The sequence below is a fragment of the Artemia franciscana genome, chromosome 7 (genome assembly GCF_032884065.1).
Source record: "Artemia franciscana chromosome 7, ASM3288406v1, whole genome shotgun sequence".
Taxonomy (NCBI): Eukaryota; Metazoa; Arthropoda; class Branchiopoda; order Anostraca; family Artemiidae; genus Artemia; species Artemia franciscana.
This window is the reverse complement of record NC_088869.1, coordinates 27845177-27989355: the sequence shown is the minus strand read 5'-3', so window position 1 is coordinate 27989355 and position 144179 is coordinate 27845177. Positions and strand designations below refer to the sequence as shown.

At 35.3% G+C, this 144179-nt stretch overlaps 1 protein-coding gene and 1 long non-coding RNA gene across 3 annotated transcripts; one reads left to right on the top strand and one right to left on the bottom strand.

Annotated features, from left to right (window-relative positions):
* Positions 1-79565: 79565 nt before the first annotated feature.
* Positions 79566-101150, top strand: LOC136029099 (uncharacterized). The gene is made up of 3 exons (XR_010617974.1): positions 79566-79848; positions 84930-85043; positions 100799-101150. It is a non-coding gene; the product is annotated as an uncharacterized LOC136029099 (long non-coding RNA).
* LOC136029098 (E3 ubiquitin-protein ligase ZFP91-like) lies at positions 86698-124119 on the bottom strand. Of its 2 annotated transcripts, none has more exons than XM_065707160.1 (3): positions 123805-124119; positions 93325-93531; positions 86698-88389 (listed from the first exon to the last, which is right to left on the bottom strand). In XM_065707160.1, exons 1-3 carry the CDS (start codon positions 123839-123841, stop codon positions 86942-86944), a joined length of 1692 nt encoding a protein of 563 aa, XP_065563232.1. In that variant the 5' UTR covers positions 123842-124119; the 3' UTR covers positions 86698-86941. The 2 variants fall into 2 exon arrangements, with proteins under 2 accessions (XP_065563232.1, XP_065563231.1); XM_065707159.1 differs by lacking the exon at positions 123805-124119 and adding an exon at positions 100165-100323.
* Positions 124120-144179: the final 20060 nt, after the last annotated feature.

The window sequence follows — 144179 nt, the reverse complement described above, 5'->3', positions numbered from 1 at the left end:
AATTTGTGAGCTTGCTGATTAAAAATAGGAGTCTAATTTTGTAACATGCATATCTAAAATTAAGATAGTATACGTACCTTGTTTCCAAGAATACAGTTTGTTTTCCACCGAAACGAAAGTCACCACCACTGCTTCTACCCCAACTACCACTAGCACTTGATACCATGACTACTTCTTCCATCACTGCCCGACCCTTTCCGATGTAGTTGCTTCTGCAACGATTATTCTGACCCGGACTATTATTTAATGGTATTATACCATTCCTGAGACGACTACTCCTGCTACAACTACTCCTACCAAGTTTATACAATTAGTTAACATCAAATACTACTATTTAAGTCAAATTGCTAATTGCTTATTAGTCAATAAATTGCTTATTATTAGTCAATTGCTTATTAGTCAATATTAGTCAATTAATCAATAAAATTTATTAGTCAAATTGCTACTATCTATGTACACCAAAAAATATGCCAATTAACCTTCCCTCCTCAACAACTTTGCCCCCTCCTCAACAACTTACCCTTTACGCTAAAGATTATTCGTACTTATAAATTAGTTTCATATTGGTCTAATTAAATGACCCTTGTATTTCAGGAGTAGTTCTTAAAGAATTTGGACAAAGTTCGAACTTTAGCGTAAAGAACTAGGTATCGAGGAGGGACAATCCCCTTCATACACGTAATAAGTTCTGTTCGTTTTAAGTTTTTAATGTTGCTGCTTACTTTCAGTCGACAAAATTTGTTTTTTTAAATCTAATTTCTTATCGTTTTTAAATAATGCCAGGAAATCTAGCCCCACCTCCACAGAGAAATCCCCCTCCCTGCGAAATTATCCTCTAGAAAATTTAATCCCAGCAAAAATTTATCCCGGACAATTACCTCAACAACTTCACGCGTAAAATTGAGACGGAAAAGAGAAAGCAAGACATTTAAAAATAATTTTATATAGAAATTCTGGCAAATTCCCCCTGTGTATAATTTCCCTTGACAAGTTCACCCCCTGGAAGCCTCCTTATCCATGGAAAATTCCTCCGTGGAATAACTTCCAGCAAAAAATTTGCCTCCCCCACCCAAAAATGTATACATACTTCACGTTAACAAATACTATGTGTAGGCAAAAAAATTGGCAAATTTTATGACTTAAAGACCTTTCTCCTGGGGCTGTAGGGGGGTTATATCCAAAGGAATAGTTTTTAGTTTATTCAACTATGATGAATGGCTATCTCAAAACTTTGATCGGATGACTTTGGGAAAAAAGGGGCGGGGGAGGGGTCAGGTTGCCTCCAATTTATTTGGTCATTTAAAAAGGGCACTAGAGCTTTTAAATTCCATTCCAATGAGCTCCTCTTAGTATATTTTAGGACCACCGGGTCGTACGATTATCCCTGGAAAAAAAACCAAATAAACACATCCGTGATTTTTCTTGTGGCAAAAAATACAAAATTCCACAGTTGGTAGGTACGGGCTTGAAACCACCACAGTAGGGTTTTCAGATTCGCTGCATTTGATGGTGTGATTTTAATTCAGATTATAATACATTTAGGGGATGTTTCCCCTTTTTTTTAGAAAACAGGCAAAATTTCTCAGGCTCGTAGCCTTTAATCAGTGAGACTAAACTTAATGAAACTTATATATTTAAAATCAGAATAATAAATTGAATCTTTTGATATATATCATATATATATATATATATATATATATATATATATATATATATATATATATATATATATATATATATATATATATATATATATATATATATATATTTTATTATATATATATATATATCTATATATATAAACATAAGTTGTCTGTCTGTGGATCTGTGGATCAGGTGACGTCATGTTTCTGTGTCGGCTGACGTCATGAAATTAGTTGTCGTCATTTTTGTTATGACGATGCTTAGTATATTGTAAAACACATTAATTTGGTTAATAATATACCATTTAAAACACCAAAATGAACATCCTGGAGTAGTCACTCGGTGAGAGAGGGTGTCAGAACGGAGAATGAAGGTCCCAGGTTCAAATCCTGGTTAGGCTAAAAAAGGTAAAAAACTAAAAACTAAAAAAAAAAACTGAAAAAACTAAAAAAAGGCAAAAACTACAAAAAAAAAACTAAAAACTAATAAAAAAAAATAAAAAAACCGAAAAACTAAAAAAACTAAAGAAACTAAAAAAAGGAAAAAAACATAAAAAACTAAAAACTAAAAAAAAACTGAAAAATAGAAGAGAAAAAGAAAACTAGAAGAGAAAAATAAAAAATAAAAAAACAATAAAAAAGATAAAAACTAAAAAAAAAAGTAAAAAGAAAAAACGAAAAAAAAACTAAAAAAGCTAAAAAAAAGGTAAAAACCAATAAAAAACTAAAAAGAAAAAAGGTAAAAAACTAAAAAAAAATTTCATCTAAAAAACTAAAAAAAACTAAAAAAGGTAAAAACTAAAAGAACTAAAAAAGAAAAAAAAACTAAAAAAAGGAAAAAAACTGGAAAATAAAGGAGAAAAAGAAAACTAAAAAAATATAAATAAAAATAAAAAAAGTCAAAAAAAACTAAAAAGAAAAAAGAAAAAATTAAAAAACCTTAAAAAAGGTCAAAACCAATCAAAAAAAACTAAAAGGAAAAAAGGGAAAAAATTAAAAATTTATTTCATCATATACCAATTAAAAAACGAATGTATACCGGGATGACGACCGGGATACAGGGAATATAAATGAAACAACTACAACGGGGACGCCGGGGGCACAGGGGGATATAAATGACGGCCGGGACACCGGGACACAAGGAATATAAATGACGCCCGGGACGCTCAAAGAGAAATCACAGACTGGGACACCGGGACACAAATGACGACCGGGACACAGGGAATATAAATGACGACCGGGACACAGGGACATAACTACAAAGGGGACGCCGGGGTGCACAGGGGGATATATAAATGACGATGGCGACTCAGGGAATGGTCGATTAGCAATCACCATCAACAAAGCTCATGGGCAATCATTAGAATCATGAGGTATAGATCTGAATACGGATTGTTTTCCCATGGACCATTGTATGTTGCATGTTCAAGAGTCGGTAAACCTGACAATCTATTTATATGCACAGACAATGGGACAGCAAAGAATGTTGTATATTCGCAAGTTTTACGTAGTTAAAAACATATATATATATATATATATATATATATATATATATATATATATATATATATATATATATATATATATATATATATATATATATATATATATATATATATATATATATATATATATATATATATATATATATATATATATATATATATATATATATATATCTGTCTATATTCACAGGTGGGACATAGGGACACAACTACAATGGCGCGTAACTAATATGGCGCGTAACGACTTACGCGCGCGGGGGGGCTTGGGGGGGCGCGAAGCGCCCCCACCAACTAGGTGTTGGGGTGGCGCGAAGCGCCACCCCAACAGCTAGTATATATATATAATCCAGCTGTAACTGTTTGATTTAATCCAGCTCTTGGTTACTTGAACCCTGGATTTTGGTTCGAGGGAAAGTACTCAAAACATTTTGGGTAAGTAGTTCGAAATACACAGTACTTTTTAGGCTGTTTCTATCTGCTAAATGATCCAAATCAAGTTATATGTATACGATTTTCATGTTTCATTTTGGGGGTGAAACGACCCCCTCCCTTCAGCCCCTTCCTGTCTTGGTAGAGCCCCGAGCTCATTAGTAATTGAAAGCCAGTATTTTTTGTGATTATCTTCATTCTATACTTACCATGGCTGCATATTAACTTGGAGTTCTGATTATCCTTAGAAAATGTAGAATAAAGCTTTATTTTTTTATCTAAAGTAGGACATCAAGGGAATTTCATGTCTGATTAGAGAAAAATCCTACCTTGAATTGTGATATTTGAACTCTCCCGCCAATCTTTTGTAATAGGTTGATATATTCTTCCCGTCATTCACATCAGAATCAGATTTACAACTTTGCCCGAGCTTGAAATTGATATATTCATAGGCTCTTGACATTTTGATCTCATGCGGAAATACAAAAGACCACTTAAGAAAGACAAATGTAATAAAAGAACAGTGAATTGAGAATATATGCAAAAAAAGGTAACTGGAGAGGGTAGAGAATCTATTTTTGGCAAGTGAATACAAGGTTATCACAAAATTTCTGCATAAAAAGTTTTTGTTTGTTTGTTTAATCTGACCAACGTCTTTGGTTTTAATTATAGCAACAACTGTTACTAAATTATATAAGCATCAAGGATCCCGATCCCAGTATGCGGGTCAGACTTTCCTCAATCCTAGCATTTTCAGAGCGTCTCTTTCTACTTCCGTCCCATTTGAGACCAACTTGACTTTCATTTTACCCTGCTGAACTGCTGAAAAGTACGAAATCAAGTAACATATCACCCTTCAGTGAGATCGAGGCAACTCTCTCGGACATCTTATTGTATGATTTGCGGTCGATCAAACGAGTATCTAAAATAATTGTAAATTCTCGAATGAAGATAATCTGGATATAAGTTAAAGGGGCTGGTTTGATATTTTGAGATGGCTCTGGACCTCGGATCCATCATAATTTCTATGCTCCGATGTTATTTCTGGAAGGGAAATGTTTCCTGTGTTACTTTCTCGTGGGGTGGGGAGGGGAGTGAACTTTTCAAGATTTTGTCTAACCAGAACCTTAAATATGAGCAGCATTGCTGGGTGATTATGAGGATTAGGATTCCTCAAGAAAAGTACAACCTAGTTAACCACAAAGATTTGTATTGCATATTGAAATGGCTAGTTTCGCTGAGCTCTGTTTATTTTGGTGGGCTCTCTCTGCTTATTTTGGTTTAGCCCTCTGTTGCCATGTTTCTTTTTATTATGGGTTGCGCCCACATCGTCGCCGAATAATTGAAAGCCTGACTGTATAGTGAGTTAGAGGTAATAGGAATACGAATTTCGTCCTGGATGTCGACCCTTATTAACACAAGCGAATCACAAAAGGCTTAAAAGTCCAGAGTGATCGAGATAGAACCAGGCTTGAACAAAATTGGTTTAAATTGCAGATACCAGGTACTTTTTGCAATCTGGTTGTGAGCCAGCTTAAGCGCTTTTCATAGACTTAGGAAGAAATTATTGGTCCCTTATCTGCAATGGCAGGACTATTAGCTTTTTGTGAGGCCATAATATTTTAATAATCTGGAGAACCTATAATGAGGACAATAGGGCTACTGACTTCCATTGTCCCATTGGCAGTAAAAATTTGCTACCATCCGGTTTTTTCAAGTTGTTTGATCCTCAAATGAATGTTCAAGTTTTTTTGCGCATTCGTCGTATAATATGATGTTCTGTCATGGTTCATATATCCAATGAATATTATATCTATTTAAGATATTTTAATTTGTGTCATTGACGTTAAGTATTTTAAATTGTCAATATTGTGTGGAGGAGCATTAGATGATAGTATTTTTTGCTCGGTAAGATTTGCTTGAGTCTTCCTAACTTTGTTAATTTGGACAGTCTTAACCCTGACTTTAAGTAGGAGCGTCACATTCTTATTCCTCTGGAATCTAGGTTTTTTTTTATTATTGTGCTTTCAGCTTTCTAAACTATAGCTGGTTAATGAAATGTTGCCGTAAATATGTTTGGTTGTAGCTCTAATTTAATTTTTTTTTTGTATTTTCTTTTCTAATTCCTAGATTTACTGGACTCTGGTGCGTTTAGGGTAAAAATGGGTTCTCTTAAGTGTACATTCCTGGGAATAATTAAATAAAAAAAACTAGTTTTTTTAACTGAAAGTAAGGAGCGACATTAAAACTTAAAACGAACAGAAATTACTCCGTATATGAAATGGGTTGTCCCCTCCGCAGTCCCTCGCTCTTTACGCTAAAGTTTGACTCTTTGCCACAATTCTATTTTTTAAAAAAACAATTAAAAACTTTAGCGTAAAGAGCGTGGGACTGCGGAGGGGACAACCCATTTCATATACGGAGTAATTTCTGTTCGTTTTAAGTTTTAATGTCGCTCCTTACTTTCAGTTAAAAAAACTAGTTTTTTTTATTTAATTTCTGAACGTTTTTGAATTAATGCATGTTTGATTTTGGCTCTCCGCACATAAATTATTGAAATGAAATTAGTATATTAATTTTTTTTTGGCTAAATGGCTTTCTCTTAGTTTTGATCAGACGATTTTGAGAAATAAGGGGTGGGGAAGGAGGCCTAGCTGCCCTCCAATTTTTCGGTTGCTTAAAAAGGCTACTAGAACTTTTAATATTCAACGAACGTTTTTATTAGTAAAAAATATACGTAACTTAAGAATTAACTTACGTAACAAACTTTTATATTCTTATATTTTTATTATGTGTACGAGGGGGTTTGTACCCTCGTTAATACCTCGCTCTTTACACTAAATCGTAAGTTTTGTCCCAATTCTTTAAGAATGACCCCTGAATCAAAAAGGCCGTAGAATAAATAGTTGAAATCACTAAAAATATTTTAGCATCAAGAGCGAGGTATCTATCTCCTCCTAAATACCTCGCTCTTTATGCTAAAGTATTTTTAGAACCCCTCATATGCGTAATAATTTCTGTTCGTTTTAAATTTTAATGCTATTCCTTACTTTCATTTGAAAAAACGTTTTCATGTTTATTTTTTCATTGTTTTTTTTTTATAGTAATGCTAGAAAATCCTGCGCCCTTTTCATTGAATTTTTCTTCCCCCGTGACATATTCCTCAAAGGAAAGATCCTCCCACAAAGCCCTCTCCCATCAACCCCACCCCCCAAACCAAAAAATCCCCATGAAAACGTCTGTACACTTCCCAATAACCATTACTATATGTAAACACTGGTCAAAGTTTGTAACTTGCAGCCCCTCCCTCAGGGATTGTGGGGGAGTAAGTCATTCCCAAAGACATAGTTATTATGGTTTTCGACTATGTTGAACAAAATGGCTATCTTAAAATTTTAATCTGTTGACTTTTGGAAAAAAATGAGCATGGGAGGGGGCCTATTTGCCCTCCAATTTTTTGGTCACTTAAAAAGGGCACTAGAACTTTTCATTTCCGTTAGAATGAGCCCTCTCGCGACATCCTAGGACCACTTGGTCGATAAGATGACCCCTGGGAAAAAAAAAAAAACAAACAAATAAATAAACACGCACCCGTGATTTGTCTTCTGGCAAAAAATACAAAATTCCACATTTTTTAGATAGGAGCTTGAAATTTTTGCTATAGAGTTCTCTGATATACCGAATGCGATAGTGTGATTTTCGTTAAGATTCTGTGACTTTTAATGGATGTTTCCCCCTTTTTTCCAAAATAGGGCAAATTTTCTCAGGCTCGTAACTTTTGATGACAAAGACTAAATTAATTGAAACTTAATATTTAGAATCAGCGTAAAAATTCGAATCTTTTGATGTATCTTTTAGCATCAAAATTCCGTTTTTTAGAGTTTCGTTTACTATTGAGCCGGGTCGCCCCTTACTACAGTTCCTTACCACGAAGTGTTTGAAAAGAAAATAATTAGGTATTTCGGGGCTTCTGACATTATTACTCCTTTGCGGAAGTTAGGCTCAAAATTGAAAAAGGATTATATTTTTTCTCTGGGCCCCTTCCACCTCTTAGTTCGTTTATTTTCCCGTTAGTTTTCACCTGTTTTCGCTTTATAGTTGTGTTATCTCTTAGCAGTTCTTTCGTTAGTTGAGTTATGGTTGTGGTATACATGTTTTATCGCTCGTATAGTTGTGTTATTTTCAAATTATACTCCATAATAGAGAGGCTCCGAACACCCAGCATTGTATATTAAGCTCTTAATTTGACATTTTTTTCTAACGTGACCAGATTCGTCCTGCGCCCTTTTCATTGAATTTTTTCCCCCATGGCATATTTCTCCAAGGAAAGATCCTCCCACATAGCCCCCTCCCTCAACCCTACCCCCAAAACCAAAAAAATCCCCCTGAAAACGTCTGTACACTTTCCAATAACCATTATTATATGTAAACACTCGTTGAAGTTTGTAACTTGCAACCCCTCCCCCAGGGGCTGTGGGGGAGCAAGTCATCCCCAAAAACATAGTTATTATGATTTTCGACTATGCTAAACAAAATGGCTATCTCAAAATTTTGATCCGTTGACTTTGGGAAAAAAATGAGCGTGGGAGGGGGCCTAGATGCCCTCCAATTTTTTTGGTCACTTAAAAAGGGCACTAGAACTTTTCATTTCCGTTAGAATGAGCCCTCTTGCGACATTCTAGGACCACTTGGTCGATACGATGACCCCTGGAAAAAAAAAAAAAAAAAAAAAAAAACAAATAAACACGCACCCGTGATTTGTCTTCGGGCAAAAAATGCAAAATTCCACATTTTTGTAGATAGGAGCTTGAAACTTCTACAGTAGGGTTCTCTGATACGCTGAATCTGATGGTGTCATTTTCGTTAAGATCCTACGACTTTTAAGGGGTGTTTCCCCCTATTTTCCTAAATAAGGCAAATTTTCTCAGGCTTGTAACTTCTGACGGCTAAGACTAAACTTGATGAAACTTATATATTTAAAATCAGCATTAAAATGCAATTCTTTTGATGTAGCTATTGGTATCAAAATTCAATTTTTTAGAGTTTTGGTTACTATTGAGCCGGATCGCTCCTTACTACAGTTCGTTACCACGAACTGTTTGATAACTAGCGAGCGCTGTCACATTGACTACCGATAGTTTCTATGGAAACAAGGTAAAAAATTTGTTGGCAAATTTAGGTAAACGAAGAAAAATTATATCCATACGGGATGATTCATAACTACGTAAGGAGATTAGATGACTTCGGATGCATTAAACCATGAAATATCTGTCAAACGTTACTTTTTTTCTTCCTTTCATCACATCCTTTCTTTTTCTATTTCTGTTTCCTCCGAAAACACCACATGGCCCATGGAAAATTCTATATTTCTTCATGGGCATATTTAGTCCAGGGATTAAATGAAAAGATTTGTCAATAATTTGATTTTTTTTTTCTAATGCCAGTGGTACATAATTTTCTTTTCAGAAGGGCTTCAGCTTGTTTCGACGAAGGGATGTCCAAAAATTTGAGTAGAATATATAAAATAGTCAGCCTGTGATTGAAAATTAGGCTACATGTTAATTTTTATTTTGTCCTATTTTTGGGGGAGGGTCCTCGATCTCCCAAGGACTCTGCTTTTTTTCTGCATTATATATTGTAGAAACATACCTGGTTAAATATAAATGACGAATTAAATTCAAAATAAAGATAATTAAGCCCTTTTTGCCTATGTAAATAAAGAAGCACCTTATAAGAAATATGCTTGAATTTTCTACCTTGAATAGAAAGCTTGTTTTTTGAATGAATAAACAAAAATGACATCGCCTTCTTTTTTGCATCTTTATTGCAATAGGGCTTTGGAATGCATCAAGAGCCAATATGTTCGCCGATGACCTCTGCCCCCTACCTAGCAGACAGTGACGCATCGGTACCGGTCATCACTTTGGCTCTTTTTCATTGTAGTCGCTTATAGGCAAATTACATTTGTAGCAAGGCCTATTATTAAGAAGAATCAGTCACTTGAGCTAAGACAAGCGATTAGGTGGATGTAGACTTTGTTAAAGTTGCAGCACATTCAAAGGTGGTCTATAATTAATTCGGCGTCCAACAATCAACAAAAGTAATGAGAAAGATTAGATATGGTCAGTAACACCGAAGGAATCTATTAAAAAGTTATGAAAATTAGAGAAAAGAAAAGATGGAAATTATAGTGCAAAGGAAAGTGAAGTCGAGTAAACAATTGGAAATCATTTACCTTACTTGTGATATATGATGATGGGGATGGTGCTAGGACGTTATTAAGCTGGTGGTCTATGATGGATAATGATGGTAGACTAACCAAAAGAACTGAAATCTGTCATAATGGTTTACGTTCCTTAATAATGCTCGCCAGTGCTTGACTAATATATATATATATATATATATATATATATATATATATATGTATATATATATATATATATATATATATATATATATATATATATATATATATATATATATATATATATATATATATATATATATATATATATATATATATATATATATCTGCTATTCCCTTTTCGAAACAACGCATTGTCTTTTTTGCAAAGCCACAATGAGAAGCTATCTTATTTGCCGGATATATAAGCTAACTGTAAGTTTTGATCTATGGACAAGACCATGGGCAACTAAAAGATCAGTCGAGACGATATTGTTTATTGCTTGCACTAGCCCAACGAAAGAGCTTAGAGGAGCAGTTTTTCGGATTACCACCACCAATATGTTAGATGTTTTATGAGGATGGCCAACCGGAGACTGATGACTTGGAACAAATTGGGGGCTATTTAATATCTCTATCCACACGAAAATCACCCCAGGCAATAAAAAGAATAGAAAAGTAAAACAGCAATATACTACCAAGAAATACTCTAGGAGGGCTTAGATAGCTATTTTCAATTCTGTTATCACTGAAAGTCCCTGTGGAATAAATGGGTTTTTTCCTTCTGTCAGCATATTGTACTTGAAAGCAAACTACTGCATAAGGAGTATAACAAAATTTACGGTGCTTGGATAAAGTGAACTGTTGCAGTATCTTTCACCGACCGAAGTGTTGTAAGAGTAGCATTTGCGTTTGGTTTCTTCCTCAGAGATCAAACACCGTAGTCTTCAACCTCTAAAACTTGGAAAATCCTGTGTCCCAAGACCAACGGCGAATTGAGGACTTTGTTCAGTGGGGGCTACAAAAATACCCTTTAAAAACGCATGAAAAATGTCTTTATATGGAACTTAATTACATTTTTCTGAGTCGGAAGACATTTTTCTTGGGGGGGGGTCATACTATAGCCCCCTCACATCTTGGATATGGTCTTGCCCGTGAGTGCTTTTTCAAAAAAAAAAAAAATTAACGATGACACATCCCTTAAAAACGGTCTAAAAATACGTTGTTTCTGCTTAGAAAAAACTTAATTTTTCTGACTCTTTTATTACGCCACCACAGCCTTTGAAACGGGGAAGTTCAATCTATGGTTTTTAGATAACCCTAAATTGACTGGCAATCTAAGAACTTCTACTCGCTAATATTTTAGACCAAAATTAATGTACTGCATCAAAAAATTACAAAAAATACCACTTTACTGTGGCGCAATATCTTCTGCCACTTAAAAAAACACAAAAATTTTAAAGTTTTGAGCGAACGATCTTTTTCGGTAATTTAGGACCATTGGTTCGATACAATCAGCCTTGGAAAAAAAAAACAGATAAAATTATATCTATAATCATCCTTCTTTGAAAAAAAATAAACATTTCAGGTTTCTTTAGACAAAGCCTTAAGACCTATGTAATAAAGCCCTCTGATGGTGAATTGGACGTCATCAAGATGACTTCCCTTTGGGTGTTTCCCCCCTATTGTTAAAAAATTAGGCAATTTTTTTAGTCTCATAATTTTTGCAGCTTGAAGTCTAATTAGTGGGTTGAAAGTTGGAAACTAATTTTATATATTTAGAATGATCATAAAAAGCCGATTTTTTTCAAGGCTCTCTCTTTAGAGTTGGGATGACTGTCAGCTTCAGTCACTCTTTACACTTTGTTACCAGGAACTGCTTGAAATGAAGATATTGCTGCAAAATACCGCTTGAAACGCTTGAACTACTTGAAATGAAGATATATGGTGCAAAATATAAAAAAAAAACACGCTGAAATCCACAAAATGTCTAAAAACTAACCAAGCTAAGATTAGGCCACGATTAGCGAGCATAAATATATTATAAAAGGTAAGTAGCTATTGATTACCTCTTAAGTAACTATTGAGCTTGTATTTTATGAAAAGGTAAGCAACAATAAATACAGAAAAAAAGTATAATTCTGTTGAATTTGGAGCGCTAAAGAGATATCCCTAGTTTGTGTGGGTTTAGGCACTTTGGATTGTTTATCATAGCTCCTTTTTCTCCATTCTATGGACATTTTGTAATACATCTGCTGGACTTGGGAAAACCCACCTTCTTATGCAATAGAATGTTAATTGAGGATTAAAATTATAAGTCATGCTTATGACAGGATAGGATCCTACAATGCACAAAGGTTCGCATCAGAAGGGTAGAGATATAATGCTATTAAAATGACAAGGGTTTACAAAAAGCTACGATATTTTCTATTGCTGACTATTGGCTATTTAAAGTACCAACGACAGCAAAAATGAAACGTGATTCTTTAAATTGGCTGAGTGGCTATTTACACAACCGTATACCTCTTAAAAAAATAAGAAAATGTGGGGAAATCAATTTTTAATGAAAAAGACCTCCATATGCCATCATGCAGTTTGAGTGCGTTAGCGGGTGTCAAGTTTAAAAATAAGGAATGTTCGTGAAAAAAATTGGCAGAAAATGAGCAAAAAATTATTACAAAGCATTATTTTCAACCCCTCTTCGTTTAATTCTACACCTTTTAAGGAGTGACCTTAAGTGATTAGATGGCTATCCGAAATCAAAACGCGATAAGTAAATGATCATATCTTTGAGAATCTCAGGAGTCAAGACCCTTCAGTTATGTTGAGTAGAATCTCTTCTATTCAAGAATTTTCTTTGTAAGAATAATCTTTTATAAAGTAGGATTTACCACCATTGCGATTAATTTAAGATTAAACTGAATTTTTCAAAGTTGAACACAGTCATTTAGTTTCATTAAATATAATAATTATCACCATGTCTGATCGCAATACAAAGGATATCGAGATAAATGGGAAGCAAAAAGTACGAAGATGACGATCTAATTAATAAATAATGATAATGCATAAATAATGAACTATTTAATTGATTTATGAAGTTAAATTAACTAATTGAAACGTAATTAACAAATGAAGATGACAAGGATTTGATAGTTTTGTGTTCTGAATAATATACAAGTACCGAATCTTTTCATCTTGATATCGATTAGGTGTATCAAGCCTACTGCTTTACTAGAATTCGTCCACGAATTCTAGACTAAACTAAGGACGAAACTAGAATGCGTCCTATGTTTTAATGTATTCATAGTTTGGAGGCTGTAAGCAAGTAAGTGGGCCCTCAAATCATGATCAAATCACCACTTTGAGATCCTCACTGTGGGCCCTCAAATCATGCTGATTGAATGTCAGTTTCTTTACTTTAATTTAATAATAATAATAATATTTATTACCCACAAATATACAAAAGTATAAACAGTGGAGTACAGAGAAAAAATTAATAAATAAAGCAAAAACAAAAATACACGTAACTCAACAATGGCAAGCACAATAAATCTAATATAACAAAGAAAAACAGTATAATAAAATAGACTAACAGATCAGTAGAACAGACGAAGTAAAGCTGCATTGATAACTAGAAATATTTACAAACACAGTATAGACCGCCGCTCATCTTTCACATTCATCAAATTCATTATTTATTAATAACCCACAAATGGAGAAAAGAAAAAGCAAACGAAATTAACAAAACGACAAAAAAAAACTAAATACTTATCCTACATAATGCATAAATAACAAGAGAAAATATAACTAAACTAGAAAGATAACTTATAAGAAGAATAAGATTATGGCAGCATCGCCCCATACAGGGAATTATTCTTGCAGAGAGATCTTGCAGAGAGATTTTGGACGTCAACATCACAATACTAGCCTCAAATTTTTAATAAGCCAACTTTGAAATCCACTAATACCATGTTTCAGAGAATATAATAATAATAATTAATAATAATTTATTTATTACCCGTTTGTTTTAACAATTTAAATGGAGTAAAAACACCAAAGGAAAGAAAAACAAAATAACACAGACAATACAATATAATCAAAGGGTGGTAAGGACCCAAGCGTTGACAGGCATCATCACCGAATCTAGCATAAAGTTTTTTATAATTAAATGTAATATTAGTGGCATAAAACCTTCTAATAGTCTTCTGATTTCTATAAGAACGCCGCAGATACAATAAATATTTGCAATAACGAAAATACAGAACTTTTATATTTTTTAAATCTTGATCATTAAAAAACGGGAGTAATCGCAATATACAGAATAAAGGCTGGATAAAGACTTTCGTTAAAATCTGCCTCGGTTGCGATAAAGATGAACAAATACTAATACCAAGCCACCGAATCGAAGAAACGAGCTTAACTGCAAAAGAACCACAAGCAAGATTGTCAAGCAACTTTGATGTATAGCATTAAAAACTAAACATTCATATTTTTCATTATTAAGTTTGAAACCGATTTCCTCAAAAGACTTAGAAACAAGCTGGGTCGACTTAACTAGGCTAGATTTAGTGCGGCTAATCAAAAGCAAATCATCTGCATATGCAATTTACAAAAGATTTGTTAGGCCTAAGAAACACGATGGATTAATGCGTGGCAAACCAGAATAAAGACAAGAATTAAAAAGATACGGGAATAGGACTCATCCTTCCCTAAGACCAGAACGGATAGGACGGATATTATTAACGACCAGAACGGATATTACCAACGTAAGTGTCACCTGACTTGAGTCGAACATATGAACAAGCATACCAAAAACGAAGAGTTGATTAATAGACACATTAACACCAAGTTGGATTAAAGAATACAAAAGTTGGCTATGGCATACTGAATCAAATGCTTTTGTAACATCGAGTGCATAAAAAGGAACCTCAAAACCATTTTATGCGCTTCAAGTAATAGCGAAGCTAGAGCACGATGAGTATGTTAGCATTCTATATGCGGCTTGAAGTTAAACTGATTAGACATATAATCTACTGTAGTCAGGAGATCAGGGAGCAAAACATATTCAAACACTTTACTTAAAGTAAAAACAACCGTAATATGCCTATACGAAGCTTAATTAGTTCAATCCTTACCACGTTTCAAAATTGACGTAATGTTACCAAAAAAAAAACAAAAAAAAACAGGGACAAAACACGACAATAAACACATCTGGAAAAATAGCTGCAAATGATAAACTAATTCCTCCGAATCGGTATTAAGGTGAAAAGCACTGATGCCGCCGAAATCGTAAAATAAGATTTCGATTTAAGTCTCTCCACACTTCTTTTGACATGGTCAATATAAACGGGAGGTACATGGCCTTGAGTGATTTTCTTAGGCAACAGATTGGAACAGAGGGTGGCAAAACGAGAATGAACCACATATGTCACTGTATCGAAAATCTTACTATAATGTAAATAACGCCGAAGACCACACTGCCTTTCCATCACAAACACCAAAAACAAGAAGAACAATAGGGAATTTTTTAAGACAGTGGGAAACAAATTTCCAACCCACACGAAGTCAGGGCTTGTCTTATTGATACACTTTACAATAATAAAAAAATGACCTTACAAATATAGAAATGACCTTACAAATATAAAAAATGACCTTACAAAATATTTTAAAAACCAATAGATATTAACACAGAACCTGTCACAAATAGACCTGTAAGATCAGCAGCGAAAAAAGCTAGGCTGGCATTAAATACCTGTTTTTAAATCGTTTTCTTTCATTTCATTGAATTGCCTTGTTTCATAACAATTTATTTTTCAATCCTGGTTGAACTTCGCTGAGGTAAGGATGCTGGGACTGTTTTGAAAAACTGTTCATTTTAGTTTTATTGATTTTACCCTCTCGTAAGTTGTTTTTTCTTATTTGTATTGTTGAGGACGGCCCTTGGACACAGGCCGAAATATTCATTCTAATTTGTTTCCCACTGTCTTAAAAAATTCCCTATTGTTCTTCTTGTTTTTGGTGCTTACTATAATGATCGATCCCTGATACGTTCGGGATTTGATCGGCCATAGGCGATTTATCGAACTTCGCGACATTAATCACCTTTTTCACTGGTTAGGAGTCTTAGGAAATTTGGCACCATTATTCCTAACTCTTCAAAGAAAACGTCTAAAATCCAGCTTTGTTTTTTGTGTAATGTTGAAAATATTACTCGTTTGAGGGTGGCCGCAAGCTAACCATATTTTGAGCAACAATTTAGTCCGATTTTTCATAGTTTTGAGCTCTGGGTCATTCTTCAAAATTGAAATTCTTGTCTGGGCTCGAAAGCGGCATATGGGAATAGCTACTTCTTCAGACCTCTTTAAGCACGACACAATGCGGCTATAATAAATATTAAGCCGAATTCTGGCTTGTGGGGATCCAACACTCGTGCACAACAAATTAAAAGGGACTTTAATCGTTGATAGTAGGCTAACAAGCGTAGAAAAATAAACAAGCAAGTCAGCTTTGTTCCATTCTCTTTTAGAAATCCACTTCTTAAAATTAGGACGGAAGTTTTTCTTAGCCGTAGCATTAAGGGTAAGAATGATGGACAGGGGGAGATGGTCATAATCACGGTCATCCTGAACAACTTTGACTTCACCACAGATGAGACTAGAAGAAACGATACAATGGTCAATGACCGAAAGTGAGCCACTACCATGGATATACGAATGGGAGGCTTCATTCTTCAAAATTCTGTAACTGCTTGGTAGTGAATCTAAAAGGAGCACTCTCCACACTGATGAAGTGTTAATGTTACAGTTCATATCTCCAATTAATAACCAGTCCAGTCCATTATTCTCAATGCCATTCAGTCGGTATCAAATAGTTCGTGGTAACGAACTGTACTAAGGAACGACCCGGCTCAATAGTAACCAAAACTCTAAAAAACGGAATTTTGATACCAATAGCTTTATCAAAAGAATCGCATTTTAATGCTGATTTTAAATATATAAGTTTCATCAAGTTTAGTCTTACCCGTCAAAAGTTACGACCCTGAGACAATTTGCTTTATTTTAGAAAATAGGGGGAAACACCCCCTAAAAGTCATAGAATCCTGACGAAAATCGCACAATCGCATTCAGTGTATCAGAGCGTATCAGAGAAGTTTCTAGCACCGATCTACAAAAATGTGGAATTTTGTATTTTTGCCAGAAGACAAACCACGGATGCGTGTTTATTTGTTGTTTTTTTTTCTTTTCCCCGGGGTGATCGTATCGACCCAGTGGTCCTAGAATTTTGCGATAGGGCTCATTCTAACGGAAATGAAAAGTTATAGTGCCCTTTTTAAGTGACCAAAAATTGGAGGGCCCCTAGGCCCCCTCCCACGCTCATTTCTTTCCCAAAGTCGTCGGATCAAAATTCTGAGATAGCCATTTTATTCAGCATAGTCAAAAAACCTTATAACTATGTCTTTGGGGACGACTTACTCCCCCTCAGTCCCTGTGGGAGGGGCTGCAATTTCCAAACTTTGACCAGTGTTTGCATATAGTAAACGTTATTGGGAAGTTTACAGACGTTTTCAGGCGTATGTTTTGGTAGGGAGAAGTGGTTGAGAATAGGGGGTAATGTGGGGGGAAACTTTCCATGGAGGGGGCGCAGCATTTTCTAGCATTGAAAAGTTTTTTCAACGGAAAGTAAGGAGCGGCATTAAAACTTAGAACGAACATAAAATATTACGCAGATAAGGGGTTCATTTCCTCCTAATACCTCACCCTTTACGCTAAAGTATTTTTAGTAATTTTAACTATTTATTCTACGGCCTTTGTGATTTAGGAGTCATTCTTAAGGAATTAGGACAAAATTTAAGCTTTAGTGTAAAGAGCGAGGTATTGACGAGTGGGCGAACCCTCTCATATACGTAATAAAAACATACGAATATAGAAGTTTGTTACGTAAGCTAATTCGTAAGCAACGTATATCTTTTACTAATGAAAACGTTCGTTAAAAACTAAAAGTTCTAGTTTCCTTTTTAAGTACCCAAAAAATTGGAGGGCAACTGGGCCTCCTCGCCCCTCCTTTTTTCTCAAAATCGTTCGATCCAAACTATGGGAAAGCCATTTAGCCAAATAAATAAATATGCAAATTTAGTTTTTATTATTCATCTGCGGAGAGTTTTCTTAACTGAAAGTAAGGAGCGAAATTAAAACTTAAAACGAACAGAAATTACTTCGTATATGAAAGGGGCTGCTTCCTCATCAACGCCCCGCTCTTGACGCTAAAGTTTGACTCTTTGTCTTAACTCTACTTTTTAAAACAGTAAAAACTTTAGCGTAAAGAGCGGGGCGTTGATGAGGAAGCAGCCCCTTTTCACATTTCGTCATAAGATGAAAAATGCATATGAAATCCATTGTTAAAATTTGTACTTAATATACTTTGACTTTGAACTTCTGTATTAAAATATTAGCCTCACATCTGTAATCAATAAGCTTAGAGTCACTCAAATATATTTTTTTTTGGAAATCAAATACCTTTCATGAAATATGTACTTCCCTTGTTATGAAATATGACAGTTATATTTCAATAGTTTTTTTTTATTTAACGCTTAGCTTAATTCTTTAAAAACATTGACTAGACAATCCTCTCAGAATGACGATATTTCAAAAACAGAAATTATATGAGAGGGTGCTCCCTCCTCAGTACCTCCTTCTTTACGTAAGTTTGATTTTTGTCCTAATTCTTTAAGAAGGACTCCCGAAACACAAGGGCCGTTCAAATAAAATAATAAGCTTTTTTGAAAGTTCAGTAGCGTAAAGAGTGAGTTATTTCGGAGGGGGAAACACCCCCCCCCCTCATATAGGTAATAATTTGTGTTCATTTTAACTTTGATGTTGCTCCTTACTTCCAGTTGAAGAAATGTTCTTAATTTAATTTACGATCGTCTCTAAATAATGCCAGGAAATATGGCGCCCCCTCAATGGAAGTTCCTCTCACCTAAAATACCCCCGCCAGAAAATTCTCCCCAGACAATTTCATTAGCCGAAAATTCCCCCCAGAAAATTTTTTGTGAACGAATTCGGCTGAAATTTTTTTCTTAGCACACTTTCATTTGAAAAAGACTTTAATTTCTAATTATTTTTAAAATCATTCCAGAAATTCCCCTCCGTGGAAAATTCTTACCGCAAATACTCTTCCCCTGCCTCCTAGTAGAACAAGAGCTAATAGCTCATATGGCACTTGTGACGAGGCAAGAAGAGCTAAGAGCCAAGAGCTCATATGATATGAGCTCTAACAAAATTCTAAGAATCAATAGATTGATTTAAAAGGAAAATCAGAGGCTTAATGCCGGTCAGGATTTAAAATAAGAGCTCTGAGTCATGATGCCCTTCTAATTATCAAAATTCAGATCCGATCACCCACTCGGTGATCGGTGGTTCATTAAGATCCGATCAAGTTATAAATACATAATTTTTTCTAAGTTTTCCTCTCCCTTTAGCCCCCCCCCCAGATGGTCGAATCTGGGAAAACGACTTTATCAAGTCAATTTGTGCAGCTCCCTGACACGCCTACCAATTTCCATCGTCCTAGCACGTCCAGAAGCACCAAACTCACCAACTCACTGAACCCCTCCACCCAACTCCCCCAAAGAGAGCGAATCCAGTACGGTTACGTCAATCACGTATCAAGGACATTTGCTTATTCTATCCGCCAGGCTTCATCCCGATTCCTCCGCTCCAAGTGTTTACCAAGATCTCCCCCTCCAACTCCCCCCAATGTCAAAAGATCTGGTCGGATTTGAAATAAGAGCTCTGAGACATGAATTCCTTCTAAATATCGAATTTCATTAAGATCCCGTCACCTATTCGTAAGATAAAAATACCCCAATTTTCACGTTTTCCAAGAACTCCGGTTTCCCCCTCCAACTCCCCGCAATATCACAGGATCTGGTCGGAATTTAAAATAGAGCTTTAAGGCACAAGATCCTTCTAAATATCAAATTTCATTAAGATCTGGTCACTCTTTCGGAACACACCCTTTCAGACAGGTTTTTATTCTTCCCATCCAGTTTCATCCTGATCTCCCCGCTTTAAGTATTTTCTAAGATTTCCGGTCCCCCCAACTGCCCCCAATGACGCTGGATCCGGTTGAGATTTAAACTAAGAGATCTGAGTTACGAGGTCCTTCTAAATATGAAATTTCATGAAGATCCGATCACTCCTTCGTAAATTAAAAATACGTCATTTTTTCTAATTTTTCAGAATTATCCCCCCCCCCCCCAATAGAGCGGATCCGTTCCAATTATGTAAATCAGGTATCTAAGACTTCTGCTTATTTTTCCCACCAAGTTTCATCCCGATCTCTCCAATCTAAGCGTTTTCCCCGATTTTAGGTCCCCCCAACACAAACTCCCCCCAATGTCACCAGACCTGGTCGGGATTTAAAATAAGAGCTTTGAGACACGATATCCTTCTAAAATTTCATTGAGATCCGATCATCCGTTTGTAAGTTAAAAATACCTCATTTTTTCCAATTTTTCAGAATTGACCCCCCCCCTCCCAACTACCCCAAAGAGAGCGGATCCGTTTCGGTTATGTCAATCATGTATCTAGGACTTGTGCTTATTTTTCCCACCAAGTTTTATCCCGATCCCTCCACTCTAAGTGTTTTCCAAGATTTTAGGTTTCCCCCTCCCAACTCCCCCCCCCCCAATGTCACCAGATCCGGTCTGGATTTGAAATAACAGCTCTGAGACACGATATCCTTCCAAACATCAAATTTCATTAAGATCTGATCAACCGTTCGTAAGTTAAAATAATTCAATTTTTCTATTTTTCCGAATTAACGGGCCCCCCACTCCCCCCAGGTGGTCAAATCAGAAAAACGACTATTTCTAATTTAATCAGATCCGGTTCCTGATGCGCCTGCCAAATTTCATCGTCCTAGCTTACCTGGAAGTGCCTAAAGTAGCAAAACCAGGACCGACAGACAGACCGATAGACCGACAGAACTTGCGATTGCTATATGTCAATTGGTTAATACCAAGTCCCATAAAAATGCTCCGGCAGAAAATTTCCTCCGTAGAATTTATCCCGTGGAAAACCCTCCCACGTAGAAAATCGTCCCCTTGCGGAAAGATACTCTAGGCATTGGAAAACCCAATGAAAGTCGCCAAAGAGAAAGTAAGACAAATGAATAAGATTTCTCATAGGAATTCTGCCAAATTCCCGCAGTTTAAAATTTTCCCTAAAAAATTCCGCCTCTTTGAAACTTCCATCCCCACGAAAAATTCTTCCCGTGGAAAATCCCCAAGGAGATAATCCCCCCCCCCTCGAAAAATTTTGCATACTTCTCAATAACAACTACTACATGTAAACAATGGGAAAACTTCATGACTTACAGACCAGTGGCTTTGGAGGTTATATTATTCCCAAAGGCGTAGTTACTGGACATTTCAGTTATCCTCAACATAATGGCCGTTTCAAAATTTTGATCAGACAGCTTTGAGGAGAAAAGGGGGTGGGACGGGGCTAGTTGTCCTCCGATCTTTTTAGTCACTTAAAAAGGGCACTAAAACTTTCAATTTTCACTTGAATGAACCCTTTCCCGATATTCAAGAACTACTAGTTCGACGGGGATCACCCATAGGAAAAAACAATAGAAAAACCAACAAATAAACACGCATCCTTATATTTTTTCTGGCAAAAATATAAAATTCCATGTTTTTGTAGATGGGGGTTTAAAACTTTTACAATACGTTTCTCGGATACCCTGAATCTGATAGCGTGATTTTCAATAAATTCCTTGACTTTTAGAGGTTGTTTTCCTCCCTTTTTGAAAATCAGGAAAATATTTCTGGCTTCTACTGACTGAGTAAATATAAACTACTACTACTACTACTAACTACTCAACGTAGACCAGGTCACCTGAGGCCAACACAGCTACGCACGCTCCCCCTCCATCCCAATCTTTTCAAAATCTTCAACTTTAGACCCTCCCAGGAAGTTCCCATTTCCTTTAAATCTTTCTTTATGACATCCTCCCACCCCAGACGAGGACGATATGCTTTCCTCTTAGCCCTAGAAGGTTGTCCGAAAAAGACAATTTTCGGTAATCTGGCATCCTTCACCCAAAGAACGTCCCCTAGCCATATCAGCCTTTCTTTCATTATAACCGTTGAAAGAGGGATTGGGCCATATTTTTCGTACAGCCTACTGTTTGAAATACGGTCAGTCAGCCGGGTACCCAGATCAATCCGTAGGCGATTTCTCTGGAAAACATTAAGTAAATCTTCATCCGCTTTTCGGAGTGCCCATGCTTAAGAGCCATATTTGACCACTGTCATCACTTTACCTTCAAATATTCTAATCTTGGTTTGCAGACTTATCTTCCTATTCTTCCAAACTTTTTTTAATTGTGAAAAAACACCATGAGACTTGGCTATTCTACTTTGAACATCTTGACTGTTCCCACTGCCTTTACTAAATACAACAAAGGTAAGAAAAGCAGCCCACCTGATCAATCTTTTCGTTACACAGCGTCACATCTTCATCTTCAGTTATTCCTAGCCTTAGTGAAATAGTGTTCTTGACATTAATTTTCAGACCAATTCTACCACACTGAACTCGCAAAACCTCTAAAGTTCATTCATTTTGCTCACACTTTCATCTAATATGTTTATATCATCAGCGTAATCTAAGTCTAGTAGAGATCTCTGCCCATTTGATTCCGTGGTCTCCCATTGCCTTTCCTGTGCTTCTTAAGACAAAGTCCATCAAAATAATCCATATTAAGGGGGATAGAACACAACCTCACCTAACTCCTGATTTAATACAAAACCCGCTGCTAGCCTCATTTGCTACCTTAACCGCAGCAGTATTATTCTCGTACATAGCAGAGATCACTTTAATGTATTTGTTTAGTATACCATATAATGATAAATTATAATAAGGTTAAATTAATAAGGTTAATGTTAAGACCTTTGCTAAAGCTCTTCTATCAACAGAGTCGAAAGCTTGCTCATAATCTGTAAAACTGAGGACCAAAGGTGTTTGACAACTAAGGCACTTCTCAATTATTAACCGAAGAGTGAAAATTCTGTCGACACATCCTCTAACTTTTCTAAAACCGCAGTGTTTTTCTCTGAAAACTTTGTCTACAGCATCTCTCAGTCTAAAAGGTGTTATATTACTTAGTAATTTGCTACCTACAGAGACCAGATTAATGCCTCAATAATAACGACACTTACTCTTATCATCTTTCATATACAGTGGTTTAATTAAGGTTTTCCTAAAATCGTTAGGTACTTCCTCTTTTTCAAAAATCATATTCATAATCTTCAGTAGCTTTTTTCTATCCTCAGAGCCACCATATATAAGAAACTCATTTAACACACTCAGCATCTGGAGCCTTATCATTTTAAATCCTTTTAGTACTGTCGCTAATTCTTCATCGCAAAAGAAATCTTCCTTCACAACCAAGCTATCACAAACTTTTTTCTTTTTCCTCTATATCTTTTCCTGCAACTGTATTTCGGTTTAGCACATTCTCAAAATGTTCTGCCCATCTCTCTTTACCTCTTTTCTTGTCACTAGATGTGGCCGTGTTCCTATCAAACAGTTCGTGGTAACGAACTGTAGTAAGGAGCGACCCGGCTCAATAGTAAACGAAACTCTAGAAAATGGAATTTTGATGCTAAAATATACATCAAAAGGATCCGATTTTCATGCTGATTTTAAATATATAAGTTTCATCAAATTTAGTCTTTGTCATCAAAAGTTACGAGCCTGAAAATATTTGCCTTATTTTAGAAAATAGGAGAAAACACACCCTGAAAGTCACAGAATCTTAACGAAAATCACACCATCGCATTCGGCGTATCAGAAAACCCTATAGCAAAATTTTCAAGCTCCTATCTACAAAAATGTGGAATTTCGTATTTTTTGCCAGAAGACAAATCACGGGTGCGTGTTTATTTGTTTTTTGTTTTTTTTCCTAGGGGTCATCGTATCGATCAAGTGGTCCTAGAATGTCGCATTCTAACGGAAATGAAAAGTTCTAGTGCCCTTTTTAAGTGACGACAAAAATTGGAGGGCACCTACGCCCCCTCCCACGCTCATTTTTTCTCCAAAGTCAACAGATCAAAATTTTGAGATAGCCATTTTGTTCCAATTAGTCAAAAACCATAATAACTATGTATTTGGGAATGACCTACTCCCCCACAGTCCCTGGGGGAGGGGCTGCAAGTTACAAACTTCGACCAGTGTTTACATATAATAATGGTTATTGGCAAGTGTACAGTCGTTTTCAGGGGATTTTTTTTTTGTTTTGGGGGTGGGTTGAGGGGAGGGGGCTATGTGGGAGGATCTTTTCTTAGAGAAATATGTCATGAGGGAACAGAAATTCAATGAAAAGGGTGCAGAATTTTCTAAAATTACTATAAAAAATACAATGAAAAAATAAACATGGAAAAGTTTTTTCAATTGAAAGTAAAGAGTAGCATTGAAACTTAAAACGAACAGAGATTATTACGCATATGAGGGGTTCTAAAAATACTTTAGCATAAAGAGTGAGGTATTTAGGAGGAGATAAATACCTCGCTCTTTATGCTATAGTATTTTTAGTAATTTCAACTATTTATTCTACAGCCTTTCTGATTCAGGGGTCATTCTTAAAGAATTGGGACAAAACTTACGATTTAGTGTGAAGAACGAGGTATTAACGAGGGTACAAACCCCCTCATATACATAATAAAAATTAAAGGATATAAAAGTTTGTTACGTAAGTTAATTCTTAAGTTACGTATATTTTTTACTAATAAAAAAATGCGTTAAATATTAAAATTGATAGTTGCCTTTTTATGTAACCGAAAAAATTGCATGGCAACTAGGCCTGCTTCCCCATTCCTTATTTCTCAAAATCATCTGATCAAAACTAAGAGAAAGCCATTTAGCCAAAAAAGGAATTAATATGCAAATTTCATTTTAATAATTTATGCGTGGAGAGCCAAAATCAAACATGCATTAGTTCAAAAACGTTCAGAAATTACATAAAAAGCTAGTTTTTTGTTAACTGAAAGTAAGGAGCGACATTAAAACTTAAAACGAACAGAAATTGCTCCGTATATGAAATGGGTTGTCCCCTCCGCAATCCCTCGCTCTTTACGCTAAAGTTTGACTCTTTGCCACAATTCTGCTTTTTAAAACAATTAAAAGCTTTAGCGTAAAGAGCGAGGGATTGCGGAGGGGACAACCCATTTCATATACGGAGTAATTTCTGTTCGTTTTAAGTTTTAATGTCGCTCCTTACTTTCAGTTAAAAAAACTAGTTTTTGTTTATGTAATCTTTAACTGGGACAAATCCGGATTGACTATTCCCTCTCCATTCTTCAACATCCAGTTCAATATTTTACTGATACCGTCTAGCTGCATCTTCCAGATCCTCAGCAATTTAATCCATTGCCTCCACTTCACACCTCCTTTGTTCATATTTTAAAGCTTTCTCCCCTTTCTTTACATTTCTCATGTTTTTATATGATCTATAACTCAGATAATTCTTTTATAAACACCTTCTCTTCTCTATTTTACATAAAGCTTTTTCATTAATATTCCTAGCTGCATAATTAACCTTTCTTCCCTAAGATACCATCAGCAACTTCACAGATTGCTTTTCTAAAATTATTCCTTCAAGTTTAGTATTCAACTGTTCCTGGAAAGTTTCTATCAAATTCTCATCCTGGATTCTACCAACATCACAACTTCCCGGGAGGTAGTTACCCTTTCGAAATTTCATAAGTTAAACTTAGGCGCTACTAGACGCCGATCTTTACTTTTAACATCAATAACAGCACTCCTATATACCCTATTATCTTGTATTGATCCTGCCAGTCTTCGGTTTACTATAACATAATCAATAAGGTTTGCTGTCTTTCCATCATGTAAATACCATGTCAACTTATGGGTCATTTTATGACTAAACACCGTATTGGTTATAACTTGATTGTTATACCTACAAAATTTCAAAAGTCTGTAGCCTTTACTGTTTTCCTTTCCTACACCAAATTTACCTAGGCTAGGATGCTATCTATCCGTATTTCTAACGACCTGGGCGTTAAAATTTTCTTGTAAAAACACCATATTTCTACCTATATAGACCCTGTCTATTTGCTCCTGTAACTGTAAGTAAAGTTCATCTGAGTCACTAGCATCTCCGTCAATCGGTTAAACAGGGGCATATATTCAACTGGCACCCTGAACCTTTTAGTAATTTTTCTTATAACATATTATTATTATCATGAGCCCTACTCCCTGTCAAGTACCTCATCCTTCCTGCCTGAGCAAACAAATTCTATATCACCTAATTTCATGCTTCCTACCCCTAGGATATGAGTTTCTGAAACTCGTAATAGTCCAGTTCGAATCGTCGGAATTCGTCTGTCAAAACGTAGATCGATAGTCATTTTTTAACGTCGTAGCATTCTAATCTCCTATTTTCATGCTCCTAAATCGTTGAAATTATTTTGGCCTCAGTAAAAGCAATGATTCCGGATACCAGTGCAGGACGGGGATCAACATATCTTCTCAAGTTTACACCGAAGCACTTAAGCTTCCGGCTTTAAATTTTCTACTATACAAAATATGAGATATTATGTCCCATGTTTTCCTATTAGTGACACTTCTTCTCAGTCTACTTGTGACTCATTGTCTAGCAGTGATCAAAGAGATGGTTTCATAGCAAGCTTTATTTACAGTAGAGGTAATATGTAGGTAAATTAGAGGTTACTAGAGGTATATACTACTATTGTGGCCTTGGTAAACCAGCTGCAATGTGAATAGAGCAAAAAATTTAACAAGAGGAAGACCAAGAGAGTTTTAGGTATATATATATATATATATATATATATATATATATATATATATATATATATATATATATATATATATATATATATATATAGAGAGAGAGAGAGAGAGAGAGAGAGAGGGAGAGAAAGAGAGAGAATTAAGATAGGAAGATGGGGAAGAGAGGAAGAGTTAGAATAGTAAGAGAAGTTTTGCGGTGGAATCATTTGATCTTTTGGATATATTAAACAAAAAGCAATTTTTTAAAGGAATGATATTAAAATTCAAAACGAACAGAAATTATTCCGTATATGAAGGGTTGACCCCCTCCTTAATACCTTGCTCTTTACGCTAAAGCTTTTAGTACTTCTAAAAAAACCAGCCCATGTGCTTTACGTGCCGTTCTTAAGAAATTGGGACATTCAAATTTTAACGTAAAGAGCAAGATATTAAGGAGGAGGGAAAACGCCTTCATATACGGAATAATTTCTGTTCGTTTTGAGTCTTAATGTTGATCTTTACTTCCAGTTAAAAAACTTTGTTTCTTTTAATTACTTTCTGATCGTTTTCAAATAATACTGGTAAATCTGGCTCACCATTCATGAAAAATACCCCTCTAACGGGAAAATTTTCCGTGGAAATATCCACCTACGTGAAAGACACCCCTCCATAAAATTCCCACTAGACATTTCAATCTTCGCTCAAAATCCCCCTTCCCTGGTAAAGTTTCTTGCGGACAATTCAGTCTGAAAAATTCTCCTTACCATACTTTCATTTGAAAAAACACTATATTTTTCATTTTCTTTTATCAAATTTCATTTTAAAAAAGGACTATATTTGAATCAGTGATAAGGACTACATTATGGATGTGCTTACGATGAATTAGAAAGAGTTTTATCCCTTAATCTTTCGGGGATTATTTTATCAATCACAATATCTTGTTTAGGCAGATGGATCTTAGAAAATAAAAACAAGAGAAGAGGGATTATATTTGTAGTTAAAAAAATACCAGGTGGCTAATTTTGCCTGTGGTCTGGGGATACTCGGAAAAAGAACCTTTAGATGGATCACTGTGATGGGACCAAAGGCCAGCCAGTAAGTCTGCAGGAGGGTCAAAAACGTGATTATCAAAAGAAAAAAACTTGAGTATAATTTCCTATTCAATAGAATAGCAGATCAATCAAGTGTCAGATTAAGTCGATGCAGCTATCGCATGGAGAAATGACATTTTAGCTTTTCGATGAAAATTGTAAACAAAAAAAAGTATCAGTAGTGGAGATCCAAAGTCTAAAGCTAGAATTTAATTTAAGAAGACGCTCTAGAGACCAATGCAAGCGAAAAACATAAAGAAATAAGTCAAATTCCGTTAAGTAATGATTTACACCTTTAAGCAATTGTTACTGCAAGTAATTATTTACACCTTTTAAACAATGATTGAGGTGAAAGAAAATTGGAGTACTGAGTAATAGATAGCCCTAAGAAGTTAAGAAATAGAACTAACACTTAAATACTGAAATAATGAAACGGATGTAAAATTAGACCGACGAAAAATCAAATGTTTAGAAGCTAGGTACAAAATACATCATTACAAATTCGCAGAAGCAACTACATCAAACAGTTCATGGTAACGAACTGTAAGTAAGGATCGACTCGGCTCAATTCTAAAAAGCACCGAATTGGTAAAGCACCGAATCCGGTAACTAAAAAGTTGCCAAAATTCTAAAAAGCAGAACTTGGATATTAATATATGCATCAGAATCAGCTTATTCTGCTGATTCCAAATGTATAAGATTCATGAATTTTGTTACCCATCAAAAGTTACGGCCCTGAGAAAATTTACCTGATTTTCGAAAAAAAACTCCCTAAAGGTCAATAAATCTCAGTGAAAATCATACCACAAGATTCAGCGTATCAGAAAACCCTACTGTAAAAGTTTCAAGCTCCTGTGTACAAAGATGTGTAATTTTGCATTTTTTTGCCGCAAGAAAGTTTTTTTTTTCCAGGGGTATTCGTATCGAAACAAAATCCTATAGTCCTATCAGACGGGGGTGCATTCGAACGGAAATTAAAAGTTTTAGTGCCTTTTTTAAGTGACCAAAAATACCGGAGGGAAACTAGTTCCCTTCCCATGCCCTTTTTCCCCCAAAATTATCCGATCAAAAAAATTTTTATAGCCCTTCTCTTTGCCAGTTCAGTTTCAAAGCGTAGATATTCCGGAGGAATTATCCGAGGGTGATTTTCAGCGTGTTTGAACTTCCAGGAAAAATTTTCATGGGAAGGGGGATTTCCGGAATGATAGAGAAAACGATTAAAAATTAAAGTCTTTTTTCAAATGAAACCATGCAGAGGAGAATTTTTCCGGCTCAATCGTCCACAAGAATCTTTACCAGGGAGGGGGAATTTTCAGTGAGGATGGAACTATCCAGATGGAATTCAATGGAGGCGGGTGTATGTTACGTTGGTTGAAATTTTCACGGATAATTCTCCCGTCAGGGGGAGGGGTATTTTTCATGAATGGCGAGCCAGATTCACCAGTATTATTTGAAAACGATCAGAAATTAAATAAAAAAGTTTTTAACTGGAAGTAAAGATCAACATTTAAACTCAAAACGAACAGAAATTATTCCATGTATGAAGGGTTTTTTCTCCTCCTTAATATCTTACTCTCTACGCTAAAGTTTGCTTGTCCCAATTCTTTAAGAACGGCGCCTAAACACATGGGCCGTTTAATTAGAATAGGAAGCTTTTTTAGAAGTGTAGAAGCTTTAACGTAAAGAGCCAGGTATTGAGGAGGGGGCAAACACTTCATATACGGAATAATTTCTGTTCTAAATTTTAATGCCACTCCTAAAAAAATTATATTTAATGTGTATAAAAGACCAAATAATTCCATCACAAAACTTCTCCCACTATTCTAACTCTTCTTCTCTTCCCCATCTTCCTCTCTCAATTGTCTATTTCTCTCTCTCTCTCTCTCTCTCTCTCTCTCTCTCTCTCTCTCTCTCTCTCTCTCTCTCTCTCTCTCTCTCTCTCTCTCTCTCTATCTCTTTGAAACTCTCTTGGTCTTCCTCTAGTTAAAATTTTGCTCTATCCACATTGCAGCTGGTTTACCAAAGCCCCAATTGAAGTGTATAACTCTACTAACTTTTACTATACCTATATATTACCTTATATATTACCTACCGTTTTGTGGCACAAATCTGCCATTTTGTGCCACAAAACGTCGTTTTTTCCAAAGAGGGCCAGAATACCAGAAAATGGGGATTACAGGATAGCCGATAAATTGTTCGGTGTCTACAACCCTGATCAGGTAGTTTTGAACCCCCAATGTAGGCAAATCACAGCAAAGTGGTTTTTCCGTCAATTGGTGAGTGTCTAAGTTTAATTTAAAGCTGAACTTTCGGAAGGGTAACCACCTCCCGGAAAGTTATGATGTTGGTAGACTCCAGGATGAAAATTTGAGAGAAATCTTCCAGGAACGGTTGAATACTAAACTTGAGAGTTTAAAATTTGACAATATGGAAGATGGATGGAATAATTTAAAAAAAAAAACAATTTGTGAAGTTGTTGATGGTGTCTTAGGGAAGACTGCAACTAGGAATATTAGTGAAAGCTTTATGTTTAATAGAGAGTAGAAGGGATTTGTACAAGAATAATCTGAGTGATAGATCATATGGAAACAAAAGAAATGTAAAGAAAGTGGAGAAAGCATTAAAATATCAACTAAGGAGGTGTGAAGTAGAGGCCGTGGATAAAATTGCTGAGGATCCGGAAGATGCAGCTAGACGGCATAATAGTAAAATATTGTATGGGTATGTTAATAAATTGAGGGGGGGGGTAGTCAATCCGGACTAGTCCCAGTTAAAGATAGGAATGGGGCCACAATTAGTGATAAGGAAAGAGTTAAAGAAAGATGGGCGGAACATTTTGAGAATGTGCTAAACCGAGATACAGTTGCAGGAAAAGATATAGATGAAAATGCAAAAGTTTGTGATACTTTGGATGTGAAGGAAGATTTGTTTTGTGGGGAAGAATTAGCGACAGTACTAAAAGGATTAAAAATAATTAGGCTCCAGGTGCTGATAGCGTGATAAATGAGTTTCTTAAATATGGTGGCTTTGAGGTTAGAAATAAGCTACTGAAGATTATGAATATGGTATTTGAAAAAGGGAAAGTACCTAATGATTTTAGAAAAACCTTAATTAAACCACCGTATAAGAAAGGTGTCAAAAGTGAGTGTCGTAATTATTGAGGCATTAGTCTTGTCCCTGTAGGTAGCAAATTACTTAGTAATATGATACTTTTTAGACTGAGAGATGCTATAGACAAAGTTTTAAGGGAAGAACAGTGCGGTTTTAGAAAAGGTAGAGGATGTGTCGACCAAGTTTTCACTCTTGGGTTAATAATTGAGAAGTCCCTTCGTTGTCAAACATCTTTGGTCCTTAGTTTTATCGATTATGAGCAAGCTTTCGATTCTGTTGATAGAAGAGCGTTAGCAAAGTTCTTATCTTTATATGGTATACCAGACGAATACATTAAAGTGATTTGTGCTATGTACGAGAATATGGCTAAGTTAGGATATGAGGTTAGCAACTGGTTTTGTATTAAATCAGGAGTTAAGCAGGGTTGTGTTCTATCCCCCTTTATATGGATTATTTTGATGGACTTTGTCATAAGGGGCACAGGAAAGACAATTCCTGTGCAGAATTGCCTGAGTTGCCTGTGAAAGGCAATTCAGGTTTAGCAGAAGTGACTGACAGACTGATTTCAGAAAACCCGTCATAAAGGCTGTTCACAGCAGCCTGTAGTAACTGCAAGTTATCAGATAGCAGAAGAATGTCATCCGCGTACGAAAGGTGACTCGTGTTAACGGATGGCTCGATAAGAAAATGTGGTATTCTGCGGTGTTCGGTGTGGACAGGTATAGAAAAGTTTTGATACCGTTGCCACAGAGACGCACAAATGAGTGGGTTTTACTCCACTCCTTAAAAGTGCTAAAATAGCTTGGGAGTGTAGGATCGAATCAAACGCTTTAGAAACATCTACTGCAAAAACATATTAAGGTTTCTGTATTCTCTCATACCTCTCCAAAACAGACACGAAAACTGCATGTGCGTTCCCAACACCAAGACCAGTACGAAAACCAAACTGATGATCTTCATGATCATACCTTTTTGAGATTTTTAAAAGAAGAATCTTTTCAAAATCTTCCCCACCAGAGAGTTCAGATTAGGTATGTGCCTACCGAAAACACAACTAGGACACTCTTTCCATAAGAGGTCTTGCATATTAGTGCACATCCTACAGCCCCCCTTCACTGGAAGTATTATCATTATGATTATCACTATTATTGTTATTGTTGGAATATTATCATTATCAGTTTTCTAATCAATGTAGAATCTAAGTGGTGACAGCTCCCCTATTATTGCAGAAACAACGTATTATAGTGAAATATGGTGGTCTCTGAATATTGGAGCATTGTGATAGAAACTTGACAGCGTAAAAAGGGGGTTTCATGGGGACAGCAGCGTCTCCTCCTGTCTGTACACAAGGAGGATTGTAAAAGGGGAGCCTTCCTTCCCTAAAATTAATGTGAAAGACCTCTATTCTCTGAAAAAGTTGGAAATAGAGGCCATATAATGCATTTTTTTTTTTTTTTATTTGACTCTCCCCTCTCTTCCTAAAAAAAAAAAAAAAAAAAAAAAAACACTCTAAAACTGCTACGCACCCTTAAGAGAAGAAATATATTTGAAACCCTTACCTTGCCTAAGGTTTGAAGTCGTGTCCTTGAAAACTGAATAGATTGGCAAGTCAGCGTGTCATCGAAAGGGCTAAAATGAGCTAAATATGGCCAACCATATATTTTTCTTTTTTTATTGTTTGGTTATCCCTCCTCCATATCATGCTGTGGCATTTGGAGGGGATGTGTTTATGTTAAGTTTTTTGTCAATAATTGTTATTAAACAAATAAATAACCAGATACAGATATAGACTAGGTATAGCCAACTAGAGAAGCAAATTATGCATCAACATAGACAGCTAGAATAAAAAACAAAGTCGTGATTAAAATATTGCATCCATTAGTGCCACTTACTGGTTGATCAAGAATTTTGAGGGGGGTAACGGCTGGCGGAAACTAAAAAAAAAGGTAGCAGAATTATAGCTAGAATGCTGGCGCATTCAATAGAAAAGTATGAACAAAAACTTTAGTGTTAAGTATGCCACCGGATGACAATGTATCTTCAAAAGCTCTAAAGATAAACATATAGCTTTTGAGCATCAATTGGCTTTTCTCAGTATTTTTCTCAGTCTAAGTCAAAGTGGCCAAGAAAAAGTATAGCCTACTCGAATTAATCGGATGTGGTTTACTAAAAGTATGAGGGTTTTAACATTAGCTGCCAAATAAATATTATTCGTTTGTCTACGACTTTCCACTTGCCTACTGGAGCAAGGGGGATTCGAAGAATCATCAGCAGGCTACTACCCAGACATAAATTCAATATTCCTTAGTTTTTAAGAGTGGGACTAACACCCCTCTCCCTTTTATATTTTGGCGACGGCAATACCAATGGGGTATGTTTTATTCAATTCAACACTCGAGGGGTTTCGTCCTCTTTTTTAAATTTCTGAAAATTTGTTTGTAAAATTACAAATTATTTTTCAGATGATTTTTGATAAAAGTTACTTTCTCAGGATCATTTTTGATTTAAAAAATATTTTCACCAGATACTATCTTAAAACATGTTTTTAATTTTCTGTCACTATGGACTAAGGTTTGTCCTTTGCTGGGTTGCAGCTACCCATCGCAACCATGATAAGTTTTCACTTTTTGACGTTCAAAATTTGAATTAATACCAAAATATCAATTGATATTGAACTACTTACCATAATCCGACACAAGTTATCACGAAAAATTATTTGTTTGACATTTTGTTTTATTATTTATGACTTGGGATGTCTGATATCAACTGAAACTTTAGAAGTTTAAAGGTGACAAACTGTCTCGCTTGTGTCTCAAGTTGCACAGTGGGGAGGAGAAGACAGGTTAAGGTAAAACACAACACGTGGTCAGCTATGGGTCATGTAAAGGTTAGATTGCGTCTAGGATCCAGGGGTCTGCGAACCACAGGCTATATTTTCAAAAACAAAGATGATGAAGTTTTCAGCCCCCTAACAAAATTCCACAGTAAAGCTGTAAATGTAAAAGATCTAGATACGAAGCTCATAGTTCTGATCTTTTCCGTATGTATTGATTACAAACAACAAATCAAATAAAAGTAAATAGCCTACTACTACTAATTCTAACAACTCACTGCAGCACCAAGCCGCCTGAGGCCAACACAGCTACACCCACTCCTTCTCAATCCAATGTATTAAAAAACTCCCTCTTTAAGCCCTCCCAGGAATTTCCCATTTCTCTTAAATTTTTCCTTGCGACATCATTTGATTCCATTCGTGGGTGACCTGCTTTTTGTTTAGTCCTTGACGGTTGTTTGACAAGGAGGATCTTGGCCAATCTGTCATCCTTCATCTGTAGAACCTGCCCTAGCCCTGTCAACCTTTCTCTCATTATAGCCCTAAAAATGGGGATTGACTCACGTTTTTTTTTTTTTTTTTTTTTTTTTTACAGCTTACTGTTTGAGATTCGGTAAGTCTGTCGGGTAAACAAAATAATCCCTGGCTTTGGAAAGCAACTAGCAAATCCTCTTCCGTTTTTCGGAGTACCCACGGTTCAGAAAAATAAACCAGCGCCATCAGTGTAGCTTCCAATATTCTAATATTGGTGTGCAGGACTAATTTCCCATACTTCCAAACTTTTTTCAACGCCCTGGCCCTTGGCCAGGCTACTTTTAACATCTTCCATGGTAATAAGTACAGCTATTAGTAGTCGTTAGTGCATTGCAGTAAGTGAAGCTGTCCACTTAAAAATCAATAGGGGAACTAAGGCATTGGATGCACAAAACATGTCATAAATATGTTAGTGCTGCTATCCTCTTCAATCTCCTACTCTCAGGCCTAATATTTAACTTGTTCTTTAATGCAAACAATAGACATTTTCAAGCATATACCCATTATCAAAAAACTTCGAGAACGACTCTACACATTTAAGCATATACGCATAGTTACGTAGTGCACAAGTTAATCAACTTGCTACATTTGTTGCAGTCTAGCAAGATTTCAGTAAAGCACAGATTCAAATTTAGTGTCCTAGAGTAGAGAGGATATGTTGGGGCATGAGGTGGCCATCCTCACATTCAGGATAATTTTTGCTGGTTTTAGATTTTAAAGTTACCCTAAACTTTCATTAAGAAAAACGATCTCCATTCTTCATCAAACAGTTCGCGGCAACGAACTGAAATAAGGAGCGATCCGGCTCAATAGTAAACGAACTTTAAAAAATGGGATTTTGATACTAATTGATACATCAAAAGAATCGGATTTTTATGCTGATTTAAAATATATAAATTCCATCAAATTTAGTCTTACTTATCAATAGTAACAAGCCTGAGAAAATTTGCCTTATTTTGGAGGATAGGGAGAAACACTCCCTAAAAATAATAGAATCTTAACAAAAATCACACCATTGCATTCAGCGTATCAGTGATACGCTGAATACGCTTTCAAGCTCTTATCTACAAAAATGTGGAATTTCGTATTTTTTGCCAGAAGACCGATCACGGGTTCGTGTTTTTTTTCCCCAGGGGTGATCGTATCGACACAGGGGTCCTAGAATGTTGCGAGAGGGCTCATCTAACGTAAATTAAAAACTCTAGTGCTCTTTTTAAGTGACCGAAAATATAGGAGGGCACCTAGACCTCCTCCCACGCTAATTTTTTTCTCAAAGTCAACGGGTCAGAATTCTGAGATAGCCATTTTGTTCAGCAAAGTCGAAAAACCTAATAATTATGTTTTTGGCGACGACTTTCTCCCTCACAGTCCCCGGGGGGGGGACTGCAAGCCACAAACTTTGACCAGTGTTCAAACAGTTCGTGGTAACGAACTGTAGTAAGGAGCAACCCGGCTCAATAGTAACCAAAACTCTAAAAAATGGAATTTTGGTACCAATAGCTACATCAAAAGAATCGCATTTCAGTGCTGATTTTAATAAGTTTCATCAAGTTTAATCTTACCCATCAAAAGTTACGAGCCTGAGAAAATTTGCCTTATTTTAGAAAATAGGAGGAAACAACCCCTAAAAGTCACAAAATCTTAACGAAAATCACACCATCAGATTCAGCGTATCAGAGAACCCTATTGTAGAAGTTTCAAGCTCCTATCTACAAAAATGTGGAATTTTGTATTTTTCATCAACGCCCCGCTCTTTACGCTAAAGTTTGACCCTTTCTCTTAACTCTACTTTTTAAAACAGTAAAAAACTTTAGCGTAAAATTTAGCGTAAAGAGCTGGGCGTTGATGAGGAAGCAGCCCCTTTCATATACGAAGTAATTTCTGTTCGTTTTAAGTTTTAATGTCGCTCCTTACTTTCCGTTAAAAAAACGTTTTTTTTATTTAATTACATATAGTAATGGTTATTGGAACTGTACATACGGTTTTCAGGGGAATTTCTTTCTTTGATATAGAGGGGGTTGAAAGGAAGGGGTTACGTGGGAGGATCTTTCCATGGAGAAATTTGTCATGGGAGGAGAGAATTTCCATGAAAGGGGCGCAGGATTTTCTAATATTATTTAAAACAAAAAACAATGAAAGCATAAATATGAAAAAGTTTTTCAACTGAAAGTAAGGAGCCGCATTAAAACAAAACGAACGGAAATTATTACGCATATGAGGGGTTCATCTCCTCCTAAATAATTGCTCTTTACGCTAAAGTATTTTTAGTAATTTCAACTATTTCTTCTATGGCCTTTGTGATTCAGGGGTCGTTCTTAAGGAATTGGGACAAAATTTAAGCTTTAGTGTAAAGAACAAGGTATTAAAGAGGGGCAAAACCCCCCTCATATACGTAATAAAAACATACGAATATAGAAGTTCGTTACGAAATTTAATTCGGAAGATATATATTTTTTATTAATAAAAACGTTTGTAAGAAGTTAAAAGTTCTAGTTGCCTTTTTAAGTAACCGAAGGATTGAAGGGCAACTAAGCCTCCTCCCCCACTCCTTTTTTCTCAAATTCTCCCGATCAAAACTAAGCAAAATTTAGCCAAAAAAAAAATATGGAAATTTCGTTCTAAGTATTCATGTGCGGAGAGCCAAAATCAAAACATGCATTAATTCAAAAACGTTCAGAAATTAAATAAAAAAACAAGTTTTTAACTGAAAGTAAGGAGCAACATTAAAACTTAAAACGAACAGAATTTACTCTGTATATGAAAGGGGCTGTTCCCTCCTCAAAGCCCCGCTCTTTACGCTAAAGTTTTTCACTGTTTTAAAAAGTAGATTTGAGAGAAAGAGTCAAACTTTAGCGCAAAGAGCGAGGCTTTGAGGAGGGAACAGCCTCTTTCATATATGGAGTTTCTGTTCATTTTAAGTTTTAGTGTCGCTCCTTACTTTCAGTTAAAAAAACTTGTTTTTTTTATTCAATTTGTTTACAGAAATTAGATTACAGACTATGCAACAATGTAGTGAAGAGTAAATTTTATTGTAGTTTGTCCAATTCGGGCCAAAATTACGTTATGCATACCAAAAAGTATAAAGTAGCAGTTTATGATAAATGTACGATCTTTTTTTGCACCTCAAAATAAGAAAGTCCGACCTGAATGAGCTATTTCTACTTTCTTCAATTGCTGGTTTAGAGCAATCAACCCTGCAAGTGCACCCCCCTAAACGGCGTTTTCAGGGTGAAGGGAGGTTGTCAGATGCCAAAACAAGAATTTCAGGTCAAATTCCTGTTCAAGGGGGAGGAAGTTATTTGAACATATTTCTTTTCAAGGGAAGGTCTCCCCTGTGTAAACTTGTTCTCCTGTTTTTTTACACTCTACACTTAATGGCTCAATACATACACCCTTGGGAATAAAAGAAACAAGAAATAAACAAATAAACACACATAAATGACAACAGAAACAGTCTGTAGGGGTATTCTTGGGGCCTACTTCCTTTGAAATCAAGAGCCATGCTTCTTTCTTTGTGATGTTTTTTGATGTGAATAAAAATTACACTTATATGCCTTCCTGCATAAAAGGAGGGCACCTCCTACGAGAAATATGTGTCCAGTTAATCTTCCCTTTAATACTTTAGGTTTCACGACCTCAGAAATTGTTTTGGCTTTGCAGACCCTCCCCCCCAAAAAATAGGATGTAAGTTTAAAAGGATGTGATTTTCTTTTCTAAACCGTTGCTATTCAAAAGTTAAATTTTAGCGAAAAAATCGGGGGCTGATATAGTGCACACTCCCATCATACCCAGGATAACCCTCAATACAATACAAAAAGGGAAAGAAATTTTAAAAAGAGAAGTTTTTTTAACCAAGTAAGAATTACGTTAAAACATTAAATGAAGAGAAATTGTTGTATTTACGAGGGGTTTGCAACGCTCCTAATTCTCCCCTGGTTACCATAAATTTCATCTAATATTTCACTGAGCTTATACTTAGTAACTACAATGTGTTGAAACTTCAGGGTAAGCACCCTAAGCTCCTCCCTCCATATCAAACAGTTTGCGGTAACGAAATGTAAGTAAAAAGCGACATGGACCAATAGTAACCGAAACTTGGCCCAATAGTAATGCTTCAAAATATTTGGCCTTTTATGATGAATCCATATACACGAAATTGATTAAGTTTAATGTTACTCATCAAAAGCTTGAAGTCTGAGCAAACTTGCCTGATTTTGGGAAAAGGGGAAAGCAACCCCAGAAATTTAATCGATCTTAACGAAGATCATATCACCGGATTCAGTGTATAAGAGAACCCTGTTGAAGATGTTTCAAGCTCCTCTCTAGAAAGATGAGAGTATGTTAAACTAAGCCAGAAAACACTATTTGCATCCAATTTTCTCCAACGGGCATATGCCCTTTGGAGCCAGGAACGGCTTAGGATATTAACTTGAAATTGTCTGGGTATGTTGAATGAGAAATTGAACCAAATAAAAAGACACTATGTAAATCCAAGGTTGTCCAAAGAGTGTATCTGCAACATCTCAGGAAAGGTTAAGCAAAATAAGTTAAAACTTTCAGGGTTTGTCGAGAGATGTGGCTGGTCAATTACTGAAACCTTTACAGTAATGTTTCCAGATATGCTAAATCTGAAGGTGTGATTTTCATTTAGACTGCTCAAGGATACGGGGATTTTTCTCCCTTTTTATAAATCAGGCAGATTTTCTCAAGCTCGTAAGTCTTGGTAGGTAACGTTAAAGTTTATGAATCTTATATATTTGGATTCAAAATAAAAAGCCAATTCTTTTGATTCATCAACTGTTATCAAAATTACGTTATGTTTTCAAAGAAAAACGCAGAAGTTTTGTGATACCTTTAAAAAAAGCTGCTTATTGTTCTAATTAAGCGAACATAGTGTTCCAGAAGTCGTTCTCAACGAATTGGGACATAATTTAAACTTTAGCGTAAAGAGCGAGGTGTTGAGGAGGAGCAATCTCCCTCATATACGTAATAATTTCTGTTCGTTTTAAGTTTTAATGTTGCTCCCTACTTTCAGTTGAAAAAACTTGTTTTTTCTTCTTTAATTTCTGATCGTTTTTTAAATAATGCCAGGAAATCTGACTACACCTCCACGGAAAAACCCCTTCTCCTCGCGGATTTATCCTCAAGACAATTCAATCCTGGTGAAAATTTACTCCGGACAATTACCCTTAACATCTCCACTCGTAAAATTAAGTTGGCAAAGAGAAAGTAAGACATAAGAAGAATTTCGTATAGGAATTCTGGCAAATTCCCACAGTGTCAAATTTCCCCTGAGAAATTCACTCCTTCAAAGCTTCCCTCCCCATGGAAAACAGTCCTCGTGGAACATCTGACCAGCAGAAACTTCCCCCTTCCCCACCCGAAAAATGTATGCATATTTGCCAATAACAAATCTATACGTAAACAATGGGAAAATTTTGTAACTTAAAAACCTTTCTCCAGGTGCTGTGGGTGGTCGTGATATCCCCAAAGGCATAGTTATTCGGTATTTCAACTATGCTGGACAAAATGGCTATCTCATAGTTTTAACCGGATGATTTTGAGAAAAGAAGGGGCATGGGAGGGGGCCTAGTTGCCCTCCAATTTTTTTGGTTACTGAAAAAGAGCACTAGAACTTTTGATTTTGATTGAATTGAGCCCCTTTCTGGCATTCTAAAACCACTGTATTGATGCGGTCACCTTGAAAAAAAAAAGAAAAACAGCTAAACACGAATCTGTGATCTTTTTTCTGGCTAAAAAGTACAAAATTCCGTATAGGAGCTTTCAACCTCTACAGTAGTGTTTTCTGATTCGATGAATCTGATAGTTTGATTGTCATTAAGATTAAATGACTTTTAGGAGGTGTTTCCTTCTTTTTTCGTAAATCAGGCAAATTTTCCGAGGCTCGTAACCATTAATAGGTAAGAATAAACTTAATAAAATTTATATATTTGAAATCAACATGAAAATTTGATTCTTTTAATATATCTATTGGTATCAAATTCTATTTTTTAGAGTTTTGGTTACTATTGAGCCGGGTTGCTCCTTACTTGCAGTTCGATTCCACGAACTGTTTGATTAAAAGATTCATCCGGCTTCCAAACTCATTGTCTTGACTTAGGTTGTTTTGTCCTACTTGTATAGTGGATTTTGTTTTGTTTTTTCTTTCTTTTCTTGTGATTGGGTGTTGAATTCATTCTGGTGATTATCCCCCGGTATAAAAGCGATTTGCTCTAGATTGAGTTTTTTTATTTGATTAAATAAAAAAATAGCTTCTTTAACTGAAAGTAAGGAGCGAAATTAAAACTTAAAACGAACAGAAATTACTCCGTATATGAAAGGGGCTGTTCCCTCCTCAACGCCCCGCTCTTTACACTATCAAACTTTAACTCTTTCTCTCAGCTCTAATTTTTAAAACAATAAAACACTTTAGCGATGAAACTTATATCTTTAAAATCAGCATAGAAATATGATTCTTTTGATGTATTTATTAACACCAAAATTCCGTTTTTTAGAGTTTCGTTTACTATTAAGCCGGGTCGCTCCTTACTACAGTTCGTTACCATCCACTCTTTGATGGGTTGTTATTATTTATTAATAAATTTATTCGCTTATCCAGTTTAAGGTTAGTACGTTTGGATGATTCCTGATATCCAATTAACCCCTTTCGGTTTCACCAGACCTTAAACTAGATTTCAACAAATTCTTTACTCCATTCCATCTACACTCTTTCCGTATCAAAGACATGCGATACCTTATGAGAAAATTTTGAAGATTAGTTTAGTGAAGCTTCAGCGGAGCATGGAAAAAACTTCCTACTGTACTTTACGCTCTATCTCCTATCCGCTATTTCCTTACTGGAAAAAATTCCCGTTTCGGAAATACAAGAAATCTGAGCCTCAAACAACCAGCCGGACATAAAGGGGTGTGGGGAAAAATCGCTGTCAGACTATCAGGTTACAAACCGCCTCGCATGTGGTCATTAGTGCAATGTTTCTGGTTTAAAAAATAGCAGGCGCTTGTCTGGATGCAATAACGCTAGTGAAATAGCCGGCAACCCCATAAAGATAAAATACACACTGATGATCAGAAAAAAAAGAAAGAAAAAAAATCAGCTGGCGAAGCCAGCTCTTTTGCAAGAGCAGTTGTCCTTAAGAAATAGGGACTAAAATTGGAGCTTTACTTAAAAATGGGGGATGAGGAGTGGTAGTCTCCCTAACACGCAAAATGATATCTGTCCCTTTTTAGCTTTAATGTCACTCTTAACTTTCTCTTATGAAAACTTAATATTTATTTTTTCATATTTAATTACTGTTCGTGTTTAATGATATATTAAGGAATACCCTAAATATGAGGAAGGCTACCCCACCTCAAACCGACATTTACCATTAAATTTCACTTTTGTACGGCAATTCTTCGAACAAAATAACTCGTTTAATGTATTTACTTTTCGAACTAAAGTATAATTATGCAAACTAAACTAGGAAACCCTTTCAAACAGTTCGTAGTAACGAATTGTAGTAAGGAGCGACCCGGCTCAATAGTTACCAAAACTCTAAAAAATGGAATTTTGATACTAATAGCTACATCAAAAGAATTGGATTTTAATGCTGATTTTAAATATATAAGTTTCATCAAATTTAGTCTTACCCATCAAAACACCCCTTAAAAGTCATAGAATCTTAACAAAAATCACACCATCAGATTCAGCGTATCAGGGAACCCTTATGTAGAAGTTTCAAGCTCATACCTACAAAAATGTGGAATTTTGTATTTTTTGCCAGAAGGCAGATCACGGATGCGTGTTTATTTGTTTGTTTGTTTTTTGTTTTGTTTTTTTTTTCCCAGGGATGATCGTATCGACCCAGTTGTCCTAGAATGTTGCGAGAGGGCTCATTCTAACGGAAATAAAAAGTTCTAATGCCCGTTTTAAGTGACCAAAAAAATTGGAGGGCACCTAGGCCCCCTCCAGCGCTAATTATTTTCCCAAAGTCGACGGATCAAAATTCTGAGATAGCCATTTTATTCAACGTAGTCAAAAAACCTTATAGCTATTCTTTGGGGACGACTTACTCCCCCACAGTCCCCGTGGGAGGGGCTACAAGTTACAAACTTTGACCAGTGCTTATGTATAGTAATGGTTATTGGGAAGTGTACAGGCGTTCTCAGGAGGGTTTTTTGGTTGGGGGAGGGGGTTGAGAAGAGGGGGGTATGCTGGGGGAACTTTCCATTGAGGAATTTGTCATGGGGAGAGAAAATTTCCATGAAGGGAGCGCAGGATTTACTAGCATTATTTAATAAAAAAGCAATGAAAAAATAAATATGAAAAAGTTTTTACAGCTGGAAGTAAGGAGCAGCATTAAAACTTAAAACGGACAGAAATTATTACCCGTATGAGGGGCTCACCTCCTCCTAATACCTCGCTCTTTACGCTAAAGTATTTTTAGTAATTTCAACTATTTATTCTACAGCTTTTGTGATTCAGGGGTCATTCTTAATGAATTGGGACAAAATTTAAGCTTTTAGTGTAAAGAGTGAGGTACTGACGAGGGGGAGAACCCCCTCATATATGTAATAAAAACATGAGAATACAAAAGTTCTTTACGTAAGCTAATTTATAAGTTACGTATATATTTTACTAATAAAAAGATTCGTAAAAATTAAAAGTTCTAGTTGCCTTTTTAATTAACCAAAAAATCGGAGGGCAACTAGGCTTCCTCCCCTGCTCTTTTTTTCTCAAAATCATTCGATCAAAATTATGAGAAAGCCATTTAGCCAAAAAAAAAAAAAAAATAAATCTGCAAATTTCGTTTTAATTATTCCTCTGCGGAGAGCCAAAATCAAAACATGCATTGATTCAAAAATGTTCAGAAATTAAATTTAAAAAAAAAACAAGTTTTTTAACTGAAAGTAAGGAGCGACATTAAAACTTAAAACGAACAGAAATTACTTCGTATATGAAAGAGGCTGCTTCCTCATCAACGCCCCGCTCTTTACGCTAAAGTTTTTTACTGTTTTAAAAAGAAGAGTTGAGAGAAAGAGTCAAACCTTAGCGTAAAGAGCGGGGCGTTGATGAGGAAGCAGCCCCTCTCATATACGAAGTAATTTCTGTTCGTTTTAAGTTTTAATGTCGCTCCTTACTTTCAGTTTAAAAAAAACTTGTTCTTTTTATTTAGTCCTCGATATGATGGGAGCTTTCGCCCAATCACCCATCATCCTGCACGCTTCAAATATATATATATATATATATATATATATATATATATATATATATATATATATATATATATATATATATATATATATATATATATATATTCAATTCAATCTAATTTATTTCTGACCGGCAACAGAAAAAAGAGGGTTTGTAGACCTAGTGATAGAGTAAGATAAAAAAAAAGAGAAAAAAAGAAAAAAAAATAGAAAACAGACAAATCACCGAAAAGAGATATTGCAGTCAATAAAACAAACATAACTACATATTACACGAAGAGGGAAGACCACTGGTGGTTGAGTTTTCTAGCGGAGGATTTGAAATCTTCCACTTTTTATCAATAATGTTAGCAGGCAGAATCAATTTAAATTTTTGTACCAGTAAAGAATTACTGGTCCAAGGAAGAAGATACAGCAGATACTTGGCGAATTCAAAATAGATTTTGTTAATACTTTTTTTTATTTGATGTATAAAAAATTTCCAAATAATGGACATAGCAAGAAGATGGGGTACAGTTAGACTGTTGTAAAGTTTGGAAAGGTGAAACCGACTAAGATTTGTGATATATATATATATATATATATATATATATATATATATATATATATATATATATATATATATATATATATATATATATATATATATATCATGAAAAGAGAAATCACCAATGCAACAGCACAAACACAAAAAAAGAAAAAAAAAGAGAGAGAGAGAGAGAGACAGAAGGAGAAAAGGAAGACTGTTTTCCTAAATTAGTGATTGATATAGACCAGCACTTGAATGAGGCCTTAACCCTACTCATCCATACAATCACATAGGTCAAACAGCATAGCCATACACAATCAACCATAAAGAATTATCCATGGACAGGCAGTCATGTCGTCAATAAGTATAAGTCGTCATTTACCAAACAATAGAAAAAATAATAAAGACAAATAATTCGGAGGTAACAACCCAACACAAGGGATCATCAGGAGAATACACTGGCCTATATAGGGTTTCGCCACTTTAAATTCTCTACCCAGCACAGTGTTTTGGCTACCACAGAATATCCATGGCATCCCCGTGTCAGGTATCACCCCCAAAATACATGCCTATGAAAGAAAAAAAAACAGCAAATGTAAAACAACCAAGTAACACCAAAACAAGCTTATCCTGTTAATATATCCCTCTTTTTAGCAACAATAGGTAAACTAAATATAATAAATTTTACCAAATCACAAATATTAACACATTGCAAAAAACCTGAATGAACTAAACAATTATAGAATTCATCTTTACCGTGTGGCTAATTTTTAAAAAAATCCGCTCAATTAGAAACACAATTCAAAATAAATGGCGCTGCAACAACAATTCTCGAACCTCCGAAATTAGTTGAAAATTTCTTTAAGTATTTCTAGATAATTCTTTTGATATTTATTTAAAAGTTCTTTATAATGAAAACTAAATTTTTTAAATTGCCAAGTTAATTTATTTGCAGAAAAACCTCTTGATATCAATTTTTGGCATAAGATTTTACATCTATTTTTAAAATCATATATATATATATATATATATATATATATATATATATATATATATATATATATATATATATATATATATATATATATATATTCATTAATTATTTACATTCACATATCTTCATTCACTTCATAAGAAAAAGGAGAAATTCCATATTTGGAAGTTAAGTCCTTTAGATATCTCATGACTGTTACAAATTGCTACAAACTGTTTGATCCGAGGCTCTCTTAAATGTGAAAGAGAGCTACTACTCTCTCCTTCAATTCCCTTTTTTGTACTTTCAAGTATTCGTAAAACAAGATTTGAAAAAAATACAAAGATTTGCTTCGAGAATGATATTTATCCCTGCAGAGTCTAAATTAATAAACATCTAATATTGGTATGCGTGTAGCCGAATTGTTCATAGCTAAGGGTTCACATGGGAGGAGATACAAGAACAGACTTTACTATAAACTATTCATTTATTCTACAAACTCTATATACATGGTTTGAAACTAAACACAAGCGAAGTACTTAACATATGTACTGCACGAAAGAACTACTTTAAACACTTCAGAAATCCGCATATAAATGACTTTCAAGGTTCTGATTCCCATTTTCACAAGACAAAGCATTATAAATTCCATAAACTCGTGTCCTACATAGGGTTCTAGAATCGAATATATATTGCAAGATAAAATTGGCCCACGTTGCATTAAAATTAGGTGACATGTTTCCTGTTCCAAGACTTACACTCAAAAGTCTACACTGGTATTGTAAGCTTGTCTTGTCAGTCTGGAAGTGCAATGTGGAAGATTTTCATTTTGTGGTCTATCATATATAATCAACTATAATTTGAACGAACCTCTGAGAGCACTGAGAGCATACAATTTTACGGAGTTTTGCTTGGCGTTCAAACCTCAATAAGTAGGTGTTTCAGCTGATATAAGAAACTTGTGGATTATTTGTATATCTACACTGGAATTCCTTCCTCTTCAGGGGGCTTTGTTCTTCTTGGTGTTCTTAAAATCTTGGAAAGCACCAGTGAGTGTCAGTGGCATTATTTCTAGCAGGTAATGCACTATTGACTCATTTTCATCATCACTTATGTCACAGCAGGTGTTTAGTAGGATTAAGACACCTAAAGGTATTAATTTTTCTCCTCTCTAGCTAGGCTTTCGCTATTTAGATAAGATTGTCACTTTTGTCTCACAGAAACCGATGATTTGGAGGAAACCGATGATTTTGAGGGTTCTTTAGGGTTTGTGAGTAAGGCTTGCTTCTTTTCACAGTCTTTATTGGTTTGTAGAAGATCCAGAGCCTTTGCATTCTTTTGGTATGACCAAGAGCCTGTCCATTTATCGAGTTTAAAATGTTTAGTTTAGCAGTCGATCCTCAATGTCAGTATATTCAGACAGGATTAAAAGGTTTGCCGAGCTAGAGCTCCAATTCAGCTTTGATCTTTAGACTTCGAAGTTTTGATACCTCGAATTGGTTGGTCTGTGTCCTCTTTTTGCTTAGCCATTGGCCGAGTTTGTAGCTTTTAAGACAGTCTTTGGAACCGCTAGCTGAGCCTGTATCTGTAACTTTGTAGACCAATGTTTCTAAACATGAGCTTCTCCAGCGTCTACTAACGACAAAATGGTCAATTTGGGCTCTCGTGATTCGCCAATAGACTTGCACACCACAAAAAAAAAATTATGCTCAAATTGTGCGTTGACCACGCAAAGGTGATCATGTTTGGCAAATTTTAGCATAATTTCGCCATTTGAAGCGTCTGTCTTTTCTGGTATGGCGTCAATTATTCCTTGTATATTGACATCTGGTTAACCTACACTTGCATTGAAGTAGGCAACAACAAACATCCTATTGTATCTTGGTGTAAAGCTGAGGGTTGACTCAAAGTTAAAAGTGTTTTCAGGGTCACCAGGACTGTCTCTAATAAGCTTGTAGACTAACAGTATAGTAAAATAGCCAATCCGACCTTTTCTTCACAAAATCCTTTGCTTAATTCTCTGAGGAACTTTTTGTGTCTCCTTCCTCCCCATACTTATGGGTAAATACGACTGTAACTCCTAGCTTCATGTTCAGCAGTGACTGCATTGAACGATTTACTTCCTGTCCATTTTACCGATGTCCAAAGTCACGCTTGGGGAAAACAAGTAGTAAATGTCCACCAAACGTTTGATATGTCATTCACTGCAACGGTCGGATCATTGTACTCAATCAAATTAAGAATCTGATCACTAAAATTAACTTGCTGGACAATCTCTTCACACAGCCTTTAATTAAACATAAAGAAAGAACAGGAGGTATCAGTGCAAACCCTGCAAAAAAGGATTTTCCTTGCTGTCCAACATTTACGACTGTAAGTTTCCTGTAAGTTGACTGTAATTTCGACAATGACAGTTTCGATGGTGTACTTTTCGTTTTCATCCACAAAACATTTTTAAGGGGTTTTAGGCTGTTTTTGAACTTCCCATAAAATATTTTTCGAAATAACAATTTACCATTAAGACTAGTCGAAATGATTGTTTCCATTTCCAAAAGAATTAAAAATACCTTTTTTTTACCAGGCACTTTTTTTTGTAGAACATGTTCTTAAGTTTTTGGTTACTATGGGCCGTGGTGCTTTCTTTACTAGGCTCCAGCTGTCCGTGCAATCATAACAGTAAGTTATTAATTCAAGGAGAAAACAAGAAACCTGTTTTTCAACACAGCCCAAGAAAATGGGAAAGTCAATTGGCTGATTCATTTGACGGTTTCTCCGTGATGAAATGTCAAATCGAAACATAACTCAAGTATCCTAGTTGAGTTTTTCTGAGTCCTCACCTGATCAAGAGCCAAGGACAAGTTTCCTAGTGCAATCTCCCTTGTTTTTTATGAGTCTCTTTTCTCTACTAGGACTTCTCTACTGGACTCAGGATAACAATCGTTTCTCTAAACAGCAAAACAGACCTTGCACAGAAACATGCATAATCATAGGGTTTTGTTTGTAAGTCATAGTTTCTGTCCGAACATCCTCCTAGCAAAGAGAAGCTCTGAAAAATGCTGGAAAGTGGTAGCTGGGAGGTCAGTTTTTGGTGGGGGGCTGGCTTTATTATTCAAAAAATCCAGAATTCTAACATTCCGGAAGCTGGAGCCGCAGATTAACTATATGTCCGTGCCAGGTTCCCCCATAGTTATTTTTGCACGAGCTGGAACAGAATAGAACAAAAGTATCTTTTTAAAGCTTAATATTCATTTACAGATTAAAGCAAAAATTCTGGAATCTGCCGATGAAGACTGAACTTAAACTTGTGGATGTAAAACGTCAGTGTAATTTCGCTCTTTAAGTGGAAAAAAGTCCATGTCTTCCTGTAAACATCCATGGCAAACATTGGCAAACATCCAGCTTCAAGTAGTATTTTTTTTCTTACTAGACAGTTTTATTAAGTAGCTTTTTAAACTTTTGGTTACTACAGACCGTGGCCGGCTATTTACTGGGTTATAGCTACCGCTGCAACCAAAATCGGCTATATGCATATCTACACTTGGATTCTCCACCATGAAGTTTAAAGACTATCTTAGAACAGCTAAATCAAGAGTTTGCATGTTAGTGCTGGATCCAGAGACTTACCTTCTTAGGATTTTTTTTTTAGAAACGTAAGATATTTTTATTCGAATATTTTTTTGAATGAGGATATTTTTTTTAATAAAAATAGAAAGATAGTTGCCTTAAATCTTATGTCCAGTGAGATTAAGTGGTGATGAGCCTCCTGTGGCCTAATATAATAAAAAATATATAATAGAGTTTTGTTGAATTTTTACTTATATTTGTACTCCCGTAAGTAGTATGGCTCTAATTACTTACGAAATACATATTTTATTCCATCGCAATATCCTCAATGCGTCCAACAACGATGAATGACCTACATATTCCCGTCAGGACCCGATTAACATATATTCTACCTTTATTGAATAAGAGGAATGACCAGTTATTATAATGTTTAATGTTCGGTATTTCCAAGAAAATTAAATGCATAAATTTTTATTTTGGTTGAATGAAACTGGTCTTATGCCATGCACTTGAGTAAAGTAAATCAGACATATTATATATTACGAATCGAATTTGATGAACAAAAAAGCGACAAATCTGTTACCCTTTTTTTTCTTATGACACGCGCTTGGGTAAAATAATCCGGCGAACTTATGTTCCCCAATGAATCAATTGCTATAGTATTTTTTAGTGGGAACTTATGATAATCCATTTCCTATCTCCAGGGGACCCCAATATCCCTACCCCAGCTTCCCTCCCCGTTTCTTTGGGACTTATAATTTTTCACTTAGAATTTTTTGACTTGGAATTTCTTGTACTTAGGATTTTTTTGGACTTTTTGGATTTGTTGTGATTTTTAGACTCAAAATTTGGGCTCAGAATTTATTGGATTTGGAATTTCCAAAGAAGCTTATTCAAAATGTTTTGTACAAAGCTCGACGAGCATACTTTTTTTAATCAAATGTGTGGTTCAAAATATTGCATAATCCATTTTGCAGACATGATATACTAGATGTGGTATACTAGAGTCTGAAATAGGTGAACTAGATTATTAAAAAAGTCGAAGAGAGATGAATCGGGTTCTTTTTAGAATTAGCGACATATGAAGTGGAATTTTATCAAGATTCAGTCACAAGCAAACACTACCATCAGCTCACAATTGGTAATTAGGTTTTTCCAAAAAATTAAGAGAGATGAATCAGATTTTTTTAGAGTTAGAGACATATGAAGTGATAATTTATCAATATTCAGTCAGACAAAGATACCATTACCAGCTCAAAAGTGGTATACTTGAGTCTGAAATTGGTGAAATATGGTTTTACCAACGTCTGAGAAAGCTGAGTGAGATTCTTTTCAGAGCTAGAGACATAGGAACTGGGAATTTATCCGTTTATTATTTATAAATTCATTATTATATCAGTTTTATAGTTTACAAAGAGTATTTGTGATATTTATTGGATTTATGACTGTAGTTGGCTTATGATTTAGCTCATGCATCCATGTTAAATTGCTTTTGCCTTCATATGATGATACGAATAATGGCTGAAATAAATAAAAAGGCAAGAAGAGATTATGTTCTTTTTCCTTCTTTTTTTCCTTTTCTTTTTTGTTGTCGTTGTTGTTCTTATTTTTATTTTGTTTGTCATTGTTCTTATTTTCGAAATATTCATCTTTTTTCTCTTCTTTCTTACTTTTTTTCCTCTTTTTGTATTTAAATGGCTCACTGATATGGGATGCGGAATTATTTTTGAATTTGGAATATGGATGATTTGAATATTTTACAAATCCCTGCTGGTAGGTTGGAGGAACTGGAAAAATATCCTCTTGATATAAATAAATATTTTTGTAGATTTTCGTCACAAGATCAAGATTGTTCAGTTACTTATATTGTACTTAAAAAAAAGTCTATGTATTCATGATCTTTCACCTTTAAATAATCATATAAAGCAAATGTCATTTTGGAATTGTGGAGGACTAAATAGCAGCCTCAATTTTTCACATGATTTTTTAAAAGTATCTTCAAAAGATGTGTTAGGAATTTGTGAAACATTTCTTGATGAAAATAATAAATTTCAACATTATGGAAATTATTGATTTTTAAGTGTTAGTCGCAAACAGACTAGGAGGGGAGGAGTAGGTATTTTTATACGAGATGACTTTACATCTTCCTTACATAATTTTTTGGAATCGATTTTATGATTTGGAATGTTGAGATGCTATTTGAGAGTTGTGTAGTAGAAGTGAATGATGGAAGAAATACGGTTTTGGTAATTTTAGTATATCGGCCACCATTATCTGGTCTTCAAGAGTTTTTAAGACAATATGAGTCATTGTTAGATGCTCTCACCCAACAGCACCATCCATTTTATGTAATGGGAGATTTTAATGTTCAGTTAATGCGTTATAAAGCTTTGACATCTAATAAGGGATTGGAATTTTTTGAACATTTCATTTTTGCATAGTTTGCTACCTACTTGCTTACTACCGTCAAAAATTTATGGTAACCCTGTAACTCTTATTGATAACGTTTTCATATCTCAAAATTACTTTGATACCCATATTATTTTAAATGATACGTCTGATCATTATGTTGATTTATTATGTTGATTTCTCTGGATCAGGAATGGAGCGTGAAAAGAGACCAAATAAAAGTTATAAAAGGGTAATTAACCAGAAAAAAATAGAGGAGATGAAAATAAACATAAGAGATACAGATTGAAGTGATTTGTTAAATATTGAAGACCCGAATCAGTCAATTATTTGATTTTATAGTAAGTTTAACCAAATATTTGACCGAGTATGTCATTAGGTTTTAAGAAAAAATCAGGATTTACCTCATAACCCATGGGTTACTCAAAACATGTTAAATAGTATAAAAGAAAAAAATTGATTATATAAGGTGAAGATGCAGTATCCAAATGAAATTAATATTGAAAACTTTGAAAAATATAAAAATCAGTTGACTTTTGCTCTCAGAGAAGCAGAAGCCAAATATTATCAAAAGAAATTTCGTGAATGTGATTCATCGCGGAAAAAAAGGAAAATAATAAATGAAAGAATAAATAATGTTAAAACAAGAAATATTCCATCCCACATTACTACTAATGAAGGAGATAAATAATGGATGAGAGAGGAATGGCAGAAGCATTTGCTAACCTTTTTAGGAAAATTGGACGTGATGTGGTGGATTAAATTTCTGCTGGAACACATGATCATAGAAAATATATTCCAAATAAAGTAGATAAGACTATATTTATGTACCCTATCCAGCTCTCGTAATTTCAAAGAGCTATTACTAGTTTGAAAAACAGACTTTCGATAGAATGTGATGGTATTTAGTCTTCTCTGTTTAAAGAATCACCTGAAGTACTTTGTCAGCCGCTTTTATTTATTTTTAATTATTGCATGAAAAATGTTTTTTTTTCAAGTTTGTCTTAAAGTAGCTAAGGTTTTACCTTTTTTTTAAAAGGCGATAAAGATAATTCAAATAATTATAGGCCTATCACTATTTTATCCCCTGTTTCAAAAGTTTTAGAAAAAATAATAAAGAGTAGATTTACTTCATTTCTGGTAAAGAATAATTTTATTTCTCCCAATCAGTTTGGTTTCTTGCGTGGTTGGTTAACAAAGCAAGCAGTAGCTGCTTTACATAATTTCTTATCAGATGTTGTGGATGATAGTTATTTTGCGGCAACTATATTTTTTTACATTAAAAAAGCTTTTCGTACAATAGAACATGCAATTCTTTTTGATAAGTTTGAAAATATAAGAAATTGGTGAAATAGCTCGTGAGTTAGTGAGATCTTATTTATTAGAAAGAAGTTTTACTGTCAAAGATGGTGAGAAATCATCTCATATTTTTCTTTTAGTGAATATTGAATAGTGAAGGGGTTAAACAAGGGTCTGTATTGGGGCCGTTACTTTTTGATCTACGTAAATGACTTTCAAAATGAATGCCTTTGAACGATGAATTACCAATATTGTTTGCAGATTACACAGCAATTAGTTTGAAGGCGGGTAACGAGGAGGATCTACGAGCAGCCCTCGAAACTGTAGCTGTTAATGTAAATTCTATATTTCATGCTAATCAACTAATACCTAACATAGAGAGGTCGGAATTCCTGGTCTTTGTGAGAAGTTTTAGAGCACTGAAGCGTGTGTCATTTAAAACTATTAGTATTGGAATTTCCTCCATAAAAAGAGTGGATGTATTTAGATATTTAGGTATCTGCATTGACTCGACTCTGTCTTTTCCGCCACATTTTAATAAACTTGAGGCAACAGTTTCCAGGAATCTTGGTTGTTTGCATAGAGTAAAGTTCCTATTTCCTTGCCAAATAATGAGAAAATTATATTTTTCATTAGTTGAATGCTATTTTCAATATTGCCCGACCGTTTGGACGTTGACATTCCATTCACATTTACGAAGGCTTCAAATTGTCCAAAACAAGTCAGTTTGAATTCTGGACCTTTTTTTTAACACATACTAAGAATACAACAGAATTATCTGAAACCCAAACATCTTTTTTATTTCTTGATATTCTTCATTTTCAACAAATTTTTCACATTAATATAGGCATATGTTTCTTAGAAATCCAGCGTAGGGATATTTTTTTCAATAAATGAAACTCTTGGTTGAAAATAAACATAGCCATTTATCAAGAGCAAGGAATAAGTTTTTTCCTTTTATTAAAAATGAGAGATCACGACTAAGTTTAAGATATCAACTTCCTGAGATTGCCAATAAATATAAACTATTTGATTCAATAAGTGAGTCATCATCGCTCTATACACATAAAAAAAGAGATAGTTCTTTCTGCCTATAGTAGCGGGAACTGAATGTAAGGTGATTTATTTATAAATTAGTTTATAAGTCCCACCCGTGTCTCCATGAGTCGATTTTTTTTCGCTTCTTCCTTCTCTCTCCCTCTCTCTCTCTCTCTCTCTCTTTCTCTATTTACTCCGTTTGAGTTATTGAGGTGTAATTCCTTCTTTTTTTCTCTCTACTGTTAAAGGAGACAAAACGAGTTGCCTCCCTGTCTCCTTTATATAAGATTTTTGTATATCGTTTCTTGTTTAATAAAGTCAAGTTTAAGTCTAGTCTAAATCAAGATTCAGTTAAACACAGACACTTCTATCAGCTTACAAGTTCCACTTCAAATGTCTTTAACTCTAAAAATAATATGATTCATCTCTCTCAGACTTTGGTAAAAAAGAATAATTCATCTATTTCAGATTCTAGTACACCACTTGTGAGTTTGTAGTAGTGTCTGTGTCTGAGTGAATTTTGGTAATTTCCCACTTCATATGTCGTTACGTCTAAAAAGAATCTAATTCATTTCTCTCAGACTCTGGTAAAAACCTAGTTCATATATTTCAGACTCTATTATACCACTTATGAGCTGATAATAGTGCCTGTGTGAGACTGAATTTTGATAAAATATCACTTCATATGTCTCTAACGCTAAAAATAATCCAATCCATTTTCTCAGACTTTGGTAAAAAAAACTACAAATATACCACTGGTGAGCTGGTAGTAGTGTCTTTGTTTAGCTGAATCTTGGTAAATTCCCCCTACATATGCTTTTAACTCTAAAAAGAATCCGATTTATCTCTCTCAGTCCCTGGTAAAACCAAATTCACATATTTCAGACTCTAGTATGGGACTTGTGAGCTGATAGTAGTGTCTCTGTCTGACTGTATCCTTATAAATTCCCTGTTCAGATGTCTATAACTCTAAAAAAAATCTGATTCATCTCTCTCAGACTTTAGTAAAAACCTAATTCACATATTTCAGACTCCACTATACCACCTTTGAGCTGATAGTTGTATCTGTGTCAGACTGAATCTTGATAAACTCCCACTTCATATGTCTTTTTCTCTGAGTACCTAACATTTTGAACCTCACATTCAATTTAAAGAAACGTATCTTCATCGAGCTTTGTGCAAAACAGAGCACAAAACATTTTGAACCACGCGTTTGATTCAAAGAAACGTTTCATCGAGCTTTGTGCAAAACAGAGTACAAAACATTTTGAACCACACATTTTGTACAAAGAAATGCATCTTCATCGAGCTTTGTACAAAATACAGTACAAAACATTTTGAACCAGCTTCTTCGACGATTTTAAGTCCAACCAATTCTAAGTCCAAAAAAGTGGGGGCAAAAATCTGGGGGAGGGGATTTTGGTGTCCCTTGGAGGTAAGACATGGATGATCATAAGTTCTCACTAAACAAAAATGTCATAGAAATTGACACATTTGGGAACATGAGTTTGCCGGTTTATTTTACGCAAGTGTGTGTCATAAGAAAAAAAGGATATCAGATTTGTCGCCTTTTTAATTCATTAAGATTCACTTCGTATTACAAAATAAGTCCGATACTGGGATTCCTGGGAGGTCAGTCCCAAAAGTTGGGGGAGGGGATATTTGGGTCCTATGGAGGGGGGATATGGATGATCATAAGTTTCCACTAAACAAAAATACCGTAGTAATTGATTCATTGGAGAACATAAGTTTGCCGGTTTACTTTACCCAAGCGTATTTAACAAGAAAAAATGGGTTAGCAGATTTGTTGCCTTTTTTGATTCATTATAATTTGATTCGTATTATAAAATATGTCTGATTTACTTTACTCAAGCACATGTCATAAGACTAGTTTCATTCAACCCTAATAAAAAATTGTATTCATATAATTTTCATGGGATTACTGAATATTAAATATTATAATAACTGGTTATTCCTCTTATTCAATGAAGGTTGAATATATGTTAATCATACCCTGACAAGAATATATAGGTCACTCACCGCTGTTGGATGTACAGAGGCTATAGCAATGGAATAAATTATGTGTTTCCGGGAGTAATTAGGGCCATACCACTGCGTATTGTAATGCTTTCCAGACAGCTGAATTTTAACGAATAACGAATGGACAGTTCCCGAATTTAAACGAATAATATCGTTTCTGTGTTTTAACTATTCCCGTTACACAACTTATATATATTTTGTCGGTGGAGTAAAAAATAAAAAAGACACACATACAAAATCAGGAGCAAATACGTATAATCTTAAAACACGAACAAACCAGACATTTCGAAAAAGTAAGCCACTTCAAGGATGGAAAACCTCGAAGTTAATCATTCAAATAAATACAATATAGAAATGATAAAAACACGGGAAAAAAAAGTGAAAAAAAAATCTTTGTCTGGTGATTTATCAGAAACCTTAGTAAGTACTGCATCATTCTTACTATTATTAACAGACGATTTATAAACTAACACGGAGCTCAGTGTAGCATTCATTCCACACCTTAGAGCCACTTTTCAAGATAGGGGGCTCGAAACCTTCTTTTTAGGGTTTTATACCATGAATATATTGGATTCGGATTCCCCGGCATTTTCAATCTCTTTGGACAAAAATTGAGGATTTGTTGTACAAAGGGCAGAAAACGCCTCTTGCTATGATTTTTCAAGATGGGGCGGGTGGCTCAACGTCTCTTGTTTAGGGTTTTAAGCCATTCAAAATTGATTGAATACCTTACAATTTCCGCTCTTTTGCATTTTGACCATTTTCGGGCAAAATTGATAATTTGGTGGCACAAAATTACAAAATTGCCACTTTTCTGTGAAGCAATCTCTGTTGCTACTGAAAAAGAGCACTAAAAAAAATATTATTGGGGGGAGGGGGCTCTCTAAATTCGATAAAACAATAATAGAAAGGTGATAGTTCGACGATCACATAACATGAAAAAATTATAAAATTATGCGATCTTGAGTGCCCGGGCACATATCATCCCCTTTTAAACATGTACTTCGTAATTTCCCCCGTTGAAAATTCCCCCGCAGAAAATTTCCCCCCAAATAGCCTCCCCCGTAGAAATTACCATCGTACCTTGGATAATTTTCCCCACATTCTCCCTGGCTAATGATTTTCATCAAGATTTCTTTTATTTTTAGGGGATGTTTCCCCCCTATTTCAAAAATCAGGCAAATTTTCTCAGGCTCGTAACTTTTGATGAGTAACAGTTAACTTGATGGTTCTTATATATTTGAAATCAGCATAATAAGCTGATTATTTTGTTGTAACTATTGATATTAAATTTTTTTTAGAGTTTTGGATTATTTTTTTCCCAGAGGCATTTCATATGGAAGGGGTGGTCGTAAGAACTTTGAAGGGGGCTTATACAAGCCCCCTGCCTTGCATCATTTTTCTTCAAACGCATCCGATTAAAATTTTGAGGTAGTCGTTTTATTGTTTCCAGTCCCTGGGGCAAGGGCTGCAAGTTATGTAAGTTGCCCATTGTTAAGATACAAGGTGTTTATGGGAAAGGTGGTTTTAAAGTTTTGGAGGGGCTCATTTACTTGGAAATTGAAAATTCAAGCTGCCCTATTTGAGATTCAAAAGTGATCGGAGGGCAGCGTCCCCTCCCCCGCATCCACACTTTTTTCCCCAAGTGTATCCGATCAAAATTTTGAGATAGTCATTTATTTTAAATATTTAAAAGGCCAAATAGCTATGCATCCGAGGTCGACAACGTCCCTCCTCCTACAGCACCCGGTGCAAGAGCTGTACGTTATACAAGTAGCTTATTGTTATCCGTAGGGGGATTTCCATGCTGAATTTTCTGGGAGTAATTTTCCACGGTGGGGGGGAGGAGGATATTTTCAGGGGGAACGCTGGCTTCATTGAAAAAGACTGTTGCCCTTATTCAGCGAAATTTTGATCATTTTTAAAGAAGATGTTAAAACCTTTTATATGGAAAAGCTAATAATAATTCAATCATACAACTGTTTGGGGATCCAACCCCCTTGAGGCCTTCTAATGAGAATATTAACTTTTTTGCTATCAATACATTCAGAGCTCTACATAGTAATCATTGTTAGCTGTATCTTCCAGACAAATTATCTTTCAGGTTTCTATAGGCCAAAGTGCTCTTGATTGAAATTGCCCTAAAGATTCCATAATTATTCTTGGTCAAAGTCTTGCATTCGATTACTGGCCTTGCCCTGTAATTTAGTATCATTAATTTCATCAACTTGTAATTCTTAATATTATTTTTCATGCTTCACTGTAGTACATCGTTTAATGTGAAAAAACTTCGATGCCAGTTCGAAAACTTCACTTAGAAGATCTAAAATTTAAGACGGTTTGTTCCACAGTCCTAGTTAGTACTGTGGGTAATACAGTAGTTAGTACTTTGTTGCCCCAGTGTTGGCTCAAACTTTATTATTTTAATCGGAATTATTTTTGCACAGTTTTGCTCAGAATTTTACGGCGGATAGCAATTTGAAAATGAACTTCCGTCTAGTCTCTGGATTAACGACAGTTCTTGACTACATTAAAGAAAAAGAAGGGTTTTTTTCAACTGAAAGTAAGGAGCAGTATTGAAACTTCAAACGAAAAGAAAATATCAAACGGTTCTTGGTAACGAACTGTAAGTAACGAGCGACGCGGCTCAATAGTGACTGAAACTCTAAAAGACGGAACCTTGATACCGATAAATATATAAAAAGAATCAGCTTATTATACAGATTCCAAATATATAATTTGCATTAAGTTATAGTGTTACAAATCAAAGGATACGAGCCTAAGAAAATTCTCCTGATTTTCCAAAAAGGAAAGAAACACCACTAAAACTCAAAGAATCTTAATGAAAGTCCCACCATCAGATTCAGCATATCAGGGAACCTTATTTCAGAGGTTTCAACCTCCTATCTGGAAAAGTGTGCAATTTTCTATTTTTTGCCGGAAGGAAGATCATGGATGCGTGTTTGTTTGTTTGTTTTTTGTTCTTGTTCCCTGTGGTGATCGTATCGACCCATTGGTCCTAGAATGTCGGAAACGGGCTCATTCGAACGGAAATTAAAAGTTCTAATGCCTTTTTTAAGTAACCAAAAAGATTGGAGGGCAATTAAAATTTATTTCAAGGTCTCATAAAAATTTCGAGATAGCCTTTTTGTTCATCATAGTTGAAACACCCAATACCTATACCTTTGACTATAACATGCCCTTCCCCCCAAAAGCCCCAGGGGAGAGATCTTCGAGCTATAAAATTTGCCCACTGCTTACGCTTAGTGTTTGTTATTAGGAAGTATGCATACATTTTCGGGTTGGGGACGAATTTTCCACGGGAGGGAAGTTCCAGGGGGTGAACATGTCATGGGAAATTACAAACTAGGGAAACTTGCCAGATTTCCTTGACAAAATTATTTTTATATGTTTTTCTTTCTATTTTCTGGCCCAATTTTACGCGTAGAGTTGCTAAGTGTAATTTTGCGGGGTAAATTTTCACCCGGATTGAAATCTCTTGAGGATATTTCCTTGGGTAGGGGAATTTCTCCGTGGAGGTGGGGTCAGATTTCCTGGCATTTCTTAGAAAATAATCAGAAATTAAATAAAAACAAATTTTTCGATTGAAACTAGAGAACAACATCAAAACTTAAAACTAACAAAAAGTATTACGTATATGTAGTAGGTTGCCTCCTCCTCAAAACCTCGCTCTTTGCGCTAAAGTTGAAATTTTGCCCCGATTCTTTGAGCCTCCTACAAGGGTCATTTAATTATTTATGTCTCAACTTTACGCGTGGAGTTACAGAAGTAATTTTGTAGGGTAAATTTTTACCGGGAGATTGAATTGTCTAGAGGAAATTTCCTTGGGGAAAAGGATTTCTTCGTGGAATTAGGACCAGAGCTCCTGGAATTACTTAAAAACGATCAAAAATTAAATTAAAAAAACAAGTTTTCTCAACTGAAAGTAAGGAGCAATATTAAAACTCAAAACGAACAGAAGTTATTCCGTGTATGAAGGGGGTTCCCCACTCCTCAACACCTCACTCTTGACGCTAAAGTTTGAATTTAGTCATAATTCCTTAAGAACGACTCCTGAAACACAGGGGTCACTTAATTAGAACAATAAGAATCTTTTTTACAAGTGCTAAAAAACTTTAGTGTAAAGAGTAGGGTGTTCAGGCGGGGGCAACCCCCCTATTACACGTAATGATTTCTGTTTGTTTTAAGTTGCAATGTTGCTCATTACTTTCCGTTGAAAAGATGTGTTTTTATATTAATTACGTATATAAGGAGGGCTTCCACCTCCTCAACAGCTCACTGTTCATGCAAAAGTCTTTTAGTAGTTTTAAAAAAGCTTTTTATTGTTCTATTTAAACGATTCTTGTGTTTCAGGAGTTTTTCTTAAGGAACTGGGACAAAATTCAAACTTCATCATAAAGAGCGATGTGTTGAGGAGGGGGCAACCCCCTTCATATATGTATTAATTTCTGTTCGTTTGAAGTTTCAATGTTTGTCCTTACTTTTAGTTGATAAAACTTGTTTTTTTTACTTTAATATCTGATCGTTTTATAGATAATTCCTGGAAATCAAGCTCCACAAAAATCCACCCTTCCGCGGAAATATCCTCTGGACAATTTAATCCCGGTGAAAATTTACACAGGACACTTACCCTCAACATCTCTACGCGTAAAATTGAGTCGACAAAGAGAAAGCAAGGCACATAAAAATAATTTCTTATAAGAATTCTGGCAAAGTCCTCCAGTGTAGAATCTCCCCTGAAAATTTCATCCCTGAAAATTCCCTCCCCATAGATCCCCTTGGAAAATCCTACACCAGAAACCTCCACCCGGAAAATGTATGTACACTTCTCAATAACAAATACTATACGCAAAAAATGGGCGAATTTGATAACTTAAAGAACTTTTGCAAGGGGCTGTAAGAGCCATGTTATTCCCAAAGGCATAGTTATTGGGCTTTCCAACTATGCTGAACAAAATGGCTGTCTCAAAATTTTGTTCGGACGATTTTGTTAAGGGGGACGTGGAATGGGGCGTGGTATAGTTGCTCTCCAATATTTTTGGTCCCTTAAAAGGCACTAAAGCTTTTAATTTATGATTGAATGGCCCTTCTCCCAATATTTTAAGACTACTGGGTCGATATGATCAACTAAATTGATTTTCAATTTATCAAATATATTGATAAATTGATTTTCAACCCGATATGATCAACCCAGGGAAAAAACAATTATTTCGATATAACTATTGATATGAAAATTTTGTCGGTTACATTGAGTCGCATCACTCCTTAATTATTGTTTGTTACCACGAATAATTACTAGAAGAGAGAGAGAGAGAGAGAGAGAGAGAGAGAGAGAGAGAGAGAGAGAGAGAGAGAATGAAGTCTTTTTTTTGTACGGACAAAGAATATCAGACGTTGGGGTGGTTGTTGTAGCAGTTGTAGCAATTTTGCTATGTAGTATTTTATTTAGTTGTTAGATGGGTTTATGCTTATATCGCAATAGCTTATCCCTTGCTTGTGCACGCGCTATTATTATTTGCTTATACTTGCTTATTCTGTAGGTGCTTGGGTCTAAATAAATTGATTTTCTGAACGTCTTTCTTCCAATTTCTGCAGTTAAATTGATTTATTTTAACTTTAAATAATATTTTCTGTGTGTTTCTTTTAATCTAGTCACCATTTCCTTCTGTCTCTAGTCTCGCCTTAATGCACAAGCCCTTATCCTCCTATGATGACGATCTTTCTAGTATCTTCTTCACTTCATTTTCAAATTTTATATACAATTCCCAAAAGCTCATTCGATATTTATCTGAAGGCTTAGTAAGAGTAAGGATATCTAGGCATTAAAATGTACCCTTTGATGTATCTATTTTCCCTCCAACAAGAAAATGGCATACCGCCCCTTCTTCACAATAGTTGATATTTATGTCAATTGTTATCAAACAGTTCGTGGTAACGAACTGTAGTAAGGAGCGACCCGGCTCAATAGTAGCCAAAACTCTAAAAAATGGAATTTTGATACCAATACCTACATCAAAAGAATCGCATTTTAATGCTGATTTTAAATATATAAGTTTCATCAAGTTTAGTTTTACCCATCAAAAGTTACGAGGCCTGAGAAAATTTGCGTTATTTTAGAAAATAGGGGGAAACGCCCCCTAGAAGTCATAGAATTTTAACGAAAATCACACCATCAGATTCAGCGTATCAGAGAACCCTACTGTAGAAGTTTCAACCTCCTATCTACAAAAATGAGGAATTTTGTATTTTTTGCCAGAAGGCAGATCACGGATGCGTATTTATTTGTTTTTTTGTTTTTGTTTTTTTTCCCAGGGGTGATCGTATCGACCCAGTTGTCCTAGAATGTTACAAGAGGGCTCATTCTAACGGAAATGAAAAGTTCTAGTGCTCTTTTTAAGTGACAAAAAAATTGGAGGGCACCTAGGCCCCCTCCCACGCTAATTATTTTACCAAAGTCAACGGATCAAAATTCTGAGATAGCCATTTTATTCAGCGTAGTCGAAAAACCTTATAACTATGTCTTTGGGCACGACTTACTCCCCCACAGTCCCCATGGGAGGGGCAACAAGTTACAAACTTTGACCAATGCTTACATATAGTAATGGTTATTGGGAAGTATACAGGCGTTTTCAGGGGGATTTTTTTGGTTGGGGGAGGGGTTGAGAAGAGGGGGATATGCTGGGGGAACTTTCCATCGATAATTTGTCATGGGGGAAGAAAATCTCCATGAAGAGAGCGCAGAATTTACTAGCATTATTTAAAAACACAATGAAAAAATAAATATGAAAAAATCTTTCAGTTGGAAGTAAGGAACAGCATTAAAACTTAAAACAAACAGAAATTATTACCCATTTGAGGGGCTTACCTCCTCCTAATACCTCGCTCTTTACGTTAAAGTATTTTTAGTAATTTCAACTATTTATTCTACGGCTTTTGTGATTCTGGGGTCATTCTTAATGAATTGGGACAAAATTTAAGCTTTAGTGTAAAGAGCGAGGATGTGACAAGGGGGCGAACCCCCTCATATATGTAATAAAAATATGAGAATACAAAAGTTCTTTACGTAAGCTAATTTATAAGTTACGTAAATCTTTTACTAATAAAAATATTCGTAAAAAATTAAAAGTTCTAGCTGCCTTTTTAATTAACCAAAAATCGGAGGGCAACTAGGCTTCCTCCCCCGCTCTTTTTTTCTCAAAATCGTTCGATCAAAATTATGAGAAAGCCATTTAGCCAAAAAAAAATGCAAATTTCGTTTTAATTATTCCTCTGCGGAGAGCCAAAATCAAAACATGCATTGATTCAAAAACGTTCAGAAATTAAATAAAAAACAAGTTTTTTTAACTGAAAGAAAGGAGCGACATTAAAACTTAAAACGAACAGGAATTACTTCGTATATGAAAGAGGCTGCTTCCTCATCAACGCCCCGCTCTTTACGCTAAAGTTTTTTACTGTTTTAAAAAGAAGAATTGAGAGACAGAGTCAAACTTTAGCGTAAAGAGCGGGGCGTTGATGAGGAAGCAGCCTCTTTCATATACGAAGTAATTTCTGTTCGTTTTAAGTTTTAATGTCGCTCCTTACTTTCAGTTAAAAAAACTTGTTTTTTTATTTAATTTATTTATCTGAAGGCTCATGGAGAATTAGACAAATTGAGTGTTGAAATTAGCTCTTTTTGGCATCTTCCTAAAAACACAATAAGAAATGTAATATCACGAAAAATCAAGTGAATCAGCTTCGTTAAATTAAGCATCTAGACAAATGTCAATATTATGTATTTATCTTTTATGGAACACTTGACTTATCAGGAACAAATGTGTTATCGTGCGGCATTACTTCCTCTGCAACTGGGAAACTCGACATATAGCATTTTAATACTTTAAAATGAAGTTTTGATTTCGAAATTTTCAATCCATAATAACCTAGTAGGTTTTGGGTTAAGTACGCAGTTTGGTGCCACAAAATGGCAGAAAACGCCAATTCTCTATGGCAAAATATTTTTGTTCACTTAAAGAAACACTAGAACTTTTAATTTCTGTTTGAATATGTCCTCTCCCGATTTCTTAGTCTTCTTATCGATATCTTCGATACAATCACCCATGGGGAAAAGACAATGAACACGCATCTGTGATCTTCCCTCTGCAAAAATTTAAAATTCCACGTTCTTCTAGATTAGAGCTTGAAACGAATATGGTGGGTTTCTCTGATATGGCCAATCTAATGGTGTGATTTCATTAAGATGAAACTTATATATTTAAAATCAGCATAAAAATGCGATTCTTTTGGTTTAACTATTGGTATCAAAATTCCATTTTTTAGAGTTTCGGTTACTATTGAGCCAGGTCGCTCCTTACTACAGTTTGTTACCGCGAACTGTTTGATAGCTGGAGTTTTGGTGAATTTTCTCTCTTTTTCGGAAATCTAACAAATTTTCTCAGGTTCGTCATATTTGATGGGTAACATAATACTTAATTAATTTTCTATGTCATATTTCAGTTTCACATTTTGTACATATCAACTTAATTTTAAACAGCCAATTCTTATGATGTATTAATTTTTATCAAAAATCCTTTTTGTTAGAGTTTCGGTTACTATTTGCCCGAATCGCACCTTACTCACGTTAATTACCTCGAACCGTTTGATCATACGAGAGCATCGCAAAAAACATTATACATACAGTAAAAGGACAAAAAGTCTAATAATTCTCAATTATTGCATTGAAACAATGATGTCAATTTAAACTGGAGTAAATCATTCAACCAAGGTCATAGTATATTTACTCCAATTCTAGAGCAACTTTCATCAAGGCATTTAAGTAAAATGAACATTATTAATAAATACGAACTCCTCCCCCCAACCTAAAAAATTATACTCTAGTATTCTTGCTATTGTGTTTCAACAACATATGTTTTTTTTGCTATCTAGTTTTATTTTGCTGCACTATGCCCTAAGGAACACAGCAAAGGCTATGGGAAACCATGGAATCAAATGGGAAGGCAAAACTCTCCTTGACTTGTGTTAGTTAGGTTATACAAATGGTCTGGGTGTTCTAGACAAAACTGCAGGCAAAATGACCAAATTTTTAAAAATTTTGGAAGTTTTATACCATGTCACTCAGACTAGGAATCAAACAGTTCGTGGTAACGAACTGTAGTAAGGAGCGACCCGGCTCAATAGTAGCCAAAACTCTAAAAAATGGAATTTTGATACCAATACCTACATCAAAAGAATTGCATTTTAATGCTGATTTTAAACATATAAGTTTCATCAAGTTTAGTCTTACCCATCAAAAGTTACGAGCCTGAGAAAATTTGCGTTATTTTAGAAAATAGGGGGAAACGCCCCCTAGAAGTCATATAATCTTAACGGAAATCACACCATCAGATTCAGCGTATCAGAGAACCCTACTGTAGAAGTTTCAACCTCCTATCTACAAAAATGTGGAATTTTGTATTTTTTGCCAGAAGGCAGATCACGGATGCGTGTTTATTTGTTTTTTTGTTTTTGTTTTTTTTTTTTTCCAGGGGTGATCGTATCGACCCAGTTGTCCTAGAATGTTGCAAGAGGGCTCATTCTAACGGAAATGAAAAGTTCTAGTGCCCTTTTTAAGTGACCAAAAAAATTGGAGGGCACCTAGGCCCCCTCCCACGCTAATTATTTTACCAAAGTCAACGGATCAAAATTCTGAGATAGCCATTTTATTCAACGTAATCGAAAAACCTTATAACTATGTCTTTGGGGACGACTTACTCCCCCACAGTCCCCATGGGAGGGGCAACAAGTTACAAACTTTGACCAATGCTTACATATAGTAATGGTTATTGGGAAGTGTAAAGGCGTTTTCAGGAGGATTTTTTGGTTGGGGGAGGGGTTGAGAAGAGGGGGATATGCTGGGGGAACTTTCCATCGATAATTTGTCATGGGGGAAGAAAATCTCCATGAAGGGAGCGCAGGATTTACTAGCATTATTTAAAAACACAATGAAAAAATAAATATGAAAAAGTTCTTTCAGCTGGAAGTAAGGAACAGCATTAAAACTTAAAACAAACAGAAATTATTACCCATTTGAGGGGCTCCCCTCCTCCTAATACCTCGCTCTTTACGTTAAAGTATTTTTAGTAATTTCAACTATTAATTCTACGGCTTTTGTGATTCTGGGGTCATTCTTAATGAATTGGGACAAAATTTAAGCTTTAGTGTAAAGAGCGAGGATCTGACAAGGGGGCGAACCCCCTCATATATGTAATAAAAATATGAGCCGCTCTTTACGCTAAAGTTTTTTACTGTTTTAAAACGAAGAATTGAGAGACAGAGTCAAACTTTAGCGTAAAGAGCGGGGCGTTGATGAGGAAGCAGCCTCTTTCATATACGAAGTAATTTCTGTTCGTTTTAAGTTTTAATGTCGCTCCTTACTTTCAGTTAAAAAAACTTGTTTTTTTTATTTAATAAATAAAAGAAGAGGCGATGTTGGGTACCGAGAAGACCGATTAAGTAGATGGCTTCACTTGTCTCGGTAGTATCATAGGCAGCGCAATAGCGCTGCCTAAGTAAAGAGCGATGTGGGTAAAACGTAGTTTTTTGTGAATTTATTTGTTTTAGACTAGGGCATTTTCTATGGAAGGTGTTGTCGTAGAAACTTCGAAAAGGGATCATTCGATTTGAAATGGAAAGGGCTAGTGCTCTTTTTAATATTCAAAAGTGATTGGAGGGCAACTACCCCCCTCCCACGTCCATCATTTCCCCAAACACATCTAATCAAAAACTTTAGATAGCCATTTTGTTCAACGTAGTTGAAGGATCCAAAAATCATATCTTTGAGAATGACACACCCCCCCCCCCCTCCACAGCCCTCAGGGCAAGAGTTGTAAGTTTTGCCTTAGAGACATGTAAAGTTTATATAGAAAGAATGATTATATAAACTTTGGAAGGGTTCATTGGATTGTACTAGTGCTCTTTTTAAGATTCATGGTGATCGGAGGTTGAATACCCCTTCCCCTCACACCTCGTATTTTTCCGAAATACATATCATAGAAATTTTGAGATGTCCTTTTGTTGTCGTAGAAACTTCAAAAAAGGCTCATTAATTGGAAATTGAAAGGGCTAGTGCCCTTTTAATAGTCAAAAGTGATCGGAGGGCAACAAGCCTCCCCTCCTCACGCCCATCAATTCCCAAAATACACCTAATCAAAATTTTGAGATAACCATTTTGTTCAGCATAGTTCAAAGGTCTGGAAATTACATCTTTGAAGATTACAATCCCACTTCATCCCCCCCATCATCCCTCAGCCCAAGGATTGTAAGTTATATTCCGAGGGCATGTAAGGATTTTATGGAAAGAGTGGTCGTAAAAACCCCGGAATAAGCTCATTTGACTGGAAATCATATATACTAGTGCCCTTTTTATGAGTCAAAGTGATCGGAGTCCAGCCACCCCTCCCCACGCCGTATATTCCACAAATACATCCAATAAGAATTTTGATAAAGCCATTTTATCAAAAATAGTCCAAATTTAATCCAATAAGGTCTTTTGGGTTGACAGAATCCCCCAGAATCTGGGGGTGTGGGTTGTAAGTTATGCCCCAAGGGCATATAAGGTTTTTATGGAAGGTTTGATCGTATAAACTTTGGATCGGATGGAGCTCATTTGATTAGAATTCGGAAGTAGTGCTTTACTAAAAAAAAAAAAAGGCATAGAGAAGGCATAGGGATGATTGGCTTTACGGATGTTAATTTTTGCTCATTCTGAATTTGACTTGGCTATTTATTGAAATTAAATAAAAAAAAAACAAGTTTTTTAACTGAAAGTAAGGAGCGACATTAAATCTTAAAACGAACAGAAATTGCTTCGTATATGAAAGGGGCTGCTTCCTCACCAACGCCCCGCTCTTTACGCTAAAGTTTGAATCTTTCTCTCAACTCTTCTTTTTAAAACAGTAAAAAACAGAGCCCCTCATATGGGTAATAATTTCTGTTCGTTTTAAGTTTTAATGCTGCTCCTTACTTCCAGCTGAAAAAAACTTTTTCATATTTATTTTTTCATTGTTTTTTTTTAAATGATGCTAGTAAATCCTGCGCTCCCTTCATGGAAATTTTCTTCCCCCATGACAAATTCCTCGATGGAAAGTTCCCCCAGTATATCCCTCTCTTCTCAACCCCTCCCCCAGCCACAAAATCCTCCTGAAAACGCCTGTGCACTTCCCAATAACCACACTGGTCAAAGTTTGTAACTTGTAGCCCCTCCCATGGGGACTGTGGAGAAGAAGTCGTCTCCAAAGACATAGTTGTAAGGTTTTTCGACTACGCTGAATAAAATGGCTGTCTCAGAATTTTGATCTGTTGACTTTGGGAAAACAATTAGCGTGGGAGGGGGCCTATGTGCCCTCCAATTTCTTTGGTCACATATAAAGGGCACTAGAACTTTTCATTTCCGTTAGAATGAGCCCTCTCGCAACATTCAAGGACAACCGGGTCGATACGGTCACCCCTGGGGAAAAAAAAAATAAATAAATAAATAAACACGCATCCGTGATCTGCCTTCTAGCAAAAAATACAAAATTCTACATTTTTGTAGATAGGAGCTTGAAACTTCTACAGTATGGTTCTCTGATACGCTGAACCTGATGGTATAATTTTCGTTAAGATTCTATGACTCTTAGGGGGTGTTTTCCCCTATTTTCTAGAATAACGCAAATTTTCTCAGGCTCGTAACTTTTGATGTGACTTGACTTCAAGACTAGACTTGATGAAACTTATATATTTAAAATCAGCATTAAAATGCGATTCTTTTGATGTAGCTATTGATATCAAATTCCATTTTTTAGAGTTTTGGTTTCTATTGAGCCGGATCGCTCCTTACTACAGTTCGTTACCACGAACTGTTTGATTTCTGTTTTGTTCTGTTCGAGTATCATTTATTTATTAATTGTGATGTGTGGTAATTTACGCTTGGAAGATTATTTGACTTTATTTCTGCTCATTTGGTTTAATGAAGTTTTTTACTTTTCTTTGAATAACTTGTTTTGTGGGAAAAGTTTGTTTTAAATTAATCAAGGAGGCACACTCGTGCCTCTATAAAGAGGCGACACACGACAATGTTAAGCGATCTTCGGTTCCAGTGGTCGCAGAGGGATGGGGAGGGATGCATTTCATAGCCCGAGCTCCAACTAAGAAACCTGCAAAATTTCATCCCCCTCCAACTTTTCCTTCATGGGGAAAATCTGGCCGAAAGTTTCGACCCGTCAACCCCAGCCCCCCTTTAACGTTGTCCGATCGGGCTGAAATTCACAAGTTAAGGTCCCCTAGGGCCCAGGAGCTTATCCGTGAAATTTCAGCTTAATCCGACAACTCCTTTCCTGTTTTCCAGAAACCACGCATAGCCACTTCTTCTTTTCCTTTCATTTACTTTCTTTCCTAGACGCCTACAGGTCACATCCGACATCGGATCTGGGTGTACGAAGACTTATTCGATGCGGAATTCTCCGAGTAATTTTCCTGGAAAGTTTCGTAGGAAAATCTTAACCCCCCGAAAGTTTCGACCCTCCACCCCCCCCCCCACACCCTTTTAACGTTGTCCGATCGGGCTGAAATTCACAAGTTAAGGTCCCCTACGGCCCAGGAGCTTATCCGCGAAATTTCAGCTCGATCCGATAACTCCTTCCCTGTTTTCCAGAAACCACGCATTAGCTATTTAATTAACGGATTTCTCTCCATAAGAGCCCATGTTAATTTGAAATTTTTAAAAGTTATTGAGAAGATATATTTACACACATGCAAGTTATTAGCTCAGTTGGTAGAGCGTGAGACTTTTAATCCTCGGGTCAAGGGTTCAAGTCCCTTACGGGCGGTTTTTTTTCACAACATCAAAAAAATTTTGATAACACCTGGACAGCTTATCATTTGAGAGATAACAGAATATTAGCTTCTTATGAGCAAAAGAAACATTTCGGTCATTCTATCAATTTTTTTTCTATTTGTACAATGATTTAAAAGGGGGAGGGGGGTTCCTCTCCTAATTCCTGTACGAGGAGTACAGGAATTATTAAATTACATCCACCATGGATTGTAGAAAAACGTACAGAATTAATATGAAAAAAATTAAACCTGTACAAAAGAGTCTTTAAAAGCGGGGGGTTTGCCTCTCCTAATAGTCTTCTTATAGTCCTAAGCACCTGGACAGCTTATCAATTGAGAGATAACAGAATATTAGCTTCTTATGAGCAAAAGAAACATTTCGGTCATTCTATCTATTTTTTTTCTATTTTATACAATGATTTAAAAGCGGGGGGGCGGCAGCCACCCAAGTTCCTCTCCTAATTCCTGTACGAGGAGTACAGGAATTGTTAAATTACATCCACCATGGATTGTAGAAAAACGTACAGAAATAATATGAAAAAAACTTCGTTTTCTTAAAGAGTTAAAGAGGCTGCGTCCCAAAGTCGAACCTTAAAACGTACAGGAATTAGAAGAGGCAGTTGGGGGGCTGCCGCCCCCCAAACCCCCAGCTTTTAAAGACTCTTTTGTACAGGTTTTTTTGTGGGGAGACTTCATTGTTACTAATTACTAGTTTCGGCGCAATGGTTCTCCTGTCCTCTTGTGTTTAACATTTTTCGAAGTTATTCCATTATTCATTCATTTCAATTTTTTGTTAATTAAAAGAGGGCCTTTCCGAAGCCAAGAGCGGTTAGCAAAAAAACAAAAGAGCGGTTAGTAAAACTACGAAAAAAAAAGGCAAAACCTCGGCATTTGAGCAACGGAAATGTTTTGGGCAGGAAAATTTTCATAAAAGTGTTCTTAATAATATGCCAAAATCAGCCGTGCAGAAATATCTCTTTTCAGGGAAAAGCGGGGGGAAAGGGGAGGAAATGTCGGACTTGAATTTCTGCTGTATCTTCTGGGTTGAAAGGTTGTTATTTATTATTTCGAGTCCGGGGAGACCGAAAATGATACCCCGATTGGAAAATTCCATCACTTAGTGCCCCATTTCCAGCCAAAAAAGATTAAAGGGGGATGAAAAAATAGAATCTTAATTTTTACAGTATTTGGTGGTTTGAAAGGTTCCTATTTCCTATGTGTTCAAGCCGTGAGAGACCAAACGTGACATCAGAATTGAAAGATTACATCACTTAGTACCCCCTTTCCAACCTAGGCAAGGTTAGAAGGGGTAAAAATACCACTTGTGGTCTTATAACAAAATAATACATAATTGAAAATTAATATGTAATTGAAAGGTCGTTTCTTATTTACTCAAGCCGGGAAAGGCCAAAAATGACAACAAGATTGGAAAATTCCATCTCTTGGTACCCCGTTTCCCGATTATTGTCAATTATGTATTGTATTATGATAATACCACAAATGACGTTTTTACCTTTTGTGACCTCACCTAGGGTGGAAATATGGAACTAAATGATAGTTTTTTTCTGATGTCATTTTCGATCTCCCCGCACTTGAGTTAGTAGGAACGATCTTTCGGTCCACCAAATACTGTACAAATTGGGATTCTGATTTTTCATCCCCCTCTGACCTTACTTGGGTAAAAATGGGGTGCTAATCAACGGAACTTTCAAATTTTAATGCCATTTTCAGTCTCCCCAGACTCAAATTTATAGAAAAATATAGTTAAATCCAGAAAATAGTGCAGAAATTTAAATTCGAGATTTCCCTTCTTTTTCCCCTCTATTCTTTAAAAAAAATATTTTTAAACGGCCGATTTCTAAAATGTTAATAAGCGAATTTTTCTGGACATTTAGGTATAAAAAAAAATCTGTTGCTCAAATGCAGGGTTAAAACCATGTTTTTACTGGACTGTAAAGACGCTTAAAGAACAAAATGACAAATAAATGATAAAAGCAGCGCTGTGTTAAACATATGCTATCTTATTTGCAAATCTCCAACTTTTTACTTGTTCTAAGAACTCCCAAATTTTTGAATATTCGCTTTTCTAATGCAATGAGAAGGTCAGTGAGGATTTTGCAATTTTCTTAAAAAATATGTTTTCACATCTTAGAATGTATAATTTTTTGTCCACACCTTCATTTTTTCATTAGCCATGCGCCTTTTTGTCTTCGTCCACAGTAAATATCCGGTAAATTGAAGCATGTATCATGTTCATTAGATACGCTTTGTTAATGCAGTAAGAGTTTCAAAATTCTTTGTGCTTAAAATTGTAATATTGCAGCGACTAGAGCAACACCCAACGTAAATATGTAAAGTGATTGTTGTCACCACGGACATTTAAGGATTCATCACTTGAATATGGCAAGATCGTTAAACGGCTATTCAAATAGTCATTCATACGAAGACGCTCAGCCTCGACAAGGACTACTTTACCCCCCATTGGGGGCATCTTTTCTGGTTATGCATCACCACCAGTAGGATTAACAGTTAAACTTCTGAAGTAAAAATAAAATAGCTTTTGACAGTCCGCTGGCCATTGAGTGTTATCCATGCAAAACTGACGGAAGCATAGTTAATGAAACATGCATAATTCTTTACTTTTAGGAAGAAGTTTAATGGACTTGGAATATTGTATTCATGTTGCCTGTGAAGACCAAGTATTGTCATGATACAATATTTGTTAACACTAAAAACCTTTGTAGGAGTTAACACAGAAATTATTGTATAAATGATGGGGGGGTCACCCTCTCCTCAATACCTCGCTCTTTACGCTAATTTTTTTTAGAACTTGTAAAAGAGCTTATTATTCTAATTAAACAGCTTTTGTGATTCATGAGTCCTTCTTAAATAGCTGGGAAAAAAAAATCATACTTTAGCGTAAAGAGTAAGGTATTGAGGAGAGGGTGACCCCCTCATTTATGTAATATTTCTGTTCGTTTTAAGTTTTAATGTTGCTCCTTACTTTCAGTTGAAAAAACTTGTTTTTTTATCTAATAGACTAAGAATCGAAAAAACCTGTATGACTTTTGATTGAGTGTTATAACACACAATTTTGTTTTTGAAACAGTCTCCCTGTGTTAGTGAAGCGTATAAGTCATTATTATTCGTATTTCTTCCATAATTTTCAGCAGAATATTTTTACTGAAACACAAACATATTGTTCAAATCAGTAAGGTAGCCAGAATTCCATTTATAGGGAAGTTAAGTCTTGTAAAAGTGTTTTCCATAGCGCTGCTATATACCCCAAAAGTACACATTCTTATATATTTGTGTCATATCTTGAGTTCTCTTTTCATATTTTCTTTGGTTGGCTTTTTATTGACTTTATAATCTTAGAACGTTCTATCAACAGGTAAAAAAAATAAAACTTTAAAAACGACTAGACCCTCTTCTGTTGGTCAGAAAGGACAACCTCGATGAATTCAAAAGATCACCAAGCATTTGAAACAATTTGTGACAATTTTGACGCTAGGAAAGAATTTTATGAACCAGTTCAGCGGGTGAAAGATCGGCGTAATCGGTTTGTGGCGGGTTTGGATGCTAATCATAGTTTATACCTTGCTATGGCGTAATTTAGTTTTTGATGCCTCGTGCGTTGTGTATATTTAGTTTATGACGACTTTTTAACTGGTATATTGTATGGCTATCACTTACGGGTCTGGGTTTGTCTAGCTAGAACCATAACTTTGTTCTGGGTGGTTGGTTGGCCTATAGAAGTATGTCCCCTCCTCCGATTAAACCAAAACCTTGGTAATAAAAAACTACATCACGCGGTAATAAAAACTTTGAAGTCTAGGTTACCTTATTATCTTCAATTTCTAACATGCAATAAACAAGTGATTTGAAACTGCAAATAGTATAAAGCAGACTCCTCTATTGTTTAGCAATATTTGAGATATAATTGCTGTAATACTTTAGTCCCAATAAAATGTGGGTGGGCCGCACCAGGTGGATTATAAGGAAAATATCAGAGGAAAATATCAAGTCCATGGTACAACCATTTATGTCCCAATCGAAATGAAGGGGGATCCGAATCCCCTTTCTAATCAACTCCTTTTCTATGAAATTGTTTTATATATATTTTAGGACAAGGTTATTGCCATAGCCTTGTAAATGCAACCGGTAACAATAATATCTCCAAACAGAACAGATGTAAAACTGTAAGCATCATTGGTAATAAAAGGAAAGAATTTTTTGAAAGTTTTGTCTAGTTTCGAGGAAAAAAAAGTTCCTAATCATGCACTATGCATAAATATCGAGCTTAGCCTTATAAATATTGCAAACTTTCAAATTTTTATGGGACCATAGAGAATTTTAATGACCTAACATCATGGACATAGTAGGCGGATACCATAAAGCATAACGAATCGTTCAAATTACACCAAGTAATTTGAATTCCTGTTTTCCTGCATCTCTGATGAATTCTAACATCTATGGTTAAGCATATCTCACGTCTGGTCATCAAAATTCCTATGACGGCCAGAGACATTCAGCACAGTCGGTGAGCTAGACACCTACCCAGATTCTGCTCTTTAACTTCAATGACAGAATGTCAGAAGGGTCTTTGCAGGAGCAGCATGGTGCAGGAAAAAAGATGACCAAGTATTCTAGCGATTACGCAGGCGCAGCTCGATGCAGGGGGTCTGTTGACGACTGATCAGTTGCATGTTAAGTGGAATTCTGAGGTCAAAGATGACTTTGGCTAAGAGGATAAGATATACACTGAAGACAATTATGGTCAACTTATTACTTGTTTGGATTGCGCTAAGCGGAAGAAACCAATTGTATTCATTAATCATTTACAAAATTGGTCAAATAATCAGTCGAGTGTTCAGTTAATTTCAAGAAAAGTTAATGCTGTTTAAGTTTATAATATAGCAGAATTTGACTGAAGGAATCACCGTGATTGATTGTAAAGAGAAAAGTTAAGATCCAGGTGGTGGAGTTACTCCTTCACTGCAAAAACCATAAATGGCTACCAAAATTATACCATTTTTACTAGTGGTATTGGGTAGCCGTGATTCAGTTTCAAAAAGGACGTAACCAATTTCGGCAGGTGGGGATATTTAACTATGGAAGATTTTATAGCCATAATGGATATTCATGGACATTAAATAAAAAAAAATTTCAACTGGAAGTTAGGAGCGACATTAAAAATTAAAACAAACAGAATTTATTACGTATATGAAGGGAATTGCCCCCTCCTTACACCTCGCTCTTTATGCTAAAATTTTCAGTACTTTTAAAAAAGCTTGTTATTATTCTAACTAAACGACCCTCGTGTTTCAGGAGTCGTTCTTAAAGAATTGTGACTAAAGTCAAAGTTTAGCATAAAGAGCGAGGCGTTGAAGAGGAGGCAATCCTCTTCATATACGTCATAGTTTCTGTTCGTTTTAAGTTTTAATGATGCTCCTTACCTTCAGCTGAAAAAAAACTTGTTTTTTTATAGCTTAATTCCTTATCGATTTTTAAATAGTACTAGGAAATCTGACCCCACTTCAACGGTGAAATCCCCCTCCCCACAGAACTCCTCCCCACATATATCCTTTAGAAAAGTCCATCCCAGTGAAAGTTAATCCCGGACAATTATGAGTAAAATTGAGACGGATAAGAGAAAGCCAGACTTTCTCTTATCTATTTTGTATAGATTCCCCCAGTGTATAATTTCTCCTGACAAGTTTACCCCCCTGGAATCGTCCCTCCCCATGTAAAATGCCCCTGTGAAAAAAAACAGAAGAAAATTCGTCCCCCTCCCTATCCGAAAATGTATATATACTTCCAATGACAAATACTATGCGTAAAAATGGGCACATTTTATAACTTGAAGGCCTTTCCCCTAGGGCTCTGGGTGGGTAATGTTATATCCAAAGGCATAGTTATTGGGCCTTTCAACTATGATGAACAAAATGGCTATCTCAGAATTTTGATAAAAAGATTTTGGAAAAAAGGGGCGGCGGAGGGGGCCTCGTTGCCCCCAACCTTTTAGGTCACTTTACTTCATTTACATTCAAATGAGACCTCTCACGATATCCTAGGACCACTAGGTCGAAACGATCATCCCTGAAAAAAAAACAAATAAAGACGCATCCTGTGATCTTTTCTTCTGGCGAAAAATACAAAATTCCACATTTTTGCAGATAGGAGCTTGGAACCTCTACAGTAGGGTTCTCTGATACGATAAATCTGATGGTGTAATTTTCATTAAGATTCTATGGCTTTTAGAGGGTGCTTTCCCTTTTTTCGAAAATCAGGTAAATTTTCCTGGGCTTGTAGTCTTTAATGGCTAAAACTAAACTTAATGAAACTTATATATTTGAAACTAGTATAATAAGCCGATTCTTTTGATATATTTATTGGTATTCAAGTTCCATTTTTTGGAATTTCGGCTGCTACTGAGCCGGGTCGCTCCTTACTTACATGTGGTTATAATGAACTGTTTAATTATACAAAAATGACTATTTCTATGCAGTTTTGATGGTTCGCAGGTGAAATAAGTGAGATATCTCAAATATTTTGCAGAATATTTTGCGTAGTAGAAACTTTAGTTACTGAATAAGAGTTAAAACTAATTTGGATTGGGGCTGGTTCTGGATCTGTTCTTTTGATTCATGGAACCTTGCATTTATGCATCAGGTCTTCAGTTTCTTTTAGGACAAATTAGAAACGAAAAATCAATTACATACCGAGCCCATTTGAAGTTACGTAACCTGTTTTAAGTGTTGATCTATTGCAGACCTGCTTACTGCTACCTCTCGTAGCTTAGGTAAGAGAGGTAGCGGCTTAGGAATCGAAGGAAAAATTGTGAAAATTGTATGCTTTTGAGGAGTTTGAAACTAACGCACTTACACCCTCCCCCCACCCTTGTTCAGTGTAAAGATTGTACCAATGATAAAAGATATATCTGACTGCATAACAGCAATTTAAATTATTTGTAAATATATATATTTGAACAAGTGATGCTTTTATTGCGCTTTTTGCCTCTTTCTTTGAGGGAGTTAAATCCACCTTAAATGAAACTTAAGCTATGCCCCTAAGAGGGCTGTTTGGGCAATAATTATCTTGATTTTGCTGTTTCCTCCCTAAAGACCAATTAAATGAGAGTCAACAAAAACCTGCTTGGAAAGTAAGCTTAATTCTTGCATACCAATTGAGGAGCATTCTGATATTTATCCTAGTTTAACCCTCTAAGTTTGTAAAAAAAAACTAATCCCAAACTCTTTCCAATATAATGCCCCTTGACTTTCAGATTTTCATTGAAATAGAAGATGTAAAATGACCAAAATTTGATGTTTGTTTGTATTTTTCTGCATAACTCGATGCTCCTACTTAACTTGATGAAGTTTCCACTATTATTTTCAATGTCAGATCTGAAAGTCTGGATCAAAATACTGGATAGTGTAATACACTTCACAAATTTGTGGCTTCATTTTACTTGTTGTTAAAGTTATGCAGTAAACAATTCAGCTTTTTATCGTTTTTTTTTGCAAATGAAATACGCTGTTGCCAAACATTACAGCACATATTAGACCCCAGCACTTTAAAATGAAAAAAGTTGACAACCTTACTATGGATGGTCAAAAAAGCATAGTGAGCAAAACGTACCGAGCTTCAATGATAACTATCATTAACGATTTTTTTTAAATTTAAACAGAGTGCACAGGTAAGTTACTTGGTAGTTTTCTATGAAAGGGTTATATATTACAAAAATGTAGTGCAAAATAAAAGACCCTGAGGACCATATTTTGTCATAACTAATTCAGAAAATTTATCGGGCCATTGCAAGCATGAGCGAACAATTTGTAACTATTTGGAGGGAGGAGGTTAGCACACCAGATACCCCTTGGTTATGTATATGGTACCGTGAATGTTCTCAATCTGGTTAATGTCGACATTCATCGGTGAATATTCGAAATTCCTTTTTTTTCTGCTTGGATTCGATAAGCTTTGCGAGTCAGCTTTTTTAGTCTTATGCAAGCTATGATGATAAAAGTTAAAGCTAGGTTAGATTGTGTTAGTTTAGGTTAGGTTGAAATGGATTAGGTTAAATTTGGCTCTAATATCAGAAATATGTTAAAAGCCTAACTTAAGCTAACCTAAGCCAACCTAGCCTCAGCTAACCAAACCTAGTCTAACCTAATCTGTCATCATCAAAACTTTCATTAAATTGAAAAAGTTGACTGCGACGCTGATTAAATCCAATGAGAAAAAAAAGGTATATTGGACATTCAACAATTTGGAATCTGACTGAAGTTTCGTATTATAGAAGCTAAAGTATAATAAACTTTTATTGCTGAATATTTAAAAAGAAATTTACGTGTCTGAAACAACATTTCTTAAATATGCTCTGTAGTTGATATGGGAGCAGAACTATTTGAAAACTTTCGCAGAGATAACCAAATCAGATTTAAAAGCTATCTCATGTGTGGGATTACAACAGCTTTGGTATGCCACATACATCCTTTCCCAGTTGGACGCCTCTTAACTAAAAATCGCCCTAAATATCATTGAAGCATCTAAAGGGAATGATCATCCATAGGCTAGTATGTAAGGTACAATAGGGGCGTATGCTTGCGCTGTCCACTTTGTAAGCTTTGTTATCGCATGATTAACCATTACACAAGTTTGGTTTTGTAAAAAGACCTATTTAGCGACGGACATCGGACGGACAAAGTTAAGTGAAGCGTAACTCTATTGAGCCTACTTTAGAAGTTCACAGTAAGATGAATTATGGTTTGCTTTCTATTTGAAAGTATAGATAGCGCAATTCTTTTGAACTTTCGTCCGATATATTAGACAATGGAAAAGCCCGAAACTATTTATGAGACTTTAGAAGATATCAAAACCATACAATTAAACAAATATAGTTACACTATAAAGTTCTAAGTTGGATTCGTGTTTTAAGTTTAAATATGGATAGCATTATTTTAGCAAAAACATGGAGGTAGTGCATCGTACTAATGAGGCCACAGATTTCAAAATGAAGCCGTTTGCTTCTTTTCTATTTTTTTTTAAACGCTAATGGCAATACGGTTAGTAAAGAGTGACCCTTATCCTTCTTGAAAGTATATAAAGTATACCGTATGTCAAATGTGATATCTGATAAGTCGGTAATTCAAAACCATAAATTAAAAGAAAAAATTATAATTTTACCACTATTAAAAAGTAAAAAAAAAACTCAAAACTTTAAAGAACACCAAAGCTTAAATAAAACACCAAACAGTCCTTGGTAAAGAAATTAAAGTAAAGAGTTACCATTAAAAATAATAACTAAAAAAGTGGAATTTTGCGACAATAAATACACCGCGGAATCCAATTTCTAATATGCAATTCATTAAATTAGAAGCTATCCATCAAAATTCATTAGCACAAGAAAAGTTGCATAATTTTAGGAAAAAGGAGGAAATATCCCAAAAGGAAGGGGATTTTGACGAAAGTTACACCATTGTCCAAGAACCCTTTTCCAAAGGTTCCAAGTTCTTATATTTAGAACATTTTGATTTTTTCAAAAAAAGTCCGACATTTTATTAGACTGGTGCGCGTGCATTAATTTGTTTAATTCCCCAAGAGGCGCAGAAACCAATGGTGGGGAGAATTACTCCTTCCCCTTCCCCCTAAGAAACAATTAGACATTTAAAAAATATTTAAAAATTGGAAAGTAAGAAAAGTTCTCTTGCAAGTCTTGGTAAAATCAAAGCTCTTAGTAGGCTGAAAAGCCAATTAGGGATGGGGGGGGTATACCCTTCCAAGCTACCCACTCTCTACATTTTCGTGGATTTGCACCCATGTTGCTTGGACTTGTCCATTCCCCTCTCATAAAAATATCCTGGTGGCGCTCATGTCCCCAGGGATGATTATATGGAACCAGTAGTCATAGGCTATTGGGAAGGGGGTTATTTGAGCAAAAATTCTTTGCTCTAGTGCTCTTTTTAAATAACAAACGAAATCTAGTCGTAATTTGGGATTATTACTTTATGAGAAATCTTTTTCACAATTAAAAAAAAAATCCGAAAAAAAATAGAATTTATCAGCTTTATCACTTCCCCGAGGTAAATCTTCGCTTAAACCATAGGTTTTGAGACTTCACATTTCTATTTTTTTTTTTTTTTTTTTTTTTTTTTTTTTTTTTTTTTTTTTGCTTAACTTTTCAGGAAAAAACGTTTGTGATATTTTCAATAAGAGATTTAACCCATCTATCATATAACCTCTATAGGGCTTATAACCCCATCTATTGATATACCAGGGGATGCATTAATCAAAAGCCTTTTTATAAAATAGTTCTCCGAGAGTCACTGCTCTCTTTAAAAAAAAGTATCAAAAAAAGATGCTCTGGGTTTCTCGCTTACCTTAAAGATCAAAACATGGACAAACATAGAGTTTTCGATGACCACCCATGAAAGAATTTTGTATTTTAGAGCGCCAATCCATATCTCATTTGTACCTGCCACATAAACGAATTGGCCATGACCGGAATGACCAAGAAAATATTGGACCCTTGACCTTAGCACACCCACACACCAATTCAGTGTCTTATTAGATACTGGCTGGATAATTTAGTAGAGTTTCGGACTTAGTTCGGACACGCAATGATATGATCAGAGGAGGTTCTAAGTGACTGCCCTTATGTTTGATTAATATTGGTAATTACCATGGATGGGAGCGGTTAATTATATTCAACGCACTAACTCAAACTCTAATTATTAGTTTAGTGAAATACCATTAAAGGTAAAGTTGTATTTCGAATCAATTGTTTGCTGGCGTGAGAAGAAAACGCTCATCTTCTATTTTTATATCGCAATCGCTTGTGAGGGTGTTTTCAAGGCCAAAAATCACTCCCCAAATAAATTCATTCAAGTCTTCACCTTATTTTTTACTTGTTCTTGTGACACACAGGCCAGCATACATATTGCGGCGCCTAGCGTAAAAGGCAGATGTCAAGTTTTACTGTTTTGTAATTTAAATGTTACAAATTACAAACGTGTCAACCGATCCTACTATACTGAAAAAAAATTGATCCAATATTGCCAGTCAAATAAGAGGTATCTTAAATGTCTGCAACAAATGGCTTAATAAAACACTACATTGTTGAAACTGAAAGCTAGAGCCTTCTAAAAGCTCTAGAAACTGAGCTATAGCTCCTTGAAATATACTTTATAGGTTTTGAATGGCAGCCACGGATCCAACAGAACATTATACCTAAATAAAAATCAACTCCTCACATAGAAATAATACAAAAGTGCAAACAGAATAATTCATATCTTAGAAACTTTGATAGGCTATCCCTAAAATCGAGTTTAATCTGAAAGTCGTTGAAATTTATGAACGACAATATAAACAGTTTGATTTAAAAACATTCCTTTACGATTTTATTCTTATTACGTTAAGTGATGGATCTTACTTATTTCTAAAATCAGATATATAGATTAATTCGGCTGGTCCTCACCAGATTACGGAATTCGCAATTGCAATCTGATTCTCACACGGAGTTGTGAAAATACCATTATATTTGTATTGTTATTGTTACATCTGGGGCCATATACAATTTTATTTTTCGGGCCGGTCATTTTTTCGGAGGGGGGGGGTATACAATTTTTTTAACGCATCAAACATTTGTTTATATACATTTTTGATACGTTTCTCATGAGTCAGAAAAACTTTTCCAGGAGGAGGAATGTTGGTGTCCAGACTACCCTCCCGGGTTACTGCCTTGATAACAGAAAAAGGGTGTCTTTTCAAAGTTGAATTCTGAACTTTAATAACAGTTGGCTTACTAAATAGAGAATTATTTCCTCGTTAAATCCAAAATATATAACTTGCTTAGCATGAAGATTGTCATCAGATTTAGTGAGAACAATGCCGAGTTTCTCGACCGGTGCTCCCAATGCCCAAAAAGATTTTAAAGGTTGAACGAGTAAGAGCTACAAAGAACTAGAATGAAACCGCCTGAAGTACAATGAAAAGATACGAAAGAGGAATAAGCGCATTGCGTTGCAAAAGTAAAAAGGGTAAGAAACACTACTTTAGATACTACGAGACCCCTGAAATCCTAAACAGTAGAAAAAAAGTTTGTTTTTTTTATCTATGGCGTTCATAAATAGGCTCTTAAGGCTGACTGTTTCTGAAAGTCGACGGACGGAGCATGCACATTTTTTCAAGTGGTTAAAATATAAAGCATCCGTGTTAAGTCTAACAGGTAGCAGAACCGTATCTACTTTACTTGGCAGAAAAGGAGAAAGGGGAAAATTCTGATGAAAGTGTTTAAGCATGCCAAACAGGGGTATACCCAGGGGTAGGGGTTTGATCCCCCCCCCTAAATTTTGTTTGACTCGTAAAAACGTAACAGAATGCATATAAACAAATCGGTACTTGTGTATTATTCAGAACTCACTCAATATGTGAAGTAAGATTATTTCGTGAAACAAACTACGGTGCAGGTACATTTTATGAGAAAATCCGGTTTCATAGCCACAAGACAAAACACAATTTAGTTTGCTACACATAGTGGTAGAAGATAGTGTCTGAACATGGATTTTGAAATGAAGATTCGGGATTTGCCAAAGACTGAAAAGGAGGCAATTATATTTTTTCAGGATAAGGGGTTGTTGCCCACAACAAAACAGTACGTCAATGGACACAACACGACTTTATACTCTTACGAGAAAGAACATTTTTGGAAGTGTAACAATAGGCATTGTTTGAAAAAAGTCAATTTGCGTGTAAATACGTGGTTTGCTGACAGTAGAATACCTTTTATTATATATCAAGTTTTAATTATTAATTAAAACTATAATTACAACCATTAATTATAATACTATAAACCATTAATTATATATCATCCTGCAATCATTTACAATCATGCATAGTAGAGTACATGTGGCGGGCGGCAGTAAAGGCAGAAGGAAGACCTCCTTTTAACGCGATTCTTAACGACATTTCTGCGTTCTGGGTACATAATTCCAAGTTGTAATTTTACATTTTTCCTAATAAAGTATTATATTTTCATCATATTTTTTTTATTTCATTAGCTTTATTAAAAGTCTGGGCAATATATTTGCACGTTAAGGGTGGGGGTTGTAGTGCATTATAAAAGATAGCTAACCTAACCACCTCTCTATATAAAATATTTAGTTAAAATGTACCTGCATCGTAGTTTGTTTCACGAAAGAGTTACATCTAATTGAGTTACACACTTATTGAGTGTGTTCTGAAAAATACACAAGTACCAACAAATCTTTAATGTTTTTTCCAGTTTTTCTATACCCCCCCTCCACCCCACCAACAGAAATTCTGGATACGGCCCTGTATATAAACTGGTTTGTTTTTACGAACTTCCAAGAATAACTTGAAATTCTGTGATAACAGTCAAACATTGAGAGAAGCGTTAAATTCAAAATCATAAACGACACGGTTTGTGAAGATGATTCCAAAGTAAACTAATACAGGCTACACTTAATTTTTTTTTTCTAGTCAGCGTACCGACAATCTAAGAAGTATAAAAGCTATGTGCTCAAGACTTAGTCATAAGGTACGGTGGCTTATTCATCTGCTCTTTTCTCTACTACTTTTCTGTTGTTTGGTCAACTGTGTACACCATGTAAAAAAGCTTTCTTTGTTCCTTAAGGTTTACATCATTATTTTACGAATAAATTCAATATATAATTGATCCCGTAATCATCCGAATTTTCATCGACACCATAACACAAACCAGATTTACATTACCTAGGCAACGTGAGGTGTTACAGTAGCAACACTTTGGCTAGAGAGCCTAATTAGGGCTGTGTATCATTCTATCCGTAATTTTTCCGAATGATACTGCTATAGCCCCTATTTACTATTAAATAAAAAAACAAGTTTTTTTTAACGGAAAGTAAGGAGCGACATTAAACCTTAAAACGAACAGAAATTATTTCGTATATGAAAGGGGCTGCTTCCTCATCAACGCCCCGGTCTTTACGCTAAAGTTTGAAAAACTTTTGATGGGTAAGACTAAACTTGATGAAACTTATATATTTAAAATCAGCATTAAAATGCGATTCTTTTGATGTAGCTATTGATATAAAAATTCCATTTTTTAGAGTTTTGGTTACTATTGAGCCGGGTCACTCCTTACTACAGTTCGTTACCACGAACTGTTTGATAATAATTACAGAACTATGTCATTTTGATGTATTTTTTCTTAAATATGATCGCTGCGCAACCGAATGGAGGCAAATTTTCTTATCCTTAAATACATCTGCACAACAATGCACTAATAATGATTTATCTTAGCCTAAAATGCATATCGGGAACCAGTTATAAGTACACCAATTAGGAAAAGTTCTAAGCGCCTCAATGACAAAGATGACCATAGTCTAACATTTGAATGTTATTTTCAATTTTATGAATTGCCTCAACTTTTAACCCAAAATCTTTCTTTCAATATGTAGGCTACATTGAAACTAAGGTTGTTAACCCCTTGACACCTTTTAAATGGTATATCCCATGAAGAAGCTCAAACTTGCAATATAATCCTATCTAACCTAGTTGCTACTATATGGCTATCCGTGGCTTTTCATAATCACACTAGAATATATACACGCGGCAACAATGAAAGAAGAGTACATCAGTCAGTAGAATTACATGACCCCTACTCCCTATAGACGACAGTCTAACAAAAGGGGTGGATCCAGCCCCCCCCCACATTTTCCTGCACACTCGTTCCGTTTTTTTCTTTTCTTTTTTAAATAAACTTGTCAAGTACTGGCGCCCTTGTGACATTGCCCTCCCCCCAAGATTTAGCTTTGGATCCGTCTTTGTCTAAAAAGCGATTCTTAATTAGCTCCCTCACTTAATTCTGTCTTCCATTTCTTTTGATCAAATAACAGGGGAACTAATTGGTAGAAGTTTCTAACTCCTTAACCAAGAAGATGACCATGCTCAAACAATCTCTTACTTCTACTTCCGGCAGCGGACATGAAACCGAATTTTTCATACCCTCAAATTCATCGGAACCCAATAATAGGAACGCAATCTATCTAAAGATGCCAGCTTCTCATCACAACCATCACCTAACTATAATTTTGTAAACTGTACTAAATGCTTACATACTTTTCCGTTATTTTATTTATTTATTACTAACAAAAGTGTATTTTGCAATCTAATAGGATCTTTAATAATAATATACTTATGTAACTCATCGCTTTGACAGTTAAAATTCCCTCCCTTGTCTTAAAATTTAAACAAGATGTTTTTCTAATTTTAACCGCAACACTAAAGTTGTCAGTTCCCCAAACCTTTTAACATGGTATTTCTGCCCCCTTAACCAAAACGTTGATTTGGTTCCAACGATCTATTCTTGCTTGAACACCCCCCCCCCTTCGTAGCGGACATAAAACCGAATTTTTCGTACCCTCAAATGCATGGGAACTTAATAATAGATACAATAACTATAAAAAGATGCCAACATCTCATTCCAAAGATTACTAAGACATAACAGCCAATTAGGCTCTCCTTCAATTACTAGCAAAAACCATTGTTTTTGGCCCCAAGCAAGATTTATGCTCATCTCTCCCAAACCGAATATCATTGTCATCATTCCGTCTCGAGATCCTTCCCACAAAAGTCGGACCCTTACTGCTTTCTAGGAATAAGCTCAAGATAGGCTGACCAGCATAAAAAAGAGGACGAAACCAAAGTATCGCTCCCGCAAAACACAGAAATTTCAAATTTCGTACATAATGGTTTTAGGGCTCTCATATACGAAAAAAATAAAAAAAATTCTTAGCATGCGACGTTAAATTGACGTTTCAGTTATTTTTTTTTTACAGGTGTAAGATGCAAGCCTGTTGCCCAACCCCGTAGCAGCGAGAACTAAACCCCAGCTCTACATTACCAAGCGGAGCATCAATCTACTGTGCTATTAACACTGCGCTCTCGTACAGGTGAAATTAATAAAATAATAATAAAAAATAGTAAGAAAAGGAAAATGGGAAGCAATTGATCGGATCAGCAATTTTCTAGTGATTTACTTCCAAAAAGGGACAGAAAGACGAACATTTATACGCCATTTTAGTAGAATTAGGAAAGATTTGTACCTGAGCTAAATATCAATATTCCTTCAATATTCCATTCAGCTTATCCCTAAATATTCTTCGTCTCTGTTTATTTCAAGGTAAAGTGTAGGCTGCCATATCAACAGCGGATTAAAGTATCTTTCTTTTTCAATTCCTTGATTCATAGTCATATTTTTTAGTTTCTGTAAAACATATTTGCTTGGGTGCTCCCTGTGATAATGTCGTACTTTGGCTAAGTGGCAGTTGGTAAATGTACTTGCCAAGCACAAATTATTTTCGTGCTTGGATAATGTCTTACTTTGGCTAAGTGGTAGTTGGTAAATGTGCTTGCCAAGCACAAATTATTTTTGTGCTTGGATAATGTCTTACTTTGGCTATGTGGCAGGTGGTAAATGTCCTTGCCAAGCACAAATTATTATCGTGCTTGGATAATGTCTTACTTTGGCTAAGTGGCAGTTGGTAAATGTGCTTGCCAAGCACAAATTATTTTCGTACTTGGATAATGTCTTACTTTGGCTATGTGGCAGTTGGTAAATGTGCTAGCTAAATATCAAACATATTAAATACCAATTGTTGTTAACCGCGATCAAATTGATCGTGAATCAAATTGATCGCGAAAAGAAAAACTTTATATTGGAGAACCAGGAAAATATACTTACTTCAAATATTATTCGCTTTTTTTGGCAGTTAGGGATGCCTAGGGTTCCCAAAGTTGAGACTACAAGTACTTTTTATGAAAAAAGTCAAATAGAAAAAAAAGAATCAACAAGCTTATCGTCCGAATCTGGGCACGACGTTCTAGACGTTTTACTACTTTTTTATATAATTTTTTTACTCCCCATACAATTCACCTGTTTTGGTGTTTCTTTTAGTTACCTGGAATAACAGTCTCCATACCCAATACAAATGCTATGCATTTGTCTGATTCAATCCTCTTGTTGAGCATTGGAGATAGAAGTGAAATTAAAAAGTAAGAAAATTCATCTACTAATCTCTTTTTTCTTGTTTTTTTTCTGTAAAAGATGATTCTGGATTTTAATAGAAGGAGGAGGATAAGTGCCCTTTTTAAAATTGGCTAACATCGGTATCTTTATTTATTTTCAATTTAATTAGCACCTGGTTTTTCCTAATGGGTAGGAGGACTACCGCAAGGAAGGGGGAAGGGTAACTGTGTCTGCTGGAAAACTAGAAATATACAACATGTATAGCAGCATGTCGCAAAATTATCCCAAAGGTATGATTTTATGATACTTTTCTTGGCAAAAACCCTTCTGTACCGTTTCACTATTAAAAATGTCTACAGAATTGCCTCCCCACCCCAGAAAAATTCATGAAATTCTTTGCGGGGGGAGGTGCTTAAAAATTGTCTTTTAAATGAGCTCACAAATTTTGTCTTTGAAGAGCAAAAATTTATTGACAATTCTGCGCAACAACTTTTTCTTAGCATACATTCTAAAAGAAAGTAATGTTTTTATTATTCTGAATACCAGTTTCTCAAGCTACCCTAATTGACAAGTAAACGTACTTAAGATTTTCTTTATTTTAAAGATGGATAAAACAATTTATCACAGCATAGAACTGCATATATACTTTAAACAGTCGCAGCAAAGATTCCGAGCGCTAGAATGAGGTAGAATAAAAAAGGAAGCAATCATCACGCAGAAAACAACGGTAAAAATTTACAAATCAAATTATGAACGCAAATTATCAAACATAGTTAAAGCTTTCAATTAACGTCACTGGAACGCTATTCACAACATCTTTGGTCAATTTAAAGCGTCTTTTGAAGTCGAATCATCGTCTGATTCGTCATAGCTTTGGGATAGAGAAAGTTCGCCTAAGGCGGCCCGTTTTTGCTGGACAACACATTTTCTCATGTGTTTTTCCAATGTTGAAGGCACTGAAAATGGCATGTCACAAAACCTGCATTTTAAAACGTCTTTACCGCTTCTTCCGTGGGTTTTCATATGTCGAGTCAACTTACTACTTTGTGCACAAGCATAAGAGCACATCACACATTTATACGGTTTCTCACCCGTGTGCGATCTCCGATGAACAGTTAGATTGGAACAATTTTTGAAAATCTTGCCACAGTATTCGCACGTATCATTCCTACGAGATTCACGTTTCACAGCGTTATGTAATGTTGCAGAAGAGTTACTATTCAAAAGTCCTAAGCTAATATTTTTATAATCTGTTTTGGTGCGTTCAATAAAGTCCATTCCCAAGGGAAACCTTGACATAGTATTGCAAAAATCCTTTGGTTGTGATCGTTGTAGCCAAGCAGTTTGGGTAATATAATCTAGTTCTTCGGTTTTTGGTTTTTTCATAGCTGGATATGAATTTGCTTCTAAGCCCCTTAGGAGTCCAGCGTTAAGATCTAAATGAGGGAACACTGGGAAAGAGGAGAAGTGCTTATGCTCTTGCTCTTTGGAGAAGTCTTTTCTTTCTTGCTGATTTACCTGTTTTAAAAAATCAGTATAATGTTTGAAGCCAGGAATTCCAAAGCGATCCATTAGCTCGGTAATCGAGTTTGAAGCTGGTTCAGGTCTGCTGTCAGGAGTCGACGGAGAGGAAGGGTTTTTTACACTAAGATCTTCAGCTGTTTCATTTCGATCTTCTAGGTTGTGTTCATCATCTGAATTTGAATCCACGTCAATCCGACATTCCTCTTCTTTTACTAAATCGTTTGCTTCTTTTTTAGTTTCAAACCTCTCATTGTTAGATGATGAACTGCTTAGCGGTGTTCTTACACTTTCGATTACAGCATCGTTTGTAGGGGTAGTTTTCGTCATAGCTAGATTTAAGTCAAAGGGAGGAGGGTTTTCTGAAAGTGCACGAAGATTTGGGGGATTCAAAGTAGTTGAAAAACTTCTGTCAAAAGGAAATCGCAAAAAATTGAAAGGATTAGAGTGACCAATCGAAAGAGGAGCTGAATGGCCCCATATAACCGAAGGGAAGGACATTTGGGAAGGTACTTGTGGAATACTCCTTACAGAAGTTTGATTTGCATCTGAACTCACAGAAACTTGAGGTGTAAAGGCTCCAGATATGCTACCCTGGTCATCTTCTTTCTTTATTACATCGCCAGAAGTTTTATCTTCAGTGTCTTCTATATACAGACAAATGCCGTGATCATTTTGAATGTGCTGGACAAGTCTGTGTGCAGAGGGTAGGTGCTTTTTACAAGTCGAGCAGGTGTAGATTGGCAAGCCTAGAAAAAGACACGTTTATTACGAAGCTGAACTTTATTTATCCTACAATATAGATCTTCACTTAACAGAAAACTTTACAGCTAAACGTATTGACTTGGTGATAAATACTATACTGTTTCGTTAGACATACATATTAGTTTGATTGTTTTTATTTAATTCAGAGCCAGCTATTACGTGTGTATAAGACCTTTTTTCCGGGGAGGCACGAAGTTTTATAGCAGTCAATGTTTTACAAGAATATCTGTAAGTTAGCATAACATATGTATATATACAAGGATGAAAAGCTGTAGAAAATGAGCAGAAAAAATGTATTTTGTTGTGAGTATATACGTACGTAGCTTCTACTCTAGAGGGGAGGGGGCAGCCGATTCTCTGATGAAGGGCAGGGGAGCTGAAGTTATATTGGCAGTTCACAAAACCTTACATTGGCACCAAGTTCTATCATACCTATGGAATCTTTATTAATAAGTTATCAGCAAAAATCATAAATCATCAATAAGGTTCAGCAGTAATCGTCTTGGATTAGAGTTAAATCTTTCCAAGACATTATGGATAATCGCTTCTTGTTTGACTTTTATTCTGTCATTCCTGTTGTTTATTTCCAGCTTTTTCAACCATCTACCTTTTATCAACTGCTTTTTCAACAATCTGCTTTTTCAACCGTATCCTTTTCAGCCATGTCTATCGTAAATTTGAAGTTCTAATGGGGCAACTGCCCTCCCCCCTGTCCTCTTCCGTACGCCCATGGTTGTGAGTAAAGTTTAAATATAATCAATTTTCAAATGAACCAAATACTTTTAAGTTTTGAAACAATAAAACGCAAAGAAGGTTTATTAATTTACACTAAATCAAGAGCTTATCCAGGATTTTAGTTTAGAAGAGGGGAATTTTCGCGGCGGGGGGGTTAGTTTACAATAAAATTAAGGAACGCATTGTAATTTGTTTATATACATTTTTGTTACTTTTTTACGAGTCAGACAAAATTTCGGAGGGAGGTGTTCAAACTCCGTAGCCCAACCCTCCCCCTGGATACAGCCTTGTAGTAAACCTTATATAAAATATACACTAAATGAAGAAATGTGCACATATTTGGTTGATTATCTTTGCCCACTTCCTGAAATGCATTTTCACTAGAATGGATATGACTATTTCCTGCTCTTGATTTACCGTTATTCTCTTTAAGACGGTCTTCATATCTTAAACTAGCTTGTGATGTCACAAATCTTTTCACCTGGGTCCTTTTCATCACTAAGCTAGGAATTGATTGATCCCTGGCCTACTGACGCAGCTGTTGCATCTTTCAAAGTCAAGGGTCATCCCGTCTACAGATGGCCGTAAACATCCCTCGGTGGGGTAAAGGAATCTTCCCAGACGGCCAAGGGTCATGATTGAGGTTGTTTTCTTCCCCGTGTGACACCCCTCTGTTCACAGAGACCTTGTCATATAACATATGACAGATGAGACTAGACCAGCTAGTTGGTTATAATAGGGCTTTGATCGGGTTGCGTGTTTGGCATTCTATTTTGTCATGTTTTTTCCTTGGTGGTAGCTATCCTCCATGACTAAGCGCTTTAGACATTTAAGTAACTTCAAATGGTACTATCAATTATTGAATGAAAATATTCTTGGATATGAATGCATATCTTCCAGGTCGGACAGAAGACCTTAAGTTTCAAACCTGGTTAAATCCCATACAGTTCATGAAAATACGCCTTTATAGGGGCTTTAATTAGTTGTTTTAGTTCTTTGTCTCTTTGGAGCTATATCTAGGGGAGGGAGATCTTAACCATTTTAAAAAACATGCCTGGTAGCTTTTGCACCCTAGTTTCCTAAAACTTGATGCATACGGACAAAAAAAAAATCGAAACAAATTGACGAAAGAATTTCCATCCCTCAAAACACAAGATCTTAAAAAATCTCGATTGACTTTGCCACCAAACAATCTACTATTTGCTAATATCAGTCGTCAGATACCGCTCCCATGATTAATGCCATCGGTTCAATTTTTTAAATATATTTTTTGAAATTATATTCAAGGTGCGACTCACTTATTTATTTTTATAACGCGTTATTATCAGACATAAATAACAGTTAAATAAGGTCTTTGAATAAGGGAAATATTATTGAGTTGTTGGGCATGTTGCCAAAACCTGAAATTTATCAAAGGGTGTTTATTCTGCTTTCAATGGGATGTTTACATAAATAAATTTCAAAGAAATTAATCAAATTTTTTTTATCACGTGTTGCATAGATTTCATACTGCACCGATATTCAAGGAAAGCAATAATCATCTTAAAGCATTTTTTTGGTGATAAATGAGGCCTGGAGCAATACTGTTTCTTTGTTTGTAAATCTTACTAGTAATTTTGGTCAGTTGGTTATATATAACTATTTATTTTAGTCAGTATGAATATATTTTGAGAACTAGCGGTACTTGTTAATTAAACGAAATAAGCTCAAAAATTATGCTTAAGTTAGGTTAAGGTAGATTAGGTTTAAGTATTAGGTTAGGTTAAGTTTAAGCATAGCAGGTCTGGATACAAAATGTGTTAGCTACAATTATTCTGTATATTATGAAGTAAGAATTGTTTTCTAACTTCATGCTGTCCAAATACTATACCCCCGCCCCCTAATGTGCAAATATTTAGCCAGAAGTTGATACGTCCAATGTATTGTATCACCTGTCACTTGTCATTGTAGCTATAAAACCAGTTTTTTGAGATCTAGCCTAAGCGTGTTTCATTTAATTAATAAATACTGATCTAGCTAATGGGTAAAAATGTAGGGAAACAAACTTATTTTGTACAGTTATGTTAGAGCTACACAGGTAACCAGCGGGAGTCCTCTCCCTAAAACCGCTATAACTGTTTTAATGTTTTCTAAAAATATTTATTCATATAATTCACCTGTTTCTTCGCTGTTTGCTCCTCTGAAATAAAATCCTAGAGTTTTTTTTCAAATTTATTTGGCTTGCCACACTGTATCATCAGGTAGGAGAGGGTTGGGTCAGGTCGGGTATTTCCCTGCCATCCTCTCCGGGAGAGTCAAGAATATATAAAAATGGTAATTTTATTATAATATTCAGGAATAATCAGACATTTTCTGGCAAAAAGCCTTTTTCACAACCTTCACGCTCTAGAACAAATTTTGTAGGCTTGTGCCTTGTTAGAAAAATGTCTACTGTTCCTATGGATGCGTGTCCGCACGTCCAGTTTATTGTAACTGAGGTTATTCTTTCATAGTAAATGTATATTTTTAATATGTGTATATAGGGACCAAGCAATGCTTTTGGGCTTTGGTACCCCATTGGTTATATACAATCTTGGTTTATGCCGGAAGAAGTTTTCTGGGAAGTAGAACCAACATAAGATGTTTCCATCGGGACATTTGTTTGAACAAGTTTTAGTTCTATTTATTAGAAAATGTATCTCAAAGTATTTCAAGCAATAAAATTAACGACAGATTTTTGGAAGAATTAGTGGAATAAAAATAGAATAGATAACTCCAGAATTTCAGCTACTTTTAGTAAGCGATATAAAATTAGAATTTGGCTTTGTGTGCATTCCAGTAAGTTAAAATTTGGATACCAGGTTTGAGGGATGTAGCAAAATCTAAAACTTGTCCGGTATTGCATACCTTAAACATATTTGATTCACAATTGGTTGTCTTTATTTAGTTCTTGGTACACGATTCTATATCACGGTACACAACTATTTGGAGCACATTACATGATGCTTCAAATTCAGATAAACGTAGTAAGAAGCCCAAAGAATGCCCGCTAATAAAGAAAATCCCTCATGTATGAAAGAGCTATGATGAGACAATTTTTCTTTTGCTGGACATTGAGTGGCTATTTTCGGTGGCAGGGGGAAACCGCAGTGTTCAACCACAAATGAAAAATTGAGCATTGAGCTTATCATAGTTTACGGTGTGGAACCAGCTTTGGAGAATAATACTGTTTTGCTTCATGGTTGGCTACTGTAGCATCATGGTGACCACGCGTTCAGAGTTTACTGGTCATACGGTAATGGCTTGAATTTTGTGAATATTTTTGATCCTTGGATCTATGCCTGAGAAGAACGAATAAAACCAATTAAGAAAGAATTGTTTTAACAATCCTGTAATAGTTCAGACATAGAGAAACACCACAGTAAGCATGCGCAGTGTCTTCTTTTATTAGCAATGGCCTAATCAGGGAGAAGACCTGGGGATTCTAAATTTCATGTGTTCCAATGATTATAACAGCTGTTGATAACTTTCCTATCACAAGAGATCTACATCAATACAAATCCTCACAAAAACAAACAATTGATATGAACTCTAATGATAAAATCAAAAAAGTTTATGTTCAATATGCAGGCATGATATATCCTCAAGGGAAAACTCACTAACTTCAATTTATTATAGTTAGAGGAGGATTTCCTGCCCAGTTTAAACTACAAAAAGAAGAAAATATTCTGTGCCGTTGAGACAACTGGGACAGTGAATTTCGGCAAAGTCTGATTTCCTTGAAATTCATTGTTACTATATAACGACAAGTTTGACTTCATGTCAGCAATAGTTGGTTTCCAACCGCTTTATACCAGTTCATTTCTTAAAGCGAGATTTTGTTTCATGGAGGACCAGAGCTACAAATTCATAGAGTTAAGGGTACAACAAAATTTTGATGATTTGGGTCCATATATTCATTATCGGAGAATTATTAATCCCATAACTTAAATAAAAGTGTAAAATTTAACTAAGAATATAAAATAATTAAATATATTTCAATAAAATTATCTTTTTTCTGTGTATCTAGGATACCAGGGAGGACCAAAGCTGCTGATACATAGAGTTAAGGGTACAACAAAGTTTGAGAATATAGGATGAACTTTTAGGTCTCCGTCAGGATAACTTAGTTAAAAGTATACAATTTAGGAATAAATGTAACTTACCATTTATATTTGTGTCATTTTCATAATCTCTTCTTTCCTCAGTGCCAGATAAGTTTATTGGTTGTAGTGCAGTCTTCTCTTCTGATGAGTCATTTCCTTTATTGCAAGTGGACGCTTTGTGCTGAATAAATTCAACAATTTCAGCTAAAGGGAAATCTTTCTGGCAAGATCCGCAACGAAGCGAATCTCCTTTAATTTCGCTTTCACCTGAAAAAAAACTTTATCTTTAAAAAGTGTATGCAAGTTGATGGTAAAGATGTAATTACATCCATGGCAGGTTTTATCAGTCCCTCAAATATTTTTTGACACGGCCAAAGGCTTGGGAAGACGAACGCGATATATAAAACCTACATTTTTTTTTCGGAAGGGGGTGCTTCAGTTTTGCATTGCAACACTGTAACTTAAACTTTTTTTTGTAACTCTATATAGCCTATGTACATAAATGGAAATTAAATGAAGTGAACTGCGTCGACTTTAACAATAGAGGGGGTGGTATTGGGCACCTCTAAGTGTAACCATTGGATACAGCACGCACGACGTGTTACCATTGCTAAGTAGGCTACATACAAAGTTAGTTTCTTATTTGATATTTCTGCTTTCTTGGTTGAATTTACGCTTTGCTCTTACCCATTTGAACGCATTAACCAAGAGACACTTTGTTTTTGCCTCTTCTGCGCTTAGAAACGTGAAAATATGATTTGATCTTAACTACTGTACCTTACCACAAACAAGCAAATAGGTAGGAATTTTGGATGAGTCCTAAATAAGTCAAAATACCCACAAATATCCTACTTGTGATTACTGTTTGAGAGACAATATTCAAGAAAATGTAAGAATCTGGATATTTTATGGGTTAGGTACGGGATCAGCATTAAATCTAATTTTTTTTTTTCATCGATTGATGATACAAATTTGTTTTATATTGACAATTATTTAAAAAAAAATATTATGAGCACTCCGCAGTAGCTGGAAGATGAATATAGGGGTTGCGCACTCTTCATTCCTGTTTATCAACTGCTACATCTAGTCCAGAGGTGTAATTTCGTCAAAATCCTGGGGACGGAGAAGTTGGAGCCAACTTACCCAAATCAACTGAAAATGATAGTGAAAATTGAAAAATGAGGCATATAGTGCCATAAAGGTAAAGATATATTAAAGAATCCCGTTTCTGTGGATGCTTAAATTATGCAGACTTATCTTAGTTTTGACAAGATTTTTGAAAATGACTAAATTTCAGATAGGGGGGGGGGGGCAAACTGGGGTCTTGGGCGTCTAAGCTGTGAGGAGCAGTTGTCCCCCCTTCATTATAGCAAATTACGCACTTGGTATAGTCTAGGCATATACAAAACTTTTCTGGGGTATCAACTTCCAAAAATGTAACTAAAGCATTTTTTTGGAAAAATCAAGATATTACAGGGAAGAATCGCAAGAATCTTGAAACTTCAATCGAGAGATACGGAAAAAATGTCATTGCCTTCAAAAACCTGATCAGGTGCTATGATCTTACTGACAGGTCATGTAAAGTAATCTAACTGCGTGGACCCTATGGTTGAATTAAACATATTTCTGGAAATATATTTCACTGTGAGACATTGTGAAATTGTAACTGATAAATTAAGAGATTCTGGCAATCGTTTGAGGCTGGGGGGGGGGCAAATGTCTCAGAACAATCGTATCATATAAAAAATAAAAACAAACTTAAAAATAATGTCATCTTGATGTGGGTGGGCCTGGAGCCACCCTCCTCCTTTTGCATATATGCCTACCCGTAGATATTATGCCCTCAACTATAATCACGGCAGCTAAATAACTAATAGTGAAGCGGCTAAAATAAATATAGAATTGTCAATCATGATTTCTGTGTGTGATTTTTTGATTTACTAATTAGATTGTAACAACAACATGTATGTCTGACATTTTGGCTGTACGTCCTATTTATCAAAACCGTAAATGATTCACTGTCGGATGTCCGAAGCATTTCAATGAATTTCAAAGGCATACCTGGCGAGAAGCTATTAACCAAGGTGAAGCATCGCGTTTATACAGAGTTTGTGGTCACTCTGAAATTCAATTTTACGGTCTATCGTTAAACCAAATAGCATAAAATAGACAAATGGTGTGTCATCAATCGCGTAGTAGTGTATTATAAGAATAAATTGCAGAAACGAAGTTATATATTACAATTCTATGCGATGACTGTCGTGGCTTTTTTTCTGACTTGGCTAGTAAATAAACATCATCATCATAAACAAATATCAATCCGCCCAAATTGCTGAATATTATTCTTTCATTCAAGTTGTGCAAATGCACGCTAGAAGTATTTTGTACACTTAACTAACTTTGAACTCAGGCATTTACCTTTTTGCATCAATACCCTTTCTAAAAAGGGAACACAATTTTTGTTGGTAACTTGCAACCGATTATATCGGCCTTAACACACCTTAATCTATAAAGGCTTGCTGGGATAACTTTCTACAGTTTATGAAATTAAAAGGATAGACCTACTGTTTGTACTAATTTGCTAGCTAATATTTGAACATACCACTCGATACGCCTCGCAAATTTTATTCTGAACATTTTTTTTTATTCTTTTTTTTCCAGTTTATTTTTTGAATTTCACTCAATTTTGTCCTGGTAAGTTTTTGCTGTAGGACAGAAAACAGAAAAAAAGGAAATATACCATCTAGTGCTTTCTTAAATATAATAGACACTGGTATCCCAATTCGCGTTCCAGCCCCTCCTCCCTTAAAGTTGCCTGATGTGGCCCTCGTCTATGTTCAAACGTTTGCTGATTTCGTGGGTTTACTTTATTCTTTGTGCTAAATTCTCATCAATTATTGCTTCATAGTGCCAAATAAAGCCAATCATAAATTAATATATAGCCTTGGACTATATTTCCTCATAATAGGGAGAGGGGTTGATAGTATTGTGAAGGCAGGGAATATTATATTCAGAAAGAGTTGGGAATCGAACGGTGCATTTTTTTACATTTGATTTTTGTCCTATACAGTAAGTTTCCCTATAAATTTACTTTAGTCGCTTGGAGCTAACATGTAATTCAGCTTATTTTGAGTAAATTTTGCCGATCAGAAGTAATATTGATAACAAATGGTATGTTTATTTCTTAGTTCTACTACTAAATGAAAAAACAAGTTTTTTCAAGTGAAAGTAGGAAGCAACATCAAAACTTATAAAGAAAATAAATTATTACGTATACGAGGGGATTCCCCCTCGTCAATACCTCGTTCTTCACGCTAAAATTTCTTAGTATTTCTTAAAAAGCTTCTTATTGTTTTAATTAAGCTTAATCATAAAGAGAGCGGTACTGATGACGGGACAACTCCCCTCATATACGTAATAATTTTTGTTTATTTTAAGTTTTCATGTTGCTCTTTACTGTTAGCTGAAAACACTCGTTTTTTTATTTAGTTTATGGTTGCTTTTTAAATAATGCCAGGAAATTCAGCTCTCCCTCTATGAAAGATTTCTTCCCCTCACGGATAATTTGTCCGTGGTAAGTTCCTCCCATATAAAACACCCTCCCCCGCCAGGAAAATTCCCACAAAAATTCTATTCTCACCGGAAGTTCCCCTGGGAAATTTTTTGCGGACACTTCCGGCTGAAAAATTTTTCTTGGAACAGTTTCATTTGAAAAAAAGTAATTTCAGATGTTTTCCAATCGTACCAGAGAATTTCCCCACCATGGAAAATTTTCCCGCAAATCACCCCTAGTAGGAAGTTACTCCCGCAGGAGATTCCCCCTGGAGAATTTATACCGCAAAAAAACTTCCCAAAAGAGAATTTTTCTCGTGGAAGGTCCCCCTCCCTACGAAAAGATGCTCTAGACCATTTCAGCCCGGCAAAAATTTCCCTCGGACAATTCCCCTCAACATCTTCACATGTAAAATTGATTCGGCGAAAAGAAAGTAAGACAAATAAAAAGAATTTCGTATAGGAATTCGGGCCAAATCCCCCAGTGTAAAATTTCCTCTGGAAACTCCCCTCCCAACGAAAAAATATCCCCGTGAAAAATTACACAGCAGAGAATCCCCCCACCCCGAAAAATGTCTGTATACTTCCCAATAATAAATAACAAACAAACAAACAAAAACAAATAAACACGCATCCGTGATCTTGTTTCTGGCACAAAAAAAAACATATACAATATTCCACAATTCTGCAGATGGGAACTTGAAACTTCTACAGTAAGGTTCTCTGATATGCTGAATCTGATGGTATGATTTTGATTAAGGTTCCTTGACTTCTAGGGGTTGTTTCCCCCTTATTCAAAAATCAGGTATATTTTCTCAGATTCGTAGATTCTGATGGGTGACACTAAACTTAATGATCTTACATATATAGAATCAGCATAATAAACCGATTCTTTTGATGTATCTATTGATATCCAAGTTTCATATTTTGGAATTTCGGTTACTATTGAGCCGCGTCCTTACTCCTTACTTACAGTTTGTTGCCACGAAGTGTTTGATAAAAAAAAATAGAAACAAGAAACAAGGCAGGGCTTAAAATGACGGCACCGATGATTATATTTGGAAAAATACTGAAAGGATCATTGTATGTCCATCTTTTAGTTGTGTAATCAATCGGAACATCCCTAAATTTACCACTAAAAGGTAAGATAATTCTTTTGAAAGCAGCAACAGATTGAAAATTTTTTATGGTAATATTAGAATTGTTAGAATAGAGGGGGAGTCTTAGCCTTCCCCTCCATTCCAGGTAGATTTTGATAATCACCTATAAATTCGTAAATTTTAATTTAAACCGTTAATAAATTAATTTCGTTAATTGTCATGTAGCAGTTCCTAAAAAAAAAGGTTACCTTTAGTCCAACTTCTTTTGAGTTGAGTTCAATGAGGACAATTGGGAGGGGGATAATTTTCATCCTAGATTTTGAAAAACATTTTTATTCTATATCTTCATAAAAATAATCAAAAATATTTTCTTCCAATAGATTTACAAATACTTTTTTTGTATCTTCATTAAAAAAGAACTGAGCAAAATAATTACCCCCTAAAATTTTTAAAGTTGTACTAAAGATTGAGTTAAACCCCCTCCCGAGAGATATCCCGTGATAAATATTCTGAATAGGATTGAACTCGATAGGAACACGGCTGACCAAAATCAAAACGCATTGTCTGTCAATTTAAAGTTTCGTACAATGGTCACCCGGAGATACTATCTTGAATGGGAAATGACATCAAATGCTTCCCCCCCCCCAAAAAAAAAGAAGAAAGAGCCGTTCAAAATATTTTTAGACCAAACAAACTTTCACCAATCGATATTACTGAGTCAATAATTTGATGCACATAACTTGGAACTGGCTTCTCTATAAGTTTTGGTTTTCATTTGGATTACAGAGTATTCGTGATCAATATAAACTTTGAACTAAATCAAAAACAATAATAACAACATCTCATCTATGAAACTATCAATGCCTTAAGTGTTGGATATCTAAGAAAGCTAGAATAAGCTAAACTATAGACCCAGTTCTAAGTGTTTTTTATGCCATTTATAAGGCTCGAACCATTTTCAAGTTTTTCTCAGTGGCGCAATTCCCGAAAATGTAGTGAGATAACAACGATTTCTCTTCTCTTCCGTTTAAAAAAAAATGTAGTTATAAAAAAAGGGGACGCAATTTTTTCGTATATGTTTAGTGATTGACCATTTCAAAAGAAAACATGTTAAAACATGATAAAAATATCACCATTAGATTCCTTTTTTTGCTGTTTCAAAATCTCATGGCTACTTTTTTGATAATCCACCCTCCCCGTTAATACAGTCTCTTTTCTACAGTCTCTAGTCTCTGCAGTCTAACAGGCTTTTCTGCAGTCTCTATTCGCTGAAGTTTAGTTTTGCCTGAGGGGAAAATAATATAGCTATGAATATAATTATTAGCTGAAATTATTTTAAAAAGTGGATAGCTTCATAGCATATTGTGAAGTAAAAATTTCATTGTTTTAGTGTTTTCTTGTATTTTTTTTTGTTTATTCCCCGGGCTATATCTGGGACAATCAAGGTCGGGGCCGCACTTTCAAAAAGCAACCATGACATTTGGAAATACAGTAGTATAAAATAAGGAATCTAATGGTACTACTTTTGTTGGTACTTGCCTATTATATAAAACATACTCGAGAAGTGAAGTTTCGTTAACGCTAATGAAAAAACAAAACAAACTATGATGAAAATAGAATACTTTATTTACAAAATTATGAAAACTACAACTTAGAAATATGCTCCCAGAACTCAGGGTTACATTTCCAAAAATGTTGCTTCTCGTAAGAGTACAAATTCATGGTGTGTCCATTGACACAGTGTTTTGTTTTGGGCACAACCCCTTATCCTGGAAAAATATAATTGCCTGCTCTTTGGTCCTTGGCAAATCCCAACTCTTAATTTGAACATCCATGAAAAGACACTATATTCTATGACTGGCTAAAGCAAATTAACCAGTGTCCTCAAGAATCGCGTTAATAATGAACGTTTCTTTGTCTTTGAGACGGTCAGCCGACGCCGAAGTGCCCAATTTAATAATTCACAAATGACGTTCACAATTTTGCTAGTAAAGTATTCTATTTTCATCAGATTTTATTGTCATCAAATGTCACTTCTCGAGTGTGTTTGATATAATAGACAAGTACTCTTTTGTTTGTTAAGCATGTTTCCTTCAGAAGTGGTCAATCACTAAGTATTTACCTTTGTTTTCTTCACTTTTTTTAATGAAAATGTCCAAAAAGGTATATATGGAACTAGGCGGTAATTCCCCCTCCCCCATCCAATCAGTGCCCAAAGGACAGCTAACAAAAACAGAGTTTCTTTTACCTCTTTTCTCCATATCTTTGAAACTGTTATGCTGAACCGACTGAGGGAACAGCAATGCCTTACTTCCAGATTTATTGTCATACAAGATCATTATTTATCACAAGTACATTGAGGTTTATTTGTTTTCTCACGTACTTATTCTACATACAAAAGTAAGCGACTAAAACCTTATAAGAAACAGTGTCCAAAAGTTGTACAATCAGATCCAACCCTGGACGGGTAGGTGGGAGTTACAACTCACATTACCCAATCGGGTATATTTCTTTGTTTTGAACGCCCATGTCGGAAGTTCGCCGACTTTTTGCAGTACGCAAATTAAGGGAACAGTAATTTGTATGATAAAAGTATAGTGTTGCCATCCTAAGCATAAAAGACTATCTCGACGGTCCTGATTTTTTGGTCTAGAGTATTTTAACAGGGTATCTACTGCATTATTTTACTGCATTATATTACTGCAATATTTGATTTTGTGGTAAATTTAGATTTTCTATCTAAGATATTTCTTTCTAATAAGAAATACGGTCTATTGGGGGTGGCATTGATAAGAAGGGAGGGACAACCATAATAAGATCAATTTTACTTGATAATTCAAATAAGAGCTGCCCTGAAACTTTAAACAAATTTTGGATTTCAGGGGGGTCCAGGCCCCATTACCCATGTGTCCGTCCCTGAACTCAATGACGGCTGGCTTAGTCTACCAGGTGTATCTCAAGGAGTCCCAACTTGGTAACGGGTATAAAACTAACCTTATTCTAAAATCAGTAATCAAGCCATCGGAATGACGGTTTCAACAGTTGCATTTGATAACAAAACAAGACGACGCATGGGACTGCTGTGACGTATATTTATGAGAAGGGTAAAGTTTCTTTGTCTCTTAACGTTTTTGCTAAATATCTAGATGGAAGGAGGTTTCAAGAAGCCTGAAACACTTGATGTTGTCGAATATTTTGGAATATGGTTTTGCGTAACTTTGTAAAGTGTGATTTTGTCATTCAGTGATTTTTGTCAATTAAAGTTGACATTTTACGGAAATTTCTAAATGTGAAAAGGACTATTGATAATGATATAGGCTTCCTTCCCAACCTTCAGATTTGAACGTCGTTGCTAATACGTAGTGATCGTCCCTTCTAGGATAGCTATTCAAAATTAAAACATATTCAGTGTTGTTTTTTTTTCATCTGTATTGAGTATATTCTAAATATGCGATCATTTTGAACACGCAAGGAGGATGACCACGGAAAAAAAAGCTATTTTTGACTGGAATTAATTAGATAATTTCTGTTTCCAAAGTTTAATGGAAACAGGTCCTTTTGGTCGAGACAAGTCAACCTACTTAAAGGAAAATTAAATCTCGAAGCCACTTACGGACTATCTAAGTAACAAAAATATATAACTAGGGGGTTTTAGAACCTTGAATTGAATCTGGTACTACCACTTTGCCCGAGCAGTGTAATTTCACCAGCCCAGGGGCATTCACTTGAAAATAACTTGTGTCCCTAGGAATCCGGCTATTCAAATAGGCTATAAAAAAAGGCTATTAAAAATTTGCTACGCATAGTGATAGAAGATAGTGTCTGAACATGGATTTTGAAATTATGATTTGGGATTTGCCAAAGACTGAAAAAGAAGCAATTATATTTTTCCAGGATAGGGGGTTGTTGCCCACAACAAAACAGTGCGTCAATGACACAACATGAAATTATAACTTGACCTAACCTAACCTGACATCGTAGTTTGTTTCACGAAACAACCTAACTTCGCTTATTGAGTGTGTTCTAAATAATACACAAGTACCAAATTTTGTAAATAAAATTCCTGAAAAGATAAAAACCCTTAGACAAAGGATTACAATTCCTATAATTATTAAACGTCTGGGGGGAAAGGCTAGAAAAAAAAACCTTTCTTCAAATGAAAGTAAAGGATGACGTTAAAACTTAAAATGACAATATATTACTCACTCTATGAGCGAGAGGGGGGCTGCCCGTTTCTCAAGGCCGCTGCTCCTTAAGCTAAAGTCTTACAGTGCTAAGCTGAAAGCATTTATGAAGCATTTTAGAATATCTAAGCCGAAATTATACTGTTTAAAGCAGATACATATCAATATGCTCTTCTGTTTTTTAGATAGTGTGAAAATATTTTCTATTCTATTCATTCCTCTTCTTTTCCTGAGCTATCATGCTTCAAGTATCGGAGAAAATAAGCCAAATTTAGCATAAAAACCGGGAGGCAAGGGAGGGGGCAAACCCCATTATATATGGAATAATTTCTGTTCATATGACGAGAGATACTGCCCTTCAAATCAGATTCTTTAAACTGAAGTTTAACTTTTGTAGAACAAGGCTCCAAAAAAAGATCTCAATTCGTTTATTTATTTTCGAAGCAAAGTATAGATAACTTCGAAGACAAAGTATAATTCCAAAATGGACTTTCGTCGCTGCAGAACGAGGGTAACTTACATCCCCTCTGCACTTATATTCATCCTTATATATATATATATATATATATATATATATATATATATATATATATATATATATATATATATATATATATATATATATGTATATATATATATATATATATATATATATATATATATATATATATATATATATATATATATACATGTATATATATATATATATATATATATATATATATATATATATATATATATGTATATATATATATATATATATATATATATATATATATATATATATATATACATACATATATATATATATATATATATATATATATATATATATATATATATATATATATATATATATGTGTGTGTGTGTATGTGTGTGTGTGTGTGTGTGCGTGTTTATATATATCGAGAGGGGGGCAAGGGGGCACTTGCCTTCCCCAATAAATTTGGGAAAAAATATGATTTATTAAGTAAAATATGATTTAATCCTACGTGGAAGGATTTTTTTTCCCTGGAGAATCATCATGAGGGAAGAGAATTTCCATGAAGGGGGCGCAGGATTTTCTAGTATTATTAAGAAAAGCAATGAGAAAGTAAATAAAAAAAGTTTTTTCAAGTGGAAGTAAGGAGCATCATTAAAACTAAGAACAAACAGAAATTATGACGTTTATAAGGTCGTCTCCTCCTCAATACCTCACTCTTTTCGCTAAAGTGTCTTAGTAATTTCAATCATTTATTCTACGGCCTTTGTGATTCAGGGGTCATTCTTAAAGAATTGGGACAAAAACCAAGATTTAGTGTAAAGAACAAGGTATTGACGAGGGGGCAAACCCTCTCATGCATGTAATAAAAAAATACAAATATAGAAGTTCTTTACGTAAGTTAATTTGTAAGTTATGCAAATTTATTACTATTAATAACGTTTGCAAAAAAAAATAAAGGTTTTAGTTGCCTTTTTAAGTAGGTCAAAATTGGAGGACAATTAGTCCTCCTCCCCTACCTCTTTTTATTATCAAAATGGTCCGATCAAAACTATGAGAAGGCAATTAGCCGAAAAAAAAATTATATGCAGATTTCGTTTTAATTTACATGTATTAATTCAAAACGTTAAGAAATTAAATATAAAAAATAAGTTTTTTTAACTGCAAGTAAGGAGCACCATTAAAACTTAAAACGAACAGAAATTATTCAGTATATGAAAGGGGTTGTCCTCTCTTGAACGCTCCGCTCTTTACGCTAAAGTTTTTATTGCTTTAAAACGTAGAGTTGTGAGAAAGAGTCAAACTTTTTCGTAAAGAGCGGGGCGTTAATGAGGGGATAGCCTCTTTCATATACGGAACAATTTCTATTCGTTTAAGTTTTAAAAAGGAGCAAGTTTTTCTTTAAAAACAAGAAAAACTTGTTTTTTTTATATTTAATTACCTCCTAAAACATATTAGTTGAAGATTATATTTACTGGTTTTAAAACTATCGAAAGTCGGAATGAATACACCCTTTATATCTGTAAATAGGACAAAAATGGAGTCACTGAGGAATCAAAAGGTAAGAATACAGTGAATATAATTTCTTGAATGAAAAAGAAATAATTGAAAAAGAAAATAAGACTTATTGCTTTTTATAATCATATTTGTACTATAACTGCACATGTCAAATCGGTTGTAGTTTGTCCATGGAATTTGGTAGAGGGGGTCCACTTCAGGAATCATTTAATTGTTTAATCTTTAGTTCCAGTATTAAATTGAAACTCTCATTCTCTTATTTGTCATCTAAATGCCTAATATGTGCTGATAACGTCCTATTCCTTACGTTTGGGATTCACATACAAACCCGTAAATGCAGAACTGCCTATATGTATAATACCATGATGACTTCTTTTTATTTTCGCTTTTCTAAATATTTCTTTTAAACCAAATCCAAAACAAAGAATTGACATAAATGTGCTAAGGAATATGACTGAAATTAAGCGCATTTCACATGACGCCAGCACTAATTGCGGGATATATATATATCTGCATCAGCATGCTCTACGAAATGACTGCTGAGAATAGAATAAAGTGAATTTAAACAAAATATGTATATATTTTCTTATAATTTATAAATTCTGTGTGCACATATAAGCGGTACTAACGCATTCTCTTTTTCTATTGTTATCAGTTTTATCGTACAGCTCTAGGAGACTTTGCTTGACTTGTGAAAGGAATTATAGACATAAAAACGATATTCAGTGTAACCCCCTCCAGAAATGTATTCCCTGATTTACACAAGAAAAATATTTGTGTTGTTTTTATAAAATTCGCTTTTTAAGCAAAGATATTAAGTGGGAGGTAATTTTTGAACTCTATAAGTCAAATTTCCCTTTCAATTGCATCCCTGGCAATTTTTAATTAAATTAAGGTTTCAGTTGCAATGATGCCAAGAATTGTACAGATTTTCTGGCCATTCTTTGTAAAACTATGCCCAACGGATAATAACTTTATTTTTTGAGTACCTTCAAATTTGAAATAAGGCCGGTATTTAAATGTGGGGCATATGTCACAATATAATGTTATACAATCTGTGTCAATACTTTAACTTATCCTGTATTCTTACTTAGACAGTGCACAGGAATATGTTCTGCAGCATTAGTGGTGAATCTGGTTGAAAAAAAGCCGAGTGTGTACATATATAATAATAATACAATAAATTATTATTATTAAAACGTAAAGTGAGAATTATTCTCATTTAAATCTTGGTAATTTTCGGTAAAAACAAAATTCCTAGTTACATATGCCTCTTCTCATACCATGTAAGACTTTCTTGAGGCATTCATGATAGCCCCCCTCCCCTTTGGTCAATGAATGTACTCTAAATGAATCTACACCTAAATGAGCCCTTATTCTCGAAGCATTCATTTATTCATTTATTTGAACACACGCCATACAATGAAGAATAAAGACAAGGAATAAATGATAAGCGCAAAAAACCGCTTAGAAAACTAGCAAATGCTTCGAAAAACTTCGGAAGGATGGTTTCGAACATTGTAGCCTGTAAGATAAACCTAAATATGATGCTAATAATAAACGGAAGTTTGATTATAGAATAAAGTTTCGACATTTAAACTTGGAAAGAACTGAGCCTGTTTTACATATGAAGGAGTTGGTGCCCCCACAACCACCCTGCTCTTTAACTAAATTCTAACTTTTGTATATCGCAAAGTTAGCTGGCCCCTCTTTAGATGTAGTTGCCTTTTATAAGTAGCCCTATACAGTTTCACATAGGTGATGTGCTAATTTAAGTTATTCGTTCATTAGTTGAGTATGCTGTTGCACTGTTTTTACTGAGGCTGCTCTTTACTCCATTATTTACTGCCTTTGTACTGTTAAAGCCGGGTAATAAAATTCATTTATTTATTCATCACTCTTTCTGGAATGAAAGAGCTCATTTAGCTACAATTACTCGACGCAATAAAATTTTTAGTTCAATTTTAAAAAATTCAATCGTTAAATAAAACACAGGATATTCTCATTTTGGTATATTTGTCACACTCTACAGTGCTTTCAATAAATCACCACTCTAAATTTAGCATAAGGAGTGGGAGGCAGAAGGGACAACATCCCCTAATGCATAGGATAATTTTTATTGCAACGTTGAATTTATTATCATTAAGAGAAATTATTTATGCAAATTGTTTCGTATTTACCACACTTACACAGGAATCTATTATAAAGGAAGGGGGGTCATCCAAACAACCAAAAACAATCAAAGAATTTGGTAAATATGGGAAATAATGGTAGGGACAGGAAAAAAGCTGAGGCCTTGAGGGGATTCTTGTGTTCGTCCATAGACTGCTGTTCCTTTTTTCTTCTCAACTATTATTCATAAGTTGCATTTGCATACACTCTTCAAGTTTGCAAGTTGCAGCCATCTAACCTGTAATCCTACTTTCGTGGCAGAAACTCTACAAACACGTTCTGCCACTCTTGCAGTATGTCTCTACATGTTAGTAATAGCAATCAGGAGACAAAAAAAAATACATAGTTCCTTTCAGTACAAATAGTGTTTGGAGTTCAAATAAAATTCAAGGAATTTTAATTAAAAAACTGAAAATACCCTGTATTTTCTTATTCCTTCATAAAAAACTCTAGTAAGCCAAGGGCTTGTCAATAACTTCGAAGACCACACTGTCTTTCCATGACGAAAGTAAAACAGTTCAAAATAGGGATGAAACCTTTTTATTGACAGTGAACAGATATAAAATTATTTAACTGGATATTTCGAGCATATATACAGTGTTCATCATCAGCAGTAAATGATGAACACTGTATAGGCCTATGTGTTCGAAATATCCAGATAAATAATTTTATATCTGTTCACTGTCAAAAAAAAGGTTTAATCCCTATTTTGAACTGTTTTACTTTCATAAATATTAATTTATTGAATTTCTTTACCTAAAACAGTTGATGTCTTGTGATCGCTACAATAACATTTTGGTTCAGTCAAGGGTGAACAATCTTGTTCCAAATATCAAGTAAAATGTTTTGTTATTATTTTATTAAAGACTCACCCAACACCAAAAAAATTCCTGCGGTCTTGGCAGGCTGATCGACAAATTCTAGTAAATATGTAAATCACACCTCAGGGTTTTGTTTATTAAAAATTCCAGCTTGTCATATTTAGTTCACTTATGGCGAGCTCCCTACTAAAACAAAAGAAAGAAGAAAACTGCACGCTATTTTGCAGTCCCAGCAGGCTTCTATCAGTCCATCTTACCATCTTACTTTTTTTGCAAACAGATAATAAAACCTAATCATGCTTCGGAGCAATAAAAAAGAAAGAAAAATAATGCTTTACTATCTCATAAAAGCGATTCGTTTTCATGTTTCGCCTTAATATTAGGCCTGACCAACAGAATCCCCTAGTCGAAGAAATTGACAGCTTTTAAAATTTATATCAACTAAAAGAAGCTTTATGACTCATTTAGAAATACAACCAAGTGTAAAAAAGCTTTATTAAGAAGATGGACTCTTAGAAGCCAAATTACGACATTAACCGCGATTTTGGGCTTTTAAAATGGGCACCATTCTAATGAGATAATAAACCTCTTATAGTACCCATTTCCTATGTCCTGCCGCGCAATGAGTAAGAAAAAAGCCCTTTTCCCATGAACATTATGATGCACAAAAAAAAAATACAATTGCACATGTCTTGTAAATAGGACTACTGTTAGAGGCTACTATATCAAGTTAAGCCGATTCACAAGGACGTTATCAGAGATAAAATCACATATATGTTCCGGTACTCTTTTCCGTGTATGACCCAAACTTACTGGGTCTAAGGATAAGCATCGCAAATAAGGGGTAATTACTTTGTTGGTAAATACTTTGTTTGAGTTCCAGTACTGGACTCTTAGCTTGAGCAATCGATTGAAAAAACGGTAATAAAAGTTTGTTGGGGGCAATTTTGATAATTCATTGAAGATCCGAAAAAAAACGCAGCAAACACATCCAATGTCTGGGATCCTAATCCATTTGGATTATTTTATTCAGTCCTTTATGGACAGGTTGTTGGCTATCTTAAAATTTCTTGTCATTAAATAGCATTAATGACATAAAGAAAAATGACTTTAAAAGAGAGAGAGAGAGAGAGAATAAAGAAAGAAAGAAAGAAAGAGAGAGAGAGAGAGGAAGAGAAAGAGAGAGAGAGCGAGAGAGGAAGAGAAAGAGAGTGCGAGAGAGACAGACAGAGATAGAGGTGGGAAGGGTGAGAAAGGAGCCATATAATAAATCATGATCATAGCGTCCCTGTTCCTACTATCCTCCCTAAATGGGGCCTACTCCTCCCTTAATGGGGCCTGATGTGGCCCTCGTCATATTCAAAAGTTTGCTGATTTCATCGGTTAAAGAATACTCTGTGCTAAATTCTCGTCAGTTATTTCATAGAGCCAAATAAAGCTAGTCATACAATTGTATAGAGCCTTGGACTATATTTAATCATTATCTGGGAGAGGGGGGGATGGCGAAAATTGCGAAGGCAGGGAATATTATATTCACAAAGAGTATTAAGTGGGTAATCAAATAATTTTTTTTATCTGATTTTTTTTCCCTATACATTAAGTTTGCTATAGTCGCTTGAAGCCAACGTGTAATTCAGCTTATTTTACGTAAATTTTACCCGTCAGAAGCAATATTGATACCAAATGGTATGTTTATATCTTAGTTTTACTACTAAATGAAAAAATTAGTTTTTTTTCAACTGAAAGTAGGAGCAAAATCAAAACTTAAAACGAAAAAAATTATTACGTATATGAGGGGGGGGGGCAACTCTCCTCAATTGATACTAATTTTTTTTTATATTTTCTAAAAAAAGCTTCTTATTGTTCTGACTAAATTCTAAAGTAAAGATGTATTGGTATTGAGAGGGGGGAGGCAGCCCAAATGCATATGTGTAATAATTTTTGTTGTTTTCAAGTTTCGATGCTACTCCTTACTTTCAGATGGATTTTTTTATTTAGTTTCTGGTTGTTTTTTCAATAATGCTGGTAAATCCGGCTCCCACACCACAAAAAATTCCTTTCCCAATTGAAAATCCCTCCATCGAAATTTTCTCCCAGGTAAAATCCCCCCTCCTCCACTAGTAAAATTTCCCCAGCCAATTCTATTCTTGCTGAAAGTTCCCCCGAAAAATATGTTTTTAGCATACTTTCATTTGAAAAAAAAAAACACTTTAATTTCTGATTTTTTTTTCAAATCATGCCGGAAATTCCCCCCTCCGTTGAAAAGTTTTCCTCCAAAGCCCCCTCCCCCTTTAGTAGAAAGTTGCTCCTGTAGAAAATTCCCCCTGGCGAGAGAGAGAGAGAGAGAGAGAGAGAGAGAGAGAGAGAGAGAGAGAGAGAGAGAGAGAGAGAGAGAGAGAGAGAGAGACAGACAGACAGACAGAGAGGGGATGGGCAAGAAAAGAACCATATATGAACCATGACCATTGCGTCCTTGTTCCTGCTATCTGTTGTTATTGTGAAGTCAATTAAATCAAATTGACAAAGCTTAGGCACTTCACCTACTTTAAAGGGCTTCCGAAATCTGACTTGGATTTTTTTTTTTTTATTATTATTTTATCTATTTACAAACGCAGCAACCTATGAGTTTAGGAATTTTTTTTCAATTCAAAAAAAGTAGGACTGAAATAAAATTTTACAAGAGTAAACATAGAATAGAGACGTACAGAGGGGGTGGATGGTTCGACACCTTGGACGCCTTAATTCCAAAATTCCCCCAAATTTAATGGCACCCTTTATTCAAATTGTCAAACAAAATCGGTTTCTTAGTCCCTCCCTGCCTCGAAAAAAAAAATCCCGTGTAAGTATCAACGGATCTGGTATAGCGGAAAGTAAATCTGATAAATAAATTGAGCTCCGTATATGAAAACCGACCCCAAAACATGTCTTTTTAACAGGACTACCGTTTTATTTCTTTTTTTTCCTTTTGACGGGTGTCAAATTTTTTCTTTCTCCATAAGGCCAATTAAGGAGGATTTGATTCTTTTCCAGAATTAGAGAAAGCGCACAGTCAACCTTTGAGACAAGCGACCCAAGGATCAATAACAAGCATTGTTCATTTTAGCTATATATAATTGTAGTGCTAAATTAGAATGAGGTGAGCCTAAACTTCATCTTCCATAACATTGAAGTAAAAAAAAAAAAAAATACTTTAGATCAATTACTCAATCGTATATGCCCAGTGGTATTATCATATGTGATTGATATATTTTCACAATACTTCATTTTAATTTCTTGAAACCTTTCTGAAAGGTTTCTGAAAATAGAATGTAGAATGAAAAAAAAGAGAATGGAAAAAAAGAAAAAAAGCAGAATGAAAAAAGAAATGAAAAATATTGAGCTTATGTTTATATCGGTCTCACAAATAAACCTTTTTCTGTGTATGCTGTGTTTGCCTATGCCATTTAACTTAGTTAGGTTTTTAAATGAAAAAATATTCAACTGATAGTGAGAAGCAACATTAAACTTAAAACAAACAGAAAAGACCTTTGTTTTTCTTTTAATTTAATTTCTGATCGTTTTTTAAATCACGCCCCGGCCTAACCAAGATATGATATGGGCCTCAGTCCCAAAAGATCTTGATTTCATGCTGTTAAATTGTAAATTACAATAATTGAAAATTAATTGGTAGCCTCATGTTTTTTTTAGTTTTTCTATTTAAAAATTGAAAAGATAGGGTTCTATGAAAAATTTTGGACAAAACTTGAATATTTAGTCAAAATTGTCGATGGGCAGTAGTTTTGTTGAATATGTTCTTAATAATATTTTTACTTCAGAATTTCGGGTGTACACAAATGGGTATTATTGCTCATTTTAATGGTAATTATGCATGCCTTTTGATCTTATGCCTGGCTGAAGCCATTGATACCTCAACAATCTTTTGTTTAAACACATTGTATACATATGTTTTAGTATATTAAAAGATTGTATACAAATAGGAAAAGAGAAATATTACCATTTGCAGTTGCTGAAGCTAGAGCTCCTTGTAGCACTTACCACTGCCCTTGAGGAATTTACTAGCGAATTCATGGTACCCCACCTCGCCTTTTCCATCTCTGTCCACTAGGCATGTGATTATAATATTTCACGCTGCATAAAAAAATCGTCGTAATGAAAAGGGCACTGTTGCCCATCTTCTCAGCAACCAATAATACAGGCGTAGACCAAAAATATTCTTGGGAATCAAGATGGATTAAATATCAATTTCTGCCTCCCCATTACCCATAACTATCTATATTTGGGTATTAAAATTCACTTTTTGAGTCATCTTCCACCATCCCACCTGAAAAATAACCCAATACCCCTCTTTCATAGTAGCTGATGCGCACTTACACATCAGTGTATGAATTTAGTCTTTAAAATTTATTCTAATAAATTTATTCAATAAATCTTTAAAACAAATGCCAGAAACTTTTTCCTGTAATAAAATGAGAGGAATCACCCTTATTCAGGCTGAGACAAAATGAAGGAGATGAGAGATCATTTCCCCCTCCCCCCTATGCCCTTTTTAAATTTATCGGAAGGTTCCTGGAGATTTAGACCATTTGGGCATTGAAATCCGCTGTTTTAGGCATCCACCACCCCCTGCCCATAACTAAACAATGGCCCACTGCCGTCCTTCGTAAAAGCTGAAGCACAACTAGACACCACTAAACACCCTTTCAGAAAAAAAGTAAGTGAATCAACTTAGCTATTCATCTCTCATCTTGTTTGTACCACGTGACTTTTCAAAACCGATTGTGCCACCGTGCAAATTTACTTATTCTGCAACTGGGAAGATCAATATATATATATATATATATATATATATATATATATATATATATATATATATATATATATATATATATATATATATATATATATTTTTGATATTCTTAAGTCGTCTGTCTGTCTCAGAGTTTTCAATTGATATAACACAGTCCTCTTTGGGGCAAAATCACGTTCCACAAAATGGCAGAAAACGTCACTTTTCATATTGCAATCTTTTTGGTTACTTAAAAAGGCACTAGAACTTCTAATTTTCGTTTGAATGAGCCCCCTTCCAATCTTCTAAGACTATCAGTTTGATATAAATACTCTTGGAAAAAAACGAATGAACACGCATCCATGATCTTTCTTCTGGAAAAAGCTTCAAAATTCCATGTTTTTATGGGACTTGGTATTAACCAAGTGACATATAGCAGTCGCCAATTCTGTCGGTCTGTCGGTCTGTCTGTCGGTCCCGGTTTTGCTACTTTAGGCACTTCCAGGTAAGCTAGGCCGATGAAATTTGGCAAGCGTATCAGGGACCGGACCAGATTAAATTAGAAATAGTCGTTTTCCCGATTTGACCATCTGGGGGGGGGGAGTGGGGGCCGGTTAATTCGAAAAAAATAGAAAAAATGAAGTATTTTTAACTTATGAGCAGGTGATTGGATCTTAATGAAATTTGATGTTTGGAATGATATTGTGTCTCAGAGCTCTTTTTTTAAATCCCGACTGGGTCTGATGACATTGGGGGGAGTTGGAGGGGGAAACCTAAAATCTTGGAAAACACTTAAGAGTGGAGGGATTCGGGATGAAACTTGATGGAAAAAATAAGCGCAAGTCCCAGATACATGATTGACATAATCGGAACTGATTTGCTCTCTTTGGGGTAGTTGAAGGGGGGGAGTAATTCTTAAAAATTAGAAAAATGAGGTATTTTCAACTTACGAATGGGTGATCGGATCTCAATGAAATTTGATGTTTAGAAGGATATCGTCTCTTAGAGCTCTTATTTTAAATCCCGACCGGATCTGGTGATGGGGGCGGGGAGTCGGGAGGGGGAAACCTAAAACTTGGAAAACACTTAGAGTGGAGGGATCGGGATGAAACATGGTGGGAAAAATGAACACAAGTCCTAGATAGATGATTGACATAAACGGAACGGATCCGCTCTCTTTTGGGTAGTTGTTGGGGGGGGGGGTGTTTCTGAAAAATAAAAAAAAATGAGGTATTTTTAACTTACGAAAAGGGTGATCGGATCTCAATGAAATTTGATATTTAGAAGGATATCGTGGCTCAGAGCTCTCATTTTAAACCCGACCGGATCTGGTGACATTGGGGGGGGGGGGGAGTTGGGAGGGAGAAACATAAAAATTGGAAAACACTTAGAGTGGAGGGATCGGGATGAAACTTAGTGGAAAAAACACGAGTCCTAGATACATGATTGACATAACCAGAACGGATCCGCTCTCTTTGGGGTAGTTGGGGGGGGGGTAATTCTGAAAAATTAGAAAAAATGAGGTATTTTTAACTTACGAAGGGTTGATTGGATCTCCATGAAATTTGATTTTTAGAAGGATATCGTGTCTCCAAGCTCTTATTTTAAATCCTGACCGGATCTGGTGACATTGGGGGAAGTTTGGGGTGGGGAAACCTAAAAGGATGGGAAACGCTTAGATTGGAGGGATTGGGATGAAACTTGGTTGGAAAAATAAGCAGAAGTCTTGCATACGTGATTTACATAATTGGAACGGATCCGCTCGATTGCGGGAGGGGGGGGGGTTATTCTGAAAAATAAGAAAAATGACGTATTTTAACTTACGAAGGAGTGATCGGATCTTCATGAAACTTCATATTTAGAAGGACCTCGTAACTCCGATATCTTATTTTAAATCTCAACCGGATCAAGCGTAATTGGGGGGGGGGGGCAGTTGGGGGGACCGGAAATCTTAGAAAATATTTAAAGCGGTGAGATCAGGATGAAACTGGATGGGAAGAATAGAAACCTGTCTAAGATACGTGACTGACATAACTGGACCGGATCTACTCTCTTTGGTGGAATTGGGGGGGGGGGGGGGGTAATATTGAAAATTGAAGTATTTGTAACTTACGAAAGGGTGACCAGATTTTAATGAAATTTGATATTTAGAAGGATCTTGTGCTTTAAAGCTCTAATTTCAAATTCCGACCAGATCCTGTGACATTCGGGGGAGTTCAAGGGGGGAACCGGAATTCTTGGAAAACATGAAAATTGGAGTATTTATATCTTACGAATAGATGATCGGATCGTAATGAAATTTGATTTTTAGAAGGAATTCATGTCTCAGAGCTCCTATTTCAAATCCCGACCAGATCTTTTGACATTGTGGGGATTTGGAGGGGGAAATCTTGGAAAAACACTTGGAGTGTAGGAATCGGGATGAAGCTTGGTGGATAGAATAAACAAATGTCCTTGATACGTGATTGAAAGAATCGTACTGGATTCGCTCTCTTTGGGGGAGTTGGGGGGGGGTTCAGTGATTTGGCGAGTTCGGTGCTTCTGGACGTGCTAGGGCAATGAAAATTGGTAGGCGTGTCAGGGAGCTGCACAATTTGACTTGATAAAGTCGTTTTCCCAGATTCGACCATCTGGGGGGCAAAAGGGAGAGGAAAAATTAGAAAAAATTAGGTATTTATAACTTACGAGTGAGTGATCGGATCTTAATGAATTTTGATATTTAGAAGGACTTTGTGACTCAGAGCTCTTATTTTAAATCTTGACCGGCATTAAGCCTCTTATTTTCCTTTTTAAATCAATCTATTGATTCATAGAATTTTGTTAGAGCTCATACCATATGATCTCTTGGCTCTTAGCTCTTCTCGCCTCGTCACAAGTGCCATATGAGCTCTTAGCTCTTGTTGCATATAGGAGCTTAAAACCTCTATAGCAGGATTCTCTAATACACTGAAACTAATGATATGAGTTCATTAAGATCACTTGCCTTTTAGGGGATATTTCCCTTCTTTTTTGAAAATTAGGCAAATTTTCTCAGGCTCGCAGTTTTTGATGGGTAACATTAAACTTAATAAATTTAACATATCTTGAATCAGCTGAAAAGCCATTTCTTTTAATGTATTAAATTGTTATTAAAACTCTTTTTATAGAGTTTCAGTTTCTACTGGCCCAAGTCCCTCCTTACTTTCAGTTTGTTACCCTAAATTGTTTGACAGTTAGTTCCCTTTTAGCATTATTATAATTCGACTTTATCTTGTTTTCCATACAGTTTTGGCCACCGAGCCATACGTTTCGCCTTTCTCTACAGGAGCTAAGAATATAGTGATTACGTCCAACATGCGTAAACGCAGATAGCGTGAAACACGAAACGTAAAACGCCTGTTTAAAAGGCCTCCGGTGGTTTTTTAACCAGTAATCAGTTAACAACTCTTGCTGTATTTTATTTTTAGAAAAATAACCAGCACTTGTAAAAAAAACTGTTTAAGGCAAAAACAGTAAACATTGGTTAAACATAAGCTATATAACATCCCAATATTCAGGGTTTGAACCCCCCTCCACTGAAATTTCGTCTGACTCGTAAAATGTAATAAAATACATATGAATAAGTTTTGATGCGCTTTTTAAATTCTTTGTTTGTAAATACTCCCCCCCCCCCCGAACAAAACTCGTGGATACATCCTCGAACCCTCGAAAGAACATAACCGTGAACTTGTTAAAGGGCAAGACGATACAAGCCACATGCCACCAAAAAGGGTTGCTACTTGTCCAGTGAGAATCACACCGTCGGTATGTTTCCGAGTTTCTGTCAATTAAGTAAAATGACCAAAGAAATAATACCAGTATGTAAAATCACCGGGCAATGTAATAGATTATCCGATATTCCCGTAGATAATTACAAAATTATTAAAATGCATGATTTTGGAGGTTGTTGTTCATAATTATCAAGCATTATGAGAACCGCTCTGAATAATCAAATTGACATTAACAGATACACAGACAGAGTAGTTATTTCACTTACCTTTTGGGCACTTTTTATCAGATAGATTCTGTTTAGATGTCGGTGTTTTTTGTTATTTTTACTATTGTTGTTTACATGAAATGTATTGTTGATACTCCCGTACAATCCAGAACGCATTGAATGTAGAAGATCTAGAACCCGGGAAATTTTCAAATAAGACATATTTAAACCACCTCCAGAAAAACCCCGAATCGTCCTTTTCTTCCTATAAAACAGCGGAGTCTCAATTACAACCAAACTTCTTACATATGGGGAGATAAAGAGATTTTCTTATGCGGCCGTTTGAGGAGTACCCCCTCCTTTCACTTCTTCCCATCGAACGAGTTTTTCTAGAAGCGGAAATTAGAATACCCTTTGTAAAGTAGTAGAGTCTCCTGTTTGGAAAATACCCTCAAAATTCTGACTGCGTACATACATGGTTACAGCCGTAAAGCGTAATTTTACCGTAGGGCTGGACTTTCCATCGGCAATAAAGCTATTAGGTAAATTAGCTTGTAAAGAAAGGATCCATATGCAGGTACAGGAATATAGGCCTATGTCTCAGCTTTATATCTATCATATTTCATGCGCTGTACACTTGCGGTTTTAGGCCTCATAATCTAAAGGGGGAATTTTTTTCAGGTTTATTAAAACTAAAAGGGGCACTTACATGTTATAGCAACCACACCAAAGAAGTGAAGTTAGGCTAATTCTAATGAATTATATCAAAATATGATGAAACTATAACACTTTAGTAACAAAATTATGGAAACTACAATCATGGAAAGCAGGCTGCCCAAAACGAATTATATTAGAAACATTAAATATTCAATTAAATTATATCTGTATTGTAGTTTATCCCATAGGAGACTAAGCTCTGAATGCAGACAGAGAAACCAGTGTTACTCAGATCATGAAATTGACAGTGATCAATATAACTTGTAAATACCCTAAAAGGTTTAAAAGGAGCATAAAAATATAAATTCAATTCAATGTCAGATGTCCAAAAAGCTTATCAATTCTTGAATCTAAAATCAGCCTTATGGAAGGAAAAGTGACTAGTTTGGTGGGACTTCTGCCAGTATGGGGTCCCATCCGTTCGCAATTTAATAGTGTTGTCGATGTAAGAAATTGCAGAAAGATGCTTACGTGCTCCATAATGTTACTTTTATCTCTTGTGTCTACCTCCAGTAACTGTGTTTAAAACACATTTCTGGCCTTTCCACTATTCTATTATCAAATATAGTTCGTAAAGTTAATCAATAGAAATGTTGGTATTGAAATTTATTCCTTTGATTTTTATCCATATTGAAAGAATAGATTTTGAATAGCAGCCTGGTACAGTATAATTCACTCGAAGACAGTAACAATTTACAACAATGCAAAAACTAACCCTATATTTCCACCTGTGACCACATTCCCACGCACTTGCAAATTGGTTTTAAATGACCGATGTCCACAAAAGACCGTACAGTTTCTGAATGACGTTCCAATAATGGGGGTCATTTCAAGGGTCACTTTATGTGCACCTGTAATGCATGACCCACTCATATTACATTAAATATAGTTCTTTTTCTTTCCCGCGGAACAGGTAAACTGGTGTGGGAATTCTTGTGAATAGAGAGTTACAGTTTCCAGAGGAGTGTGGAGGAGGGGGGTACCAGCTTTCCACTACCGTGTACACATGCCAGAGTGCCATTTATGTCATAAACTTCGTTTACGCGTGGTACAGTTCCACCCCTGTGGTAAAGTCCCCGCAACGCTTGGCACAGTTCCGTCATGCCAGGCATACTTTCGCCCCTCACCATCTGGTGTACCGTCATTTCTGAAAGTTGAATAACCCTTTACTAGTTTCCCGATTACTAAGATAACTTAGAGAGTTCGTAATTTAGATAGATTATGTTATACGGTCCTACATTTCAAAACCAATAGAAATGTTCATTTCATCGCTTGGTATACGATTTCTTTATATCCTTGCGACAGTCTGGTTTACCAAATAGTGTGTTAATATATATATATATATATAGTTTGTATTGTTTCAAGTTCTTGTCTATCCCCAAATCCTGAATTTTTTTTATGATATGCTTAATCGTTTCTTATATTTCTGAATTGTTTTTATATTCTTCCGTCCGTCTATTCAGTCCCCCCTCCCCATTAACCCTTTCAGAGTATTGAGCTCCCCAAAAAAAAACTAGAAATAAATTCTTGTCCAAGTGCTTGCCTTGTGGTATACTTTCCAAGATTTTTTGGGTCATGAATTTAATTCGCAATAAATTTTACCCTCTTTTTGAAAAATGAGGCATCTTGCAGTAGGGCTTAAGAAACAAACTGCGAATTCTGAACATTTCTAATTAGAAATAAAAGAAAAGAAACAATCAGTGCTTTCAGTGACAATCTGAATTGCACACTAGTCAAATTATTATGAAAGCTCGAGCATCTTGAAGTTTAAGTTTTGCCCATTCCGATTTTACCTTCGATACTTTTTCGTTGGAGCAAGACATTGCCTGATGTTCCAATCTAACTATTTCCACTGTTGACTGTCTAACTGATTGACAATATAAATGTTGACTGTCTATTTCGAATCTAATCTCTTTGGTTTTAGCAGCAATACTTAATTTATATATTTATATGTTTCTTACAATCCGGATAGTTGCTGAAATGTCTGTGGTAAGAAAAAGAACTATTTAGAAAACTATGAAAAGAAAATTGGCAGTTATTTTCAAATAAATATAGCAAAGGACACATTTAAAATTTCATTAAATAGGGAGTAGAGAGGTGGAATATTGAAAAACCCTTTGTGATTCTACTGATTGGTAAAATAATTACGGTGATATAATCTATAGTTTCGACGTAATTCATTTTGGATAACCCACTTCACAAAATTGCTTGTCCATCGAGGAAGAATTAGTCATTTCCTGGTCAGCTAAAAGTTTTTTTCTTTTTTTTACTGAGTTTATGATGAGAGTATGATCAAATGAGCTGAAAAACCAAATGACATGTCTTAAAAAATGAAAGAAACTTCTCTGTCACATTCCGAAATGCTATTATAGAATTGCATTTATAGATAGTCCAACCCGTTTCAAACATTCCTAATCTGCTTCCGAAAAGAATTGCTCTTCTCAGATAAGGAGATTTAACGGTCTTAATCATACCATGAAAGAAACCTTCGTTTTTTCTTATCCAGATTGATTCTGCCATGCGTTCCTGAACAAAATCTCCCTATGTTGTCCAACGGCTATTCTGCACCCCGCCGGTCTTTAGATAAAAGACCGCATTCATTTTTTTGTTAGTTTTTTTCCTGTCGTCTTGGGCTGGTGACATGTTACAGCTGGTCCCTTTACTATCCTTCAAATACATAAAAGACTGGCAAAGTTGGTCTAAGCATAAAAATTGTCTATTGTCACTCCCCCTTCGTATTTTCTCCTCTTCACTTTTTTAAGTTTTGGTAGAATGCTATATTTACCGAACATTGGGAGGATATTAAACTTAATAAATAGCACTTCCGTGTGTCAATACTTGGGAAAAATTTTAACAACTGCTACATTGAAACAATGTTACTCCCTGTGGTAGCACATGAATGCGAAAAATTTGGTTGATCAAGGTAAAAAAGGGCAACATTCAAGCACCCTCCCCCTCTATGTCTCCAGCGTATATCTAGTCCAGAAAAGGATGAGAACGAAATTTCTTTAAAGAAAACTTCTATTCAAAAAACAGCAATTAATAGTAACCAGAAATAGAAGAATTTGAGACTATGGGAACTTGAGAAACTCTGGGGACTATGTTCAATTTTTGGCTTCTCCCTTGAGGAGTGGCGACCCCTGAGTTAAATATAGCCACGATACTGAAACAGATTTCCTCTGCTGTGCTGATCTTAGGTGGTTTCCTGCAGAATAGAGTTGTTAGTAGTCAAAAATGGATATTTCTGTTACTCAATAACATGGTCAATATTTTCTAGACAGAGTTGAAAACTGCTCAGAGCTTCTTCGTATATTATTGCAATGGAAAACGATTTGAAATAGTTTTTCTATAGGGCCCAACTTGTGATGTTATAGTCGAGCTATAGATGAAATAAATCAGACATATCCGTCAAGTATCATGCTAAATAGTAATAATTTTAATATGGTGGCTTGCGCTATTGTTAGAGATAAATTGAAGCATTGATAATAAAACAAGTAATTTGTCACAAGTGCTGCAATGTCGTTACATTACGAACACCTGTGACGATTTTTCTGGTGTAGAGGTTGTTTGAAATGGGCTGTTTTCTTATTAGTTGGTGAATTATATCCTTCAAACATGATTAACTATACTAAACAATGTTAAAAATCAAGTGCACTAACTTAAGCAAATTGAAAATTTTACAAAAACAACCCCTTTTTTGTTTGGACATTACATCTAATTTATTTCAGGTTTAAATTTAGTAGAGACAAACTTTATATTTAAGTAATTAATTAAAGTTTAATTTAAGTTTTGACTTTTTGTCCTTAATTTTTAAGAACGATTCCTGAACACAATGGACGTAAAATTAGAACAATGAAGTTTGTTTTAAAATAAAATAAAAACTTTAGGTTAAAGAGTGAGGTCTTGGGGAGGAGGCAACTCCTTTCATAAGCGAAATAATTCCTGTTCGTTTGAAGTTTTGATGTTGTTTCTTACTTTCAGCTGAAAAAACTTGTTTTTAAAATTTAATTTCTGATCGTTTTTAAATAATACCGGAAAATCCGGCTCTCTCTCCATGAAAAATTCTGGTACTTGTGTATTATGAGCCACTCACTCAATTTTACGATGTTTAAAACTCGAGAACAAACCGGTTTCTTCGTTAGTCTCTTCGTTACTTTAGAAACAAATTTGGGCTATATATTCATACATTAGGGGGGGGGGGTAAAGTATAGTGGGTCTACGTGCAAAATGTGTTAGGTACAATTATTCTGCATATTATGAAGTAAGAATTGTTTTCTGACTTCGAACTGTCCAAATGCTCCCCCCCCCTTTATGTGCAAATATATAGCCCAAATTATATATTTCCATCTATTCTGTCACTTGTCTTTGTCTTGTCTTGCACTAAGCTGAAAGAAACTAACGAAGAAACCGGGGGGTATTTTCCACGGTGGGGTATTTTCCACGAGGGAAGGGTATTTTTTTGGGGGGGGGGGTACTTTCAACGGGGGTATTTTGCCGGGACTGTTTTTCGGGAGGGAGTAAATACAGGGGGAGGGGTCAAACGCAGGCCACCGTAAACAATAGGCAAAGCTTATAAATTGCAGCCCTTACCCCAACGACTGTGGGGGTCAAGTCGTCCTCATAGTCGTCCTCATGTGGGGGTCAAGACATAACTACTACATTTTTAAACTATGCTGAAATAAATGGCTATCTTAAAAATTTTGATCAGCCAACTTTGGGGGAGAAATAAGCGTGGGAGGGGGCTAGTTGCCCTCTAATATTTTCGATCACTTAAAAAGGACGCTAGAACTTTTGATTTTCGATCAAATGAGCCTTCTCCCGATCTTTTACGATCGCTAGTTTGATACAATCACTTCAGGGGAGAACAAAGAAATAAACACACATTCGTGATATTTCTTCGGAAATAAATGCAAAATTTCAACATTTATGCAGATTGGAACTTGAAACCTCTAAAGCACGGTTCTCTGGTTTGTTGAACTTGATGGTGTTATTTTCATTAAGATTACTTGATGTTTTGGGGGGTTTTCCCCTTTTTAGAAACTGGGTAAGTTTTCCCAGGCTCGTAACTTTTGAAGGGTAACATTAAATTTGATGAATTTTACATATTTTGAACATTTTGAACATTCTTTTGATATGTCTATTATTACTCAGACTCTGTTTCTTAGAGTTTAGGTTACTATTAATCGTCAAGGCTCCTTAATTACAGTTCGTTACCACGAACTGTTTGATTAAACTCTTCTAATAAAGTCACTTCATATGTCCAGTGAAAGAAATCAAAACAGAGTAACAACCAATACAGCGAAACAAAAGTTAAAAATATCATTGAAGCATAAAAATAGTCAATAAAAATTTAACACAAACTTTTAAAAGAAAACAAAAAAACAAGTCCAAGAACTAAAATGAACCTCATGCGATTAACGGCAAAAAAAAGAGGGGGCAGATAAAATGATAGTACTTTATGACAAAAAAAATATATCACAGGGTAAAAGAAAAAAAAAATCCGAATTCGTTTTCCGAAAAGCCTTTAGTAATGAAGAAACAAATTAATCTTGTTAATTGTGTCTAAATCAGTATCAAGGCAGTAACTGATCATAAATAACAAAATGAGATGATAAACGTGAGCGATGAAAATATGGTAGAATGTGTGTTCCTGCCTCTTACCGTGAACAGATACTAACCCCACAAGTAGTAATGGGATACTTCGTTGTAGGGTATGATTTATGCATCGTTAGAATAGTAATACGCATATTTTTATTACTATTTGTATTTAATAAAATACATCCTGTTAAAAGCTGGAAAATAAAAAATAATTTCTGAGATTCTAACATAATTATTGTCATATAATTCCCAACAAATTGGTGCAAATATATTTTTGACTTCCCAATACTGAACTTATCAATATTAGGAAAATCAATATGTTTTTTTTTTTTTATTCTGAACGATTGGTAGGAATAGAGCACTAGCTAACTAAAGAAAGGATAAAATTTTAAGTGTATTAGGTAGCCACAACAAAATATTTAGGGGGTTGGTGTACAAAAGAAAAATATAAATATATATCCGTGATCTGATCAATCTGAACTAGGTGAACTGTTGGGTTGGACATGGGAGCAAGTGCCCCCTAAAAACTTGGAAGTTGGTTAAAGGTCTAGAATAGTTGCTCTCCAGAAGGGGACATGCTAGAACAAAAAAGATGCATTTTTAGAATGCTAATTTCATGTTCATTTAACAATTCATCTCCCTTTCCCCTCTTATGGTGTCACATAGCCCAAGGCTATATAAAAAAAGGTGAAGGTTACAAATAGCGGTTTTCCAGAAGGAGATGTGCTAGAATAAAAAGAGCAATTTTTGGATTGCTAATTTTATATGCTCATTTTTATGATTTTGTTCACGCTTTCGATAATTCATCCCCATCCCCTCTTCCCCTAATGGTCTCATATATCCCTAGACTATATAAAAAACTAACGTAAAAACAACACAAATTTTCATTTATAAAACACAGTATATTTGCATTAATCAGATAAGGATGTTTCCTTCTATTATTATTCACGTTTTTAATCCATTTAACATAGTTTTTTTGTTTTGTTTTTCAATAGTCATCAATCTCACTCAGGCTAAACTAAATATTTCCGAGTCCACAAAGAATAACCGGTTTTAAAACAGATAGATCAATGGAAAAACAAAATATATTATTAGGGCTATAAATGTGTCCTTTTGGGGAGGGTGCATTGTCTGGGTAACAACTCTTACGTTGAAAAAGAGCATACAATAAAGAATTGAGCGGTAAAATTTTTACGTTTAATCTGCATAGCCTAGAGCTATATAAGGGGAGGTGGACTAGGGATGAATGGTCAAAACACGAACAGAACCATAATGATGGAACTCAAGTTATATTGGTACCTTCCTCCCAAACAAAAATTCATAATATTCATTCGAAGACCAATATCCACTTCAGTAAACAGGTAAAAATAATCTTTGTTATCACGAAAAAGCTTCATCTGATCTTATAAAAGTATTATCTTACGATCTATTCTAATTTGTACAAACAAGTTTCTTTTCCATGTTTTTTTTTGCATTCATTGAATACCATGTACAAATGTGTATGTTATACTTAATATAAAATAGACTTTTACTTGCTTTTTTTTTATAAAAGTGACGTTTGGAGAGCAACTGCTGGATTCAATCAAATGAAACTTATTATCATAACAACAGCACCTCAGATGTAAGCTTCAGATTCCAAAAGCTGTGCAACTTACCCTGTTCCACCTTCATTGCAGGCATTTTTATCCTCATTTTGTCACCTCATGAAAATTTCTTAGGAAGCCTTCATGTCACTAGAGCAGTCCTATGAATGTTGTTGCGTTAGAACTCTTGATTCCCAAAATTCCAGCAAAAGGAAATCCAACGGGGTACCTTGCGCCGTTTGCAGGAGACACTAGCCAATGCAGAGCTATCATAAGAAGGTGTGTCCCCGTTTGGACATGACGAAAGACCGAATGTAGACCAAATGGACGATGACCAGTCACTGGACATGAACAGACGCATGCGCCTGGGAATATGATGCATGGTGAGTTAGTTCAAGCAGTCTAAGACTCTGAGGCAAGCTAGGTGTTATCCAGGGGTAGCCTACCAAAGAAGTGGGATGAAGTTCTTCTAAGAGGATCCTAAGTTTATAAAAATTATCTTGATTGTGAGAAACAGAAATATTCTTCCCACGGAAATTTTCCCAGAAAATCCCCCGGATAATTCCCCCACAGGCAAAATTAAGCGTCCACAGAGAAAGTACAAAATAGGTACCTCGAAACGTCGATCAGATGTCCTGAGGGGTAACAAAAAGACTATATATCATAAAAGAGTTTTAGGACAGGGACTGGTTGGTCTCCAATCGCTTTCGACTTAGAAAACAGGACTAGAACTCTCAAATTCCGATCAAATGAGCATCCTCCAAAGTTTCTACGATCACGAGGGGGAGGCTGGGAATGAAGAATGGGCGACCCCCTCTTATACGGAATAAATTTTGCTAATTTTGGGGTTTAATATAATTCTTTACTTTCATTATTACAATTCTACCCAAAAATACTCTCAGTGAGCAAGAGGGACTAGATGCCAATTTCTACCTCCACCCCTTCCCCCTCCCGTTCCTTAAAGCTAATTCAATATTTACCGGAAGGTTCAACAAGATTTAGAATGCTTTGGCTTTAAAATGAAACCTTTGAGCCATCTTCCCCCTCTAAAGTTTATACAACAACCCTTTCCATAAAAACAATATATTTTAACTATGGGCAACTTGAATAACTTACAGTCCTTGCTCTGGGGGCTGAAAGGGGGGTTGTCAAACCTGGAGGCATGGTTATCTGACCTTTGGAATATTTTGAACAAAATGGCTATAAGAAAATTGATCTCATGCGTTTGGGGAATTTGGGGTCCGCGGGGGGAGATCCTTGGAGAATTATCTACGGTGGGAGATTTTTTGCCGAGAGGAGGGGGAATTCATAGACCCTTATTATCGAGGTCAATGAAAAGACATTGTGTATTGCGAAGTTTTCATCATGGTTTATCTCTAAACGGATTTGGGCACCAAGTTGAAAATTTCAGGGAGTATGGACGAGGGGAGGAGGGCGACTATTCGATGAACTATGACTTGGGAGAAGAATGTAAACTTAAATTAAATAACAATAGTTGCTACTGGGATATCAAGATACCATTTTTGAAATATCTTAGGGGTGGGATTAGGGATTGGAATTTTCAGGTTGCGTAGGAGAGAGGAGGAATGAGTGGTAGCAGGCTTCTATTTTTATGACGTGGGGGTACCTAAAAATATTAAATCCCAGACCCATCTAAATCATTCAACGTTTGATGAGAATTATGATTTATTCACATGTAGATGTATTGAAGTAAAGCACCTAATCAAAAAAAACTTCACAAATGTTCCCAATACTGACCACCAAACAGAGGTGGTTTTAGGGGAGAGGGGGCACTTGCCCCAGGCTCTGAAATCTAAAAATCACAAAATTTCAAATAAATAGCCCAGTGGTTATATTCATTTCGTAATTTTCGAAATTTTATTTTTACTAAAATAAAATTGAGAGCGCAGTGGCAGTTAGCATAAGGAAATTAAGAGCTTATTACAAACAGAAATTATTGCATAAATGAAGAGGATTGCCCCCTCCTCAACACCTCGCTCTTTTCGCTTTTATTACTTTTTAAAAAACTTTTTATTTTCTAATTAAACGACCCATGTGTTCCAGGAGTCGTTCTTAAGGAATTGGGACACAATTGAAACTTTAGCGCAGAGAGCGAGGTGTTGAAGAGGGGGCAATCCCCTTCATATATGTAATAATTTCTACCCGTACTAAGTTTTAATGGTGCTCCTTACTTTCAGTTGAAATACGTGTTTTTTAAATTTAATTTCTGAGCGTTTTTTAATTAATGCCAGGAAATCTGGCCCCACCTCCGCAGATTAATCCCCCTCTCACGTAAATATACTCTAGACAATTCAATCCCTGTGAAAATTTACCCCAGACAATTACCCTCAACTGCTCCACGCGTAAAATTGAGATGGAAAAGAGAAAACAAGACATACAAAAAGAATTTTGTTTAGGAATTCTGGTAAATTAATAATTTCCTACATACTTTCCATTAACAAATACTATATGTAAACAATGGGAAAATTTTATAACTTAAAGACCTTTCCCCTGGAGCTGGGGGGGAGGGTTCATGTTATATCCAAAGGCATACTTATTGTACCTTTAAATTGTGATGAACAAAATGGCTATCTCAAAATTTTGATTGGACGATTTTGGGAAAAAAGGGGCGGGAGAAGAGGCCTAGCTGCCCTCTAATATTTTTTCACATAAAAAGGACACTAGAACTTTTAATTTCCGTTCAAACGACCCCTCTTACGATATTCTAGGACAAGGACCACTGGGTTGATGTGATAACCTCTGAAACGTATCCGTGATCGTTGTTCTGGTAAAAAATACAAAATTCCACATTTTTGCTGATAGGAGCTTGGAACCTCTTTAGTAGGGTTTACTGATACTTTGAATCTGATGGTAAGATTTTCATTAATATTCTATGACTTTTAGGGGTATTTTCTCTTTTTTAATCGGTAACGCTAAACTTAATGAAACTTATGTATTTAAAATTCAGCATGATAAACCAATTTTTTTGATATATCTAGTAATATCAAAATCCGGTTTTTAAAATTTCGGTTAGTATTGTGCCGGGTCGCTTCTTACATAAAGTTCATTACCACGAACTCTTAAAAAGTAAGTAGACCGAATTTAGCTAATTTTTTGTGATATTTTTTACTCAAAAATTTTTTACCGAATGAAAATTATGTTGATAAATAAAATTTGTCTTTAAATATGCCATGGGAATGATTTGGAGACATAGAGTGGGGGGGTAATAAATATTTTGCCCCGCGTACAAGAAAGGCCAGAACCGCCACTGCCGTCAATAAGACCGTGACAATTAGAAGCGAAAAATTTTTTTTATAAAAACTTTCTTGAAAAGAAAGGTTTAACAACGAAAAGTGAAGAGCCGTATTAAAACCAAAGGCGAGCAAATATAAATCCCTGCAGCCTAACTATAAAAACTTAATACGAATAGAAATTGCTATCAATGGATAAAACAGACCCAAAACGACCAAACTTAAAATTAAATAACCATATGAAGCAATAACACAACCTGCAATAGACGAAAAAGTGGATCCTAAGGCGGACAGAAATTAAAATGAATAGTCAGTCATATTCATCTCAAGACCAGCACAGATCAAACACTTCGTGGTAACGAACTGTAGTAAGGAGCGACCCAGCTCAATAGTAACCAAAACTCTAAAAAAAAATTGATACCAATAGCTACATCAAAAGAATCGCATTTTAATGCTGATTTTGAATATATACGTTTCATCAAGTTTAGTGTCACCAGTCAAAAGTTACGAGCCTGGGAAAATTTGCCTTATTTTAGAAAATAGGGGGAAACAACCCCTTAAAGTCATAGAATCTTAACAAAAATCACACCATCAGATTCAGCGTATCAGAGAACTCTACTGTAGAAATTTCAAGCTCCTGTCTACAAAAATGTGAAATTTTGTATTTTTTGCCATAAGGCTGATCACAGGTGCGTGTTTAGTTTTTTTACAGAGGGGGTGATCGTATCGACCCAGTTGTCCTAGAGTGTTGCAAAAGGGCTCATTCTAACGGAAATGAAAAGTTCTAGTGCCCTTTTTAAGTGACCAAAAAATTGGAGGGCACCTAGGCCCCCTCTCACGCTAACTATTTTCCCAAAGTCACCGGATCAAAATTCTGAGATAGCCATTTTATTCAGCATAGTCCAAAAACCTTATAACTATGTCTTTGAGGACGACTTACTCCCCCACAGTCCCAGTGGGAGGGGCTACAAGTTACAAACTTTGACCAGTGCTCACATTATAGTAATGGTTATTGGGAAGTGTACAGACGTTTTCAGGTGGATTTTTTGGTTGGGGTGGGGGGAGTTGTTGAGATGAGGGTATATGTTGAGGGAACTTCCCACGGGTGAATTTGTCAAGGGGGAAGAAAATTTCCATGATGGGAGCGCAGGATTTTCAAGCATTATTTAAAAAAACAAAGAAAATAATAAATATGTAGAAGGTTTTTCAACTGAAAGTAAGGAGCAGTAATAAAACTTAAAACGAACAGAAATTATTACGCATATGAGTGGTTCACCTCCTCCTATTACCTCGCTTTTACGCTAAAGTATTATTAGTAGTTTCAACTATTTATTCTACGGCCTTTGTAATTCAGGGGTCATTCTTAAGGAATTGGGACAAAACTTAAGCTTTAATAATTAGCGAGGTACTGACGAGGGGGTAAACCCCTCATATACGTAATAAAAATATACGAATACAGAAAATCGTTACGTAAGCTAATTCGCAAGTTACGTATATCTTTTACTAATAAAAACGTTCGTAAAAAATTAAATGGTCTAGTTACCTTTTTAAGTAAAGAAAATATTTGGGAGGGGCAACTAAGCCTCCTCCCTTATTCCTTTTTTTCTCAAAATAATTTGACCAAAATTATGATACAGCCACTTAGCGAAAAAAAAATATGCAAATTTCGTTTTAATTATTCATCTGCCGAGAAGCAAAATTAAAACATGCATTAATTCAAAAACGTTCAGAAATTAAATAAAAAAAAACAAGTTTTTTTTTTAACTGAAAGTAAGGAGCGACATTAAAACGAAATTACTTCGTATATAAAAGGGGCTGCTCTCTCCTCAACGCCCCGCTCTTTATGCTAAATCTTTTTATTGTTTAAAAAGTAGAGATGAGAGAAAGTGTCAAACTTTAGCGTAAAGAGCGGGGCGTTGAGGAGGGAGCAGCCCCTTTTATATACGAAGTAATTTCTGTTCGTTTTAAGTTTTAATGTCACTCCTTACTTTCAGTTAAACAAAATTTTTTTTTTATTTAATTACCACAAAAAGGACTTAGGCTGTCATCCCTGAATACTTCTGAAGGACATAGCATCATTTGTTCTTTACTGAAAATGAAATAAAAAAAACAAGTTTTTTTAAATGAAAGTACGGAGCGACATTAAAACTTAAATGAACAGATATTACTCCGTATATGAAAGGGGCTGTTCCCTCCTCAGCGCCCCGCTCTTTACGCTAAAGTTTGACTCTTTCTCTCAACTCTACTTTTTAAAACAGTTAAAAACTTTAGCGTAAAGAGCGGGGCACTGAGGAGGGAGCAACCCCTTTCATATACGGAGTAAATTCTGTTCGTTTTAAGTTTTAATGTCGCTCCTTACTTTCATTTAAAAAAACTTGTTTTTTTTTATTTAATTTCTGGACGTTTTTGTAATGCATGTTTTGATCTTGGCTCTCTGCACATAAATAATTAAAACAAATTTGCATATTAATTTGTTTTTGGCTAAATGGCTTTCTCATAGTTATAATCGGAAGATTTTGAGAAAAAAGGAGAGAGGGAGGAGACCTAGTTGCCCACCAATTTTTTGATTACTTAAAAAGGCAACTAGAAGTTTTAATTTTTACCAAAGTTTTCATTAGTAAAAAATATACTTAACTTACGAATTAACTTACGTAACAAAATTCTATATTCGTAGGTTTTTATTGTGTATATGGGGGGTTCACCCCTCGTTGATGCCTCGCTCTCTACACTAAAGCTTAAATTTTGTCCCAGTTCCTTAAGAATGACCCCTGAATCACAAATGCCGTAGAATGAATAGTTGAAAAACAAACAAACAAAAAAGCAAATAAAAATGCATCCGTGATTTGTCTTCTGGCAAAAAATGCGAAATTCCACATTTTCGTAGATAGGAGCTTGAAACTCCTACAATAAGGTTCTCTAATATGCTGAATCTGATGCCTTTTAGGGGGCGTCTCCCCCTATTTTCTAAAACGAGGCAAATTTTCCCAGGCTCGTAACTTTTTATGGGTAAGACTAATCTTGATGAAACTTATATATTTAAAATCAGCATTAAAATGCAATTCTTTAGATGTAGCTATTGATATCAAAACCCCATTTTTTAGAGTTTCGGTTACTATTGAGCTGGGTCGCTCCTTAATACTGTTCGTTACCATGAACTGTTTGATAGTTTTTGAGTGTGCGTGTTTTTAATTGTGAAAACTGTATTTTGGAATTTTCAGCTTTTTTTTGTTTTTTCAAAATTATAACTATAAAAGACGAAATGTTTAAAATTCATCTAAAATTTCTTTCTCAAAAAAGAAATGTCAAAGAAGATTATTGACAGATAATTCAAGGCATAAAGCTTATTGACGGAGCATCAAAATTCGGTCTTTATGAGAAAATTGGTTCTATTTAAATCAGTATGTGCACGAATATCACGAAATTGGGAATGCATGTTCAAAAGATGCAAAAAGCCTCCGTTTCAAAAATGATTCTACTGAATAGTATTAAAGGGTATTCGACAAAAAAAGGATCCCCCTCCATTTGACTGGGATAAGGAAATAAAAAATGACCGAAAACATCGTCATAGGCAGACACAGCTCAAGTTCTAAATAGGGCGGCATGGAGGATATGTGGTCCAGTGTATCAGCATTTTGACCTCATATCCTGTACCGAATTTACAATGGTTGAAATATTCCGTAGTGGCGTTTGTTTCTATTTGGCAAATGAATACTCTATCCGTGCAGCCCTACTATTGCTGACGGGTCACTTCTGACGGGGAGAAAGGAATGTATAATTTTCGGTAAGTGAAACTTTGGGCAAGTTATTGTTTTGGCTGCTTTGTTTGTTGTAGATTGTTCAAAACATATATTCAGGGTCAATATTTGGTTTTATTCGTAAAACAGCTGGCTATTTGATAAGTTGTGAAAATGCGGGTACTTTTATTACAGAATAATTCGTATTGACTTCACCTGCAGAAATGATAAAGATCAATTACCCCTTCTCAGCATGCTCACCTGAAACATCAGATAAAGTCTAAAAATTTTGGAAAAGACGGAAATGTCCGTTTAACACGCTTTAAACCGTGTACATGAGTGACAGGGTATGAACTAACTATTACTGGGCATTGTGTTGACCGTGTCAGAGATATGATCTGTGGTTCCGTTTGGGCTATTAAGGTTTACTTGTTTGGTAATATCCTACTGTGAGATATTAATTATATAGGGGAGAGAGCGTGTAACAGTATATAATGTTCCCCTAGCGGTTCAAAAACATGGGGACGCCCTTAAAAATAAGAAACTAAAGGTTCAGGGACTTTTGGTGAGAAAGTCAATATGTATTAAACGAAGACTAGAAAGTTATTTTTCTGCCCCATATACTTTGTTTAGTAAACAGTTAAAAATTCTTTGAATTAAGGTATAATGCTTGCTATTATATTCAGTCTATTTTTGTTCGGCAAATTATTAACTTGAGCCTAGCACCGGCATGAGTGCAAAATACTCTAAATATTAGTCGCTAAAATAAAAAAAAGCAAGTATACACTGCAACTAATCAAAGAGGTCATCAAGACCTAGGATCTTCAAAAATCTTAATTTAAGATTCTTAAGATTAATGAAACATGTGATTTTTACTAGTAAATTCACCAAATGGACAGATATTTATATTATTGGATTCATTTATTTCAGATATATTTATTCATCGGGTCAGAACGGCGATATTACCGTTTTTTAGGACAATGATCTAAGCTTACCAAAAATAGGAACAATTTCTAATTTTGTGTTTTTAGACCAGAAAATTTAGTATTTTTCTATTTAAAAAAGATACAAAGCAAATCTCAAAATATAATTCGGAAAGTGGACAAAAACAAATCTACCGCGAAGCATCTTATATATTACTATTATTATTATTATCTTACACACACACACACACACACATTATTTAATATATTATTATCGTATATATTATAACAGCTTAGCAAATTTTTGAATTGGATCTAATTTGTACTACTTCATACATTCAATCTTTGAAATTCCAAGCAAGGCATAAACATTTTGTAAAGAAAATAATATCTTTTCTTAAATACTCTGAAACACCTAGTGAATACTTAAAATGAACTGATCAAATAACGGAATTAGATTTTTATTAATGGACTTATGTTAGAGGTCAACTTAAACCGTTACATGCCACCATTTTGTGGTTTTAACCAAAAACCAAAATATCTTGACTGACAAGGTAAGTCTAATACTTGGAAAACTGACCTGTTTGACCTTATGAGAAAAATCACATGATTGTCTGTCCATTCTCATCCTACAAGCTTACCTCAAGGTATAATCTTCAGTCCGATAATTTTCACAATGAGCGTAATATGACCTGTGGGTTACGTTGGTCGCACGGTTTTTGTACTGAGATCAAACTGGACTTCTGTGGGATGGGAGAGATAGCTACTGCAGTGACTGTTATACCGTGTGAAGTTATGCTGCTTAAAATCTAATCAGCTAACAATATCCAAAGTGCATGGGAATAAGGAGAAATAGTGAGCTCTGAAATTGCTACTTAAATTGTGGTTTTAGAAAAAGATCGAGCAAACTACTATTTCTGTTAATTGTTAAATTTAATTTTCTTTAGAGTCAAGTAGTTTGAAGTACATCACTGGTGAAACTGCCAAATCAAACAGTTCGTGGTAACGAACTGTAGTAACGAGTGATCCGGCTCAATAGTAATCGAAACTCTAAGAAACGGAATTTTCATTCCAATAGATGCATCAAAAGAATCGACTTTTTATGTTGGCTTTAAATATACAAGTTTCATCAAGGTTAATCTTACCCATCAAAAGTTACTAGCCCGAGAAAATTTGCCTCATTTTTGAAAAAAGGGAAAAAACCCTAAAAGTCATAGAATCTTAATGAAAATAACACCACTAGATTCAGCGTATCAGAGAACCCTACTGTAGAGGTTTCAAGCTGCAAAAATGTAGAATTTTGTATTTTTGGCCAGAAGAAAGATCACGGATGTGTATTTTTTATTATTTTTTTTTCAGGGGTGATGGTATCAACCCAGTGGTCCTAAAATGTCGCAAGAGGGCTCAATGGAACGAAAATTGAAACTTCTAGTGCAATTTTTAAGTGCTGAAACATTGGAGGACAACAAGGCCCCCTCCGACACTCATTTTTTTCCAAAGTCACCGTATCAAAATTATACGTAAGAAAAAATCTTCTGAAAATGTGTGTATACTTCCCAATAACCAATGCTATATGTAAAGCATGGGCAAAGTTCATAATTATCAGCCGTCCCCCGGAGGCTGTGGGGATTATGTCATCCTCGAAGACATAGTTATTAGATTTTCCAACTATGCTGAACAAAATGGCTACAAAATCCTCCCTGAAAACGTCTGTATGCTTCTCAATAACCAAGACTATATGTAAACAACGGGCAAAGTTCAGGCTTGCAGCCTTTCCCCCGCAGACTGTGGGAAATTAAGTCACCCTCATAGACATAGTTAATAAATTTTTCGATTATGCTGAACAAAAAAAAATACGCATCCGTGATCCTTCAACTGGCAAAAAATACAAAATTCCACGTTTTTGCGGATAGGAGCTTGAAACCTTTACTGTAGGATTCTTTTGTTCCAGTCTTTAAGAATGACCCCTGACTCACAAAGGCCGTTTGACTAGAACAAATAGCTCTTTTGAAAGTACTAAAAAACTTTAGCGTAAAGACTGAGGTATTGACTAGAGGGCGAACCCCTTCATATACGTACTAATTTCTGTTCGTTTTAAGTTTTAATTTTTGCTCCTTACTTTCAGTTGAAAAAACTTATTTTTTTATTTCAGTTCTGATCGTCTTTTAAATAATACTGGGGAATCCGGCACCCCCTTCATATTAAATTCCCTTCCCCCTTGAAAAACTCCTCCGTGGAAATACCCTCCCACTTAATCCTTCAAATGACTCTGATCGCTCAGACTCTCGGCTTTACCAGCGTTTATAGTTCAAGGTAGTTCCTAAAGCAGCTATAAAGTTCGATTTTAATCGAAAAAAGTAGCACACAATAAATGTTATGCTTAATTTCTGTCGCTAATCGTAAATTGGTTGCTGCTGGAACAACTCAGTTTATTGAACGTTAACTATCAATATCGTGCGGTATTACCAAACGTGTTTCACAAAATGACCGTTGGGCTTTTAAAGCTGTCTTTTTTTTACTGACAGGGTTACTGTTATGAGGGGAAAAAAACTTCACAATCCAGCTTGTCTTGAATGACCGTTTCTTTGAGAATTTTTCTATTTCAATTCTTTCCCCTCTCTTTTGTAACAGGATTTAGAGGCACGTTCCAATCTTGGTCTATTGTAAAAGAAAGTCTTGTAAGGTTTAAATCTCAAGTTTCGCTTAAAAAAAGTAGGATATTTAGTATCTTGCCCATAATGCACACTTGGAGGATAGCTATCAATTCGGAAATTTCAAGTTATGGAGCTTCGCAAGAATTTAACAAATTAATAGCTTAAATTAGATCTATCAACAAATCCTGTAGAATCGACGGTTGTTGATGACAAGAAAGAGTTGCTCACTCATAAAAATAGCTTTGCCATCCCCCAACCCGGATCCTAAGTTTTCCTGAATTTATGTGTTCTTTTTAATCCAATTATCAAATAAAGTTGTTTTATTATTTGCCCTCTTCGCAAATTAATGCGCACGCACAAAGTGCACCCGAACTGAACCAAGATTTTCTGTCGCAAATATTTTGTTTGTATTTTAATATCAAACAGTTCGTGGTAACGAACTGTAGTAAGGAGCGACCCGGCTCAATAGTAAACGAAACTCTAAAAAACGGAATTTTGATGCTAAAAGATATATCAAAAGAATCAGATTTTTATGCTGATTTCAAATATATAAGTTTCATCAAATTTAGTCTTTGTCATCAAAAGTTACGAGCCTGAGAAAATTTGCCTTATTTTGGAAAATAGGGGGTAACACCCCCTAAAAGTCATAGGATCTTAACGAAAATTACACCATCGCATTCAGCGTATCAGAGAACCCTATAGAAAAAATTTCAAGGTCCAATCTACAAAAATGTGGAATTTCGTATTTTTTGCCAGAAGACAAATCACGGGTGCGTGTTTATTTGTTTTTTTTTTTTTTTTTTTTTTCCCAGGGGTCATCGTATCGACCAAGTAGTCCTAGAGTGTTGCAAGAGGGCTCATTCTAACGGAAATGAAAAGTTCTAGTGCCCTTTTTAAGTGACCAAAAAAATTGGAGGGCACCTAGGCCCCCTCCCACGCTCATTTTTTTCCCAAAGTCAACGGATCAAAATTTTGAGATAGCCATTTTGTTCCGCATAGTCGAAAACCATAATAACTATGTCTTTGGGGATGACTTACCCCCCACAGTCCCTGGGGGAGGGGCTGCAAGTTACAAACTTTGACCAATGTTTACATACAGTAATGGTTACTGGGAAGTGTACCGACGTTATCAGGGGGATTTTTTTGGTTTGGGTGTGGGGTTCAGGGGAGGGGGCTATATGGGAGGATCTTTCCTTGGAGGAATATTTCATGGGGGAAGAGAAATTCAATGAAAAGGGCGCAGGACTTTCTAGCATTACTATAAAAAAAAAACAATGAAAATATAAACATGAAAAAGTTTTTTCAATCGAAAGTAAGGAGAAGCATTAAAACTTAAAAAGGAACAGAGATTATTACGCATATGAGGGGTTCTAAAAATACTTTAGCATAAAGAGCGAGGTATTTAGGAGAAGATAAACACTTCACTCTTTATGCTAAATTTTTTTTTAATAATTTCAACTATTTATTCTACGGCCTTTCTGATTCAGGGGTCATTCTTAAAGAATTGGGATAAAACAAGATTTAGTGTGAAGAGCGAGGTATTAACGAGGGGACCAGCCCCCTCATATATATAATCAAAAATATAAGAATATAAAAGTTTGTTACGTAAGTTAATTCTTAAGTTACGTATTTTTTTTTACTAATAAAAACGTTCGTTAAGAATAAAAGATCTAGGTGCCTTTTTAAGTAACCGAAAAATTGGAGGGCAACAAGACCTCCTTCCCCACCCCTTATTTCTCAAAATCGTCTGATCAAAACTAAGAGAAAGCCATTTAGCCAAAAAAAGAATTAATATGCAAATTTCATTTTGATAATTTATGTACGGAGAGCCAAAATCAGACATGCATTAATTAAAAAACTTTCAGAAATTAAATAAAAAAACAAGTTTTTTTAAATGAAAGTAAGGAGCGACATTAAAACTTAAAACGAACAGAAATTACTCCGTATATGAAAGGGGCTTTTCCTCCTCGACACCCCGCTCCTTGCGCTAAAGTTTGATTCTTTCTCGCAACTCTACTTTTTAGAACAATAAAAAACTTTAGCGTAAGGAGCGGGGTGTCGAGGAGGAAAAGCCCCTTTCATATACGGAGTAGGCTAATTTCTGTTCGTTTTAAGTTTTAATGTCGCTCCTTACTTTCATTTAAAAAAACTTGTTTTTTTATTTAATAAATAATAGAATCCATATTTGAAGACAAGAAACAGCTGTGTTGTTTTTGAATTAAAAAAAAAAGTTTTTTTTTAAACTGAAAGTAAGGAGCAACATTAAAAATTAAACGGAATAGAAATCATTACGTATAGAGGGGATTCACCCCCTCGTCAATACCTCGCTCTTAACGCTAAAGTTCGAATTTTGTTTCAATTCCTTAAGAATGACCCCTGAATCACAAAAGTCGTTTAATCAGAATAAACAACTCTTTTAAAAGTACTAAAAATACTTTAGTTTAAAGAGCGAGGTATTGGCGAGGGGGTGAACCCCCTCATATATGTAATAATTTCTATTCATTTTAAGTTTTAATGTTGCCCCTTATTTTCAGCTGAAAATTCTAGTTTTTTATTTAATTTCCAATATTTGTTTAAATAATGCTGGGAAAACTGGCGCCCCCTTCATGGAAAATTCTCTTCCCTCAAGAAAAAATACCTCCATGGAGAGATTCTCCCACTTAACACCCTCCCGCCGAACCTCCCACCCCTCACCAGAAAAATTTCCCCTGAAAACGTCTATAAACTTCCTAATAACCAATAATAAATGTAAACAACGGGCGAAGTTCATAACTTGCAGCCCTTCCCCTGGGGACTGTCGGGGATTAAGTTGTCCTTAGAAACATAGTTGTTACGTTTTTGACTATGCTGAACATAATGGATATCTCAAAATTTTGATCCGGTGACTCTGGGAAAAAAATGAGGATGGGAGGGGACCTAGTTACCCTCCAATTTTTTTGGTTACTTAAAAAGGGTACTAGAATCTTTAATTTCCATTCGAATGAGCCCTCTCGCGACATCCTAGGACCACTGAGTCGATACGATCACCCCTGGGAAAAAAAAATAATAATGAACCCGCATCCATGACCTTTCTTCTAGCTTAAAATACAGAATTCCACATTTTTGGAGACAGTAGTGTTTTCTGATACGCTGAATCTGAAGGTGTGGTTTTTATGAAGAAATTATAACTTTTAGGGGTTGTTTCTCCCTTTTTTCGAAAATAAGGCACATTTTCTAAACTGATGAAACTTATATATTTAAAATCAGCATAAAAATCCGATTCTTTGGATGTATCTATTTGTGTTAAAATTTCGTTTTTTAGAGTTTGTTTACTATTGAGCCGGGTAACTCCTTATTTACAGTTAGTTACCAAGAACTGTTTGACAAAAAACTGCATTATTGTCCTACCCTCTCGGGTCATCAAGGTTTACGAGCTTTAATATTGCTCAGTTGCTCAAAAGTTTAGTGACTACTGCTGTAGAAATAGACTGTTAATATTTTAATTCGAAAGATCTTAGAACACTGAGGTACCTAGAATATTCTCACAAAAATTTAATTTGCTTTAGGGAGGAACTCAAGACTCAAAGATTGATAATAAAACAAAAGAATTTCACTGAAAATGGGCGTTGTTAGTGCAACAATGGGTAGTTGCATGTGTTTTATTTACCAATTCCTCTTCAAAAAATTGGAACAGAAAATTGTATTGTTTAAAGTAAATACGCACCAACAAGCTTTTCTGTTCTTGAGGCCGGGGGAAATATTCTGTTAATCCCCTTCCAATAGTCTTTTTGTCTTAAGACCTTGGAGGCAAAAAGACAAAATTTGGAGCAAGACTGGAGGGTAAAAAGGGGACAGCCGCCTTATATACGGAATGATTTTGGTCGTTTTATGTTTTAATTACGATCTTTACTTTAATTTGAAGAACAAATTGTTTTCCATTTAATTTCCGTTGGTTTTAATACTACAAGTACGGTTGCCCTGGATATGAGGCGTGCACTGCTCCTCCAATCCTATTCTTTACATCAGACTTAAACTCTTCCAGAACAACGGTGCGGGATTACTCTATATCTTTTTTTGAAATAAACTATAATTTCTCAAATCAAACTATTGTCTCATTAATAAATCTTTAACCCCTTCAACCCCCCCCCCCACCGTGCAACACATTTCGTCCTATATTCATCCATGTCTATGGATGTATTGATATGTAAATGGGTTTCTCTATAAAATTACATTTTTTTATCGGACCTTTAACTTTTGCTTCGGCTTGTCTTTTGTCATTATGAAAGACATACCTCCGAACCTTTGTTTGTTTTAATTGTTCAGGTGGTGGGACAAAAACTTCTTTTTCTTCCAAAGATTTATCAAGTCCAAGTTTTTGATTTTCAAAGGTATGGTAGCTATTGATGTTTCTTTTAAATTTTTTTGTTTCTTTTAATTGTTCAGGTGGTTGGAAGAAAACTTCGTTTTCTTCCAACGATTTATCTAGCTTTTCAAAGGTATGGTAGGCAGTGGTGACTTTCTCCATTTCAAAATCCAAAACCAAATCATCATTTCTACCATTTTCAATTTGTTTGGTTGGTTTTACCTCGGCTTATCTTTCGTCACATGAAATACATATCGCCGAACCTTCGTTTTTTTTAACAAAGGTGTGGTAGGCATTGATAACCTTATCCATGTCAAAATCCCAAACCCAATCATCATCGCTATCATTTTCAATTTTGACACGTTTTGATTATCGCTGTCCTGGTTGATTGTCAATGACTTGCTCACATGCTAGGTGTCGCTGTCTTCTAACCGCGTGTCTTCACTCTTCATTTTCATTTTTGACACGCCGCCCCTGTTCTTCTAACCGCATGTGTATTTGCTCTTCATTTTCATTTTTGACTTGCTCACATGCTTGATGTCGCATGTCCTCTAACCGCGTAGAAATTTTTTTTCTGTTCGATTTCTGATCGTTTTTTAAATAACCCCATGCAATCTGACTCCTCCTCCACGGATATATTATCTATATTCAATCCTGGTGAAAATTCATCCACGACAATTACCCTTAACAACTTCATGCGTAAAATTGAGACAGAAAAGAGAAGCAAGAAATACAAAAAGAATTTTGTACAGGAATTCTGGTGAATTCCCAAAGTGCATAGTTTTCTCTGACAACTTCAAACCCTGGAAAATTCCCTTCCCATGGAAAGTTCCCCCGTAAAAAAAAGAGAAAAACTAACAGAAAATTCATCTTCCCACCCTAAAATGTATGGATGCCTCCCAATAATAAATTATATGACTAAACAATGGGCAATCCTTATAACTTAAAAACCTTTCCCCTGTGGCCGGGGGAGGGGGGTTCATGTTATATCCAAAGGCATAGTCATTGGGCCTTTCAATTATGATGAACGAAATTGCTATCCCAAAATTTTACTAGGACGATTTTGGGGGAAAATGGGTCGAGGAGGCTGCCTAGTTGCCCTCCAATCTTTATGGTCACTTGAAAATTGCACTAAAACTTATAATTTCCGTTCAAATGAGCCCTCTCACGATATTCTAGGACTGCTGGGTCGATGCGATAACCCCTGGAAAAAAAATAATAAGAAAATGAACACGAATCCGTGATCTTTCTTCTGGCAAAAAAAATTCCAACTGTTTGCAGATAGGACCCTCAAACCTCTACATTATGGTTCTCTGATATGCTGAATCTGATAGTTTGATTTTCATTAAGGTTCTATGGCTTTTAGGGGATGTTATCATCCTTTTTCGAAGATAAGGCAAATCTTCTTAGGCTCATAACCTTTGATGGGTAAAATTAAACTTAATTAAACTTATATATTTGAAACCAACATATAAATTAAATTTTTTCTACATACCTTTTGGTATTATTATTCCTTTTTTAGAGTTTCGGTTACTCTTGAGCCGGGTCACTCCTTACTTATAGTTCGTTATTACGAACTGTTTGATACTACCAAGATAAGTGAAGCTATCCACTTGATCGATCTTTTCATTACCCAACATCACCTTTTCATCTTCACTTATTCCTATTCTTAGTGACTTAGTCATTTTAACATTAATTTTCAAATCTATTCTAGCACCCTGAACTCTAACACCCTTTATTTTGCTGACACTTTCTCTAAGTACCTTTATTTACCTTTATAGTAACTTTATGTACCTTTATGAAGTACCTTTATAGAGACAAAATCTCTATAAGTCACTTTATTTTGCTGACATTTTCATCTAAAATGATTAAATCATCCACATAATCTAACTTCAGGAAAGTGTTTCTTCCCCATTTGATTCCGTATTCTCACATTGCCTTTCCTGTGCTATTTAGGACAAAGTTCATCGAAATGACATCGAAATGATCCATATAAATGGGGATAGAACACAATCTGGTTTAACTCATAGTAAGTTTAGCACTAATCACTTAATGTATTTGTCTGGTATACCATACAAGGGTAAGACCTTCGCTAAAGCTCATCTATCAGCTGAATCGAGAACTTGCTCATAATCAATAAAACTGAGGACTAAAAGTGTTTGATGACTCGGGTACTTCTGGATTATTAACCTAAGAGTGAAAATTTGTACCTACTATAGACACTTAGGAAGTCGCATGAGACTTTCACATTTCACATTTGTCTTTACACTTACGTATGTTTGTCCAAGTCTATTTTTTACATTATTTTTCTAGGTTTATATTAAAAAGAATTTTGCGCTCACTTTAGCCACACAGGCTCTATAGAGCTTAATGTTTGACCATTTTTAATATATTCTGCTCCTTTTTTAGATAAAATAATTTCTCTCTTTCTCAAATGCCCTTGAATGAGCCCTCTCCCGGCTTTCTAGGGTCATTTCTTAGATACAATCATCCCTAGAAAAGAAGAAGTAAAGAAAAAGAATAAAAACGCATCCGTGATAAAATCTTTGCAATAATAACTCTCTAAAACTCTATTTTTGATGGTGTAATTCTCATCAACATCCGTCCTTTTTTATTTGGAGCTTTCCCCTCTTTCAAGAATAGGCAAATTTATTAAGATCAAAGCTTTTTAAGGACAATTTATAAACAAATTTAATGCTGGCACAGCCTCGTTATTAGTAAAATTTGTTGTGAATGTGCATTTACAAATTAGCTCGAGTTGCTCCTTACTTACAATTCATAACAACAAACTGTCTGATGCGATGATTATATGCAAACATTTAGGAACTCTTACGAAATTCAGATTGTGATAAACAGAGTGTACGCCTTTAAAAGAAGCTTATGTAACCGGGCTTAATTAAGTAAGGTAAAATATAAGGTAAATTAAACTAATTATCAAATGACATCTGCTATACGAATAAAAAAAAGCAATAATTAGAAAAGTCAAAATAATTATAAATGTCAGTTTTTTCTCAGAAAAGAAAAAATAATGAAAACGGTAAAATGGCTCTTAAAAAACCTTGCAATCAAATCTTAACATCCCTTTAGGTCAAAATGAACTAAGGCCTGCTTCGGCTAATCCAAGTGTTTTGAAAGTAATTATGGAACCCCGTGAAGACTACAAGTCTTATAAATTCAGCTCCACAAAGCACGCGTGAAATTCAAAATTATCTTAGTTAATAAAATACTAAAGCACGAGGAAAGTTATCAATTTTAATTGCTTGACTTGCTTTACCACGCGCTTCATTTTGAAACTAATAGGTAATTAAGTCACGAGCTTTTCGGTTGCCTTGTCGGAGTAGATGAACCGTATCTTAGTCAATCGGCTATCGGAAAGGATGCATCGGAAGATGCAGCGCAACGGGTCAGTGATGGTCTATGTCGGTGCTAAGGTTTCTATTTCACTACACCATTTCAAAACCACCTAGTGTTTGTGTGGAAGAACTCTTTTAAACAAGCCTAGGATTGGCGTTCCGCGGTTTTATGTCTCTACAGGAGAGATCATTTTTTTCTCTCTCTCTCTCTCTTTCAGTCTTGTCGGAATAAATTGAAAAATCTTGATAATTAAGCGGAATAATTCACATTTCCAAATAACTGAATGCTTTTAAATATATTGACTCTTTAATGTTTCAGCTCTTTGAGTTTGTCCTTTTATATAACCGAACCTAATAAATAGAAAACCAACAGATTATCTAGATAAAAAATAGAGCACAAAAAAATAAACCCTGTGGTCGAAATATGAAAGCCTACAAACTTACATATTTTTTAATATAAATATTTTTATTATATATATTTTTTCATCTGTTTTCTCTGTTTTTATTCATTTTCCATCTGCTTTCCATAATTGTTTTCAACATTTCTTAATCCTGAGACAAACAGTATTTTTTATTTTGATTTTATAGCTTCTGATGTTGAACTGAAAGATAAAACTTAATATCAAACTCAAAAAATTATATCTATGCGCTTTGACAACCTTGATACACTTACACTCTTTTTATTTATTTAAATTGTAAGAGCAGAAGTAGTTATAGTAGTATCTCCGAAAGCTTCAACTTAATACCCCCAGTCGTTCACGATATAACGGTGAGGTGTCTTATTGGTAACCATTCGACACAATGCCTTTTGATTTATTTTAAAGCAATATTTAATTTTAAGTCATAATGGGACTATTGCATATTTGTGGGGGGCTGACACATCAAGGGTTCTACTATGCTGAACAAAATGGCTGTCTTAAAATTTTGACTGGATGCGTTTGGAAAATGAATGGGCTTGGGAGAAGGGCTCCTTGCCCTCCAATCTCTTGTTACTCTTAAAAAGGGCACCAGAGACTTGCGATGTAATTAGAGTGAAAGGGGGGATACTTTTCCCTTCGTATATCTAGTAAAAACATTTTAAACAAGTAAATACAAAGTGAAAACATTTTAGATATATTTTGTTTAGAGTAAAGTGAAAATTATGTTATGGTCTTGAGAAGGCATGGGGGTTGTCAGCCTTACTCATGTTAATTTTTGTTAATTTTTTAATAAATAAACAAAATACGTTTAAAATGTTTTAACTTTTTTAACTTTAATAAGCTAAAAACTATTAAAAATTTAAGAAATATAGATCAGTATATGTATACTAAACTAACAATCCACAGCCATTTTTTTCAGGAAAGTGCAAATTATGTTCTGGTCTTGAGAAGGTATGGGGGTTGTCAAAGACATAATTTCCAGACCTTACAACTACACTGAACAAAATGGCTGACTCAAAATCTTGATTAGGTATGTTTTGGGAATTGATGGGCGTGGGGGAGGCCTGTTGTCCTCCAGATACTTTTGACTAATAAAATGGGCACCAGCCCTTTCAATTTCCAATTGAATGCGCCTTTTCGAAGTTTCTACGACAACAAATGGTCATTTCAAAATTTGTATCAGATGCATTACGAGAAAATACAAGGTGTGAGGGGGGGATTCCACCCTCCGATCACTTTGACTATTAAAAAGTAAGTAATTTCTGAGACCACACTGGCTTATCATGATAAAGCATAAAATCATGAAGAAAGGACAAAACGAGGACAATAGACAGCCAGTGAATTTTTTTTATGCTGGCAGTTTATTGTCCTTGTTTTATTCTTTCTTCGCGATGTTATGTTTTAATCCTAAAAAGGGCACTAGAACTTCTGATTACCAGCCGAACGAGCCCCCTCCGAAGTTTATACGATCACCTTTTCTAAGTACAATTTATATTCCCCCAGGGCATAACTTACAACTTTTGCTCTGATGGCTATGGAAGGTTGCCCTCATCAAAGACATAATTTCCGGTAGTTTTCAATTACGTTGAACAAAATAACTATCTCAAAATTTTGATTGGATGTGTTTGGGGAAATGGTGGACGAGGGAGAGGGCTATTTACCCTGCAATCATTTTCGACTATTAAAAAGGGCACTGGCCCTTTCAATTTCCAATCGAATAAAATTTTTGAAGTTTCTACGATAACAAATGACCATGTCAAAATTAAAATCA

Bases quoted from the DNA above. Each gene is read 5' to 3' on its own strand.
- LOC136029098 (XM_065707159.1), bottom strand. From the start codon at position 100,255: ATGATCTTGTATGACAATAAATCTGGAAGTAAGGCATTGCTGTTCCCT. The intron at 93,532-100,164 runs GTAAAAGAAACT...GTTTTTTTTCAG, and splicing joins CAAAGATATGGAGAAAAGAG to GTGAAAGCGAAATTAAAGGA. The intron at 88,390-93,324 runs GTAAGTTACATT...GTCTTTTTCTAG, and splicing joins AAATGACACAAATATAAATG to GCTTGCCAATCTACACCTGC.